Raw genomic sequence first — 129,104 nt, 5'->3', positions numbered from 1 at the left:
TGAGCACATATAGTGCATCCTGCATTGGCAGTATGGCCCATGTTTGTGATGAACACATGTAGTGCATTCTGTGTTGACAGTGTGGCCCATGTTTGTGATGAACACATAGTGCATCCCACATTGACAATGTGTCCGATGCTTGCAATGAACACATGTAGTGCATCCTGCATTGACAGTATGACCCATGTTTGTGGTCAGCACATGTAGTGCAGCCTGCATTGACAGTGTGGCCCATGTTTATGATGAATAGATGAAGTGCATTCTGCGTTGACACTATGGCCCATGTATGTGATGAACACATGTAGTGCATCCTGCATTAACAATATGGCCCATGTTTGTGATGAGGACATGAAGTGCATCCTGCGTTGACAATGTGGCCCATGTTTGTGATCAACACATGTAGTGCATCCTGTATTGACTGCGTGGCCCATGTTTGTGATCAGCACATATAGTGCAGCCTGCATTGACAATGTGGCCATGTTCGTGACCAGCACATGTAGTGCAGCCTGCACTGACAGTATGTCCTGTGTTGGTGATGAGCACATATAGTGCATCCTGCATTGGCAGTATGGCCCATGTTTGTGATGAACACATGTAGTGCATTCTGTGTTGACAGTGTGGCCCATGTTTGTGATGAACACATAGTGCATCCCACATTGACAATGTATCTGATGTTTGCGATGAACACATGTAGTGCATCCTGCATTGACAGTATGACCCATGTTTGTGGTCAGCACATGTAGTGCAGCCTGCATTGACAATCTGGCCTATGTTTGTGATATACACATGTAGTGCATCCTGTACTGACAGTATGGTTCATGTTTGTGGCCAGCACATGTAGTCCATCCTGCATTGACAATGTGGCCCATGTTTCTGATGAACAGATGTAGTGCATCCTGTATTGACAGTGTGGCCCATGTTTGTGATCAGCACATATAGTGCAACCTCCATTGACAATGTGGCCCATGTTTGTGATATACACATGTAGTGCATCCTGTATTGACTCTATGGCCCATGTTTACGACCAGCACATGTAGTGCAGCCTGCACTGACAGTATGTCCCATGTTTGTAATGAACACCTGTAGGACATCCTGCTTAGACAGTGTGGCCCATGTTTGTAATGAACACATGTAGTGCATCCTGTACCAAGAGCATGGTCCATGTTTGTGATGAACACATGTAGTGCATCCTGCTTTGACAGTGTGGTCCATGTTTGTAACGAACACATGTAGTGCATCCTGTATCAAGAACATGGCCCATGTTTGTGATGAGCACATGTAGTGCATCCTGCATTGACAGTGCGCCCCATGTTTCTGATCAGCACATGAAGTGCATCCTGCATTGACAGTATGGCCTATGTTTGTAATGAGCACATGTAGTGTATTTTGCATTGACAGTATGGCCCATGCTTGTGATGAACACATGAAGTGCATCCTGCATTGACAGTGTGGCCCATGTTTGTGATGAACACAAGTAGTGATTCCTTCATTGACAGTGTATATGGTTGACGTACATGCTCAGCTCTTGTAATGTCTCCTTTGCTGTCAGTTTTGTCCTCATGCCTGGTTGCTCAACACATGTAGTGCTTTATGGCACTGCTGCCTTTCTTAGTGATCAATGTAGTTTTCGCACACGCCCAGCCTAAGTAGTGCCTCCTTTGTTGTCTGGTTTTCATGAGCATGTGATCAGAATATCGTTCTATTGTCTGAGGCAATGGCTACCTGAAATTCGTTCATGTACCAGTGTAATATGATATGTACCCTTGTGATCTATAACTAAAGTGCTCAAGTAATGTTTCCTTGCGCTGCTATATTACCCGACTACACATGGCTCACAGTGAACAGACTACGTACGATGTGTTGATCGGAGATCACGTGTTCACTGATCTGCTGTTTGCTGTCCATCTACGCGCATGGTAGCGATACGTTATTAGTGACTTCCACTCATATGTACTTGGCCCTGCGATGTATGTATCTTTACATCTGTGATATATATTGAAAATGGTCAATTTCATCCCCGTGTCAACCCATAGAATTGTATTACCCAGTTTACAGCGACAATCTATGCAGGGCGAGGTCAGTTTAGCCCATCTCATATGGTGCAGCCCATTTTGCAATACATAATAAATGAAGTATCATATGCAATTATTGGTTTTGTGTGTTGTTACTACTTCTGTTTGCCCGTGATTACCTTGTGTTCCACTACAATTATGACTATTACATCTATGAATTATAAATCCCTTGCCAATTGTGATAGTTCAATTTCGCCGTTTCGTTGAACTTTCTTAGAAAGATGATTTGTAATTGACAAATAGAGTGCGACTCCTAGTTACATAGTAATGACTGTCCATTCCTTTTTCCACGCTGAACCATAAATAACTATCGTGGTGTTTCCTGGCAACGGGTTTCAGGTTAAAGGAATGCAGGTCGTGCTAATTATGTAATGTATTTCCCTCCAATAATGATGTTTCCACGTAATCCGCAAGGTAAAATTAGATTAATTACTACGCTAAACGCGGATAAGTGAAGCTCAGTGACATCAACATCTGATCTTTTAATTCATGCTTGACATATCCGTCAACATTCTCTGGTTTAAGGCTATTGATACTGAGTTCAAACTTGTTAGGAATTCGTTGACTTCATTTCGAAGACGCCAATCTGTCTAAAACCTTTCACATTGTTCGGCCATTGTGGCAAATCACAGTGACATTTTATTCCTTAAATTAGGTAAATATCTCAAAGGTTATTATGTGCATATAGCTGTAGGGAACTTTTCCTGTAGAAAAGGATTTGGGCCAAATCTGTGTAGTCTGTAGTGATTACTTCTTCCTTTGCGATGACGCTTTCTTCAGCAAAGTGCATGGTAACATTTTACTTAAGCTCTTCAAGAGAAAGAAGGTCAATTCATCTTTGACCCATGGTCTACGATCAAACGTTTCTCTAACGGTATATATGGTGGATGCGTGTACCAGCGATGTTGTGGATGCATATACCAGCTATACTAGATGCTTGTACCACCTATAAGTTGGATGTATATACCAGCTCAAATTCTCTTGTAACTTGTAATCCGCATATACATACTGTGAGAAATACCCCTATCCACAATCTCACTTTTTATTGTGCCAACTTAAACGAAAATTAATTTTCTCTCAGACATTAAAATTGCTTTAATGTGTGTATAGACTTATGATTTCATGAACTCCGGCTTAAAGAAAATTTACCGGTGGTATTTGAAAGTAAATCATGAAACCAGATTTGGTCATGCAATAGACAAATGAATGACTAAACACTTTACGAAAAGCCCTGAAAATAAACGTAGGCCTTCAGGCCTATCAATGGCGGGGCGGTCGAACTCATTTGCACAAGGCCCATTAGTGCACTGTAGAAGTCAAGCTTTAATGAAGGAGTGGACAGTGGAAATTACGTAGTGGTCAGAACTATAAACAAACCTCACGATTCGTCCAGGTGAAAGGTGCAAAGTTCACGTATGTAGATTCATTTACTCACATATGCATAAATTATCCTACATGTTTAGCCGTTACATTGTAACGTCTATTCTTCATGTGTGTTTATAGTAGCTTTCAGTCGAGATATTTGTAAAAATACACGTGACTATATCGCCTTATTTTGCCATGTTTGTTTTAAATAATCGCGAAATAACTTGTTTTATTCATCATGTTTTTTATCATGTAAGGATAATACCTTTATGGATGTTTATCGTTTAAAAATGCATGTGACTTGAAGCATGACACAACAAAGACATGAACTCATTAGTATATGCCACGCTGCAACAGTCTCGATTTTCCCCAAGCGTTGACTATTCTCGGCAAAACCTTCCAAGGACGAATCTTCTCGCCATAACCACAGCATGCGATAATCGACACATAATGCACAACTCAATAATGTAAAATTAACCTTTTATCTAAAATGAATTAATGTAACAGCAAAATCTTTAATGGTATATGTGAAATGAATGCTGAAAACAAATACTTGAAAAACGCAAAGACGACCCTAAATCATTTATTTATTTATTTATTTATTTATTTATTTATTTATTTGATTGGCGTTTCACTTGGCGTGAGGAAACCGGTCGGGAAAAACCCTAAATATAAAATGATATGCTTAAATTTCAAATGAACCTCAATACTATAAAAGTAACCCAAAATGTGGAATGAACCTAAAAAAATCAACACAAAGTGGATCCAATGTGTCAACTGAAACCAAAGTTATACTGTTAAGAATAAATGTTAAATTAATGCTAGTCTATAAAGACTGGGGACCTTAAAATAGCACGCTTAGAATTCATTAACAGTGTATACGTCAGAGACGTTGAGTATGTTCTGGTGGAAAAGATTGGTTACTTCAATAGTTAACATCCTCTTTATATATTATAAATGGTGGCATTTTAGGGTTGCTTTTTTCGGAATTTCTTTCAACATCATTCTATAGTAGCATTTGACACGTCGTCTGATAATGCTTCAGGATTACATGCACTTGAGGTACACATTCTTCCGTTAGGAGTTCAATCGCTATTGGCCATACGAGACGTGGGTTCAACACTATGCTGAGGCAGAAATTTTTTAACATTCCCCTAATTTGCTTCCATTGTTCTTGGGGTCTTGTATGGTGGCAGTATGTGGCCTACAGCGCTCTCATATTAAGTTTTACACCGACCATTCCTACGGACACCTTTTGCTTTCCACCATTAAAACATATGTCAAAGAATGAAATGTTCGCCGATATATAGGCCAATATCACTTGGTCTAAATAACTAAAAGGTCGATGGTTTACTTCCGGCACTTCGGCTTTCTCCACCCAGGATACAGTGGCCATCATCATATGAATCAGATAAAATATTCTTGGGTATGATGGCAATTTACAATCAAAATCTATCGGGAATAATGCTTACACATCTATGTCTACAAATATTGTAATAGACAATGAAAAACAACTGCTAAAATGCGTTGCCCAATCCTATTCCAAAATCTGCCAGTCAGTCCATCATTTAATCGATCGATTGAATTGTAAAGTGTGCAGTTTTCAAAAATAACAAAACAACATAGAGGGCATACTCTGAATTGTTCTACTTATGACTGTACAGGTGTTTGAAACCGTATATGGTGGTTAATAGCATATGTACAAAAAAAATCGCCAATATATATGCACTTCCGTCACAAAGGTGACAAAATATATACACTTTTATTTTTAAAAAAAATCGCAGTCTACACTAGTCATAACATTTATTCATAATTTTCTATATTGTATATCTCGTGTTTTCATCCTGTTATATTTGATGCTAATTAAAGCAACGAAAAAAGCTTCCTTGATATTTATCTGTGATCTGTCCAAGTGTGTTGAGCAGATTTCCTGCCTGTTGCCGTCACGAAGTTACTGGTCTATATGATAAACAAGGGACACATTAAAGTATACATATTTATGAGGACATTGTGTTTGCATAGTTAATAGAGTGGTCGATTACCTTCCCATGATGCACCGCGCCGAGCTGGTTGACGCGCACATGTTTGGTATCGATTAGTTGGCAGGCTGGCCCGTGTTGGACTAGGCGACATATGGCCGGCAGTGAGCACTAGGGCTACAGTACTGGGTATCACAGCTCCGGGTGAGTCCGGAGGAAATGGAGTTTACCTGTTGATATCAAAAACTTTCCTGACGTATTCTCCCATAAAACCATCCGTAAGTATACAGTTTCTCTGTGGCTCTGAAGTGTTTCTTGTCTTAACTAATCCAGTAAAATCAATAGCATATGTTTAAATGGTACAAGTTTGTTAATCCTGTGTTTTATTGATATACTAGTAACCGTCAAATACAGTTATGTTATACGTCATGCCCTGTAGTGAGATGTCAGAGGAGCAGCTATCAACCACAGGTGTCAGCTTGAATAAGAAACGACTCAGGGTCTATCGTTATGTGTGTAGTTTAAACGATGGTAAATAATTCACAATTACATATACAGTACACCTTTTCATTCCATGGGAGAGACATGAGTCCATATATAATAGCATCAGGGCGGATATAATAGCTACAAGTATGTCCTATAGCCTATGTTCCCCTTCCAGACGATTTGTGTCAAACTATAGTCGGATTAACAACTGATTACATTTATTCGTCTATGTGGATTATTGTGTTAAGCGGATCAGGATTATGGCACATGAAGTAAGAGTTCTACATGTGAGGCATAGTCCCTGAGACAAGCACCCAAATGGCCTGTAGATTGTTTTTTTCACATGGCAACAAGACTGTACAGTATTTCCATGTATTCTGTACTGAGACCTGAAGGCCTTGTAGTACAATAAGCAATCAATATGACTGTAGGGAGATGGTGTGATGGGGACAATGGGTATCGAGCTGTGTTTAAGAGCGTTTACAACAGCAGTTAAATCTACCTGGATAACATAATTTTATCATAAACCAATATATTTAACCAATGTAAATTTCCCTGCGGGTACAAGTCCATGTCTTCACAAACAGGTCTGTCAGATGAATTTTGTTATAAAATAAAATGTTCAGATCTTCAACTTGACGTCAGTTTATTTTCCTGCAGGGTTTATTTTTCGTTTCACTAAACTGTTCCAACATTTTCTTGCCCAATCTTCCCACATTTTTCGATTAGATCCTAATAAGTTACCTTACAAAACAAAATTCACTGACACTCAAAGTGAAGAAAAAATTTAAAAGATCGAAGCTAAAAATAAAAATATAAATGAATAATGTATCGATCGAATGCTGATGATATGGAGACATTGCATAATTCCTTCAAGGAGACATAGGTAACGATCTATTCATATTGTGACATTAAAAATCAGGTTTAACTTAAAATGATAACATTCCTTTCATATTAGGGATATTATATTTTACAGTTAGTATCGGAGATGGATAGTTATATTGAAGGCATGGCATGCCTATACTTATTAAAGTGTTAAATATTCTGACCCACACCTAAATATATACCAAATTGGACGTCGTTTACAAATACAGTAGATTTACAATGTTAATCTTGACTAGTACCACTGTAGTCTTAGCTGTATTGTACAAGCAATGCTCGTTCACCTGAGACAGGTTTTTTTTTAAAACAATTATATTGCTGAAATTATGAGCCACATGTATACATATACAAACTGCATAAGTGTATGGTGCATGCATAAATTCACGAGCATGTATAGAGCCACATGCAGGTACATCAGATTGCAGAAGGTTATAGCTGTACATGTATAGAATTATTTGTATAACGGAAACTATATATATACGATCTATTCTGGAACAAAGGAAATTTCATGGCAGATTAAGCTTTATGTTACAAGTATCTCGGGATTCTGTAGTCATGTGACAATTCTGGGTGCAGCAGTAAGTGTAGATACTGTAAATCTTCAACTTTTTCACCCGCTAAAGCACTTTTTTCAGAGAAATGTATGCATACAGTCATTATGAACATGATGAAAAATGATTTCTTTGTTTCACAGATGACCCTAACGCTTCGGTATACTCTGCAAATTATTTCTCTACACCCCATAGTTCTCTCAGAATGTTTCGAAATATTGGTCCCAGTGCATGGTAGTTGAAAAGGTTGAAGAATTAGTGTAGCTCTGTGAGACACTGTTATTACAATATCATCTTTAATAAAATGGAGTGTCGGTATTGAAAAAAAGTACTGAAACTGTAAAAGTTACGTTTAACCGGTGTGTAGGCCTACACTTAATCTAGGGAACAAGATCGTGCGCAGCTTAAGTGGATAACCCATTGTAATGGCCAGTAGAGACGACCACTTATAATCCAGTATAGGCCCGGTTTCATGAGACTTCATAATTTCAGTAAAAGGCTTTAGTGAACATGAAGTCAGCCACTAAAGCTGAATTAATTAATGAAGTAGTATTCCAGACATGTTTTAAAAATATTTTAAAAATTCAACTCCTCTTATCAACAAAGTAACTAGCAAACAATCGTCAGTACCTAGTCACTCATTTGGTGACGCCATTTTTCTATGTTAAAGCTATCTAGAGTGACGTCACAAAACCTTGGCGCTATCCCGTACCATCAGTATATAACAATATGACAATGAGAATATACAAATAAAAACGCTTAATACCCACCCAAAGAGTATGAGCTGTGTTCAAAGGGCCGATGTTTCTTTTAGTTTGGCGCTCGGTCAGGGCGATATTCGTGAACATAAGCGTCGTTTTTTAGCGGACCTTCTCGTCCTCGTCTTGCATGGGTGTAAGCATCTGACCTAGCTGGCGGTGCCGACTTCAGGGAATTTACCGAACATAGCAGGACCTTCTGACTGATAACAGACCCTTTCATTCAGATTTTGGGAATATATTTTCGTAATAAATCTGATAATGCGAAATCGCAATATTTTTCTTCAAGCAGTGACTCTCCCAAGGCGTTTTTCTTGCCAGCTCTCTGACAAGTTACTGCATCATCCTGCCCGACATGTACGCATTGTGACACGGGCAGCCGTCCTTAGTTGTCTGCTCATAAACGTGTGGTTGCAAATGCATAAGTTTAAAACTTAAGCTAACCGCAAAATCCAATTTATTGCGTCGATATCTGTTTATGCTCTATGAGAAACCACACTGACAATCGAAAGCTGATGTTTTTTTTGACGTGACAGCCAATTATCACTTGACGCTTTCAGCACACGTGAGCTAAAAGTTCCCAAGTTCATAGGGGCTTTTACTCGGAGTGAATGCTGAACTTCATTTTCTCGGATTTGAAAACTTTGTAGAATTTTTTACATTTTTTTCTGTGATAACTGTCTCCTACGTCATTTTTTCTGTGTATATAGTGGCAGACTTTATATTCACTTTAAGTCGGTACGGTAGTTTTTAGCCCACGTCCAGCATGGGTGGAGTATTTCTCGAAACTTCGGAAGTCAAACACTGTATACGTACATGTATCTAGTAAAATATTACAGTGATATCAGTAAACTTTCGCTTAAGCAAAAACTGAATGTATTTCATTGACAGCATATTATATCACGTATGCGTAGCCTTAAAAAAAACTGACCTTTTTTCATTGATGTACTCATGTCACTCTAAGAACGTCCGAATATGGATTGATGTCAGCATGGGAAAAGCAAGCTAACTGCTCGACCAGAATTAACTGTGTACTGCTGATAAACGTTCCATATTCTCCAAACATTCTCCTCACCTTGTGTCATCTATCCACGAATAACTGCCACGTTCTTGTCGTATCAGGTATATGCCTATTGTTTCTGATAACTATAAAAGTGCGATGTGATTTAAAGACATTAACACCAGTATATATGTGGTCATATATACCCGCAATGGTTCCAATATACGCCATCGACAAAGCAAAACTCTATAGTATGATGATACTTGTACTGGATGACAAGAAGAAGACTGTACATGACATGCCTATTGATGTCGTTTCTTATCACAGATTGAGCAAGGTTGTGTGCATTTTAAAGGGAACATGCATAACCATTTTAGATTTACTTCTTAAATTCCACGTGGTCGTAAAATACAGGATCTCCAGTACGTAGAAATTGATTAATATACATGTAGTTTACATGAGCGTTCCTAGAATTATCGATTATATATGAAGCTGTAAAAGATGAAAATAAGGGACATGCATAGTTGCCTTTCTAAGTTGTTTAGCGATCCTCAAAGGTCGAGCTGTCGTGACGTGTTTATAATATAATTACAAAACTACTGTTTCTATAATCAACCTATAACCTATCTACGTCTCGGTAATGTGGTTAGGGATCGGTGTGTGCTCAGTGAGGCGAGGGGTCGTACTAATCACTTCATTAGCCTCACATTCTTACACACTTCAATCAGAGGGCTTATGGGGTTCACCAGTTGGGGCCAATCATTGCTTGTTCAGACAGTGACCATCGGGGATAAAACAGTGCCCCTGTGTACATTACTGGGTGATAATTCGCCACCCCTCGGTCATTGTATTTCAGTACATTGTGTTAATATTGACTTTAATCCTTCTAAATTAATCGGTAAAACTGCCAAGGTAGATTCACACAATGTGTATGTTCAGAACCAAAGCTGTGGCCATTTCGTTCCGATACTGCGCCGCACCCACCAATCATATACACAGTACAAAGTTGGTCGTCTGATGGGGGCGTGATTACACGGGAGTAAACAAGGTGTGGTCGAGCAGGTAGGTTCAAGTTGACTTGGTAGAGGTATTAGCCTGAAATGAACAACTTCAAGAGACTGTCCCACGATTTTATTATTTGAAAGTGTCCTATATACTTGGATCAAGCAGGTTAAATCTCCATGTGGAATAACATATACAATCGAAAATTAGGGCCAGCTGTCTATACAGACATGGAATAACCTGAAAATGATGAACGTACTGTAACAGCGAAAAGGATTTCATGTGAATACTCCAATACTCACCGATACTCCAAATCGAAAAACACTTAACATTGCATAAGACTTGATGACATCATGGGAAAAATCAAGTTTACTGTAAAATGTTAAAAATGGTTTCTCGCATGAAAGCAGAATGGCATTTCTAAGAAATTATCGACTTGTGTTGACAGTTGCTGTTTATGCATCCATTCAGTTAAGTTTTAGTTATTTGTTTGATATGTGTTTCTCATATGCGACGACAGTGGAAATAAGATTTAGTCCGGATTAAACACCAGTAATTATACGGTACAAAATCCCTGAAGCAGTAACAATGCTATAGACAAAACATTTACTACACCACCAAGTATGCCAACGACTCGGAACACGTGAGGCGTACACAGCATTGTAAGCTTGTAAGTTGAAATATTTGTAAAATTTGCGATATAGAGAACTATTGTCAAAACGCCTGTAACAGATGCACGGGCACAACCATGGAGACCTGTTCCACGAACAAGCAAGAATGTGAGGGCTTATTTTCAGTTTCTCAGCCACAAACAGATGGCATAAGCAATGTTTATCCCAAAAAGATAAGAAAACGGGTATATTTATTTATTTAATTTATCGGTGTTTCACGCCGCACGCAATAATACTTCGCTTATACGACAGCGGCCATCATAATAGTGGAAGGAAACCGGGCAGAGCCAGACGAAACACTCGACCGTTCCCAGTTTCAGATATGTATGGGAATGACTGATACTTACCCATTTATTCACTTATACTTGCGCCGTGGAACGGATGCTCTGGACATCTGTTGATCACCAAATGATCAGCCTGTACAAGGACCTGTATAACAATAGCAGGCTCACAGGTGTCACAGTGCCACAGGTCGCCAGTAACAATGCACGAATAAACACAAGGCTTTAAAGAGAATTTACTACTAGTACCAACGCAAGTCAAACCTATCCTTGACGAATCAGGGCATATCATCTAAATTTCTCCAAAGCGATGGGTGATGAATAGTAAGTTGCTTATATTTAAGCATTTACATGACCAGTTCGAAAAAAAACCCTAAATGAGGTGAGCTGACAAAAGGCTGAATTTCACTGGCGACGTGGTACAATTTGTCAACTCGTATCACCCCGTGTTCGCTTCTCTGGTTTACAATCCATGTTGCTCTCTTTTATATTTATATATTTATCTGATTGGTGTTTCACTCAAGAATATTTCACTTATACGACGCCGGCCAGCATTATGATGGGAGGAAACCAGGCAGCGCCCGGGGAAAACCCAGGACCATCCCCAGGTTGCTGCAGACCTTTCCACGTACGGCCGGAGAGAAAGCCAGAATGAGCTGGATGTGAACGCACAGCCTCCTTGTGGGATGTTGCGCCATGCTGGCGTGCTAACCCCTCGGCCACGAAGGCCCCTGTCTTTTAAAGATATAGTACATATTTCTGTGTAAATATCACCATGAGACCTAATTTGTTCGAGGCGAATCAGGTCATTTTAATTAAATCTTACAAATTTCCCTGACTGATATTGCACCGCGGTATATATTGAACGCATTGAATATATTGATGGTCTAGATACAACAAGTGTATTTACATGGCGTTCTGCTTCCAGAGTATATTTCACTTTTAATCATTATGTATATAAATAACGTTTATAACCATAACAGTTTCCCCTTAACTCGTACGTACCCAGCCCTCATGCTATGTGGTGTTTATATGTTTACAGGTGAGTGAAGATGTACCAGGTGGGAGTGAAGGTGGATGAGACGCTCCTCAAATCAGAGGTGGCACTTCTCACAGGTAAAGTACCGTTATGCCTGTATCTTGTTATTTTAACATGAAATATATGGCGACACTTACAAGAATGGAAGACATAATAACAGACTGGTAACAAGGATCCAACATCTACATTAATCGCCTGGTGACAAAGTGCGGGCCCGAACCATCACACGTCTGGAAAACACTATTACCCTTATAATGATGTCATTCTACAATTTCGGGCTGGTTTAGGGTTTTAATTCACTCCCATCTAAAGAAACTACACCTGACAGCAGATGTTGCTAATGCATGCTATACCATTGAAAGTGGAGTATAAATGGAAGTGCATTGTTTCTGTCACAATATGTTTAGAAGATGACGTACGTTTACGCTTAAAATATGAATAAATCTTCGTTAACTTTCGTAAGTTCTCGTCGCGCTACAAAGCCCTTGTGTATGTATGGTAGTGCCTTGCTGCTTCATGTATGACTTTCCCTCAGCTGACTGCATAGATCCTCTGGGTGCTGTTTCAGGTGGGAGGGACATCAGTGGCCATCCCGTCATCACTTTCCCAGCCTCTAATGTGGACAAGCTTGCCGAGATCGGATCTGCTGGGCTGGTTCAGCTGATCAGATACTACTTCAGTGTCAGCAAGGTCTCCGATCAGCAGCAAGGCTTTGCTTTCGTGGCTGATCTCCAGTTGGCCAGTCAGGAGGGCCACCAAGTCTTGGTGGAGGCGTTAGAATTTTTACAGGTGAGGTGAAGCCTTATGTGAGAACTTCTTCATGATGTATACTTCAATTCATCAGCGAGTTTTACGCAGTCACTGGTCAGTTCAGACCTAAACCTGTCTCTAACAGTCTATAGAGACAGTTTTGTATTTCAGTTTTTTGTATTTGCGTGACAATTTGTATTTGTTGTAGTGCAAAACAGTTATGGATTCCAAACTGTCCAAACTTTCATTTTACAGTCGGAAAAGAAAGGATGCGTGGCAAATGTTTACTTTCTCAAACCAAAGTCCAGGACGAAGTCGAGGGTTTTGAAGAAGCTTCTTGGCCTGAAAGAAAGCAAGAAGAACCCCAAAGTATCTTCATTCCCAGTAAGTGGTACTTATGCTACATACATTCACGTGTTATATATTGATTAACAACATGCTTCCCCGTGTTACATGTATGGGGCCATGCACATACACCTTTAAGAGCTTAGGCAGTCAACCAACGTCCAGTGACGAAGTCCTGGTGGGACAAGAGGTATACGATTAAGCACAGAGTTATCTCTCTTTCTTACAGCTTTCTTGGATCCATGTACAAGGGACTATCGATTCCCACATACCTCGATGGGCACAACATCAGCAAGTGTTTTCCAACGAATAAATGTTTTACCAATGCAAACCTGTTAAAAACAGGTTATCCCATATTAACAAGCTACACATGGCAGCAGATTACAACTGCAAACATGTTGCAAATGATTGTCATACCAATTGAAATGAAGCATAAATGTTTGTAAATGTCCAATGGAATCATGTTTCAAATTGAAGTAGGTGGTCAGTGCTCAGCAGGGTATCAACCCAACGCTGACTTATTAACTCCAATAGGTTAATACTACAAACAGGTAACCTAGTAGGCTACCAATTCAAGAAGGTGGCCTATGCAAATGTACATTAACACAAACAGATGTTGAAAAGATCCGAATATTGAAGTCATATTGGTATGATATGCTATATTTTGGCGTACCTGTGTATCCGTCGTCAAAGAAATGGACAAGCAAATGACCAGTATAATTACGTGCCCCCATAACCAGCCGTTGTACTTCTCTATACCAGTGTACCCCGATGAAAGCTCAGAGTGAACTGTACAGCCGGATAGACCGGACGCAGTTGACGGAGGATCTAGGCGGGACTTTACACCACAACCATCAGGCTTGGTTACAGTTTCATTATGTAAGTCTACAGGAGAACAACACTGCCAGATGTGCACTCTGGTGGAGTACGAAAACATTAAAGATTATTAGACCTTCAGATTTCAATAACCATTATTTAACACAATCTGTATCAAGAAAGAGTTTTATTTATTTCTTTCTGATTCTTCTTGATTGCATTTAATGGAAAATTTAAAGCTAAAATCACCCTGCTATCCAGGGGCTGCTTGCACAAAACAATTGTAGGTTAAGTTGATTGTAATTACCATGGCAACTCATGTTGAAAGCATTTGTTGCCATTGTAGCTACCATCAACTTAGGCTATGATGACTTTGTGCAAGAGGCACATGGCGCCTACAAATTGTACGCAACATAAACCGATAATATCTTACATGAAAATTGTCTGCATATTTGGTTTTTAGCACACGTGAGAATCAATAAATTAAATTCAACACAATGAAACGAAGCATGCACAAAACGTAACATAAAATACCTGTTGTTCTTCATCTGGTACACCACAGATGATCGACCCTCTAATGGAGTCGGTGATGCGATGTCAGAGCCACCTGCCCGCGGCTCGCGACAAGGTACAGCTGTTACAGGACTACGACACGGCCGGGCTATCCTCCTACCAACTGCAGACACTGGTGAAGGAACTAGAAGACAAGTACCACGCTATCATGAGGTGAGAGGTTCGGGGGTTATAGAACACATACCAAGAAAGGTGTTCACAGTTCTTGGCCAGATAAGGGAGAAGTATCTAAAATATTGTATCATCCCGTTGTGTCATCATGCCCCGGGCTAGAATACTTTTACTGCATGTTGTTATTCCAGACTGTGGAAAGACCTTCGTCGTTGTTCTCCACGTTGCTCTCTGTTTACTCCATTCTACTCCCAATGCTGTCCATGTCTTTTATCTTTGTAAAAAAAAAGAACCATAAACCGTCTCACCATTCATGTGAGGATCAGCCCTCCACAATTTAGTGAGAACGACAAGGTCTACTGGAACCTTGGTTGTTTGGTTTCAGAGAACTGGATGTAGAATCGGCAATCGACTGGTGCAAGCAGATGATCCAGCGATTGGAGAAGCCAGATGGAGAAGTCGTTCTATCTCAAGTATCCCCGCTGATGCTGGCGGACACCATCACCCTGCTCAAACAGGCCACGGCAGATTTAGTGAGGAGCAGAGAAGAGATGGCGACGGTTTGGAAGGACACAGAAAGTCACTTCCAGAGACTACACCAACTTTTTCACTTCAAAAGAGAAACGACTGCGGTGAGTACTGCGTAAACTTATAATGTTATGGGCAATTGTATAACGCTCAGCCAAAATTCAATTGCTAAAGGTTGCGAAAATGTGTTATCATGCACGATGGCCAGGTTTGTGTGGAAAGAAACTCCAACAAACCATTGCCCCAGGAAAGGTATCTAACAAACAAGCCAACCAAGCAACAGCTGGATTTAAACATGCAGCCCCACTGAATATGTGGGAATCTAATATGTACAGTGTAGTTATAGTGTCGGCGTATGCTTTCAGCTATGTGACGACATCGCTCGACTGTGGTTACCAAAGGTGGAGCAGCCAGCAAACATTGGGACGACACTGAGTCATGCGGAAATGTACAGGACATATTTCGTCACTAGTCTGTATGATCCAGCTAAAGTAAGTTCTTGCCTTCTGATAAAAACGTACTTGTATTATATCAAAGGAACATGATAACACAATTTATGAAAACCTTTCCCCAAAAGACCTCTGACAATTGTCTAAGGTTTAGTGATTTGAATGGCAGTGTTTCATCTAGCCTACCAAAGGCTCATTCATCACCTTATCCTAACATTCTTCGATATTGCCATTTTGAAGAAGGTGCATTCAGCGAACCGTATCTATTCAGAATTATTTTAAATTTATTTGACAGATGTTGGTTAGCCAGGCCACAGAACTCTTAGAAGGAATCCATGAACTCCGCCGGGAAACTCCCAGCCTAGAAAGCGAGCTGGACTTCTTACCTGGCCTCACTCAACTTGTACAGACGTTCGCCGAGAAACTAGAAAGACTCCACAATACATATATGGCCATCCATATCTTCTTCCTCATGTTTGAGAAGGTATTTGTTCATGGTTTTGACGCGAAGAAAGACATTACGCTGGCTGGTTCTAAAATTTTTGCAGGTCACAACTATCTCGACCAATAACGGACTGCCAGTAACTTGTTATCAGTTACCTCAATGTCCAAACACTTAGACTTAAAGAATACTTTAATCACACTACACAATGTGAACTTCGAATGTTGCTCGTCTGGAGGGTACCGGCAGATTACATATACGCTTAACTTACTTATGGTTACGTGGGCAGGACTTCTAGCAACCTACGGATGGTCGTGAGTTTTCTCCGGGCTTGCCCGGTTTCCTCATCCCATAATGCTGGCCATCGTCGTATAAGTTAAATATTCTTGAGTGCGACGTAAAACGCCAATAAAATAAATATCTTATATGGTAATGTGGCATCTTTTAAGCGATGTTACAAAGTAAGATCAAATAAAGCGATCACTGCTTTTGATTGTTTAGTCATAGGGGAATTTCGTTACGAGCTCACGGATATATACATCCTCAGTTCAACTCCGTTATTTCAGTTGGCGCAGTGGTATCAGAAAGTCCTCCGTTTCTTCCCATCCACTTTGGCTGGCCAGGTGGAAAAGGCCAAGAAGCAAGGGAAGTCTTCTATACCAGTTCTGCCCAAATGGGCCCAAGCCGTGCGAAGTTTCCTGAACAAACACCCAGGCCCACGGAATGAGCACATCGGGCGAATAGAGTACCCAGTCTCCATACTACCAGATGCTCAGCTGTGCAGCCAAGCCAGGCTCCTGGCACACAGGTAAATCATCACGCTTGAAACGATCTATTTCCGGGCGTCAGGGAACGTACAAGTAAGAGCGTAATAATCGGATAAAAATATCAACAAATAACACGTTAAACTAAGGAAGGGTAATGTTAATCATCTAAGACATATGACTCTTGGATGTATATAATGCTGTACATAGTACTTTACACCTCATTCGCAGACAGACACGACTATTTACTGGCCTGTTCTCCTACACTCTTTGTTATGGAATTATGTCCAATTTTCTTACGTTGCGTTGGCCTACATTTCTTCCATGACTGTATTTTTAGGATACGAAGTTTAAACAAGCTATTGACCAGTACACAGCAGTTTCCACTGTCCGAGATCTCTAACGCTCTCATATGGAAGAGGAGGTCTCTTGAGGGCAACGATGACATTGTGATACCGAGTCAGGTGGACCCACCGCTAAATAAGTCGTACAACACAGAGAGGGACTTGGACAGGGAAGTCGCGGATATTGGCGACTGCACCTCCAGGGATGAAGTCAAATCTGACCTGTTGGAGCGACCTGCCACAGCACTAGGGATAACAGATAAGAAAAACCAGTCCGTGACATTCGCGGATGATCTGGAGACCACTCAGGACAGCATACCAGCAAAGAGAGAAATTTCCAAGTCAAGCCAGGATTTGACCCACCAGAACGCTGTAGAGAACCATGCAGAACAAGGGATGCGAACAGCGTCAAGTTTTGATATTCTCACCGAAAATGGAACCAGCAGCCTACGAATGAAGGGAGAGCGTTTTGTTTCTCTGGGATATGGTTCAGAACTTCCAAGCCTCAGTTCCCGCTATTTGCACGGAACTTTACCAAAATCTAATCGTTTTAAGCTGCCGCCTTCGGAGCTGGAGAAGATCTTTGAGCGGCCCGTAGCGCCTTTACCTAACACGGGCACTGTTGTCGAGCAGCTCCAGCAGATTATGAACAGCGGCCTGTCAGCGGACGAGAAACTCCAACATGCCCAACTCGTGCTCCAGGCTTCCACAGCTAATCAACCACCTCAAAGTCCATTCGTACTGGGAGGAAATCTCAGCAACCAACGATACTCATTCCAAGGCAGTAATTCCCATGCATTTTATGACCTCTCACCTCGACACACTGCAGTCACGGATTGGACAAAATTGTCTGAGCAGGATACCTATGGAACTTTAACAAAATCCATGCCCAATCTGGATGAAGTAGCAACAAATGGTCGGATGAATAGAAAACCGCCTGCCTATAATCTGGCAACAGCACTTAATGGTCATAATTCAGAAGTGGAATTATCAAGTGGTTTCAACAGTAGTCCGTCACCGAATGATAGGTCTGGACCGCAAGAAGTGAAATCGGCCCGTGAGCTGAGGTCAGCCCAGCGTGTTGACGACTGGGTGGAGCAACATGCTCAGACCGTCCATCAGCACTGTCATAACCTGGACGCCGATGCAGAAACGGACGATGGTTATTCCGATGGTTCGACAGAACGACAGAGGCGAAGGCAAAGGAAGTCAAGACAGGACAGGTATGTTTAGTTCATGCCCTTGGTTACAATGTTAAATTTTCGACACATATTTGGTGTTTGTATGGATAATAGTCCATTCGTATGTGTCTGCGTCTTTCATTATAACCTGTCGACTGCTTCTCTTAACATGAATCCGTAATTTAAAAATTTCTTTCTTTATGCTGAACGTTGTGTTAGAAAGTGTTCATTAGATTACTCTTCTCATGCTTCATTCTTCAGCCATGCGCTCTTGCCACAGCTAACGAAACGAACTATTTTTCTACCATATAGAATGAAGGATGATACCGATCAGTCTGATAATGCACGCTACGGAGACCTTCTACTGGAAACACGCAACCAAGATGAGGTGGAGTCCAGCCTCCGCAGGGCACAGAAAATACTGGAGGTAATTTAACATATAATCAGAAGACATAAAATGGGCCAGCTCTTAAAATGTACCGACATGTTATTTCCAAACATCACTATCACAAAAAAAAAATGCTGTGTTGCTTAGTTGCACATAGAGCTTTTCATTTTCTGGATTCAAATTGCATAGTGTGCAATATTGTGTATAAGATCTTGACCAAAGTTTCCCTTTAGTCAAGGGGATCGCATAGCTCAACTCAGAACTTTGGCAATCATTTTCTCTTCGGTAACATGAAATATCAATGACTGTTCTATGTCTTCCATGAATTCAGAAGTCTTTCCTTTTACTTACTCGCAGACAGAGGATTCCCAGGCTTCCAGGCTGGACATTTTACATAATTTACAGACTTACCAGTTAAGTTGTAATTTCTGGCAAACTGCATCACACTGAGGCGAGGTGTTCACAATCGACAATGTGTAGGAAGATGGATGGGTGAAAATTGTAATACCTTTGTGAATCACTGTTATTGTAGGACGAGGAATTAAACCTCAAGGAAAGACAGGCGAAGTACAGAAACGAGCATCAAGTTGAAAACCCTCCCGCATTCCACAGACGAGACTCTAACGAGGTCACGTCTGCTCTTTCGCTGGATGAGTCTGCGGATCTGCCGGACAGCGATCAGATTGACTCGCCAGGGCTTAGTCTCGATTCCTCCAAGTCGGACAGGACCGTGCCTTCTGTGTCCACAGACCATGGGTATAACAGTAGTAGCACGCAACCCGACGGAAATTCCAAGAAAAAATCAATTTTCAGAAAGCACAAGTCATCGCCAAATCATGATGAGATAACCCGTACAATAAGCAGCGATTCTACAGGCACCATGACATCCCAGGACCCTTCCCCAACACCCGACATGTCTACACCCGCGCCGTCATTCCTCTCCTCCATGCTACCAGTTCGGACATCCCCACTGAATCTCAAGGAGAGACGAAAATCCATCTTACGTCAGGCCATACCGACATCCCCGATTCCACAAGAGAAAGACGACACAGCCCCCGACACAGCCCCTAACCAGCTCCGTCGGGCCGTGCACATGCCCGTCATTAGAGGGTCATGCGTTTCATGTCCTCTTCAGCCATCAAAAAGTATGCAAGATTTGCTGTCCATAGGCGAAAATGATAACACAGGGCCGTTGAAACTTCGATCGGCAGGAGCGAAGACAAGGGCTGCCCGAAGTAACCGAAGGTTGTCCTTGATAACTTTCTCACCGAACCAGAAGGATATTTCGAGACAGAACGAGGCGCTGGCGGTTCATAACAGAAGATTGAGCATGGAAACCATCGTTGAGGTGCCTAAACAGGAAGAGACTGTGTTTCGTGACAGCGCCGAGGCGCGGGCTCAGAGACGAAGGCGAAAGCGATCTGACTTAAAGTTAGGTTCACTGGGAGAGATGATTGGGACCAGACGGTCATCTCAGCTCTCGTCTTCAGATTCCTTGGCTAAAGGTCGTGACGAAGACAGCTCTACCAGCAACTCCGAGGGCCGTTCCCAGAGGAGTCGAACCAGCAAATCAAGCCACAGAAATAGCTCTGGTTCGGAAACAGAAAGGGTCGGGCAAACTGAAAGCTCAGAACCCTGGGACTGGAACACCAAACCTGGACCTTCTTTCAACCTTGTCGATTCATTTCGCCATAAAAGTTTAGTGCATATGAAAAACTCAAGTCACTGGAACTCCCACGACGGAAGTGGGACTGGTCGTGATTCGCCCCCGAATAGATCCACAAACAACCCGGTACTTCCACAACCGGAGGGGGCAGTAGCGGGGCACGACGAAGTGAGCGAAGGCGATAGAGAAGCACGTCCTTCTAGTAAGAGTAACGATCAAAATGACACGGACGATGACATTAATAAGTTGTCTGGATTTGAGGAATGGGATCCTGATAAACCCAAACGAAAGGCTAAGCTCAGGAGGGACGCCCCCTCCACAAAGTGTGATGAATCTGCTCTGAACTACACAATGAGGGGCACAAGGGGTACCCTGGGATCGACTCTCCCAAAACAATACGTGCGTAAAAACAGCAGGGTGTTTGACAGTTTTCACGGTCATACAGCAGCCTCTGCTGAGGGTAGGGCCAACAGAGGCGGCAAAATGTCATCCACTGGATCAGCGTCAGGTAAGTTATAAAATCAGGAATTGTTACCGCCGGCTTGTAAAAGGAAATGTCTTGTACTGGAACATTTTTTTATAATGTTTCTCGCCTGGTATCTACTAACGAAATGGATATTGGCCCGGTCATGATTCAGCTAAATATTGATCATATCTGGCTTCAAATCATAACCGTTGTTTCGGATATGACAAATCTGTACTCCTGAATCGTTTCAGTCACAGTGACAACACCAGCGTTGTAAAATTAATTTTTCTTATTCATTTATACATTCGTATTTCAGATCATAAAGCCGTCTGCAACTTAACCAGACAGTACAAACTTGAGGTGCTATTACTAAACCCAGATTTTCACTTAACTGACGATTTCGTGCAAGCTATAAAACTGTATGTCAGATTTCAAATTTTGACTTAAACCAAAACCTTAAAGTTGACTTAAATCGCATTGTGGAATCGACCCAAGAGGACTTCGCGAAAGCTTTAAAAAAACAATCTACAGTAATAGTACATGTATTTAAAGGTGTTAACAAATTAGCAGTTATGACGAACTATAAATGTTCATTATGAAGATTGTGTTCACATTTATCATTGAAGGTCACCGCCTGATTGCCGACGACGCATGGTCCTTGTATCGCTAGTGTGGGCTCCCGAGCATGAACCTTGCTGTGGGTTTACCCGGATATGTGATTTATCACTACCAGAGTGTGTGTCATCTCACACAGCTTAAGCAATATTGAATCAAATCGTTGACGTAGAAAGACGCTTTCGATGAGCTGTTCTGTTGTTCTTATTGGAGTACCGTCCACAACAGTGTTCAAACCGGTGGAATCACTGATGTTTTCGACTGGAAATTGTTGATCTCAGAAAGGCCCCAGACTTTTTGGGCCAAGTCGCGTACGTGGGATGCCTTGGTGGTGGTGTACGAACCTTCTTCCTGGAGTACACAAGCTTTCTTCTGACTAGCAGTTGCTCTAGATGTACTTCGGATACATGTAACAGCCTACGTTATGTCATAGTGCCAGTATGTCATAAACTTTTAAGCTAGTTTCCAAAAAAAAAAAAAACAAAAAAACAAAAAAAAAGGACAACAGCAAAAAAACAGAATGGGCAGGTTCCATATACATCCTTTTCATCTATTTTCCTATATATTTCTTACCGTTGAATAAATCAAACATTATCACATTATCTATATGTAAGTACTTTTCATTTACTGATGATATACACGGGAAATAGTTCGATGCTGGGATATTTACTCAGCCATTTCAGCATCTGTTTTGTGTTATTTCCCCAACGCTAAATACTTAAGTCGAAGGCAGGGAAATGCTACAGCTTAGTTGGGGTGTCTGCAGCAGCATAGTCTGATACGTCGTTATACTGGCGAGTTCTACCTCAGTGGTAATTTTCAGGAGTGTGGGGAAGTTGGAGCGCGAAGTTAACAACCGCTCTTCGCCAGGTACCGAGCCTATCTCTTGTGCTGACTTTGCAAAGCGACGATTTTTAGGTTCAATCTCGAGTCGAGTCTGGGCCCGTTTTTATCAAGCAACTTAAGACTTAAGTCATAAATTGTAAGTCCTTAAAATGCCAACCTCAGAACAGGAAAGAGCTCAAATTATATCATAATAATCACTATATAGTCGGCTCGCTGCCAGTAACCTGGAACAGGTGTCAAGTGTGTTGTTTTCAGCAATGACGTGCCAGCCAGTGCTAAAAATACAGTGTAACAAGTATGGTCCAACAGTTTTAGCCGAAAGCTCCAAAGCTTTGACCACGGAGGTGGTTATACAATATCAAGAAAAGCAGTTTTAAATCTGAAAGAAACAAACAACTAAACAAGGCCTACTAGTCGGCTGCGAAGGGAGTATAAAAACAAGATAGTTTAATTTATTAGTATTTACATACATAGGCCTATATTTGATTGGAGTTTTCACGTGGCACTCATCTGATATATGTTTAATACAGGTTAGATCCATCGGAGGACAATGATTGCAGCTAATGGAAAATCACCCCATCTCAATTGCTACACGACAGACAAATCTAAAGACGTTAATTTGCCTCTGGGGCTGGATGGATGTGAAATAATCCCCGTCTGAACTGACTGTTCGTTGTTGCAAACATGAATTTTGACGTTTTATTATGCTAAATAAAGCTCGTGTTATTAAGTAGCAAACGCAAATTCGTAGTAGCTTACTCCTTTAAACAGTCGATGCAAACCTGTACTCATGACCTTCGCTCGTGTGAATGGATTATGTTAGCAACATGTCAAAATTTTGACCAACCGGCTAATTATATTTGTACCATTTGTTTCTTTGTTCCAATCCTTTCTTACCTGCCTACCAAGCTTTATGTATATTGAAATTAATACTTATAATATTTGACTGGTTCACCTTTGGGGTGACTGCTTGCTTGAGCATTACTAGTGCTTCCATGTCTCCTGTATCTACACAAATGCTGCCGATTGCAGAAAGGTATCATGGAAGGCAACTCTTGGTACTGATAGCGACCAACCTATGTATTCTCCATTACCGAGGTACACGCAATGTCTCCATCAAGGCGGTCCCTGTTAATCCATACAATCTACCTTAGTTGCCAAATTCTAACAGCTGATATATTTGTCCTGCGTGAATATATCGCACCAGGTCTCGGTTCTAATTGTTAAACGGTGAATAGTATGCTCTGACGTTAGGCTTGGCAAAACTTTTGTTCAACCAACGATGGCCCCCAAACCAACGTCAGAACGCGTTCAATTTCTAAACCTGATGCAGTTACCTGCCCATGTAAAATATGTCCAGGCTGTCAGTACAGTGGGTCGCTTTAAGCATCAACAAGGAATCTTGGACTCGCGTGGCTTTAGAAATAACCGATCGACGTTGGATATACGCTAAGTCGACAGACGAAAAGATAAGGCAATTTTGTCTACAACGCCGTGACATAGGCTACTGATACGGAAACTGGATCAGGTTTTTAAATGGAGCGCGCCATGACATTGGTTTGGAACCGACAGACTCGGAACCGATCAGTGAATTTATTTGATTGGTGATTTGCGCCCTGCTCAACAATATTTCACTTTTACGAAAGCGGCCCGAATTATGGTGGAAACCTACAATCGTCAGAAGGTTTCTGGCAGACCTTTCCACATATGACCGGAAACCAATCAGTCAAGCAAAGTAAAATACAATACTATACGGTACCCTTGAACAGAATATAGAGGTTATTATACCATCCTAGGGTATCATATATTGTAGTATTTCATTTTGCTCTACTGCTATGGTCGCTTCCAAGTGCGTCTGGTGTGGGGCCATCCATGGCCGAAGAAACGTTTTGCCAAACATAACGTTAGAGCAATCTCGGACTGTGGTGATGAGATGACGAAAAGAGGACAAAGTACTCAATTTCCTTTACAAAGTTCTCTCAGCTTTAAGCACACATGATTTATTTACTTTTTTTAAAGGCAATAATGTAAGAAATTAAGCCTTTGGAAAATATACAGATTACACAGGTTGCAAATGAATAAATACTTTACACACAACTGGAACAGTTGTTCTTGAAAAAAAAAAAAACTGATGCCCTTAATCTATTGACAAAAGATTCATCTCTCTACAACTACACAGACCAGATGCGTTGCTAAAGAGCCCCATGTTCTTGTCTTAAATAAATGTAAATCACTAAAACAAGTACCTTTAACACACAGACTAAAACCTACGATGTGGCTTTCACACTTTAAAGGCCTATAACTACAGCTTAGAGGTGTGTAATCACAGCTTTGTACAAGAACACAACAGCGTTTAAATCAGATTCCCAACTGGCTCTTGGATGTAACAATGCATGAGTTCGGAGGATCATGTACCGCCATTAGGCTACTGGACTATTCCTTGGCCTGGCAGATGACCGCAACAGCAAAACAGGACTGACAAAGTGTCCCATTTGACAGAAGGTAACCACATTGTGACCAAACATATCGTTTTTCCATCCAGATTTCGAGTACACATGTACATGAATATTTATCACAGGCTGTTGTGAAGACTTCAACATTTGTGTGTGTTCTTTGAAGTTTCAAGGATTTTTTCTTTCTTTCCTGGCTTTCGTATTGTTTTCCTTTTGACACTTTCACATGCCAGCTTGGTGATGTGACAGTGATTTCAGTGTTTTATTAGGTTTCGAAAAATCATGTTTTCAAAGTCTTTGAGGGGATACTGCATAAACTTCAACAACTTTTAGCTGTGTCCCTTTACATCATTGTAGTGTAAAACATGTCTGTTAGCTTCATTTTATGTAGATTATACCAGAACATGTACTTTTGCCATCAAAGTTGTTCACCAATCATGATTCTTGTACACAGCACACGTTAGAGATGTAGCAACAATCTTCAGTGGCAGACAAGGAGTGTGTTTTTATTTTGTCAATAGGAACATAACAGCAATCATTATGTAGAGTAACCTGCGGGCATTCAGACAAGCAGCACAGTAGAACGGTCTGCAACAGTCACATTTCTATACACATGCACTGCCCTGCTATTTAGTACAACCACATAACTCAATGACTAAATTGAAGAAGCCTTTCTTCTCTCCCGAGATTAAGGCCTTTACCTGACAAACTATCTATAACTAAATTGACAGTTCCTGACTGTTTAATGTAAGATCAGTCACTAGATTTCACAAAAAATCTAAATTTACGAGTCCAGACAAAACGATATTCTAAATTCAAACTTAAAAAGATTTATACAGCTTGTAAGCACAGAAGCAGGATAAATGATAGTGGGTATGATGCAGTGGGTATGATGCGGTGAGCTTAGCTGGAGCTCTGACTTGATGACCGTAATCGTGAAGACACCCGCCTCTGAGGCCTGAGTTTCTCTGTTGCTTCCTCTGGCTCCTCATTCCGCTCCTTTGGATTTTTCCTTGGTGGCTAGATCAAGACAAGGGAAGTAACTGTACAGACAACACAGATAAGCACGTTTGGAGGCATTTTAGTGCTGACACTGTATCAGCAGATTTGCATGGCAAACTCAGGCCAATCAATGGTGTGATGAGATATAATTTATGCTCATCAGTCAGGTGATCCATCAAATGATGACCAGGATGGCCGTGCCACAAACTCAGTGACTGGGGCAGAGACAAAAGACTCCACATTGTAAATGGACTTTGACCAATTGCACATTAATTTTGCATCGCAGAACTGGCACTGAGCTTTTTGACTTTGGATAATAAGTGTGAGATGCATTTACAAGTCTATTCATTTGTAATATTGAAGGGAAGGATTTCAATAAAATCACAGCAAAACCAAGAATAGGGCAATGTCAAGAGTTAAGTGTAGTTACGCCATGCTGAAGAATATTTACACTAAATGACCTAAAATGTTTTTAGTGGTAAGTTTCTAATGTTTCCTTATTCCAAGAGCCACTGATTTTAAAAAGGTGTTTTAAGGCTTCCTTTTAAGGTAGGTGAATATGCTGTCGGGAAAATGTGAGTTTCAGCACCAAAAGAAAAAGTTCAGGATGTTCATTTGCCTCCAAAAAACACCTTTTTGATAAAATTTTAAGTCCCTTTATACGGTAACTTGTATAATAAAAGTCAAGTTTATGAATGGAAGAAACCTGGCAGCACCTGCAGGAAACCATCCTACTTGACCAGGCAAAGAGACCTGCAGGAGAGAGGGATTTGAGACAATGGTCAGACTAGTCATCTGAGACAAACTCACTGGGCTGTTCACATACCAAGGGCTCCAAGTAACTAAATAATGTCCACAGGGTAGTAATTTAGCTATTTATGATCAAAGGAAAGTGAAATATGAAAATGTTGGTTCTGATATAGTAGAAAGTATGCATTAATCACCCTTGGTAGACAGTTAGTTTGGGTACTTACTGTGGCTGTGATCTTCCATGATCTAGGCTTAGGTAATCTGAAACACACCATATCAATAACAATTAAAATGATGATTCATTTCATGTCAGCATTTTCATTTTTTAAATCTTAAAAAATTTCATAAAATCTTAAAAAAAGTTTTTAATACTGGTATTTATGTAATAACACTGTCGTATCATACTCACGGTTTGTCTGGAGAAAACATGAAAACTACATCTGTATCTGTTGTCTTAGCTCTGGTAGCAGGTTTAGATGGGCCACCAGCGGAGGTATCTACAACACGATAAAGGCAAAACATAAAAGAAGGAATGCAATTATCTGTTTTCTGCATTTTCACATTAGCGAGACTAGGGTTACATTTCTTTTAGACTGCTTTGCTTTACCAGATGTATGAGACCACCACAAAATACGTAGGACAGAATAAATGTTTGTCACAAAATTTGTAATAGTAAAAAGGTTTGAAAAGGCTTAACATATTAGAAGCCTTTCTACACACAACTTTATCCACATGTATAGAAATGACCAATGGGGTTAAGAGAAGTGTTTGAAACTCTTACAGTTGGAAAAGTGCAATTTAACAAGACCTCTTACATTAGAAGTCACAGCTTTGTAGACCTGATGATGACTGCTGCTCCCCGTACACTCTGATGGGCAGGGCAGGGGGATTGGAGAGGGAGGGATTAGTGAAATGTTCTGATCCTGGTGGAAGGTGATGTTCCCTAAAAACACTGTAAAATACAACTCATTGTGTTCAAGGCTCTTAACAGCAGTTTCCATCTTAATCCTCATAAAAAACCTCAGTCACTCACCAATCAGACAGTGAAAACACTTGTTGTGAATGCTAAATGGACATCACAGCATATAGTCGATTAAATAACCTCCATCATCACTGTTAATGCTGTTGATTGATTGGTGTTGATTGATTGGTGTTGATTGATTGGGTGTTGATTGATTGGTGTTATTGATTGGTGTTCAAAGCCATGTTCAAGAATTTTTACTTACATTTATCCGTCAGCAACTTTATACAAGTTTTTGGATGATACACTGTGCACTTATTGGCCTTGGACTAAAGACGTGTCCATTAAATATGGGTGGTGGTGTAGATCAGGATACAATCTAAAAGCTGTCCTCCAAACACAGTGAAGACAACAGGTAGCCATATCCTTTATTTACTTATGTCTTATGATAAAACTGCGGGAATAGCTATTATAAGCAACAAGTACAACAACTTATATCCCCCTCTACCCCTTGTTTAAAACAAGGCATATACCACGTGACCACCAATTTATCTTTGTTCTAGGGGCAGATAGCCAGGTCATAAAAATGTTATTTATGCTTAACCAGCACAACAAAACGCGCAAGTGGCTGCTTGGTGTGGCATTTCCTTCGCAGAACACAAATGATAATAAGCAGCTCTATTTTAATCCATTTTTAATTACTTTCCAATACTCACTGTCCATTTTCAAGGACTAAACACTAAAACAAAATTTCAAGACTTTAACGTCCCCAGAGTAAACGACCTCCACTCAACAAATACATGGACAGCCTCCTGACTCAAAGCCGTGTCTGAACAAACAGGAGGATTCAAATCTCTGGCCTTAGTGGTCAAGGCCTGAGAAGAGACAAACGTTCTAGCCAGACGTAGTGTTGGCTCAAAATCCACACTGAGTGCAATACCTGCCCTAAACGTTTACTCACTGGCTGGTGTGCTGATAGCTCTCCTATTTTTCCCCGAGTTATCTGGAGTCTTGAAAAGAGCAGCGACTGGAGCTTCCTGTAAAGAAATGACAACAAATCAGATATCAAGTCATGTAACTATCTGGTGAAATCGATTGACTGCTGTTTAAAATCTTACTCAAAAATAAATAAATTAACTCGTAAATCTGAAGTTAGGTATATGGGTAGAATTGCTCTTACCAGGTACCTGAAAAACCTGCTGACATAAACAGAAGTAGGACTAACATAAGCTGATTATGAATATACAACCATGTTGATTATAACATGGTGACTAAATTCCTGAAGGGGGAATTAATAACTGATTGTACTTCAACACACTACAGGCAATAATCAATAAGTAAAGTCCTCTCTCACCACCATAGTCCTGTTCTCATCAGAGTCTGACTCAGCATGAGCAGTTTTGGTCACAGGTCTGCGGTCTGGTGTGGCCTTACGAGGGGAATTCCTCGTATCTCTTACGGTCTTCACTTTGTCCATGGCTTTCTTAGCAGAGTTCAATATGGCCAGTGTAGACAGAGACATTTGTCTGTAACACAAAATAAATCTTTAAGGGTCTCCACAAAACCCCTCTGATATGACAGGTGACAGAAGCTTCGTAACGCAAAGTCCGCATATTAAACCTTTTTGTGGTTTACTAATAACTGCGCTGTTTCCTACACCACTCTCTGGTTCATATTAACGATTCAAGTCCTTATCAGTCTGTTTAATAACCACTTCTCTCAATATGTGGTATTCCGTAATGCACGAAATAATAACAGTTGTAAGAAACAACATCTTACCAAGGGAATGGATGCATGATGAACCATCTTGATGAAATACATGGGCTATATTAAAGTCTTTCATACACATGTTGACCTACAGATCAACATTACTCAATAATGAAAAGTCTATGCAAAGCCTTACCTATCCACAGAACTTGATTTACAGATCGTACCTGGTGAGAACTGGTGTTCCTGACACAGAGGATGTGTTCGCCCTTGGGGAGAGGCTGTTGTTAGCTGGAGCTAGTGGTGAAGTTGTCTGGGGGCTGCCTGAGGCAGATTTGGGTGAACCCTTCCTGACTGTGGGAGACCCAGGCTTGCTGCCTCCAGCTCGGGGCGACGACACGCTTCCAGCCGGACCCTGATGCAGGAATGAGACAAATCATTTTACACTGGCATTACTTACTCAACATCACACTCAAGAAATGTTTTACTCATAAGACAGTTTTAAGGTATAACGTTGAAAGAAACATGCCAGACCATTATTCGCCACTGGTTGTACTTTCACAGGAACTAGAGTGACAAACACTCTGACTTAATCAGGAGGTGATAGGCTGCCAGTAGAACAATGTTTTAGCCAAACAAGCTAGCTAGTACCTGGTTTATTACGAACATACATGTATTACTGTCTACTGTCAAGTGGGGTGTACATGCAGCAGAAGAAAGGGGAGGTAACTCACCACTGCCAACGATGGATTTGTCTCCTGTTCTTCAAATTTCCTCAGATCATATTCTATCTCTGTAGCCAGTTGTTTGTCAGCTGACAAAATATCTGCAGAAATATAAATCATACAAAGAATCTGGTTGGAAAGAATCAGAAATATTGGATTTTACGTTGGCCTTTTCTGACTATATTGGGACCAAAGATGTCACATCAGGTTTTGCCATTTAATACACATGGACTACAGATTTCATCATTCCAAATGCATTTACATATGGATCTATGAATGCATTTATTAAATGGACCTTGAAACAAACTATTTCAGCAAAACATATGGATGCGACACAGAATAGAGATTGATGCCTTAAAGCGACATTGTCGCCCAAATATTAGGTATTTTTGCGTTACTACAGAATGATGTGAGTATCGGAGATTTTTTTCAAGTAATTCAAGTTACAAGCTTTTTGTTCATCCCACCCCAGCCTTGTACATTAAGTGAATGTTTAAAAATAACCAAAAAAACTGAAAACTCTGCCACAATATTTAAATGAAGCGCTTTCAATTCAGTGGAAGTTGAGCATATGCACAGCGCTCAGTAAACTTCACATGTAAACAAACATAGCTAATCACACACATAAAAGAAGGATGGCTCGCTCGTGAAATAGGTGTCAAAAAGAGCTCAACAGGTTGACAACAAGTCTAGAGTTCTAAATGGTGGTCAGTTCGAACGGTGGAGTACGCTGAAGAAAGAAAAGGGTCTCCTTGAAGCACGAAGATGTCGCTTAGAGCTTGTTGAACCTGTCACATGCGCTTACCTGCAGCTTACTTCGTGGACAACCAAGGTCGGCCTTAACACTATTATAAGTAGCATTACTTATACTTACAATGTACTTACAGTTACAATACTTAGATGGAGCAATATCAATTGAGTTGGAATGACAAGATCACACTGTCACTGTTTCTGTCACCCACACATACATCCCTCGACATGTTTGTTTTGACCCGAACTTTCCGAACGCTACGCATATGGTTCAGGTCCTTCCGGTTGAATATTAATGAGGCAAAATGGCCTGCCGTCTTTGTGTTAAATTCAAAGAACGGCAGGACTTGTACAAGTTATATACTCTATGAATATTCTTTATTTCAACATGAGTTATTTAGTTTATGAATGAACTTTAAATCTTTGTTAAGACGAGACACGCAGAATTTGTTTAAAAATCCAAATTTTGGGCAACTATGTCACTTTAAAACATTTTTTACTAGGTTAGAAAAATTCTAAAAAAAAAAACTCTTCCTTGGCAATGTTTAATGGTGTTTCATCTGATATATACTTCATTTTATTGTTTTCTTTGCCTTTAAACTTCAGCATTACTTTGGCTTGTTCACCTTTTCTGCAGAATTCTGACTCAAGACACAAAATATAAAAATATAGCCGTTGAACTGAAGCACTCCTCAGCCCTGAACAACTATAGATCCTGTTTGACAGAGCCACTGGGGAGCAATTTTTTGATCTGGTGAAGTTTATCATAATAAACCTCTACCAAAGAAAAATTCTGTCTATCCATGGTACAAACCAAGGTAAAATATACTCTGTAAAACCTTTGTACAAATCTGGTTTGGCACCACTTTTTGACCTGAGAAGGTGACCTAGCTTACTTTGATAAAAATCGTGAATATATGATAGTTTTAGAGATATCGTGTACAGAAGATTTAACGCAACAATCAAAATAAACTGGCCGAGGTCATGTAAAGTATTCTCTTGATTAAAACTTCTTACTCTGACCCTCAGTTTATATCTTTATCAGACAGTCTGACTGACTGGAACTTACTCATACAAAGGACAATGAAACGTTGACTTGTTCCCTGTCTATTAAGTTATGTGCCTTCGCCCCAACAAGGTACAAACCAAGTATTCCAGAACGGCATTTGTACTGAGGTATCATGCCTGACTGGATTTCACACGTACCATTTCTCTGACAGCAATGCACGATCGTTATCCATCTATTCTTGTTTATTATTTAGAAGCGGAAAAAAAAGGAGGAAAAAAAAAAAAACGCATATCTGTGATACAGAGAAAAATAATTTGGGTCAATACATATTTAATGGTATCCGTTATGGACATTATACTAACTTAATAACTAAGATGGTATATGGTAACACTAAAAATGGCCAAAGGTCACATCTATGAGTTACATTTCTGCAAAATTTCATGAATTTGTTTTTAATGGGTTAAGAGAAATTGGACACACAACAGGATAGACCCACAAGAATGCTCCTTAGCTGTTTGTATCACAAAAGTCTCATATGGAACTATGGACATTGGATATCAGTAAGCAATTTCTTCCCAAAATTCTGTTCAAGACTCTAAAAAGATTTTCTGTTTGTTATGTTTTAGTATTTAAGGTTACCCTGTACTTCATCCTTGTAGTCCTTCATCAGTTCTCGGAGATACATCATCAGTTGTTTGAGAACAGGGGAACGGTGTTTCTCCAACTGTAAAATTATACACAGATATAAGATTGAGAACAAAACAAGTAGCTCTGTAAAACCAGCCCCCCCCCCCCCCCCCCCAAAGAAAAAACACTGGCTCTTGGGCCATTTTAAAAGTCCTGGTGAGTTACCCCAAATATATGTGAAAGTGCGTGAATTGCACTGAATATAATCCCAACAGCAACTTGTCCAATACATGACATTCTATTGAATTTGTTAGCATAACGCTAGTCTAAAGTTATTATGTTAGGGAGTATATTATTGGTCATACATGATTACTCTGGGGGGCCTCCGTGGCTCAGTCGGTTAGCGCGCTAGCGCAGCGTAATGACCCAGGAGCCTCTCACCAATGCGGTCGCTGTGAGTTCAAGTCCAGCTCATGCTGGCTTCCTCTCCGGCCGTAAGTGGGAAGGTCTGCAAGCAACCTGCGGATGGTTGTAGGTTTCCCCCGGGCTCTGCCCGGTTTCCACCCACCATAATGCTGGCCGCCGTCGTATAAATGAAATATTCTTGAGTACGGCGTAAAACACCAATCAAATAAATAAATAAATGATTGCTCTGGAGTAACACTGGTAGATACAAGTAAAGTTTAAAGCAACCATATATCAGTTCACTTACAAAGTGCTTCAGGGAGGTCACAATTGGAACAACATTTTCAATGACATTTCTCTTCACTACCTGTAACATAAAGATACAGACAATTCACATATCTATACACCTAGACAGGAGAATTTTAAAGGAAAACACTTTATACACAAAGTATTCTAAATTTCAATAAAATCCTGATCAGTGTTGAGATAAATCTGCTTCAAACTTCTCATTTGCAGTGTATGTTTAACTTCAGTCATGTATGTAAAACATGTTTACACAATGAAAGTCTGACTTGCTTGAGTTATTAGGGTTTTTTTTGCTGTTGCCATGACAACAGCTGCCATATCTTGCTCATCCATGACATCATCCTGAGGTTTGGTTCGCAAGGAGGCCAGCTTGATTTCCTACAACATAAGTGCATGGGAATGTTTATTCAAAAAAAGTACTCAAAGTCAGTCTGTATTGTAGCAAGTATATTTAGGCTGCAAAGGGTGTCCTCACAAGCAATTCCATTTTCCATCAGGTTAATGTAAATTTAAAACAGAGCAGATTAGGTTAAAGTAAATTTAAAATATAGCAGATAAACTCATGTTTCTAATCACAAATACTGAAGAGTTTTGTGTGTCATCCTACCTTACAACAGAGTATAGAGAGTGTGTCCTTCAACAGCTGACTGGTCTCTGCTGTCAATGGAAGGATGTTGTCAACCACACCAGACAGAACCTGAAATGCATTTATGTTCTAGATATTTAATTAAAGACATTTTTTTCCCCCAATTTTTTGAACTTTTGACATATGAGTTTTTCACAGTAATTGTTCAGTAATTGTAAAACTGTGTACTGGTGAAACGATATCATGTATACTATAGGTACATGTAGATGGCAAAACGTCTACATATGCGTACTCACATCCTGACACAGTTTGGCAGTCAATTTGAACCTCTGGTCATCTGCCATGTGTTCCAACATAAACGTGTACAACTTGTGACGTTTGCTAATAGGGAGAAAAATAAAATTATAGTGTACATATAAATACATATAACAGGTACATCTATCCAAAATCCAGATTTCCTTTAATAACATTTATATCAGTACAGAACCTTCAAAATTAAATGAGTGTGCACAAGCACTGAGCACGTCTAAGATACTTGATGCTATTTAAAGTGTTCCTATCAATGGGAATTTCACAAAGACACTGTTTTGCCCTGAAATTTTCTTTTCTTATTCCAAATGGGTCATTTAATATTGATATAGCCATGACAATATACCATACCTGAATAGAGTGGGACCTTTAAGTGAAAACATCTGCTTTTCTCTGTCAGATTGTTGAAACTTGTTGTACACTGAAGGGAAATATAAGCTGAGAGTAAGCGATAGCTTCAAGATGTGAAATCTGATGAACCCATGTATGCACTCTTGTTCATTCCAATACTTTGTATTTCACTTGCCTACAACACTTTTCATTCGTTTAAGCTGTAATAAAACTAATACATACATCACATGTGGCTGTGCTAACAAAACCCTAGGCTTTCGAGGCTAATCACAAAGGCACACAGAATTGATCTGTTAACCAGGAACGTAAAATTAAATCACCATTTATTGTATTATCTGGCTAAAAGTTATCTTTTTTAATGCATGGTAGTTCAACAGACTGATTCTAAACATAAATACCCTAAGTTTGCCCACAACGGCACATTTTTAGAGGAAAATAGATGTCACAAAATGCTATTTTTGGTGCTAAAACCTACAATTTTCCAATAGAATATCATCCTATGTTCAAAACTCAAAACACCTTTTTACAATCAATATAACTCTCAGAATCAGGAGTAATGGGCATGTTAGTCATGGACGAAACTTATGGTCATTTTCGGGTATGTGAGCTTGTGTGATGTAGAAATGTAATTCCAAGAAGATGCATAAGAAACTGACCTGAATGACCTTCATAACCATTAAAGTGAAAGACACATTCCACAAAATGGTGGAAAAACATGTTGGGGTTTCTCTGGAGAAGTATGTGGACCAGGCAGAATTCCGCTGCGAAGAAAAACACAAAAATGCAGATATTCACATGTAAACTTCACATTTCTACAATATGTATAAAAACTGACAACCATTTCTTCATTAACTGAATTGCCACACTTATGTCCGTTTTTCAAGTGGAGGCAACTTTAGTGTACCGGTTATACCATCTACCTTTGGTAATTTACTGACAAACATTCCCATGTGTGACATACACATAATATGCACATCATATTGATGGAGGACAAGTGATATTCAACAAACACTAGACTACACAAACAGATAAACAAATGATGCTGACAGTTTATTGTCCTGAATACCCTGTAACCAATGAGGGCAGAGAAATCCACAAATTCCCTGTCCAAGGCTGGGATAAAACCATTTTTCAAAAAATTGTCTACACTGAAGTGTTGATTGCACAAAAAGACATTTGTCATGCAGGATATTGTTGTTACCGAAGGAGCTGATGTCTTTGTTCTCATCCAGGAGGGAAGTGATAAACCTGTAGAACAACACACCTTTCCACTTCAGGAAGTCCTCCTACAACAGGGAACAACACTCAGCACATTTCAGGTTTCAGGTAGAGGGGAAATAATATCAACACAATGTAATTCTGACTCCAGGTGTTTGGGGTTCTGTTATCTTGAACCTTAAGTTAGAAAAGCATTATTAACATTTTACATGATATGTATTCATTGTATTTCTGGTATGTAAAAATGCACTTTCAGAAGCATATAAAGGTCTTAAAATGATAATTCTGATGCAATTTTTCTGGTACGGAATTAATCCAAATATGTCATTTGGAAAATGCTAAACTTTAGGTGAAACAGAATGCATTTAGAGTTTTTTTTTTAAAATTGTTTACGATGGTGGTCAATTTTTATGGGTGGATGCATGTAGAGAGCTTGGGTCAACCACTGACCATTGGAAAATTACTAAGGAGCCTTCCCATGTGCTAAGTACAGACATACACATAATACTGATGGAAGGCAAAAGGTCTTCAAATGGCCACATGAATGTCATCACCAGTTTGCTGTCACCAAGGGCCCACAAAAACGGGGGAATCCAGTTTCTTGTCCATGGTCAGGTTTGAACCTGAATGTTGTGTGTGTTAGCGATTGAAAAGCAGGCACTTTAACCACTCGGCCATTGTCTGCTACCTTTTCACTTGATAGCTTTTACAGTAAGAGTTTATCTGACGAGTTTATCTTAAGAAACCTTATAAGAACATGTAAATGTAATTAGTGTTTACCTGAAGCAGTCTGGTGAGTAAGGTAAGAGTCTGTTTTCGGACAAGAGCAGAGTTATCCTTGAGACAGGAAGCAATGTTTACCACATATCTGTCTACAAGAGTGGTGTATCTGTGGCACAAAAAGAGGCCATCAAATCATTAGTAACAATCAGCAGAGAAACAGACATCTATCAGTTGTTGAGGTCAATCATTTAATATGAGCCAACCCTGTAATCACTGGTTAGAGCAAAACTGTCATGAATAATTTAAGGCAAATACTGCAGTATTAAAGTGCCGTGATCCACTGGATAGGGAAAACCTTTAGCATCTGAACAATCAGGAACTCAGAATCACAAACCACATATTATTAAAGTGTTCACATTTATACAGAGATTTTAGAGTTACCTGATACACAAGTCACAGAGAATGACAACAACGTTGTTCCTAATAGCTGGATCAGGGGAGATATCCAGCTCTCTGGCTAAGGCAGACACACACTTCTTGGCCACATCCTCGTTTTGTAAACACAGCTTACCTGTCAAGAGATGCAAGATGATGTAAGGCTCTGAAAACCCTCAACCTATCCACCATGACAGACAGCTTTCCACAGGTGCAGCTGAACAGATTCAAGTCTAACTCTGTTTCAGGCTCTTGTTCTATCATTATGCCATGGCATAAATCTTGCAAAACAAATATGTGATTTTCAAGTTTTCAGGGCAATAATTAAACATGACAGAAGCACAGAGGTTCAAAAGCACATGTGCTATTTTAAAATTGCAAATCATTAAATCAGCGATGATCTAGCACTACACTACATTTTAAAGCAAGGGAAAATAGTCACACGCTGTGACACATGCAGATTTCAAATATACACACAATAATCAAGGCCAAAAAGAAAATCATTTCCATCAGAAAACACTGGTCTCCTCTATACACATGACCTTTGCCGCTAAAAATTTCTGAAGTGAATATTTGTCATCTTTCAGTACAAAAAGGCTTACCTAGAGTAATGAAGGCATGTGCCCGAATTTTTGAAGACATTTTTGATCCTCGGAACTGTGAAAGGATTTGTGTGGATTGTCTGTAGCGCGAAGCTTGGGTACCCTGTGATATCTGGGAGGCGTGTGATGCCCGCGAACTTTGTGACTTCTGGTAGTCTGAGACTGTCTGGGAGCTTGTGGGGGACACTTCAGGGCTTCCTTCTGGCTGACTGTCCTGACTGTCACAGGAATCTGCACAAATGACCAATGACTATCAACCATGGACTCTACCCTCAAGGCTGTGACTTAATAATAGGTGAGGGTATAATAGGATCAACCAATGCTCATTCCATGGCTTAAAAATGGAGGATTTTCAGTGGGAACATATAGTTTGCAGCCCTCAATGGCAGTATATCAATAAATTTTTCCGGAAATTTATACTACTGACCAATGAAGTTGGATGTTTGAAACCTGCTTCAGTCATGTCAGACTGCAGATGTCATCTGTGTCAGATTACCAGATTGATATGAAAAAGGGATATCATGAAATTGCAGAAAAATGCTTTGAATCGCTTATATTTTATGATATACAAGTACTTTGCACTGAACATTCAGAAATATTTCAATACAAAATATGAGAGAAATGACATGACAGTAAGCCTTTTCTATCAGGAATACAAAAGACTGCGTTGATAATTACCTTCAGCAGTGATGCATGGAGCTGCTATTAAACTCTCCACCAGCATAAAGACCCTCTTTGGGGTATTTGCTGGACAGAGCTGGGCAATCTCCCCAAGGGTGAACAGGTGACGTACAACCTTGTCTTCATCAGGGAGATCCACTACGTCAGAAAAATAAACAGTATAAACCAGAAAACTTCAGAAAATGTGTTGAATATTTCCTGAAAGCTGATTTGAGTAGCTTATTATTAAAGTTTCGCACATTGGTTGCTCTAAACAACTCTACACTCTGTTTGTATACCATAATCAGCAGTTGGGTGGTTTTTCACCTTCATCTCTAACTTCTCGCAATCTAAATTATGTACACTCTCACCATTTTTGTCTCCATCAGTTGGGCTGTTTGTCATGAGTTACCTCCCCTATGATGTACATGTACGTATGGAACAGATCAACCTCTACTTTGAATCCATTGTAAGGTTTACAGCTCAATAACTGTTGTACAGTCACATCTACAGTTTATTTTTATGTATCTTTCAACTTATTAATACCCACTCTGCAAGAAAAAAGGAAGCAGTAGCTCATAAAGTATGGATTTTTCCTTCACCCCAAAAATGCCTGGTTTAGCAGTGGTGTTGGAAGCAATACGGCTGGTATGGTATCAAAAGTAAACTGTAGACTGTTGATCACACAAAACAACAATGGATCTGCATTAAGAATAAAACTCTGTAAAGCGATTACAGAGTATCTCTAACCATCTAGCATCCCAAAGCCTTTTGAACTGGGACAGCCGACCGATAGACATACCACTTTCAAACTGCTTCCGATGCAATCTTCAAGCTTTGCAATAACTTAATGTTTAGTTTTCTGTTCATTTAAGAGAAGTTGTCAGGCGAGATGACATACCTTGGTTCTCATCCAGGATCAGATCAGACAGGTAAGTATCAGAAGCAAACAGCAGCTCTGTACACCACTTCTCCTTCTCACTCACACTTTCCCCTTCACTGTCACACAGCTGAAAGCACAGAATAGACATATTGCAGGACATTTTCATGAGCTGTTGTTTCAGTAAATCTAAAAAGATTTTAACTGCCTGTCTGTGCAAATATACTTTTCTTTCAATTTACTTCTGCAGTCAGCAAATGTGACTTTTTCTTAAATATTACAAAAATATTCAGAAACAAAATCCTTAAACCAAATAAATTAAATGATTATTTTCGCATACAGATCTATGAGAAAAGAACAAAATCAAACAAATCTATCAAAACAGTTGATTTCCTTGTTTGATTTTTAAAGTTTGAGGGTCATCTACTGGATCCACTTTGTTCCTTATACAACACTTGACAAAGCCATAGCTGAAAAAGCATGTGAGGAAGGGTTAGTGATCTGAACCACAGACAGCACAGGCAGAGCTGGGACAAACTGTAAATTACCTTACAAAGAGTAGAGACAGTTACAGCCACTAGCTCAGGAGGGAACTGAAATGCAAGCAACTTTGCTTTCAGATCATCTGCAATGAAAATATAGACTCTGTGAAAAGACAAGCAAGCCAATTTTCAAAATAAAATGTTTGAATTTAAAGCCCTCTACCGATTGAATGATTCATATAACTATATTAAACTGTAAGCTGAACAGAGGTAAATCTCCCTGCAGTGCATTAAATATTACACCCTTGCCTCCTCCTCCTCCTCACACACATGCAAATACACACACACACTTGAAATCTCTCTGCTTTACCTACCTATAAGCTCTGTTCTGTCATCTTTCGTGAGTTGTGGTGCAATGTAACCTAGGACAGTGAGGACCCTTTGACAGGTACTGTACTGCGAAGCTAAAAACACAGACATATGAGATGGAACAAAGTTTAGAGCTTACTACAAGGTTTTATTCACACATGAATGGTTAAGAAACTAAGGTGCTATGGTCAAAAACTATTCAACAACAAATCCCAGTAAACAATACTAAAGCATACAATATACACATACATGAAGCAAATATTGTTTTCACAGGATGGTAAAGCCATAACTGTTTTCATCAGAGAAAAAAATATATATATAAATAAAAAATCGTTGCATTATTCTCTGTTTTTACACAAGTTCATGGAACAACATAACCTGCACAGCAAATACTAATTTTTAAGATTTGCATATCCTGCTGTGCTCTATAACTTAACTTGCTTATTTTACTGATGATCTAAGTCATTTGTTCATCATGAGATGGAGGTCAGCCTTATGGTCGGAGAAAATCAGGGCAATAAAAACTGTTAAAACTCACATGTAAGACAATGTGAAATTAAAAAGGTAATGTTACATGAAAAGTTATCTACCCTCACAAACACGGGCCTTTTTCTTCCAGTAGTCCAGGACAAAATCGTGGTTGAACTTGGTACAGGATGGAGCTATCTCTGCCAGCAGAAGCCACGCTCCCTGAAACCACAAAACATGCATGACCAAATGCATGGAGGCATGCTTCTAAAAACAAGGTTAAAATCTCATCTTGTTTTTTATTGTTCCGTACATGCTGTGTGACACAGTGGGGCAAAGCCTCTTTGTTGTATATCCACACCATCCCTATATGATCAGACTGGGAACGTGTCTTTAATGATCGGACCGTATTACTATGAGATAATATAGAGAAAGTGACATAAGGTTTGGGTGCTGTCAAAGCCAAGAGGGAGAAAAAAAAAAATGGTAGAAAACTAACAATTATACACAATGGGGAAAAACATCCATATTCTGTTAAGATGTATATCACCTTTGTCTGCATACTGCTAATATCATGTAGGCCTTTTTTTCTGTGATTCCATTTTGTAATCATTTATTCGAATAACCTAATCCAAAGCATTACACAGGGACATATTATGCAGAGTTAAGTCTGTGCACAGCTATGTATGTAATATACATACTGCATCATTCTCTTGGTTGATGTGAGTCTTGAGAGAGTTGATCATGCTAGACTTAATCTTTCCTTCACGACTCCAGTGCTGACAGGCTTTCTGTAGGAACCTCCTGAGGGAAACAAACAGTGTATACATATATATGTATATCAACTGGTAGAACATGTATCATAAATCGATCCAATTACAAAATCATTCTTTAAACAATTATTGACAAAAAGATATGATTCAGCAATTACCTGAGCTCCACCCCAGAATCACCAGCAATGATGTCCAACAAGTCCCACACCAAGCCATAGTCAGCTGAACTGGTCCTGGAAGATACACAGGCATGTAATTCATGAAGAGAGACAGGCTCACAGTGTGTTGGGTGGACAGGTCTCTTCTACATGGTAAGTTACACAACAATGTTTTACATACAACCCAAGGCCATGTAGGCGTTGTGTATGAGTAGGACTTTGTTGTCTTCCTTGATGGCTAGAGATGGCAGATGGCTCAGGATCCCAGTGCACCTTTTGTTTGGATTGTAAATTTTGTTTACAGCCATATTTTCAGTTCCATTATCCAACAAACTGTATAAGTGTTATATTTTAGACATAATTATCTTCTTACATTAATCCTTATGAAATCCAGGTTTTGTAATTCCCCCATCATCAACACCAGACCTTAACCTTTAATCTTTCGTACTGAGGAAGTGTCAGGGGGACGTTACAAGATACAACGGCAATTTTAAGTTAAACTTCACAGATTTAGACATAATTTAAATAATAATTCACAAATCAAAAGCAGAAAAACAAGTCACTTTCTTATACAGAAAATGCATTTGGGGTTCATTTGATTTTAATATCTGTAGTCTTTGTAGCCCAAGTAACAGGTACAATAGTTTGAGAAAAAAATGTTTTGAGCTTCCATACCATTATGACAACCAACTGCTATGGTATGTCATCTCTCTGAGACAAAAATGCAGGTTATACCTGTGAAAGGGGACAACGTTATGGAGCACCAGTTCTTCCAGGGTCTCCAGACAGCGTTCCTGGGCACTAGTCTCTCTGTCCATCACCATGGGTAACACACCGTCCAGCCAGGCACTGACAACACAGCACATTCACCAGGGTTTGTCACAGGAGTCCATACTGTCACCATTATAGGGCGATGGCAAACTAAGACTGGTTCTATCCAAGTCTTATGTTGCAGCAATTATGTGTATATTTATCTTTTATTTATTTTGTTTAAAATAATTAAACCAAGAAATCACAAAATACTGTATTTCACCTAGTCTGGTACATAAACATGCACTTACAGAAGAACATAAAGGCTTTAAAATGATACTTTTCAAGTCAACACTTAAGTTTTTCTGAAAAGAAACTAATCAAATTAAATTTAAAGAAAAAAAGAAATACAGTAATCACCTTATAAAGTAACCATACCATGTTAATTTTTTTCATACAGCAAGTGGAGGAAACTGATGAGCTATGAGTGAACCTCTGCTGTTTGGTGACAATACTGACAATGTTTCCTCCTCCACAAACACCAGAGGCGAGAGGAGTCTCAAAGATCCCACCTGAGGCTGGGATTATTCCAATACTTTTTATGTCCTGGCAACTGGAGATGTGTATTCATTCTCCAGTATAACATCCTTGATTTGACCCGTAAGTTGACATTTTGTAACATTTCTTGTTATAACACAGGTAAGGTTCACTGTATGTGTCAGAGGTAAAGTCAGTCCTGTAAATAAGAGACAGTGACTGGATACGGAAATGTATGGTGTCAGTAAACTTCATACTGGGTGATGCATCAGGGGAATCGCTTCAGCATTATTACTGATCACAAAACCAAATAAAGGGAGATAAGCAAGTAAACATTCATTTATTTGACTGGTGTTTCATGCCATATTCAAGAATATTTCACTTATATGACGGCCACCAGCAGTATGATGTGAGAAACCCACGGCCATCCGCAGGTTGTTGACAGGCCTTCGCATGCACGGTAGGAGAGGAAGCCAGCAAGAGCTGGACTTTAACTCACAGTGACCACATTGGCGAGAGGCTCCTGGGATTGCGCTGCATTGACACTAACCACAGAGGCCACCCTAGTCAACACACGCATATGGCATTGGCTGCAGGATACAGGAATATACACGTCTCCCACATGACCAGTGCTGTTCAGTGTAAAATGGGGTATTTCGTCCGATGCGGGATAAATGTAGTTACCTTTGCAGCTGTCTGTCTTGGGGCCTGATCTTAAGGAGGTCCGTGAGAGACTGCATGGCTGTGCGTCTGACAGATAGAGCAGGGTCACGACACCTGTCCTTCAGCACCTCAACGTCCTGGGTGGTACAGAAACAGCAAGGGAGAGCATCAGCAAATGACACCATTCGAAGCACAAAAAGCCCGAAAACCATACTTTTGATGCCAAAACATATGTGTCAAACTTCAGAAAAGCCTCTTCAAGTGGCTCTATAAGGTGAATGAATCAAACAGAATGAAACAAAATGTATCACCTAAAATTTAGGTGAAATATAATTATTAATCACTGGTTGCCATTCCAGTGTTACCTATGATTTATACTAATTACTCACTGGTTGCAATTCCAGTGTTACCTGTAATAATTATCACATACCGTACCCTCTCAATAATAAGGGATGCATTTTCAGAAACTGTATACGTTGTGCCTTGTGAGGGCTGTTGTCTTAAATAGTGAACTCTCTGTGGGGAGTAGGAATTACTGGAAGACAATCAGTGACAAAAAAAAACAAAAAAAAAACAAGCATGCATATTGATATCGTGAGTTGCCATGTACAAGCTGTCAGGAAAGCCTGGCTTTATAGGCCAGGGTAGGCATATACTCCAGCTGGGCCAGCTGGCATATCAGTATCACCCGTTGTGAGCAATTCATGGGTGAGTTCTATGATCTACCCACTTGCTTCCAGTATGTCTCAATTAGAGAGTGTCTGTAGTTATTAATAAGGTACAGCAATAATAATTTACAATAATTATAATATTTAATTACTGGTTGCCCGCGTTGTGTTACCTGTAACTTATACGCTGGACCTGCCAGTCTGATAGCATTCTCCAGGGTTTGTAATGCAGCTTTCCTCACCATAACCTTCTCATCTGAGGTGCGCCGCCGCAGCATGGAAGTCACTCCTTCAGAATCCTGTAAACCTGTACACAAACAAATATGTTAAGACTTTATCATTCATTGATTCATTCACAATTAAATAACACAGCTGTCACTCCCACATCTACACAACACTCCTACACACAAAATAAGGATTCGTTAAGCAGATACAGCATCTTGATTGAATGCCCATCATTTAGCCCACTGTGAATAAAAATGCCCACATGTTAGCATAATTATCTACATTACTAACAACAAATTGATAAGTAATATTAAATCAAATTTTCAGTGCTCCACAAAACTGAGGCTTTTTCAATTATTAACTTTGTTATTCATGTCAAATTTTGGATTACCATTGATCAAGTTGTGTAGACAACCAACAAAAAAAATGTCAAAATAAAACAAGGTGTTACGTACAAACATTAACTTGTGGAGTCTGCAGGTCAAAGAGTACAGGTGTTTCTCTTTTAGCCCCAGCAGGTGTGGGGATATTGAGAGCAGGGGTGTCCTGGGCCAGCTCTGTAGGGAGGTTCACTGCTGTCACATCACTCACTGGCTCTAGATCTGGGGCAGGCACAGGGGCTTCATTTTCCGAGAAAAGTTGGAAAAACGAAGACATTAACAATTTTGTCAATATATCATGCCAACAGAGCAATGACACTACCCATTAATTTATTTTCCCTCGACCTTCTCCATTAACTCAAGAGCCAAGGTCTTATATATTACTCAGAAATTTGCTTCTATCGGAGCTTGATTTAAGGAAGATAATCCTATCAAAAGTTATCCCGAGTGAGTGAATAATTAGGGCTTCAGCCATATTGTGGCAATTAATTTGACTGAGTACTGTGTCTGGTTCATATTGGCCAGAGATGAAATTAAATAACAAGAAGTGAAAATTGGTTGAGCACTTGTGTTAAGCCACAAACACAATAAGTGCCAGGGTGTGTGACTTACCTGTAACTTGCTGGGACCTGGCAATCTCGGGTGTGGGTACCTGGCGAGATGGTGCATTAGGGGCAACAGGTTTGGGGGTGACAATCTCCTGAACAGCACTCAGGATTTCAACACTACCCGAGGTCAGACACTGGCCGAAGGTAGCAATTGCCCTTGCTCTGACACTGTTCAATATATAAACGTATATACAGGAACAGTACAGCTGGGTAATAATCTTAAAACCCTTAAAGCTTTTTGTCTGATGGCTTTTATTCATCGCCAAGCCTTCATAACACCCAAAGGGATCCTGCTATATGTTTAGACTTTACACTTAGATTTTAGAGTTTACTTAAAATGTGTGTCCTTAATTGCCATTTTGTAAATGCGCTTCTGAGTAGTGAGGGTTCAAAGGCCACCATGACCTATTCTCCACAAGCTTGTACGAACCGCATAAAGCTGTGAGAGCTACTGGTGTGACCTTTTGGACCTCAAAACTGAACCAACTCGAGCTTGGCTGGTGAGGATCAAAAGGACAGTGTGTTCCATTTACAACAAATACTGTACCCAGCACAGAGTTGAGCGATGAAAATACTGATGTGACCTTATGACCTCAACTCGAGCTTGGCTGGTGAGGATCAAAAGGACAGTGTGTTCCATTTACAACAAATACTGTACCCAGCAAAGAGTTGAGCGATGAAAATACTGATGTGGCCTTATGGACCTCAACTCAAGCTTGGCTGGTGAGGATCAAAAGGACAGTGTGTTCCATTTTCAACAAATACTGTACCCAGCACATGGAGTTGAGTGGTGAAAATACTGATGTGACCTTACAGACCTCAACTCAAGCTCGGCTGGTTAGGATCAAAAGGACAGTGTGTTCCATTTTCAACAAATACTGTACCCAGCACATGGAGCTAAGTGATGAAAATACAGATGTGACCTAGTGAGGATCAAAAGGACAGTGTGTTCCATTTTCAACAAATACTGTACCCAGCACATGGAGCTGAGTGGTGAAAATACTGATGTGACCTTATGGACCTCCCCCATTTAACACTGTGCCAATTCAAGCTCAGCAATGAAAGAAAGTGTGGCACTGGGGCAGATTAACACAATTTCACAAAAATAATGCATTAGAACTGAACTATTTATTGCATTTGGAAGGGCCTTCATAAGTCATCACTAAGTTACTGGAAAGTAAAAGTTCCAGTCTAAACGAAAACTAGAATTTTATGCCGGCCAGATGATGTCATGGCAACAATGATGATTGCAGCTATCTTCTATTACTTAACCTATCTGAGAGATTTTCTAAAATAATGGGAAGTGTCAAAAAATCCTGCCTTACAGCTGTGGGCAAACCAGGGAGAACTGGGCTTGAGCCCAAGATCTCATTGGTCAGGTGCTAATCAACAGCAGCAAGAACATGGCTTTAGTCGAAAAGCCAACAAGGGTCCCACAAATTTATCAGCTGATTAGTAAAGTTGAATAAGAAAAACAAAATGTTGGACGTACGTGGGGCTCAAGTCAGAACATCGTGCCAGGACTATTTCTACGAGGAATCGCTGCTTGAGGACCATCAACTGGTCTTCAGGAATATCATCTGCAGAAAAAGAAGCAAAAAAACATTGGAAAGTTTGAACTGGAATCAAAAGCATCTCATTTAGTATTTGTGACATGAGTGCATGTACAAAACTAGGGCCAGAACCTTCACAAAACTGCATGAAGACTAAAGCAATAATTCTATTTTTCGTACAGTGAAACAACACAAATTACATTATGTGAGGAAACCTTTTGTATAAAGGTTAATGTAAATGTTAACAGGATCTGAATATTATTAGAGTTGGTTTCTACAACCGACTTACCGGTGGGTGGTCTCATGGGTTCTTTCAAGAGTAGCCCAATAACATCCAGGGAAAATGCACGGTAAGAATTCTGAAAACAGATTGGCATGATTTGAGAAAAGACATTACTTAAAGGGGTTCACAATGAAAGCATGAAGATATGGCAACAGCATCTCAAGAACATTAGTTGTTCTCTATATGAAAGAATAAGTGTACAACTCAGCTACAAGAGTGAAAAATGATTGTATGATTTTAGTAGAAAAACAAAATGAGGTTAACCTTACTTTCTAACAAAATATACATCTCACAATGAACCTAACTTAACTTTAGATTTGTCATTTCGTTTATATATCTGGCTTCAATATACTGTCAAAGACTAATAGATTCTACGGATCAATGCTGTAAGCATACATGTATATTTAAATACCTTTCCGTTTCTTGAAAACTTTGAAATCCATTCCAACATTGTAACATAATGTTTTCCAGACAATTCTTTCAGAATTTTAACAACTGACTGAAAAAAGAGAAGATAATCATGGTTCTTCATTTCATTAATGCAATAATGAAGGTTGCAAAACAACATCAAACAATGACTCGCTAATTCTAACCTAACTATACGAGATGGATGATCGGAGAGCAAACAGAAGACAAATTACATTACATGCATCAGCTAAAAGTTTCTTTATTTATCAAAACATCTGGCTTAAAAATATGGTTTAATTTTAACTTATTCTTAATGGTTTTATTTGCCAAAAAAATGAAATAATATTATCACACATCTGACGCAATGTTCACAGTTTTGGTTGAATGCAGAGTTACCAAAATAAACAAAAGTGTTAGGTATGTGACATTTACAAGCAGTGTACCTGAGCTACGTTGGTTCTGTATTCTGCTTTATCAGGGACCTTGGCACACATATGCTGGAGGAGAATTCTCACCACAGATACAACAGACTCATCTGCCCCTTTTAGGAGAAAACTGGAGAGTAAATGGAATTAAGGAGTGACAACATGAATTAATGTGAAAGTGAAAGTAATTTTATGCATGCTGATTCGAGTTTTCCTAATGATTATTTAACTTTAACAAAAACAATAATGTATCTGGGTAGAAAATGTGGAGAAAGAATGCTGTATTTTAACCCTTTTTCTGCACTAGGATATCAACCTTCCTTCCAAACAAACCTCTATATGCTTGCATAAAATGAATAGTACTCTCAGAATCATCTAATACTTAATGAGAAACTCAAGTCAAGGTCAAAGTTTTCAGTAAAACATAAACCGATATTAAATGCTGAAAGAAAACCTTCAACCTAACTTCAGCTGAATCTGGAGAAATGATAGCTCTATCAATGATATCAACTGACAGTGATGAAAACTACTATGGAGATTACCACACAAAATTCATGGCATGGTCCTTGCAGAGGAGCACTGATCTTGGGATAGCCTGAGCTGCCACGCCCTTGTTTTCACCGATCAGCATGAGAATTCGGGGCAGCAGATGTTTGAACACCTGCACAAAGAAATAATCAACTTCCTTCATTTGTACTCATACTTTACAAATAAGCAGATATTTTTGGGCCATCCAAAAAGTATATAGGCGTCCAAGATTTTATTTATTTATTTATTTCATTGGTGTTTTACGTCGTACTCAAGAATATTTCACTTATACAACAGCGGCCAGCATTATGGTGGGAGGAAATCGGGCATCACTGAGGGGAAACCCATGACCATCCGCAGGTTGCTGGAAGACCTTCCCACGTACGGCCGGAGAGGAAGCCAGCATGAGCTGGACTTGAACTTATAGCGACCGCATTGGGGAGAGGCTCCTGGGTCATTATGCTGCGCTAGCACGCTAACCAACTGAGCCACTGAGGCCCCCGGCGTCAAGAGGGAGGGCGTGTGCATTACATGGGTATATGGGTTGGGATCAAATGAATATGTATGCCAAAAAAAAAAAAAAATTGTGACAAAAGATATGTACTTGTAGGCAGGGAAGAGAATCTTTTCCATCAAATTTAGCTAAGATTAATTTTTACTGAGTAAAAAGCTTAGTTCTCGCTATTCTGGTGGAAGATTAGACAATTTGAAAATCCTGATTCCCTTTAAAATCAGCTGAAAATTTTCATCTCTGTGTAAATGATGGACACCACAATAAAGTACACATCAGCAGCATTTTAGGCTGAATACACATGTGCAAAGAGTTATAAACACAAGATGATGTGTTCTGAAAAGTTCTCACAACACCATTAACTGCTTTGAGCAAACCTTGTTTCTCATTAGCAGACAAATCCATACTTACACTGGTGGTAAGGGCAACCACTTCTCCATGGGCTGGGGATAACAGCTTCATTAAACCCTATTCAGAGAAAAAGAGAATCAGGCTCAGCGATAGTCTTAAAGCGAACATAAAGTGCGCCACTAAAGCTGAATTAATTAATAAAGTAGAATTCCAGAAATGTTCTAAAAAATATTTTAAAAGTCCTACACCGCTTATCAACAAAATAAATAGCAAACAATCATCACCTCAGGTTTTTCAACGCTAGTGATTGGCAAAGTTCATAGGGGCTACTACAACATAGCTACGCGAAGAGAATTGTTCATCACTGCCATATCCCCACAGCTGAACTTCATCTTCTCAAAACTTTACAGCATTTTTTACATAGTTTTCTGTGATAACTGCAGCTTAAATCATTTTGTCTATGTATATGTAGCGGCAGACTATATGTTCACTTTAACATGTAGTTCATGCCATAGTTGGAATCATTACAAAGTTATGACATATAGCACCAATATTATGTACATAATTTGGGGAGTAATAAAACCAGGGTATTACACTATACAGAAGACATGATGAAATGGGTACCTTGTAAGACAGACCAGACACTGGCATTCCAGATAGATTGGTTCTACAACATATATACCATGTACATATATAATATGAATACTAAAATGTCAAGCTAAAAATTAACTATTTTTCTAGCTCCATCAATATGTACTTCAATTGTTTAGATCCATGTGTAAGGCTCTGGTTCTAATATATTCTCTCCACAACACGGCAGAAATAGTGCCAATGTGGCGTTAGACCCAAATCACTCATTTATTGTATATGTCAATTTATGAATGATAGACAAGTGGGCTCAATCAGCATACTTTTACAACATATGAAGTGTGGAAATACATGGTGATTATCATTTGTTATGGGTTGAAATGGTGCATTAAAATCACAAGTAAATTAAGACTGTTTTGGACAGTGGATAAACCTATCCTGTGTAGAAGCCTGACCTGAGATATTGTTACTGTAATTTTTTACCCTCTTCCTCTGTTTGCATAATGTTTATTCAAACATATTGTTCTGTGTTGACTGATAAAATTATACTTTTTGTGAAGCCCTGAAACTGGACAATCCAGCCAAAGTACATTTGTCTCTAAAATCAAATTAAAAATGTGCATAAATTATACAAAAATTGATCTTTCATCAGAGAAAAGGTTGAGGAATAAATATGTTTATTTATTTATTTGACTGGAGTTTATTCCCTTCTCAAGAATATTTCATTTGTATGAGGGTGGTGATTTTGTTATTTTGGAAAAATCACACTTGCCGTTTACCTTTCAAAATCACCATCAAACAGCTCTGGGTCGACATTTGTCAGCTCTGATAAAACTGATACAGCGTAATGGCTGGATGAATCAGACTGATTCAATGAGAAATTCTCCAGCAGTTGAATAAAATCCTGGGAAATAATCAGTAAACAAAGAATACATTCTTTTCCAAAGGAATAACTACATGAACATAGAGACAAAGAAATACACATTTTCACTTTAAATCTGTTCATTCATTTTCTTTCCAGCATTTCTTAAAATAATGTAAATCATATAAAGCTTCATCCATGACTAAGTTAAGCACTTAGCCTGATTCTCAGAGTTCTACTGATTTTACGAAGCCGCTTTGAGGTTTGTGTGAATAGTAGGATGATACCCCACTGGAAATATCTATCTGAAGTTCCAGTATCTACACTAATATTTTATGATCTTTATTTCCCCCAAAAGTCAAGTTTTGTTTAGGACAAACATTATCTTTTGCTGTATGAAAACCTTTAAATGGTTTCTCATGTCAGTGTTTCAGCACCTTGAGGAGGGATAGAATGGCCTTCTTGATGCGGCTGATTTCAGCTCCAGTAAGAGCATCTCCTTCTTCATCCTCATCACTAAACTCCACCTAAACAAAATGTCATAGTTCACAAGTGAAGCAAAATGAACCGATATGCATGGCCAGCAAGTCAAACATTGTACTTCAACATTAACAGATGCCAACAATAATCATTTGCACTTTTTTGGCAAACAATGACAGAATTGGTATTAAAAATAATTACTCATTTAAGCCTTCACTCAAAAGTTGTTTGTTGCAGGTAACAAGCCGTTGTTCTTAAAGCTGGGTAGGTCAGTCAGGAGTTTTTCTTTCTTTTTGTCCTGTAGAGTTAACTTAGGATCAGTTACTTTTGCTCAGCCTGGGTTGCCGGCAAGATGACAGAAGAGGGTGATTATGTTTTGACACTCAAAATCTCTGCAACTTAAAAGCAGGGTTACTACATGGTTGTCAGCTTTTTAACAGGAGAATCTGTGCTTAATGCTTTGCCATGCAGGCTTACCACAGGGTCATGAGTGATTGTGGATCGTTTTGCCCTCTTCCCACGGCCCTCCTTACTGCTTAGCTGGGAACTGGAGATGTTAGCCTGGCGTTTCCTCTGACCAGAACCTACAATACAGCACACTCAACAAATCCAGAGAAACTGAGTTCTCTGACAATAAGGTAAGCATACAGAATATCTGAGGTTTTTTCACAGCTGACATTATAGTATACTTCGTAATAAAACAATCAAGTTGAGGTTTTTATACACTAAAATTTTCATTTCATAAGCATGGAATTTCTTTTTACATATTTGGAAAAAATCAACTGAATTTATATAAAGCAAACCTCAATTACATAACATTAACTGATAATAATAATAATAGAAATAATGTGCTATTCACAAAGGTCTTACTGAGACTAGTCCAGGATTTCAGCATATCCATGCCTCTTTGAAACAGCATTGGGTGGAACAGCTTAAAAGCACCACTACCTTCAAACAAAGAGCGCATGAGTATGTAAGGAAGAATAGCACCGTTGAACCAATTTATATTCTATAACTTTGGCATGAATACAACAAAACATATAGGGTTCTTGTTGGCTTGTCAATTGCAGTCAACAAGCAAATATATAATGAAAAGAAATAGAAGTTATATAAGCTAGAGGAAAAGTTTACTGTCAGATGAAAAAATCACTCTGCATTAATTTCATAAAACAGTTTCTGTCAAACCAAATTTTATGGATAATCTATTGGTAATCTTTCTTAAATTTAGAGATACTGAAAGTTTAGTGGCAATATACACAGGGATTTTTAGTAGTCCAAATAATACAAACCAAATTTCAGAAATGAAACATTCCCATAACATTCTCATTGTGATATTGTGGCTTTCATGTATGCAAGAAGAAAACAAACACCTCAATACACGCTGTATTGACTGAGATACCAACCCTGTCTAGTGGTATTTCAAAAAGTACTGCACGTATTATGGTAAGGTTTTACATACATGTAAGCACAACAGTATAAAGGGGGTGTTCCAAGGTTGATGCTCCGTTTGGGGTAGCATCAACTTAAGTTTTGCATTATCTCGTTAATGTAAAAATTTAGTATCTCAAGTAACTCTATACAGCCACATCTCGCTTTCATCATGGAAAGTTTCGGCGAAATACCCAACACTGTACAATGCTATACAACAGGATGTGATTATGTCATGGTGGAACGTGACTGATATGATGAAAACAGGTTTTTAAATATTACTATTTGAAAACATACAAATCAAACTTTATCATGAAAAGCTTAAGCACTGAGTTTTTGCTATATTTGCATATACCAAACCTTATGACTTATGAGGAAAAAACTCCAACTGAACATTACAATTTCTCAAAATACTTTGCCTTACTTCGCACTGAAAAAATCTTTAAAGCTTACCTGGAACAGTTACCAGCTTGAAGTAATTTGAAGCTGCCAGTAACCCTGCTTCTCGCTGATGACTGTTTGCCTCCCTCTGAAAAAAATAAAATAGATAAAATGAGCCCATTTTAGCAGGGAAAAAAAATGACTCTACTTGTGCACCCCCTTCTCCCAAAATTTAACAAGGTTGAACTGGTTCAATTTGGCCAAAATTATATTTTTTTATTGATTTTTTGTTCTGTTTATTTGGGTTAATTGTAGCATCAATTCTTAAAAATTTCATTTTGTGCACCATTATGCTGTATGTGGTCTTGACTTGATAGTATTAACATTGACATGTAACACAAGCAAAAAAACCATGATGAATGAGAATGATATGAAGGTAGATGTCTGACCCTATGTCCAACTTCCATCAGATAGGCCAGAAAAGCAGTGAAACTCTTGTAAGACAGGTCATTCTCCACCAAGACAGTCCAGAAGCCTGATTGTAATGAAACACACAATTTTTAAATTACTGCTGTAATAAGACCAAACACTTTTTGTGAAGATTTGATTTAAAGATAACTTTTTTTTGCATTTAACTCAGAATAACATTTCCATACACGTTAAAGGAAAACAAAAAGTTACAAGATAGCACAGACGATCTGATCTTAAAAAAAAAAATTTAACACACTAATAGGCGATATACGAATAGAAGTGTAACCCAAGTACCCAGCCCTCAAGATATACCCTCACCTTGATTTACTTATAAGACTCATATGTTATGCCGTACCCATGAACATTTCTCTCATATGATGCGGCCCTCCACCCTGAGTACAACAAACTACAATGCAGTACTTCCATGCACATATACATGTACATACTCAACCCAAGCTATACAAAAAAAAAGTCACCATAACTCCGACTTTCCCTGATCATCACAATGCCTCCTCTTATATGTTCAAAAGAAAGTTATTGTGATGTGGCATTTTATCTTCTCTAGCTGTTTCCATACCTTCTTCTCTGCTGCCCTTTTTCTCACGAATCCATGTGTCAAAAACACTGCAAACTTTGTGCAAACTCTCAATGTAGTAGTCATTTTCACCCAAGTCGCTCTCTAGTTCCAGACTAAGAGGATCAATGTCTGTGAAATCTTTTTCCCATGCACTTTTCACCCACTCTGTCAAGAGAGATAATGAAAGAAAAAAAAATAAAGCACAATTTCCCTCATTAGGTACACTTATGTACCATGTCAGTCATAATTTAATTTTTTGTATCAAAGTTATTAATGATGTCTCAGTAAAACTCAACTTCCAATCTTCAACTGGTATTGCTTTCATTGTGAAATAATTTACTATTTTTATTACTTTTTAATGCTGTTTGATTGCATACATTTTATGAGCTCTGAAAATGGCCAACCCAACCAATGTGGCTTTTACTTCACCCCAAAAATATAATGGTACATAAAATTCAATTGCACTGAAATTTGCGCTTTCATATGCGAAAAAAGTTAATGAATTAGGGTAGTATACAAAGTTCTATTTAAAATGTTTTTTTCAGTTTGTGGGGTTTTTTCAACCACAAATCAGAAGTACATTCTCCAAGAATGGTGAAATTTTGTTATGTTGGGTAATCAAAAGAGTGTACAGCAACACCTTCTAGAGCATGGAGAGTGGAGATAACAATTATAACAAAAAATGTAGCCTATTTCTGGTTATTCTGACAGCCATTTTATTCCAAAGTTCGTTTTGATTATGCCTCAGCAGATGATTTGATTCAACAAATTTATTTATTTATTTATTTGATGGCATCGATGCTCAATGCCATACGCAAGAAGTTTAGTTTCAGCAAATAGGATGCTGGAAACATTGCTGATTGGTGATAGAAATATACTTGCCCAGCCGGGCAGGCAAGTCTGCATGGTTGGCTGCCTGACACATTTTCTGCTTACCCCGAGCAATCGAGCAACCGTTAAGGTACACCATTGTTAGAGACGTATGGTGGCGGTGCGATGGGTGCGGAAAGCAGGTCTTCAGGTTGGTGTATTTTATTTGTGCAATACTTGTTTGATGACAGACAACTGGCCCGGACCTTTGTTGAGTATGAATAAGCACAATCGACGTTTCAAGGGTCTCACTAGCCCTGCAAGACTCCAACACATTTTCTTATACTGGCCTAGTGTCGTTGGAGTCTTGTTGCTTACAACATGAAGTTTATACTCAACAAAGGTCCAGGCCGATTAGACACCAAACTAAAGACCTGCTTTCCGCGCCCACTGCACCACCATCGTTTGTCCCTACTCACTTTAGAATAGATTTATTATAGCCACGAAGGCTTCAATGTCACACACTCCTAGGTCCCTAATGCCATCTTGAGCAGAGCTCTGAATAATAAACAAATTGCACTATATGCCACTGGTTTCTTAAAATATTTGGTTATTAATTGTTGCTGCTATAAACATTAAGTTTATGTCGTGATCAGTACAGTGTAACATAACAGCATATAAACAAGAACTGAGACACCATCCCAAAATATTCCGCTATGCTGGAATTCATGATATAGAATAAAATGTATGTACCATAGTGCACTACGTCACTTGTCTCAAGGTAAATGGCACAATGATGCAAAGCTTCGTGTCATCAAGTCATCGGAAGGCGATGGAACGATGGTATGTTAATGGTTTTACCTGGCCTCATATGACGGCGGTGCGGTAGATCTGGGACTATTATATAATAGTCCCAGGTTAGATGCAGAAAGCCGGTTTTTTCGGTAGTCGTTTATTTGCATAAGGCTTGTTCGATAACAAAGTCAATCGGCTTGAGCACAAATTAAACACTGTTAGCATCGCGACTCCAACGTTGTTGTTGTACTATATTATTTCGATACAAGACTGTGTGCGACAACAATGTATTCATGACTTCAAGTTATATGAAATGAAAAGGAGCAAACAAAACATTTATGTTTACACTTGGATTTCGAAATTTCTCACCATCATCGTATTTTCCAAATGGCAATGACGACAAAACGTCAAGAGTTTTTTCAGTGTCCGCCATTTTGATTTCCCCGCCAAAAGCAAACCGAGGTCAAGGGCATAGTCTTGGTTGATTCCATTAATAATGGGGGTTAATAGATACATGAACAGGCACTCTAAAACAAAGATTATGCCAAATGAAGAAAATTATGTGTACACAGATACTGCATGGCTTCTTCAAATCAGTTTAGCACCCCCGTCCTCCCACATTCGGTGGGTTTCCTACCCCGCCACCCACATTGGGCCAAACCCATTCGGTCTGTCCCGCTACAGAATTCTTTTGAAACAGGGGTCATCGTTGACGCCACCACCACAAGCTACTTAATTTCCGGACTGACGGCTGGGGCCTTAAAAAAACTGTACTTTGAAGCCATTTTTACACCCCAGAGTGAAAGTTGAAAAATTTGTTTGCGCTGTAATATGTCATTACACATGACAATCTGCAAATTAAGAAATAAAGCCAAAGCATTTCATGTATCCCTTAAGGTTAACATGTACAAATGTTTGCATAAAATTCAATACATGTATATCTATCCGAAGAGGACCATTTCATTAATTGACTAGCAAATCCGTAACCTACTTGTCTAGATCCAACGAACAAAGTTGGTTAGTCATTATGTACAGGATTTTTTACAGTTAAACATTAAGAAATATATAGCAATTGGGTGTTAGATAGACGCCGTTTGTTATTTTCCGTAAAAAAGGGTAGTTATAAATCTTATGTCGCGAACCTGTACTAGAAAGACATACTTGAAACATCAACGACTGAACGCCATGATTTCCCAACTGCCCACTTGTAAGTGCTTAACAAGTATGTGATTTAGTTCATCACCAGGATCGGGTGGTTGGGGTTTTCAGATTGCAAGTTTAGCTACTTGTCTGTTGGCAGCGGGTTATTGACCAGAATCCTGATTGCAGTGGTGGTGAGTGTGGATGGCCCAAACCGGAGGTGTGTCGGACTGTCGGCTGTTGATTGGACAGCAAGCAGTAGATGGTTTACACTTTATGTGACATCAACATGCACCAATACTACCACTCTTCATTCTACGTGGTAATCACAATAAATAAGACATATTTTTATTCTTTCAAGGGCTATGCCCGTGTGATAACTGTAGCTAAAGCTGTATATTTTCTCCATGTCCTTTTTATCCCTCGAGGTTGTCTGTCTGTCAGTCTGTCTGTCTGCAGTAGTTGTTACATAGTAGCTGAAATTAAGCGGGACGTTGCTACCGTAACGTCCAGCTTCGGTCATATGGTCAACCCTTTTACTACAGGCTGGAGCCCTACCTTATTTTTGCTATCCACCGATCCACTGATACGGACAAACAGTAAATATGCCAAAGCTGGCATCGGTAAACCATCTTTCAACAGTAATCCAGTCGTTTAAACTTTTGAATCAGGCAAACCAAACCAATGTCTGCCATGTTCACGGTGATGGGCCACGAAAATTTTATCCCACCCAACATTCCGTTTACTCATTTTGCCCGATTCACAAGTTTATACTTGCTGGATTACTGTTGAAAGATGGTTTACGCATGCTGGCTTTGACATGTTTATGGTTTGTTCATATCAGGGAATCGGTGGCTAGCAAACATGAGGTAGGATTCAAGCTGTTTTTTATTGAAATTGTCCACGTGGAATTTCAAATGACCGAAGCTGGGTGTTAGGGTGCGAACATCCAGCTTATCTTTCCTTTTACATTGTTAATGAATCTCCTCTTACAGCTATGTTTGGATTTTCATCAAACTTCGCAGGCATGGCAGAAGTCATGTGAGGAATTGCATGTGCTGTTTGGGTTGAGCTGAATCAGTTATGTCCGAAGTTGTTGCCGTTAAACATACCATCGGGACTTCTACTAGCGAGTTCTTGTGAACATGTGTCTTCCTACGGTTATGATTGGATTTCCATGAAACATGGAGACCATGTGGAAAATTGCATGTGCTATTTGGATATTGCCACATTGGTTATTTCCAGAGTCATTTAAGCTTTGAATTGAGACTTGTAGATAGTGAATGCTTATTAGTGTTGTCTTTCAGTGTAATGTGTACCATATGTTTACAGGTGCCCACATGTATGTGTGCTGAGCTTCCTTAGATTTGTTGACATGCCTCATCAAGGCTTAAATCATATATCAGTATAACACATCTGTATGATGATTGGATGAACTGTATAATACCATCTTCTTGATCTGAACTGACCCTATTTTAAGCTCATAATGCATAGTGTGTGCACTTGATGACATTATTGAAACATCAACAGATCCTCAAATCATCTTTGATTTTAACCTGTCGTAAATGTTTTCAGATTTTAGGAAAGAGAGAGAAAATGCTTGTTTATGAAAGCTGGATGAATCAGGCACTTGCCACAGATTAAGCTACAACTTTCAGTCCCAAGTTCAAATCTAACTATTGCTGGGGCAGTTGCAAACTTTCAGCCCATATTAGTGAAGTTATCTTTAAGTAGCATGGTAGGTATAAAGTATATAAAAAGAATGAGAATGAATAAGCATGAGCTCACAGTTAAGCGTCAGCTGGGAAGTTTCATTGACGAAATGGATCCTACCTAACAACCATATTCATACTGTTTGATCTTGTCACTGTCTCTCCATTAGGTTTGAGGCTCCTGCCTCGGGTGTTGTCCCTCCATTCTGGGCGTTGTATGAGCCAGGCAGCCAGCGTAGCTAAGGCACAGATAGACGTTCAGTTAGAGAGTATTCGGGATGCTGGCACTTGGAAGTCTGAGAGAGTCATTATCAGCTCGCAGGATGCTAATATACAGGTGGCTGGGCAACAGGGAAAAATCCTCAACTTCTGTGCCAACAACTATCTTGGTTTGTCTGTATGTATATACCTGTATATTAGTCATTAATGATGCAGGCCAATATTGCCATGTGTTCAAATCCAGCTTTTCCTGGTTGAAATGTGGCTATAAGTCATGTTTTGTCATGTCATGTTTTGTTATGTCCTGCAAGGTGAGGTGATTTCCCGATACAAACTCTGCTTACTTTCCTCTACCTATAATTCTATAAGTGAAATATTCTTGTATGGTGCATGACATGAAGTAAATAAATAATCTGGGGCCTGTTGTTCGACAGCCTATTAAATTAAACACCAATATCACCTATTAACTCTTAATATTAGATTACCTAAGATGGACGATTAGTCCAGTTTCTGAGATGCCAAATCGAACGGCTATTAACAAAAAGCACTATTAGATGGAAATCCCTGATTAGCAAGTGTGTCGTTTCCCACAATGCATTGCACTATTAACATCGCATACTTCCTGGTAACCATGTGGACGTCACATACCAAGGAAAAATTAAAGGGGACAGGGTGACCAATTTCTTTGACAGAGTTTTGATATACTTTCTGATCAGCTTTCATGAAACAAGATTAAGCCAACCAAAACAGGAAAATGAAAAGTGTATTCATACCAAGTTATTTGATAGTCGGAAGCACAAATTTCGAGTCTTTGGAAGTAATGCAAGAGCTACTTTTGTGATATTTCCCTCTCAGACATGTGCACAAGAGCTCGGGGGTTATCCGGGTTGAATGCACAGAGTAATTAACCTTACAGGCCTACACATTGTCTAATGCCATTCATATATAGTAAGGACGAGGTCTAACAAAAGGAAACTCCTCCTGGCACGCAGACATGTTTATTAACCTCTACACTTGTTATTTCCGAGGTTTAAACTTACCTGTACCTGCTGATAATAGAGGAAACGCAATTGTTGCATGCTTGAGTGGAGTGTTATATACATGTAGATTTTCAGGGCTGTTGCGACTGCATGGGTGGGGTGGGTGACTGTAGTAAATATTTACCTAATAGATAGAATTAAAAATATTTGCAACAGTCTGGACCTGCCCCGCATGCAGCATTACCCAGGCTGATCTCCCCTAAAAACAGGAAGGACTAATTAATATCTACAGGAACCTAATTTTCCATAGAACAATTGTAGAATGTTGAGATGGCTCATTTGTTTTTTTCATTCTATCTTTTCTCCACATCAGAAAAAGTCAACATTTATACACACACACACACACACATACACTCTCGCACACTCATATATATATTTATATAGTGTGGATCACACTATAGTTAGATCACGTTTAAAAGACTAAAAAGAATCTGTGCTTCAGTCTATTCAGTATGCCCCCCAAAAAACATGAAAGCCACATACGAAATCTCTATGAAATGGCTTCTTAGATGAGACATACTTCAGTTAAAGATGATCTTTTCTTTGAAGCTGTACATATGTAAATAATTTCTGACAAATCTGAGTAGTTGTACCATGGACCATGTTGTACATATTACATGTGTTTAATAGTATCATAGGCAAATACTTGCATGGCATTACCAGTAATTGTGCTGAATGCCAGCTAGGATAGTCTATTTCATTTAGCCAGTCACCTGTATCATATATGGAAGTCCATATTCATTCACAGAAATGAAATAACACTTTTTCAGACTCATAGTGTTAAACTGCATAAACATGGTTTTGACACCAAGAGCTCATTGCTTTGGGTGACATCATAATTATTCAAAAACCAAAATCAAAATGCTGGAATGTTGTAAAACAAATTACTCACCAACTTTTGTTGTCCAGCATGCCAGTAGTTTTGCAAAATTATGACACTGACCAAGGCAATGAAATTTGGCCGTCAAAACCAGGCTCGTGCAGTTTAACATATTGGAATTAGAAAAAGTATTCTAACTGCACTTTCCTTGCAATAATATAGACGTACAACGTATCAATGAGTAGGGCTTGTATTGTAACTTGTCACTAAGGAAATGCAGCTTTGGTAGTGAAAGTGACTGATTTTACAGACAGCGGAATATCTGCAACTAGCTTAAAGAATAGAATGTTGTGAGAAACTGTGATCATAGTGTTTCTTTATACCGGGTAATAGACATTAAATAGGCTGTCAGACGAACAACCCAAGTATTTAATTGGCTAATCGGGGATTTGTCCTAATAGACGTTTTCTTAGGACATTGAACAATCGGCCCCTGATGATACAGCAACACTTCAAGATAATGTTAATGTGAAACCTCTGACCAATGTGGTTGCTGCAAGTTCAAGACCGCTTTCTGCTGGCTTCCTCACCAACCATAAGTGTTAAGGCCTGTCAGCAATCTATCGATGGTCATGGTTTCCATGGGCTTTGCTCGGTTGCCTCCTGGCATAATGCTGGCTGCCATTGTATGAGTGAAATGTTCTTGAGTTCAGCATAAAAGGCCAATTAATCAAATAAATACTACAAGAAGTAAAGTGTAGTGGTAAATACCACTAATTGAGTTTCCTAGAGTGTTTGTGTGTTACAGGGAGTTGTTATAGAATATCCATGTGTATTATAGTTGATTAAGTTTAGTTAATACAGTTGTTCATCTAATTCTTTCACAGAATGACCCAGCAGTGGTAGAGGCTGGCAAGAAGCCTTGGACACACATGGGGCAGGGCTTAGCTCTGTGCGTTTTATCTGTGGCACTCAGGTAAGGTTAAAACACATACCAGTATAGTTAATGATCACCTCTGAGATAAGGCTGTAACGCACAAATCTTTTTATGGTGTGTTGAAAGGTGACTTGCTTTAAATTAAAGTGTTCATCTAGGCAATAATGGTGGCCTCCAAACTTGAGTGCTGGAGTAGACAAATTGGAAAGACTTCAGTGGGTCTTTTATTCTGACATACAGGGGCTTTGCACATTAAGTTATAATGTCAAAGGGTGTAGTTCGTAGTAGCTTCCAGCATGTTATGCCAGAATTATTTTCTGGAATTTTCCTATAAGGTAAAGGCTGTATGTTCCAAGCATTAGTGCATCACATTACAATATGACACTGAGATATGGCTGTTATCTGTTCATACTTACAATGATACTGACATAGTCAAAGATTTTGTCTCATGGCTAAATCACTGAAGCCACTGAGCATTTTTTGTGGATTTTGTATGGATTTATCTTGGCGTGTTCCAATGAAACACATTTTACAGAGCTTTCAATTTATTGTTGCAGGCTTCCTTCCAAGCAAGATAAATTTACCACTGATATTTAATATTTATTATAAACATTTTGATGAAATGATGTTCAGATCAGTAAATTTTTACAATGCTAAGTATTGCAGAAATTTGTTGTCTTTATTTTTTTTTCAGGACATACATAAAGATTTAGAAAGTAAAATAGCAAAATTTCATGAAAGGGATGATGCTATTTTATTAGCAGCTGTTTTGATGCCAATGCTGGGCTATTTGAGGTATTGTTGAATGCTGATGATGCTGTTATCTCAGATGAGCTGAACCATGCCTCCATTATAGATGGGATAGAGGCTGGTGCAAGGCACAGAAATATCGCTTCAAACATCGAAACATGACAGGTGAGTGGTCATCTAGTAAGTTGTATCAAGCATTTTGTCTTACACACGTAGACCTTAATCCAGGAACATGACTCGAACCATGTGCTGACTTTCTACTTGTACAGACAATACCTTACCTTATTCTAGCAGGATGAGACCTTATTATAGCAGGATGAGGACCTTATTCTGGCAGGATGAGATCTTATCCTGGCAGGACTAGACCTTATCCTGGCAGAATGAGAAAATATCCTTGCAGGATGTGATCTTCTTGTGGGCAGGATGAGACCTCTAAATCACCGGATGAGGTTTTTTTAAGGGCACCACTATCTGAGAGTAAAGATGAGAAATAAGGGGCTTGTTTAACTCTCAGATAAGCGATACCTCCTTATATAAGATAAAAAAAAAAGCACATAGATGCATGAGTCGAGGTTCGTAACACTGCCAATAAACTTGGCATTTCCTACCCTGTCAATACAATTCCTCAATGCAGGGAATAGGAAACAGATCCAGCATTGACCTCTCTGTAATCCACACATTGGCATATAGAACCATCGGGCTGTAACTTTGCAGGTTTAATTCTGGAAGGTTGCCGTTTGATAGATACGGCCCCTTCTACACTGTACCTGTACATCATGTACTTCAGCATTACTACAACCTGGTACATCTGAACATATCTCGGGATACATCTCAAGCAACTTACAAATATCCTGTCTCTGTCTTTTAGAAAGATGACTTAACACTTCATCTAAATTACTCAGTACACTTGAGTTATCCAACGTAGGATCTAACAAATCAACTTGTATGCTTGTATGTCTTTGGACTCATGTAGTAGAATACATGTAGTAGAGAACTCACCACTCTTCTCTACATGATTTATTATTGTGCTAACCACAGTTACATTGTAAACTTGCATCATGAGAATTGTATTCTCCTTCACTTTTCCTATGATTGGGTGTGCTAATAATGCAGCATTGTTAACTTTCTTCACTACCTGATGTGGTCCACTAAACTTGGCCTTAAGTGGTTCTTGAGGTAGGGGCAACCAAACTAGAACCTGATCCCCATGAGAAACACTTCTTGGCGTTGCCTTCTTGTTATAGTATAGTTTCATTTTCTACTGAGAGGTCTTCAAATTAGCATGGGTAATCTCCCAGGCTTTAACTCCCTGTCCCGAAACCGGGAAACTTACTCTTATAAGTTTTCTTCTGTTTCCTGGGCCAAGCTATGTTCCTTCATCAAAGCTAAAGGACCTCTAACCTCATGACCATGGACCAACCCAAATGGACTAAACCCAATGGAGTATCCCTGGTGGCAAACAATACAAATGGAACCTTTCTGTCCCAATCTTCAGGGTATTCCATGTAATATGCTCTTAGAGCACTCTTCGTGGTTTGTTGGTATCATTCCAAAGCCCCGTGGGATTGAGGGCGATAAGCTGTGGATTTGTTGCATAATCCCCAACTGATACATAACTTCATGGAATAAGCCTGATGTAAAATTTGACCCCTGGTCAGATTGTATTTCCTTAGGTTAACCATACCTGGTGAATAACTGTAACAGATAATTAGCTATCTGAGGAGTAGTTATCTATCTCAGTGAGATAGTGTCTGGAAATCTAGTAGCTGTATCCATAATAGTCAAAGGATAATTGTATCCTGGCTTAGTTCTAGGTAATGGACCAACACAATCAATAAATACCTTACTAAAAGGTTCGCCAAAAGCAGGAATGGGAATTTTGGGGCAGGTCTTACACTATACTGGGGTTTCCCATCAGCTGGCAGGTGTGACATGTCTTACAGAAACTAACCACATTCTTGTAGATCTTAGGCCAGTAAAAATGGCAAGTGATTTTACTTTCTGTCTTTCTAATGCCTAAATGTCCACCTATTGTCCACCGGCTGAATCCCCAGTGGTAATAGAAGAGTTGCCTTCCTTCTCTGTAGCTCTTTTGAGTGACCATTGCTTGTCTTACATATGGCCTCAGACCCCCATTAATTTTCCATAAGCGACAAAATGTTAACGTCTAGCGCTGTAGCTTAGTCCCAAACATTCCGTGGCCAATAAGCCTTTCCATGCTGGCAGCTGAGAGGCGTGCCTAGCAACGCCAAGGGGATGTCACTCGCAGCCTCATCACTACCTCACACCTTGTGTCCTCTTGCCCAGAATTTCAAACTTTCATCAATAAAGCTCATACCACCTCAAAGTTTAGATAGTTTCCAGCATTTTAATTCCAAGCATGCACCTGTACACCAAACATGGCCGCCTGGGAGCAAAAAAAGACCTTATACTCTAAAATACACAGAACTACAATCGTCCCTTCCGAAAAACGGAAGTTGTAATGGGGGTCTGTGTCCATATGTGACAAGATTTCAGAATAGCTCAACATTCTGTTTTCAGCATGAAGAATTTACTAGGCCTTTTAATGTCAGATCATTTAATATATTAAGATATCTTCTCTGAGCTTATTACTTGTACATTCTGAATATAATATGGATGAATTCATTGAGCTGCTTGTGCATATAACAAATTGTAGATTTTAAACATGCCTCATTGTATTACATGTGCCATCCAAAGCTTCTTTATTCTTAACAGAGCTTGAAAACCACCTCAAGGCCACTCAGTCAGCACGATTCCGTCTCATAGTAACGGATGGTGTGTTCAGTATGGATGGGAGTATAGCCCCACTCAGGTAGTTTGATGCAACCTGTGCATTTCAAGTTTAAAGAATTTTGTGTCACTATTTCGTTTCATTTGTTTTATGCTGGAAATGACCAGTTCAGTTGTGTGCATTTTATGCTTTCAAATAATTGCAGGCTGAGACTCAAAAATATTTGTGGCTAACTCTGTTCAGAGTTATAAAGCATAAATTCAAAGCATAAATTCAAATTTAAAGACTGATGATGTCTTCAGGTACAGAAAACTTGCGAAAAGTTGAAGTACTGCACAAAGTCCGCTAAATTGCAGTATAAGTGAAAACAATCTGACTCTTCATGTCCTGATTGTCAACATCTGTAAAATGTATCACTATACTGGATTTGTACCCTCAGTTTTCTTGGACAAAATGGACGAAATTTTTGATGACTGGTTCTTTTGTTTCAGAGAAATCTGTGAGTTGGCAGAGAGGTATAATGCTCTCACCTTTATTGACGAGTGTCATGCTACTGGCTTCTTTGGGAAGACAGGCAGGTGAGAGCGCTGCACAGGTGTGGTGACAGATTTAATACAGTCGGCTAAATAAATGATATAGTACCTCAGTAAACGGGAAATAATCCAGCATCTCTGATCATGTATACATGGTACTATTTGACAACATTTGGAGTATTAAATTCTAAAATCATTTTGATTATTTGATAAGGATTTATAAACACAATGAATGAAACCTTAAGCTTATCTCTTCCTGCTTTGCGTATGGTTTCATGTCAGGGTGTTTTTCAGGTACTCAGGAAGAGGTGATGAGGATTAGACATGTTTTAAATAAAACAATTTTGTCTGATCTAACACATTAGTCAGATAAGTAAGTAACTAAATAATAAACAAAACTATGAATTAAAATGATGCTTCATTACCAGTAATGTGCCATCAGAAATAAGACAGTATGTGAACTTATACAGTGTTTTCATATGGCATAAAATCAGTCAGCTAATCTGTCCTTGTCAATCAGTCAGTTTGATAAGTCAGTTAAACACCTTCCTTTTGTATAGTCTTTTCCTTTTTCACAAGGGGCACAGAAGAGTACTGTGGTGTACCTGGTAAAATAGACATCATCAATTCCACCCTGGGAAAAGCCTTAGGAGGAGCCTCAGGTAGTGTAATTAATATGGGCAGTTGTTATGTCACTTAATGTGTAATGTTTGCTGATCGAATTAAATAAAGAAAAGTGTTTTTCTTTTTCTGTTCATTATTTATTAAGATTTAAGCATACTTTGTGTATGAATTGTCATGACTTAAGTGAAAACTATATTCTTACAGGTGGATTATGATAATCCTCAGAAGAATAGCTCAATGATGCCATGTTGTCATGAACACACTGGTGATATTTTTCTTACCGGTTTTCTTCACATTTCCAATTCTTGTTGACAAGAGATCTAAATTTCCATAGATGACTGGTGAAAATAATCCTACTATTAGCATTATTCAAACAATAACAGAGAACTGATCCTTCAAAAGATTAAGCAATTATTTTTTTAGTTTATTTATTTTAAGATTATTTATTTATTTATTTCATCAGTTTTACACTGTCCACAGGAATGTTTCAGCATTTTGGTGAGGAGGACGCTGGAAGCTTGGGGTCATCCGCGGGTTATTAAAGATGTATGAAATTGCTGAATTCTTCTTGCAGGAGGCTATACAACTGGCCCCCAGTTTTTGGTTGACCTTCTGCGACAACGATCTCGCCCCTACCTCTTCTCAAACACGCTGGCACCCCCAGTGGTTGGCTGTGCCAGTAAGGTCAGTGGCTATTTAAACGTGCTTGTGTCTTTCTGCAGATTTACTATGCAGTGTTTACTTTTTGCCTGCAGCGTCAGTTTGCTGGCGAACAAAAAAGATTCTATGTTATAAATAAACTGAATTGTTCAATATGGATGGCTGGTGCCAGGTTGAAGTGTGAAGATAGTGCACTGTTTTTATTGTGGTGCTTAGATAAGTGTTAGGATGAGTTAAAAAGTGTATGGATAGGGGGTAGACACAATGCATCCTTACATCTGTAGATGGTACTGTATGATGTAAATATCCCACTGATACTTACACTCCTGAAATCAGTTCATTGTATTGGCAAGCTTACCACAGATAAAAACTTACATATTCAGTTATGCACATCATTATCTCAAGTTGAATTCTATATTTAATGCAGGGGAGAATGATTGAAAAAGGAGTTGCTCCCCCTTTCAAGCCATTCCTGCACGATGCACTATGCTCGGATATGAAGTATATATGCTTTGTTTGCTGAATAATTTACACTTTTCTATGGACAATTCTGTGGACAATGTGGACAAATGTTTTGATCAAAAGATGAATTGGGTCATTGAACTTTGCTCAGAAACTGCTTTAATGCATGGCGAGTCACACATGGTATACATTATTTTGCTCAATCTGGCTGTTATCTGCCTGATGAAGTGGACTTTTTATATTAGAGTGATTGCCAGTCTTAACCACGTCTGATTTGTCCCTGTAGGTACTTGACATGCTGATGGAGAGCTCGGACCTCTGTCAGAAGGTCACAGCTAATGTGGTACAGTTCAGATCAAAAATGGCTGATGCTGGATTCACTCTGGCCGTGAGTTTCCCAAATCCCTGAAGCTTTTTACATTTTGCATCGTTGTTAATTACTCAGATATGAGGTGTTAATACCATGTTATATGAGTGATGTCGTTGTTGAGTGACATCAGTGGGACAGGTACAATTGTTGTTTGACAAATACGTGTTCAAGTGAAGCTCATATAAAGGTGCGCACTTTTTACTGGCTTTTTATCAACGACTGAAGTAAAGCTGCATTGTGTGTTAACAGAGTGGATCATTCCTAAATCCCTAAATCGAAACCTGTGTTAATGTTTGTTTTGTGGTGCACTTTTTGATTCAGAGCTAAGGTGTATGTATAGCCTCTTTTGTACAGTTATATTTGAGGAATGTGAGACTCAAACATACCCTAATTCTTCAACTTTTTCAACAACCTCTGCAACCATTCATGCCAGAGCTGTTAAGTGTAAGGAAAGCCTTTGCACAGTTTTAAGAAGCTTGCATTTTTAATGACACAAACAAATCATTTTTAGCTTTATTTTCATAAAGGTATGTACAAATTTTCAAAAGATTAAAGAGCTACAATACTACATGTGAATGTATGTCTTGTAGGGAGATCCTGACCACCCTATCTGTCCTGTCATGTTAGGAGACGCCAGACTGGCGGCAGAGTTTGCAGATCAGATGTTAGGTGAGTGCTTTAAATGGCTCAACAACCATGATAGTGCTTGTGTTATTTCTTCTGTTGAAACTTGAAAGGACCTACATTTATTCCTATATATTTACCTACTTTCATTGTTTGTGAGATCTTTATGATGACAGTAGGTGAATGACTAGTCTTCCACCAAGTGAGATGTCAGTTAGTATGTCACTTATTTGGAAAGTTTGTCCGTAATTTGCCAGAGGTGGTTTATCCCTGGCACTCCAGTTTCCTCAACCCATTCAATTGACTGCCATGGTGTAAATGAAAAATTCTCTATTATATCATGAAAAGAATTTGGATAAATAAGAGAATTTTTTTTTTAAGTGTTTATGCCCTTGGAAAGTGTTGTCTATACGATTTACAAAGTAATGTCTGATGACTGCCATGGTTGAGTGCAATCCTGAGTCCATAGCAATTTAATGAGGCAGCCCTAGAAATGTATCAGCATTGAAACCAGCCTACTAGAAAATGGCAACCATGTGAGTGTGTGGATGCTGAGAATGATGATAAATGTCCTGTAAACCCTTGTATATAATGGGTGTTCTTGTATGCGGTGCCATCTTATGATGCATTAGTCATAATCCTCCAGAGTCCTTTAACTGGCCATAATCATCTTTCCACAGGTAAAGGTATCTATGTAATAGGCTTCAGCTTCCCAGTGGTTGCCAAAGGTAGGTCGCTTTGAAGAAACACGTGATCTTCTAGCAGCATTATAGCAGAAAAGAATTTTATATGTAAGATCTTTCTAGAGAAGCTAGAAACAATGTACACTGCTCTGTAGTGTACATGTACTTGTCTGTTGAAAAGAGAGATTTAGGAAAGATATGTGTGTATAGATAATAGTTTTTCTTCCCTCCTAAGAAAGGTGTTATTATATGCAGCCATGTCATTACCAAAAGAACAAAAAGGAAAAGATGGAACTTCATATTTTTTGTAGGTTAACTAATGTAGTCTCCATAGGCCACAGTAAGGTCAGAGTTTTTTAGAATGTTATATTTCTATGGAACCACATGGAATAAGTTTAATAGTTTGCAACACTGCTATGGTTGATTTAACTGATGCGTATATGAAATGATCTTCTTGAAAGTATTTCAAATACTAGTACAACGATTGTATGAAGTGAGAATATGGTGAAGCAAACTGCCAAATATTGTAAGCATGTCTGTCCTTTTTTATTGCAGGTGCTGCTCGTATTCGAGTTCAGATTTCGGCAGCCCATTCTCCAGAGGACATCAACAAAGCTGTGGACGCCTTTGTTGCCATTGGTCGACAACTGAATGTCATCAGCTAAGAGGGATTTTGAAGGAACAGCAAACTAATGATGTGATCTTGAAGTGTTATAACGTAGGTCGGGGTGTGTCTATCAGAATCTCAGAAATGAACGGGGTTAAAGGGTAACGGTGGGTTTTTATTTCTTTATTTGCAACTTAGAATATGTTCAATGTTGTAAGAGTAAAAAGAAAAAAGGTTCACATCCTTCTTCTTGGGGTGTAAAAATGGCTTTCAACAACAGTTTTCTGAAGGCTACAATGGTCAGTCTGGAAATTACATGTAAGTAGGCAGAATGAGGGAGCATTAAGCGTGTCCTCCAATTCAGAATAAGTTTGTAATGATGTCATTTCTGAAAATTCTCTTTGACAGAAAATATGCATAAAACAAAGGGGGTTATTAGTAGAGTTAAAATACGCCTCGAAAATGATTTTTTTTTAATGGATCTATGAAGATAAATGTGTCTTTGTTAATGATAGTGCTCATTATATATTTGTGGCAGAATGCGGAGAATAAATGCACTGGTGGAACTGAAGCAAAGGTTCTAAACGGCTTTGTGACTGTAAATTGTGAAGATTCACTGCCTTGATGACAACTAGGTCTTGGCTGTCTTTAATGGCTTATTTTTTAATAAGAAAGATTTCATTCCAGTTTAATTCTATAAAAGAAATCTTTTGACATTCCAGTTATGAAGTTTTAATTTTATTTATAGTAAAGTCTACATTTAATACATATGTGTTTCTACACTGCTTTCAGTTTTTTTTTCTAATGCATATGTACTACTCTGGTCACCTTTATAGCCTTTTGTGATATAATTTTTCTAGGAGTATGTTATTTTTAGCAAAAAATATTCGAAATTCTTGCACCTTTTTGGGTGTGTGCCTCATCCTCCGTGTTTAAATGTTAATAAGTGATAAATATTAGTGAAGGAATGAATGCTGGGGGCTAATTCCCACAGTTCAGTGATGTTTTATTTGATTTATTTACTTGATCGGTGTTTCACGCCGTACTCTAGAATATTTCATTTATACGATGGCGGCCAGCATCATGATGGTATGAAACCTGGCTTTCCCACGACCACCTACAGACAGCAGGCAGAGAGATGTTTCAGCCATATCTTGGAGATTAACAATATGATATAGCCTGCATCTTAGCACTATTGACTGTATTGAATTAACTTTACAACTGTTAACAACAGTGTCAGTTATTCTTGTTGATGATGTTTAGTTTAGTTTATTGTTCTATGTTTTGTGCAGATTTTTGTGAAAATCTGAGGGAATGTCAGTAACATCTTCAGCTTTGAAGAACAAATTTGAACTGTTACGTCAGAGGCTGGCATCTCAGAATCTTGTTCTTGTACTTGACAGCAATACTCAATCGCTGTATCTCCCATCCTCTACAGGATTAAAAGATGGAACTGATAAACTCATACATATGTAGTAATGTATCAGAATATGGAGGCAAGAATCTCTGTTTCATACTCAGGCACTTTGGTGGTATCTATTGACCTGTTTTCTGTTGGAGGTGTTAGGTTGGTGTGCGTGAATTTCATGTAAGCGCTAAATCATGATACTGTAATTCTTCAAGCCTGAAGTATCATTTATTTAGGCATATATTCTGAAGGCATTATTGTGTGCAGACTGATCAGTGTTGTTTCAATGAAGAGTTCTTTGTTTCACAAAGATTTGAAATCTAAACAAAAATAAATGTCTTGCATTGGAATTGTTAAAATTGTTTTGTAGGGTGTTCGGTTTGTTAAATCAAAACGTAATCAAAGAACATCCAGGAATGTAGCCAATTAGGGCTTGGTTGGTGGATCGAACAGGTGATAAAGTGCTACATTTGGCTGGGATTAAGACAGATGTTTATCTTAATCCCAGATTCGGGGAAGACAGTGTTGCCCAAAAGGCAATAGCGTCAGCTACCGTATTCCGCTACCAATTTCTCCCTCATAAGACATCAGTGGAAATGCTGTTGTTAGTTTAATCTCTCATTTGGCCTGAGATAATGCCTGCCGGCAATCACCCGGCGAATGTTCATTAACAGGGGCCGAGTGTTCAGTAATCTTTTCATATTGTAGAGAAAAGTGACTGGAAATAAAGTTCCGTTAAAAGCCTAGTTTGTGGTGTTCTGTTCATAGTTTAATCAAATTTTCTGAGGTGTCTTCATCATCAGACAAGTCAAATCACCCCACAATAGACAAACGTGTATACTTGCTGTTCTGTTAAAGCTTTTTGTTTTATTTCTTAGCTCTGTTGGGATATGGTCTTTTGCACACACTATCGACTGTCGTACTACCTGTACTTGTCAATGTATAATCATCGACATTATGCTTAAAATAAATATGTACGGTCAATAGCACCTCAAAAACAAAATCTTTGGTAAATTTCGTATAAATTGTCGTATATGTTACGTGAACGTGTCCATGATATGATGAAATAAAAAGTCAGAAATTGCGTCCAATAAGGAAGTTTTACTGGAGTGACGTCTAAATTACGCGTTATGGTAGAACGTCTGCGTTGGGAGGTGTGAGGTGTTCCTTGCTTGATTGAAACTGAAACACGAAAGAAAATGCAGTAATAACCTGCAAATCGGTAATACCTTGTAAATTGGTGTAATATAAATTATCTCGATCTTTGACAATTGATCCTTTTAAATGGATAAGTTTTTGAATTGGGGGTGCTCTAATTAATTGAGATATCATAGGAGTCCATCTACACGCTCATGTTTACTTTGATTTCTTGGACTTCAAGTCAGTACAGGGAGGTTTAAATTATATCTATACCTACACGGACAGGCATAGATATACAACCGCTTAATGGCAGCTGCATTACTTTTTCTTTCATCACTTTTTAGTAGATATTTACTGAAGAATAGTTGTGTATATCGCGCTGCACTGTCCAAAATATTTCGTAGATGATCATATCATGCATGCTTGTTTCAAATAAAAAATTCAGACAGACCCTTGAAAAGTACATCTAGTTAAGCTACATTTATTTTTTAAGATCATTTTTTCTCTGTGACCCAGTGATAAAAGATTCTTTCCTTTCAAAATGTTAACTGATGCACGTGTATAAACAAGGTGCGTGTTCAACCCCGGCCTTAGGGAATTTGACGAGGCCAGTTTTGGCCGTTAGTCCAGTTTAGCGTTCGATGAAAAACACATTTGCTTAATTCTTCATTATTAGGAGCGTGTCACGAAATATTGCCGCACTGGCACACGATGTCACAAAAGTGGCCACACAACTCTCACAAACTGTGACGAACTCTATACAACAAAATACATGTAGTACATTGATTTACAATGAGAACAATCCATGAAAATGCGCCAGTTTGTACATGAAACCTGGGAAAGTTCGTCAATGGATCATCAAAAGTCGGTGGTTTATCACGCACACTTTGGTTCTCTCCACATCTAAAACTCATCGCCGTCTTATAAAAATAGGTATGCCTGTAACAAAGTATGGTTTTAAGCAACAATAAAATTCTGTATTGTGTAAATTTAGGGTCCCTTTATATCTTGTGCAAATTATGCCTCACATTTGCTTAATCCTTCATTATTAGGAGCGTGTCACGAAATATTGCCGCACTGGCACACGATGTCACAAAAGTGGCCACACAACTCGCACAAACTGTGACGAACTCTATACAACGAAATACATGTAGTACATTGATTTACAATGAGAACAATCAGCATGAGGCTTTCTTCTCTTAGATGGCACCCTTTTTTAATGCTTCTCTAATCAACATGATACAGAATGAGAAAGCCATGCCACAGCCCATATTTATATAGAATTGTACGGGCTGATTCCCACGTGACCGATCAGATCGTGGTGGAGTTATCTTGTATAGTGGTAGGGAAGTCCTGATGAAGTCGGGTGGGGGGTAGTAAACCATGGTACATTTTTCTACAGTTGTAACATACCTTGACGTTGTAGCAATGTGTGGTTTCTTATCGGTGTTGTGATTGGCGATCATGACGTTAAGCCGGTCGCAAGTACCACGACTGCGTGTGACGTCAGTATGCAACGTCGTGGTGATTTAGGTCGGTATGATGTTGCGACCCTTTTGAGAAAATCTGGCGTCATACTAACTTGTCTTTGACCCTTACCTGGGGAGGTGATCACACGTTCCTGCTGATTTATCTAGTACCATAATTAAATATATTTAGTCACCTGATAACACATGCACGCGATGGGGGAAGTGATACAACTCGTCGGGTGAACTTCAAAGAGTGTTAAATTAGCTTCAATATTTACTGACCGGTTGAACCGATCACCAGTCTGGGTGACAGCAATTTTCAGCCCCTGTAGATAATTGAGGTACGTTTGTCAAGTACCTGGTGAAAGGCATTAGCTTGCTTCTCCCATAAACCTGATCATTATATGTGAAAAATTCTCAAGTACGGCGTCAAACAATCGTATAAATTAAAGAAAAAATGCAATACGTTTCACTCTAAACAAAGTGGGTTTCTGATCCTGAAGGAATCCGCTTGTATATACCCGGTCTTCATATCACGTGATGTCATGAGACTAATAGCACTTAACTGACCAGTGACAGAGCTGTCAACACAGACAACACCAAAGAAGTGAAAAACCCAAACAGCCGATGTCCATATGCAACAGGGCCTGGGTCGGGTCCAAGGCAATTTTCTGGCGTGGATCTATTTTAGCGAAAATCCCTAGGAGGAAATAGTTTTGTACAGTAACTGTGCTTTCTTGGACGCTTTTGTTGGCACGTTTACCCATATTTCGTCGTTATATGAAATGAAAACAAGATAAAACAATATTCTGAACAAATCTGAGCAAACATTGTCGAATTTAACTGAATACATTGACTGTGAGAACGTGGTTTTTAATTTATAAAAAAAAGAACCGTGAGAGTGGCGTCGAGACTTGACAGGTTTGGCTTGAGGTCGAACATTCGAATCCTGCTCAAGCTGGCTCAGTTGAAGTTATCGTGGTGTCGTATGGTGGTAAGGTGCGACACTGTTGTCTTCTCCGTCTCTGAACGAGTTACCTTTGTACATCCACTTGATTCACGTCGCCTCAGCGCAACATCGTTGAGCAAGAAAACAAATCTGTCAGTTAAATACGATGTTCAATCAATTCCGCGATTTGTCCTAATATGTACTATTTCCTAGCCCTGAATGACTGCGCTCGTGAGGACACGAGGCCCTACGGGCGTTGTCATCTAGGGCTAATCAATTCCCCAGCTGACTTGTGTACGCAAACACGAGCCCCTGGCGTATCACTATACGATATTCACAGCTTATCTTCTGTTTCATTAATCAGTTTTTGCCGGTGTTACATTTAATACCACGACACGTATTTGCCTACTAATGAGCCGTTTACCAACAGCGGTGCCAGTAAATTCGACTCTACTGATGCATATATCCTACTCCCATTTAGCTTCGAACCTCGCCTTCGACGGTAAGTGTTCATGGTTTAACAACCAATAACTTATCTCGGTCATACTATTTCGCAATCCTTCATCATTTCGCAATGCAGCAAGTGATAAATCTTTTACATGTATGTCAGATGTATTCAAATATTTCGGAGCGGAAATTTCCATAATGATCGAGATATAGTCATTTCTTTGCATTCTCACCACTGGCATATTTTCCTTTTATTCGTGTCGATAAACAGTAGTGGCTATTTGCCAGGACCGTGTAAGTCACTTCCTGAACCAGCGGCCTGTCACAGTATGCCGCCAAACATAGGCTCTGCTGTATTTTCCCTGCACCTGTATTCAAGTATAGGTGTCAAGGGCGGCATGACCGCTACCTCTAGCGCAATGGGCCAGGGATATTTCCATGGTAACAATTGACGTTGCACGTGTGAAACATGGACAATGTCTTATAGGTATGTGTGCGCTTCAGAGAAGGATATGTGGATCGAGACGCAGAGCTCAGCACCCCCCTCCAGCCATCCCCTGAATTTCAGCTGTGACAGAGGACCGCGTAACTGCCATTTGTATATTTATAAACCGGCTGCAGGGCTGTTGACGCCAATTATCACTGATTACAGTCGGTTCCCATCAGTGCGTGTACGCTATATATATATATATATATATATATATGTATATATATATATATATATATATATATATATATATATATATATATATATATATGTGTGTGTGTGTGTGTGTGTGTGTGTGTGTGTGTGTGTGTGTGTATACCTGTCCCTGGTTACCGACCATGTGAGGTGAGCCAAGACTGTAATCCACGTCATTGCCGCTCAGCATGTAGGCCAGTTGTCCCTAGTGGTACAGGTATGTGTGTCAGCCTTACTTTGTTGTATACAATCATGTCGAATCTGAACCGCTACGAAACCCACCCCAGATTATTCATCTTGAACGGGACTGCCTTAACTGTGATCGCTGCGTGTCGTCAGAACCAAGATATCGCCGTATAGCTTTATAAGACTACACAGACAGAGATCCGTATGTCGTAAGCTGGATGGAGTGAGGGCAAGTTAAAGGTGATCTACAATTTATTTATTTGTATATGATTGGTGTTTTACGCCGTACTCAAAAATATTTCACTTATACGACGGTGGCCAGCATTATGGTGGGAGGAATGCGGGCACAGCCCGAGGAAAACCCACGACCATCTGCAAGTTGCTGACAGACCTTCCCACGTACCAGATGATTTACAAGTATACTTTTTCAACATGTAAACTACAAGTACTTAGTCATTCAGAATTCAGTAACCATGATATATATGTGTCATATGCTCACGATGAAGTCTGGATATTATGTAGAATTCAGACGTATGTGACAAATAGGCGTGTTTACACGTAGGCCTGTGGAATTGATTTACATGCCTCTTACACTGATATCATACGACCCCGTAAGGCTGGACACGATTAAATAACGATGGCCTGTGCGACATGTTTGGACAATCTGGTATGTACTGAGCCGTGAACGTCTGTGACCCAATCGATGTAATCTGGTTATATCTGACCAGAGTCCACCATTCTTTACAGTACACCATTTAGGTTGGAAGCCCCTAACGAGATTGTAGTTCAGTTTGTCCATGAAGGTATAATAAATATATTTATACCGCCGTTTTTGTTCACACTTCTCCCTGGGAATGGGCATTACTGTAGGGCAGCCAGATTCAGCACCCCAAACAGATCAGTCATTTGATCAATCAGTCTCATTATTCACTCGACTCACGCTTTAGAGATCTAATCACGATAGTAAATGAAGTATCCACTGCAGTAATCAGAGTTCTGACCGTCAACCGGCAAAACAATATCCGAAAACCAGTATCATTAATAAAATTAGCATCACAGTCTCTGAAAAATATACATAATTTTAGCAGTTACAAGGAAATAGAAATAGTCAGCAGTTGCCAGTGGTGTCGGAGGTAATACTAGTATCAGATGCGTGACACCCATTAGCTAGTCCACAATACGACATGTTTGAACACTGTAAAGCCTATATTTGTGCTATATACAATATCCTTCTGTAAAGCAAGATAACGGATAAAATTAAACTCAGTTATATACTTTTATTACAACTGTCCTCATCAGCAACAGGTGTGATGGTGTGATGTTACAATTGTACCATGTTTATATAACCCCTAGTCCCGGGTTAAGCGGAATATCAATGTTGTATAGATTAGAATGAAATCGTCGATCTTTGTACATGTAGACGACATATGTCTACAAAAGGTGCAATTCTTTCTGACATATTGCCTTGCATATAGTGAACCACATGGAAATTAGACTCATCTCTCTTGTCATACGCGAGAGGAAGCGGTTGTTTCTTATACAACTGTACAAATTCAGATAAGATGTTCCATACAGGGAATCAATAGTTTCCTTTAATTCTAGTAAATTGCGATAAATTTCCTCCGTTGAGCCTTAACAGCATGTGTAAATGGTCCATTTATACATACATCTATATCACACTGCTATGTTCTTGGTAATTGGTCTACTACAAAGTAGTATCAAGTATAGTGAATCAACAATTCCATTTTGACCCCGCACCTCGTTTGTCCTTGCGATTACAAAACAAGAACCTTTAACCACTAGATCACGCTCCCATGATTTGACTGATGCGTTTCGTTGTGTTTGTCAGGTTGATTTGTCAAATTTGTGAGCAAAGCACGCCGTGGAATAACGAGATCACCTCGTCAGGTACCTTATAAACTTCTCTATGCCACTGAAATCTATAACAAAAAGTGTTAACAAGTTTTCAACAATTAACCTGTGAAGTCGTCTGTTTTGAAGTGGAAATGATTTTGCCAAAGCATACATCATGTGTGTGTTTTGTTTCATTACAGGAAATTTATCTGGTGCCAACGTGCTCCGATTTTTTGAAGATGGCGGGAATGAAAATGCAGTCAGTGGGTAGTAGTTTATCTGTGAATGACGAATGGCCGAACGATATGCCAAAATTAAGTCGCTCGATTTCCACGATAAGTTTATCTTCTACTTGGAGTGTGACGTCAAAGCTTCGTGCGTTTGGTTTTACGAAAACCGTGAAACAGAAGTGCAAACATGGATTTGGGGGTACGAACGTTTTCAAGGTAAAGACAATGCAGGGAATGGGAAGCGTGCACACTGTGAAGAAGGGTTTAAACAACGATGTTGTTACTCAGGAGATAAACAGACGTGTGGAAGAAATGAAACTGAAGTTTCGGCAATCTAGATTAGAGGTCCAAAGAATCACAGATTTACCCGCCGTGGAATCTGTACTGCGTAAAAATATGCGTGACCCGTCTGGGGGTAGTTTGCCTGCACAAGGCGCGGCACGGAAGGACTCGATTGAGACACTGTTTAAAAACCCTATGTTTTGGTCAAATTTTCTTCGAGGTGTTTACCCGAACTCTCTGCCCATTGACGAACTAGCTGACAAGGACGAGATCCGCTCAGAGACATACGACACGACCAGATCAAATACTAACACTGAATTGGACGCCTTCAGAGACAGAGAAGTATGGCATTCTATCCAAAGTTCTAATATTGCATCAGACAATAACAAGACTGATGATTTGAACACAGGTAGTGATCTGAAGGATAACAAGGAAACTGGGGAAATATTTTCGGATTTAGAAGGTAGTGATAATGATTTGTCCGACGCATCTCATCAGGAGGATGTGTGGGGTCCATTATGTATACCTGAGGGTAAAAGCGATATGTTTAGAACAGAAAGTGGGAATGGAGGCTTAGAAGATGCTAAATACAAGGGTAGTCTTCAACCAGGAAACCAGCCAAACGGGTTAGAAACACTAAGTTATACTTCTGCTAATACAGAGATGTTTGCACTTCGGAATGAAAACAGTGACATTGGGAATCATTTCAAGGGAGAGAAATTACCAGATGGAGGGCATCCATTTGTAACAAGAAAAGAGTCATTGGCAGAAAATCAATCGGATGTCAGTGATTTCAAATCTGAATACGCGCTTCCAGCGTATTTGGGGTTTAGGGACAGAGATGGGTATATATCAGATGTTGACTCTGAAGTAAATAGTGGGGATGATTTCAAGGAAGAGCACGATATCAGACAAGTGAATGATTCTGGTGATGAAATTAGGGATAAAACTAGCTTAGATTTTGACGGAGAGATCAGTTTGAGAGGAAGCGTTGGCTCTGACGATGAAGTTGGGAGCAAAACCAAAGTTGATCCTGATGCTGAAGTCACTGTTAGAGAAAGTGGTAATTCTGATGACGAGGTCAAGCTCAGAGGAAAGTCATATTCTTTTGAAGAATTTGTGATTGGCAAAGAAGTCTTGGAAAATTCCGAAGGAAATTGGAGTTTAAGGGTTTATGAATTTGGGAATGTGGAAGATGAAAAGGAAGAACAGTATAGACCTATCTTAGGAAGATCACTGAGTGACGTGTCAAAAACTAGTGACGTATTACCACCATACAGCGGGTCTGGGCTGCATCTACTGGATTCAACGGATCCCCGGAACTCTGACTCTGAACGGAGTCTAGATAGTGTACAAGATGGCGCGATGTTTGAACCGATAAGCACTTCAGAAAGAATCCGCCACCTGTCGGACCACCGAGACATGTACGCATCTGTTCATGATCTCACGGCATTGTGATGTTCTGTTTTGTGGAGGTTTTCTTTGATTCTTGTTTAATGCCATTGAACATTTTAATTCAAACAGGGCGAAGTAGGGGAAGTGATCGGGTCTGCACATTCTGAATGAGGTAGGACTGTTTGTATATGTGTAGTTAGCCTGAAGGTTTGCTTTGAATCAACAAGTCATACCTTTGTAATTCTATCTGTAGATGTACCGGCATCCTTACTCAATTTTATATGTCAAGGATTTATCCGGTCAAATCAACAATTCATTTTGTACCTTTCAGGTGCATGTATGTACCCGTGTAGTCATGGCAATACCTTGACTTTAACTATGTCGTTTGCTGAATGGAGTACTTTCATTTTAAAAGAACAAATCTGACAAAATGTCTGTCACATGTCAGTTAAGATCTGTGTCCTATAGGGCGTTGGATTTCTTGTAGAAATCACACAGTGAAAACTCAGCAGATGAAATCGCCGTCGGTATCGTCACCATTATAAAAAAGGTCATCATACCATCACACAATGAAAACTAAGCAGATGAAATCGCCGTCGGTATTGTCACCATTATATAAAAGGTCATCATACCATCACACAGTGAAAACTCAGCAGATGAAATCGCCGTCGGTATTGTTACCATTATAAAAAAGGTCATCATACCATCACGCAGTGAAAACTCAGCAGATGAAATCGTCGTCGGTATTGTCACCATTATAAAAAAGGTCATCATACCATCACGCAGTGAAAACTCAGCAGATGAAATCGTCGTCGGTATTGTCACCATTATAAAAAAGGTCATCATACCATCACACAGTGAAAACTCAGCAGATGAAATCGCCGTCGGTATCGTCACCATTATAAAAAAGGTCATCATACCATCACACAATGAAAACTAAGCAGATGAAATCGCCGTCGGTATTGTCACCATTATATAAAAGGTCATCATACCATCACACAGTGAAAACTCAGCAGATGAAATCGCCGTCGGTATTGTTACCATTATAAAAAAGGTCATCATACCATCACGCAGTGAAAACTCAGCAGATGAAATCGTCGTCGGTATTGTTACCATTATAAAAAAGGTCATCATACCATCACGCAGTGAAAACTCAGCAGATGAAATCGTCGTCGGTATTGTCACCATTATAAAAAAGGTCATCATACCATTCACGATTCAGCCAGTAAGGAGATAATATTCATAAACCAGTTAGTCACTATGTAACACTCACCATACCCTTCACGAATCAGTGAGTAGATAATAGACATCTCACCATTCACGGAATCAGCCAGTCAGTAGATAAACAAGTCCTCATACAGTTCACGAATTAGTCAATTAGAACATAAAACAGCCATCATACCATTCGTGAATCAGTCAAACAACAGATACCTGACACCACACGATTCATGAATCAGTCAAACAATAGGTACCTGACACCACACGATTCATGAATCAGTCATTAACTGTGATCATACTGGGAGTGGACCGTGACGGTCACTGGGATATATGGCAAGAATGATTTGACGACACTCACGTGGCCGTTTGCACAGTCTCCCGTTCGTTGGTGACCACTCGTCTTCCACCAATACTGTGTGCATATCTGTACGTCACATGTGGGATAATTTGTCACTAGCGCGCAAAATTTCTATAGTGCTCACCGGGCACTGAAAAATTAGAGCATTAAGTAAAAAATGAAATGAATAAACAATTCTTGTTATCAGACCTGTAAGTGGGCTCCTGGCCTGTTGGCTCTCAATATTAATAAACCATAAATCATACACCAAACAATCATGATGATGATGTATGATTTATGCATGATGACAACAGTCATCCTGCAACTCACGAATCAATCAAACATTGGATAAGTCATCATACCATTTACAGATCAGTCATTCACTACACACCAGCCATCATACAGTTCGGTAGTTAACAGCCATAATACAGTTCGGTAGTTAATTGCCATCATACAGTTCGGTAGTTAATATCCAGCATATAATTCACGAATGAACCAATCATTATAGTTAATAGCCATCATACAGATCATGAACGGTAATGAATGGCCATTTCACAATTCATGAACGATAGTTATCGGCCATAATACATTTCGGTAGTTAACGGCCATAATACATTTCGGTAGTTAACGGCCATAATACATTTCGGTAGTTAACACCCATCATACAATTCATAAACAGCAGTTACCATTATCAAATCAGGTAATAGGTGTTCTGTAACCATTGTACCTATCACGAATCAGGCAACCAGTGTTCCGTAGCAATCGTGCATTCACCAATCAGGTAATCGGTGTATCATAACTTTCGTACCATTCACGAAGCGGGTAATCAGACTGAAAACTCAATAACCATCGTGCATTCACGAATCAGGCAATCGGTATACCGTAACCGTCGTGCATTCACGAACCAGGCAATCGGTATACCGTAACCGTCGTGCATTCACGAATCGAGCAATCAGTATTTCATAACCATCGTACCATTCACGAATCAGGTAATCGATATTCCATAACTATCGTACCATTCACGAATCAGGTAATCGGCATTTCATAACCATCGTGAAATTCATGAATCATTTAGTCGGTATTCCATTAGTATCGTACAATTATCGAATCAGGTAATCGGTATTCTGTAACCATTGTACCATTCATGAATCAGGTGATCGGTATTCTGTAACCATTGTACCATTCATGAATCAGGCAATCCGTATACTGTAACTATCATACCATTCATGCATCAGGTAATCGGTATTCCATAACCATCGCACCATTCATGAATCAGGCAGTCGATATTCCGTTACCATCGTACCATTCATGAATCAGGCAGTCGATATTCCGTTACCATCGTACCATTCATGAATCAGGCAGTCGATATTCCGTTACCATCGTACCATTCATGAATCAGGCAGTCGATATTCCGTTACCATCGTACCATTTATGAATCAGGCAGTCGATATTCCGTTACCATCGTACCATTCATGAATCAGGCAATCGGTATACCGTAACGATCGTATACAGTCACGAATCAGGTAATGGATGTTCTATAATCATCGTACCATTCACGAATCGGGTAATAATTTTCATAACTATCGTAAAATTCAAGAATCGGGTAATCGGCATCCTATAACTATTGTACCATTCACGAATCGATATAATTCATAACCACCTGGTATTATTTTGATCATTTTGACATGTAGCTTCGCTGAACTCACTTTACCAAAGAACTACAGAGTGAAATGTGTTTGGTGTTTTCGAAAGCTGTAAGACGTGTGCTCTGTCAAAGATACTACGGGTGTGTAAATTTGTAGAGATTTATTGTCATATTATTTTATATAGATCGATGTATACATGTAAAAACTGGTTTGGACAGATTACGCGACACTCACGAAAAAAACATTTGCAGGTTAACCAAACAGGGGACACAAGGAGACTATTCTATATCCCATGTGTAAACTCTGTCATGAATATCGCTCTTCATACAACAGAATGATCAGTGACATATCATAATTTTTCTGTGATAGCATTGTATTTTGTTACTGTATATCCGAACATTATATATGATCCATACTTAAAAGAATATACATCTGTATCTTGTGATAGAAACTACTAACATGTGAAATAAAATTTTTTATATATATTTTATGATGGAAAATTGTAACTTTAACCGGTACCGTTTCTGTAGTCTGGGTAGATTATATTTGCCACATTGGCATTCAGGTATATACCGGACTACATGTACATACAAGGCCAGAATATAGTAGTACGTCCAGATAAAGTTCTTATTCCATGGAACTTTCATATTTGGAAGAAGGCAACGTGTACAATAAAAGTGGTGTCATGTATTATAAATTGATTTCTAATATGGAATGTGATCGTATACTATACATGTTGTAGACAGAGGAAAAATAGCAAAAGTATACTGTATAAGCTAACCGTTTCAAATATTAGAGGTAAGTATATTTAGTACTGACAGAGCGATATTTGCTGCTTTTATTCAGAAAAAACTTTGTTCTATAATATATTAACAAATGGCTGAAGTAAGTTTGTAAAAAATGTGATGTGTGACATAATATGCCCATTTTTGTTAATGCAAAGAATATGTGTGTAAAATTAACATTATGGTAATGCTACCTTGATTGCCACGTGACATAATTCAATCCAGCCTGTTATCAAATGAATATTTCTAATGATGGCAAAGAAAGTATGTTAGATCAGACTGTTATATACATTGAAAGTGTTGTTGTTATAGATCTGTTGATCAGGTAAATCAATAAATGTATAGCCCTATATGTGATATTATGCTCGCAATCGGTTTTTAACCATTTGTATGTTATGTTGATGTAATTTCATATATTATAAACCTGTCTTCATTTAGAGGTGTGTAGTGGATATATAATTATCCATATGGTGATAATACCCATGAAGGACAAGCATGCTCCTTTTATATTTGCGAAATATTGTGCATTGTTCATTTGATGACCTCAAATAATGTTAATACATGAAAGTGTATGTCTGCTTTACGGTTTAAATAATATTTATTCAGAACAAACGAATGTCGGGTTGGTGAACCAGCAGGCTTCTGGATTCCTTCACTGTTCGTGCATCCGTGGTGATGTTAAGCCACCTTTAAAGAGCTTGTTTGTCCGTCTGCGCTGTATCATTTGTCTTACGCTAATATGAAGTGTGTGCAAGACATGCATATACGTGAGTAACTTCGTCAGTGAGTCACCAAAGCTCGGTGGTTTAACCCGGGGACCTTTTATGTAATAGTACAGTAACCAAGAACCAAACGGTGTCAGGGTTTCTAATAGGTCCTCTTGGCACGGTTTAAAGTTTTTGTTATATTAATGAATGTCTGTTATATTCATGTTTGAACAGGATATTACAACTGTGCAGACGTTAATAATCTTACACCTTAGATACTCGCCCAGTGTTGGCATCCGTTCGGCCATGTGTTTGTACATGTACTTTGGCTTACTGACAGACATGACCACCCCTGGCCATCAAGCTTCCGTTTATTGTTCTGAACCACGAGTACTTTTGACTGTAGGGTGAGGCCGGTTGGGGTGGTGTGCAAGGGGGGGGGGGGGTATACACTCCCCCCTCCCTCCCGCACCAACAGTATATCGGCGATGGGAATATGTTCTAACTAATGCAGTTGATATAAAGCAATGGTACTTACAGGATTAATATGTGTTTGAATATGTGTACAAGTGATGTTGAGTTAATCGGATCGTTGTGACTGAATATTGGAACAATTTTTATTTATTGTAATGTATAGTAAGTCATAAAAAGTAAGGATATAATGAAGATGTCAATGTTTGGTCTAACATAACGTATGTAACAAATCAAACAGATCACTGGACGTACATGTTGTTTAAAAGTACTAAAGGTGAAACTGCACTAAAACATATTTCTAGAAGTCCTGTCGACTTGTCGAGACAAGCAGCTCGTTAAATGTACAACAAAATTTTATGAAATGTGTGAATCATGAATAAGGATGGTGCTGTATAAACTGTTTACAATTCATTTAATGTTTACACTGTAAGTTCTGTTTGTTGTGAGATATTACAACGGGGCGACTACATAGCAATAAATTTTTGTGTAAACCTCACAGTCTTTGTTCGTTGATTTCGTATCCTTTATTTATGTGTGGTGGAAGTCATTTAATTTTGGGTACACATTTGTAAAGTGTAAATAGGAATGCCGGCTACTGAATGACAACAGTTCACGTGGTCTCGTGACGTCACCAATTCTATATTTGTCAATTCATTCATATGTGAAGCGTTTTTGTCTTTGCTTTTGTAACACAACCTCTGAGCTTTGTAAGAGGGTTTAAATTAGAATAAGAGAGAGAGAAAAAAAGAAAGGAAAACAGAAGCACACAATAAGACTTGGTTTAGTCAATGGGGCTGTGTCGAAAACACCCACCAGCAAGAAAAATCTGTGCTATTTTCAACTTTAACTTGATGTCCAATTGCATTATACTAATAATTTGAAATTTGAACAAAGACAAAGTGTTTCGATCAATTCTGCGAAAACAAGGAATGTGTGGTAGACTCTTGAGAAATGAAGTCATTGTAACTCAGTCTCTCTACATTCACTATACATTCGTCTGGAGTATTTATTCACACATAGTACAAAGTCACGATGTATTTATTTATTTAATATTTAGTTGACTGTTGCTTTACGTCGTTCTCAACAATATTTCATTTATAAGACGGTGGCATTGTGCTGAGAATAAACCGGGAAGAGCTCGGGAAAACCCACGACCATCCATTGATTCGCAGGTTGCTGGCAGAGCCATAATATATACACTGACAGAAATATTTATTCATTCACTTAATTATTTATTTGATTGGTGATTTAACACCGTATTCAAGAATATTTCATGTGTACAACAATTGCCAACATTATGGTGGGAGGAAAATTGGAGATCGGGGAACCCATGACCATCCACTGCTGGCAAAACCCCGGCAGAGTTAGAAAGCCAGCCAATTAACATTTACAAAACTTGCCACTAAAATTTTGCTGACAATTTATGTTCCAAAAGAAGGGAGACTAGACCCTGCTTCCCTATGAACTGTGTACCACAGCCCACGCACTGGAATCGAACTCTGCTCTGGCCACTCACTGAGATCGCCCCATCTAAGTAATTTCCCGCGTAGGGTCATATATAAGCCCCCACTCCCGTGACAACAGTTCATTATTTGGGGACGGGTGAAGATGATAGTAGCGTAGTGACTACAGACAAGGGAGGAACCCACTGCCGCATACCTGTTCGGTGACGTCACAACTTGACTCCCAGTGTTGCCGAGGTATTTGAAGCTGGCTATGACTGTCCTCTAAGGGAGAAGACAATACCAGAGCGATCATGTCGCGGGAAGAAGGCGTAAGTAACCATTAAACAATATCCCGATCATTTGTCTGTTTTGTAGCATTACCGGTAAGTTTTTGTCGACCTAATTTGGGTTGTCGTTTATCTGACGCATGACCAGGTGTATACAGGTAGACCTAATTAGAATCATATGTAAACACAGGTGTAACAGTTATCAGCGAGCATAGCCACATGTTATGTGATGATAAATCCTGGAGTGGTGTATGCATGTATGTAAGAGGTACAAAAGAGTTTACATAAGCTTATACGACACAAAACCCAAGCCATCCAAAACGTCGATTTCCGAGAGTGAGGCTGGCTTTTGAAAGTTTGTCTTTATGTATTAATGGCTGCGTGGATTCTCAGGTAGCTCACCTGTTAAGTCGGTCAGCCTCGATGTGGCTACAACTTGTTTTTTAACCGGCTTCGCAGAGAATGTCTCAAATACAAGTGACCTCTAACCCATGAAACACTACAGAGAAAATTTTACGATCGCTAAGCAAGTATTGGCAGATATCTCTGACGTTGTACGTAAACATTGACTGATAAAGGTCTTTGTATCATTCGAACTCTCAATATCAGTGTGACCTACAAAACACATAGGTTAACGTACGGCGTCCACCCGGCCCTAAAACTGGTATTTTTTATAACCTATAGCCGCATATACATACCAGACATCAATGCTCCATGACGAATTATGTGTTGAACGAACCGCCTGACTCTGTGGATATGATCTACATGTCTTGACATGTGCTGCATTGGGAAATTAATAAACGCTAACGCATTTTTTAAAAAGTATACGCTGACCTATTTCTAACTTACAACTTTCTTTTCTATAGATTATATATACAGGGAATTACAAACCTGTTACTTTTAACCTGTCATCTAGTATTGTCGTACTCAGTGTGCTATCACACCTGGTAACAACCTGGCCGGTCGGCTAGAACTCTTGCCCCCCCCCCCCCCCCCCCCCCCCCCCCCCCCCCCCCCCACACCCACCTTCTTCCCATGCCATGTCGAGTAACCCCTCAACCTCCCGCAGGCCACTTACTTCGGCAGGCCCATCTGTGACTCATTCGGATATATACTTAAACTTGACATATATACTCTCGGATAAATTGTTTGATGCTAGCTTTAATAGTATATTTATTTATTTGATTGGTGTTTTACGCCGTACTTAAGAATATTTCCAATTTATACGGTGGTGGTCAGCATTATGGTGGGAGGGAATCGGGCAGAGCCATCCGCAGGTTGCTTTCATAGTATCGTTACATGAATGATGATCAGTTTAATCCGCGCTGAACAGCTACGCATTCCGGAAATTCTTGCTAAATATTAAAACATTTATTGTTCAAATGCAGGCATGTCAAAACATTTAAATATATCAGTTTTATAATGTTTATATTTTATGTTTATGTAGTAGAGATGTACCTGATATTTCAGGACCGCCGTTTAATATCAAGCTGGCATCCAAACAAATAATACTTGTACGGATTACTACCATTTACACATACATATATAGACCTTACTGTTCAGGATGTGTGGGACATTTTAGAGCAAAATTTGTCTAGTATATGTATGCGGTTTTCCTGATGGATATCATTGGAATGTTGTTTTGACCACAATGAAGAAAAGCGCGTCATTTTAATTCATCACATAGACGGTGCCCTGGGGATGATACTTTCATAAAACATCAGTGAATGGAATGTGACTTTATATACAATAGGCCTATAGGCTACTTTAGGACGGGTTGTCAGTAGTTAACCAACGACCCTTCACATCATTAAAAACATCTGTCATTCCATTTTAACAGTTTTTATGATTTCAGCTTAATATGTTAAATATCTTTGATATTATAGGTATTCTCAAATAGTATGCACTGTTAAAACGCAAATGACTTCCAAGTCTCTTTTTCAAGCGGGCCCTCCGTGGCTCAGTTGATTAGCTCACTAGCGCAGCACAATGACCCAGGAGTCTCACACCAGTGCGGTCGCTGTGAGTTCAAGTCCAGCTCATGCCCGGTTACCACCCACCATAATGCTGGCCGCCGTCGCATAAGTGAAATATTCTTGAGTACGGCGTAAAACACCAATTAAAATACAAATAAAGCACTGTTGTGCAATCTGAAAAAGTTTAGTCGCCAAGTTTATGTGGGCTCTTAAGAACTCACTGAAGACATACCTTTCAAGGACAAAGGGATTTAAGTGATAGGATTTCATCCTTAATTTTTTTCGATGTTTTTTTATTATTTTATTTTGATTTGACTGGTGTTTTACGAGGTACTGAAGAATATTTCACTTATACGACGGTGGCCAGCACTTTGGTCGGAGAAAACCGTGTAGAGCCGGGGAGATACACACGATCATTCGCAGGTTGCGGAAGACCTTCCCACGTACGGCCGGAGAGAGCTGTTTATAGAACCTCGACCTCTGCAGTGCAGCGTAAGGTAACAGGCCGTAAGGTAGCGAGGCAGAGAGTAGCAAGAGGTGAGTCATCTAGCTATCTCGCTGTCTCGGTACCTTACTTGCTACCTTGCTACCTAGGCCTTTGTAAAATCGGGAGAGGTAACATGGAAGCGAAATGCCCCCTATCAGCTTCCATAGATGTTTACTAAATCGAACCCTGCTTGTCCTTTGGCTGACTTGAAAAAATCCTTGTTTATATTCTCACAGTTCACTCTTTTGTATATTTTTGTACCAATCATCTGCAGTAAAACATTATATGTTTCTGTTTTCTGAATTTTATGAAGTTCGTACAGTTGTCATTTTAACAAGAAATTCTCTTCTCCCTTAATTAATCAACCCGATGTTCACGGTGTGTTTATCAGGGCTACTATAATCCCGCTCTCGAACCTGATTTTGTGGAGCTGAAGGTAGAGCCAGGGGTTCCCATAGGCTACAGCAACTACAACAAACTACCATCCAAAACCCAGCCCGGGCTACTCCTACGCCCACTCATCCTCCTCCGGCTACAGGACACCCACCCAATCCAACTCCTCGTACACAGGTACCCAGGGTACACACAGCAGCACACGCTCAAAGGTAAGTCCACAGGACTTCCACCCGACCCAACTCCTCGTACACAGGTACCCAGTGTACACATAGCAGCACATGTTCAAAGGTGAGTCCACAGGACACCCACCCAATGTAACTCCTCATACACAAGTACCCAGTGTACACATAGCAGCACACGCTCAAAGGTAAGTCCACAGAACACAGGCCAGTATCCATGCAGAGGCCAGATGCTCATAAGCGTTGTAAAAATTAACTCGAACATCACAATCCTAATACGAGTCTTGTCCTTATACAAAATTATAATAGAACTTATTGTGTACTGGCTTTAAAAATTGTAAATGTTACCTTCGGTGCCAAAATATATATATTTCCAGTAGGATATAATCCTACCTTCTGAAAAGCTCTCCAGACACATCACTATGATCAAAAGAACTCTGACAATCGGGCAAAGAAGTGTCATAGTCGGATTTTTACGCCGTGTGGAAAGCTTAAGACTAAACGTAATTCGGCGCCTAGCTGCTGATAGGCTTTTAAACCGTGGACAATAAGTAATACATGGTGACGTAGCAAACTAATTTCAGTTTTTGTGGAAGACCCAAGTTTTTCAGTAGTTGAGGAATTGTTGACAATTGTTTGATTGAAAATGAGATTACTGGGTCAAATCCGAACCGTATGAAAATCGGTGTTTTTCAGTTCTGTTGTTCATCCTATATAAAAGTCTACAGCCTAGAGGCGATAAAATCCCGCCTACACCGGGAAGAAGCCTTTCCTAAAAGAAATAATAGTGTAATGGTATTATGCTAACTTAAGCTACAAACTTAACAGACTCTTGTTCCTTGTTTAACTTGTTACTTGTGCATCAGGTGTTTTTCAATAACTTATTTTTTGCATCAGGTGTTTTTCCATTACGTACTTCTACATCACGGGTTTTTCCATGACTTATTTCTGCATCAGATGCTTTTCCATTACTTATTTTGGCGTCAGGTGTTTTTCCATTACTAAATTCTGTATTAAGTGTTAAGTGAATACGTAATGCACGATGTATCTATTTAAAGGACTCAACATGCATAGTCAAGAAAATGTCACGTCCTGCATTACTCATACAAGTATACATGCTTAGTTGAAGCGGAAATGTGGGCGATTCCCGTGTTCTTCACGTAACTTTTGGTCACGCTTGGTGGGTCAAGCTTTTGGGCTGTCACGACTTATACAGATAAGACTTGTTACACAGACAGGATATTCCTTACACCACGACATATTATTTTCTCTGTATGACGCAAACGGTAATCGTTTTGTGTGATTTCGGTTACCTATTTTTAATCCTGGTAAAATGGTTTCCATGGTTAGAGGGCAAAAATACGTGAAGAGGGCACGAAATACTTTCGTCAACAAGAAGTTTACTTTTCTCAGTCAGCATGGAGTCAGACTTACTGAAATGTCTTTGCAAAAAGGTGTCAAAATATAAGACTATCAAATTGTTAAATGGCTCAAATTTAGTAATATGAAGATAAAATAAGGGAATTGAAAAGGCATTTATCTATTTCTCAGATTGGTCTTTTTCCTGGACTTCCCTACATTTCTTGATAAGAAATGGGCAAAACCTGGAAGAGCATTTGGTTTGAACCTGACAAATTTCTTTACACAATGTAGCCATTCACTTGATAAACTTCTTGACACAACAAAGACATGTACTTGACAAATGTCTTGATAAACACTAGTCATATACCTGACAAACTTCTTGACACAAAGCAGCCATCTACCTCTCAAAGGTATCGACACATGGTATCCGTGTTCTTGACAAACTTCTTGATACAAAGTAGCCAAATATGTGACAAACTTTGACATAAAGTAACCATCGACCTGCCAAGCTCCAAGCTAATATAATATTATATTTTATAAATTGTTAAGTACGACATTAAACCCCAAGCACTCACTCACTCACTGTCTTTTGTAACTACAGTGGCTACTCAAGAGTTTCTTATGTCCTGCTTTCATACCTCGTTCTTTAAGAGAATGTAATTATTGACAGTATACTGTGTTCTTTGATTTTCAGAGACGAAGGCGGAAGGTGGTCCAGAAGAAGCCCGAAAAGCCACACGATTGGCTATTCTTCTCCGTTTTCACATGCATAGCGTGCTGTATCGTGCCAGGATTTGCCGCAGTTGTTGCCTCTTGTCTAGTAAGTCGCATTCTCTCCAGTTATGGTAACCAGAGGCACACTAGTTGCAGGTAGAATCCCAGCTTTGGCCTGGGATTCATCATTGTTCGTGGAGCCTTGCATCATTGTTTGTGGAGCATTGCTTGTTTACGACAATCGTTCAACTACGTTCATGTCTCTGTTCTAACGTTCGCTGAAGACTACTTGTCTTCCACCAATATGGCGCGCAAAAGAAAGTATGTAACTCGTTCATCATTTAATTGATCGGTGGTTTATCCATCCAAAGAAAAAGAAAAATAAGTTTCAAACAAAACTAAACAATTAAACGTTGTGGCAGGTATTCCACCTTTCAAAGAGCCTTTTGTCAGTTCCCAGTGTACCTCCATGACTTTTTTAACGATTATACTCATAAATGTGCCAGGGGGTTCTAGACGGGACAAACACATATGCCTTTATGCTGTTCTTCTTATTATACTTTATATTTCAGGCTCATTTTTTCGTTTTTTAAAGGACGAATGAAAAGAGGTTTTTAATGATTGGCATTTCACATCTTTTCACAGTCCAAAGAATCATGGCGAAAGGAAGACGAAGCCAAAGCACGTAAATACGGGAAATATGCGTTGATATTGTGGATAGTAGCTGCTGCTTGTGGAGCTTGTTGGATTATCTTCGTCATCGTATACTTCGCTAGCTGATCCATCCGCCACCAAAAATGGTAATCCTCTCGATAATGTCACCAGTGAGTTAGTCGGCATCAAACGCAAGACAATCATAAGTAACTGTTTTGGAATGTGCCAAGACTCAAATAACGAACACATGGGACTGACGTCAATGATTGGAAAACTCGTGGAAAAGGTGAACCCCGATATACCGCTGCTGACGTCATATCTCCAAAACGGATTGGTAGCATTAAGTAGTTAACCGTTAGTTTTCACTCAGACGTTGCATGTTCAAACATGATAAAGGGTATTAATCTCTTGTCATTTTAATCCTACCGATACGGCCTGAAAATAGGGTTCTAAGTGTTTCTGTGGATATATGCAGCTCTTCACCTTAATGGCTAACAATTAGCCCATATTTTAATCTCAAGTCAACTGGCTTCGCCTTAGTGACGCCATTGATATTGTATGATATTTTTTACCTTGGATGATCCGCTTTAGGTGCTGTTCACTCTCCTCATCATTTTGGCTGTTATTTCTGGTTGCTTCAGATGGCCGCAGGTGATTATATTATTGTCCTGTATTTTATGATTTACGTGGATTTACATCGGGCTGCCGCCAACCTAACAAACCCAAAGTCATCCACTATGCCCTTCTCTTGTCATATTTCAGGTCTTCCACCCACTGAGTATCTTCTGGACGGCTTAGTATAGTAGTAAAAGTACCATTTGTGTGATGTATGGTCTGCCTTGGTATCTCACAGGGAACTCCAAGATTTAGACTCGTACCTTCATTCATGCATTTACATATAGTTCTTTACGTTAACATTGTGACATCTACAGATAGTGACAGTATCTTAGATACCTTGCATCCAGCTTTATATGAACTGAGGGTGTTACATGCATGCAATCAGTGTCCTTGAGTCCTAGCGCCTTCACATACTGACGATATGTTAGAGACCTTGCAGTCGATCTCACACACTGACAGTATCATAGAGACCTTACAAACGTCTCCACATAATGGTGGTATCTTAGAGACCTTATGAACGTCTTCACATGCTCAGAGGATCTTAAAGACCTAACCAACATCTCCATACTATCAATATCTTAAATACCTTGCAATCTTCTTCACATGCAGTCAGTATTTTAGGGACCTTGCTGACGTCTTCACATGCAGTCAGTATCTTAGAGACCTTGTAAACGTCTTCACATGCTGAAAGTGTCTTAGAGACCTTACAACCATCTTTACATGCTGACAGTATCTTAGAGACTTTGCAAACTTCTACTTATGCTGACAGTATGTTAGAAGCCCTACAAACGTCCTCACATATATTGAATGTTCACGTACTGGCAGTATCGTCTAGACGTCGCATTTGTCTTCGAATATCGACAGAATCTTAGAGACACAATATATCTTAGAGACCTGACCAGTAACGTTGTAGAACGCTATGCTCAAAGTATGTCGACTGTGATCATTTTTGAGCTTTGATTTATGTGTTGGACTGATATTTTCTGCCGTATGATTTCTACGCCGTCTGTGGTTGATTTCCCATATATGCTTCGGGTATGTTACTCATTGTTAATAACACCGGATAGAAATCTAGTATTACTCAAGGATACGCATCACATCGTCGCTCACATTTTTATATTGTTTAGCTGTCCGTCTGCCTTCTTATTCTTATCACTTTTTAGGAAACATAAACTTATTGCATAATACATTCGAGTCTAAACACTCTTCCTATTGGTAACATTATAGTATTACGCACGGGCAAATTTTTCATACTACATTTGTGCTATCCATTATGCCCAGAAATGGTCAACTGTGCATGTTTATCTGTAATGCTGCCATTAGCTGAATCCGCGCCCTGAGGATAAACGTCTTAGTACCTCTGTCCATCTCAGCCTTACCCACGCGATTGTCATCTCAGGGGAATAACAGTGGTATTCATATGCATTGTATATAGTACTGGCGCACAACGATGTCAAGTCGCTGGATAAAATGTGTTGTTAATAGTATATTGTTTTTGAGCGCCTTTAAACCATAGCATTTTTCTACGATGTGCTTTTATATAAACTATTGAATTTATTATATGACAAATGATTTGATATAAACGAACTTACCATACTTTGTCTGTTTGATTGGATTACTTTTGTGGATGCTAAAACATGTTCTGTTGACATTACAGCAGTTTGAGTAATTCTAGACTAGTATCGTCCAATAAATTGCAGGCAACATCACTGCATTTTTATGCCTAATTCGTATTAAGCCATGGTGCTTGGGAAGCGAGTAATTTGCTGGTATATAAAAATTTACATCGACAGTTAGAAAAACACCCTATCTATGTAAATTGACAAGTGGCCTGATTTCACGGGTTACAGGTGCTACCGTTTGCCTGGCAATCACATTGTCGCTGCTACTCTAGTTATACTATCTATGCTACAAGTCTTTTTTATACCCTGATGGGTCACACAGACAACGAGCCATGCGAGTTACTGAACACGTGAGTAATGAGGCAATGAAGTATAAGACTTTCGCCTTTGACATGAGCAAACATGGAACAAAACACTCCCGCGTTGTCAGGCTATATGTTTTAAGAGTCTTTAACGGGTAAGTTGTACAGGTGACTTATATCAACATCTCATCTTTAAAGACACAGAGCTGAACAAGAGATAGCAGAAAACACGTCTCTTGCTTGCTGCAAACGTTAATAATTATAAAACAATACATGGTTATTTCCCAACACTGGTCAAGTAATTGTGAGTGAGTGAGTGAGTGCTTGGGGTTTAACGTCGTACTCAACAATTTTTCAGTCATATGACGACGAAGGAATCATTAGGGTGCATGCACGTGTAATGTGCCTCCTTGTTGCAGGACGGATTTCCACCGCTCTTTTTATTTTAGTGCTGCATCACTGGGACGACTTAACGAAGGCAAGTAAGCCGCCCCGCCCGAGCCATTATACTGATACGGGTCAACCAGTCGTTGCACTATCCCCTTCATGCTGAACGCCAAGCGAGGAAGTTACAACTTCCTCTTTTAAAGTCTTAGGTGTGACTCGACCAAGGATTGATCCTGGATCTACCGGTCCCGAAGCGGACGCTCTACCAACTGTGCTATCCGGGACGGTTCAAGTAATTGTGAGTGGACTTGGTCTTTTGGAATGCTTCATCTCACGAACGATTCTTGGATATGAATATCTAAGAAACGTTGTGCAAATTCAAACACAAATCTTGCAAGAGTAATGTGGGAAACCATCTGACAGCATTTATTCAAGTTTTCCAAAGTAGTCGAATGATTGTTAAGCGCTAAAATGTGTTGTTTAAAGGGTTGTCTAATATGTGGTGTAAAACTCATGTTACATATTTGGTGTGTATTTTTACCGCTTTTAAATGTGGCGTAGTGGAAAATGTATCTGTGAAGAAATTTGCAGGTGCATGTTTTGATTGGATTTTGTAATACAAAATCTCCATATTGAATTGCTTAGATTAATATTTTGAGAATATGTTCAAAAATTTATTTGACTTCAAAACATATGTACAGATAATAATACAGATGTCATTTCAACGTACAGTTTTAATTACTCATAAAGTTGGCTTATGAGATTTAGTGTATATGGAAAAAAGGGATATTTTCGTCTCCTGTTTAACAGCAGGAATCGCCTTAATCACGTAATCAGGGGGAATAACTTTTACACCAAAATTTGGTCTGCTGAAACTATCCCAGTAAAATGCATCTATATGACAAGACCATGACGATTTCCAGTTGGTATTAAAACTGGTAAACAGGAAACCGAGGTTTGTATGACTTCTCTATCACATTATATATCCACCCACAACCCAGATTTATAGGTTATCTGCAATATATAAGCCACACACCAGTATAAACAAAAAAGTTCAAGGTAACATGGGAGAGAAAAACTTAAAAGCGACAAGGGAAATTTGTGGACCTAAAGTAAGCGAAATCTTGTTAGGCCGCGCGTGCAATACGCATGTCAAGAGTAGAACGAAAGCTTTTACTTCAGATTTCAATCATAATACTAACATACATAAATGGATTAGTCATGGTTATGATTTGTGTAAAGACGTAAAGTATGATCAAAGTTGGTAGAATGGTTCAATGTTATGTACGAAACGGTGGCGCAACCGTTTGCGCAAAATCGCGCTTAACTTGATTAAGCTATGTTTCATGAAACCTTACTTGTGAAATCATATCTCAGCTATGGCGTTAACACTGCCGCTGCTCTTCCAGTCCCTGAACATGTACAATTTATACATGAGCCAGAGCAGATGTCCACATCCTTATCCTTACACACTCCCTTCAGTTACCCAACTACCTTACACTGACGGCTTCAGCAAAATCACGCATGTTGTGGGCTTTCTGGTTGGTGGCTTCTGTTCTTTAAGCTTCTCATGCTTTCTCCGTATGGCAAAAAGTTACGGCAACGAAATTTTTTCGCAGGCGCTAGCAATTAGTAAATGAGAATAGAAAGATTATATTGGGTCGGATGAGATGCTAAAAGCCAGGAGAAAATGTCGTGCCGATCATGCTACTGCTGTCTTGAGGAGAAAAAAGAGAGAAGAAACACGGAATGTGTGGTTGAGCGGGTGTTTCAGACAGATAAGAGCCGTGGATGTGGCCTGGCTGTGGGTGGAGGTGAAACAAACAAGGGAGCGGGTAGCCAGATATAAGAAAGTCCTGACGTATAACTTTATCTGTCCACTCTTCATACCCGTCAACCACCCGTAAAGGCTGCAGCTGCTGACAGATTACGCTATGCCATAATAGCTGTCGCAATGGTGGACAGCTGAAGCTCAGGTTGGATTAGTAGGACGTTACCACGGGCAAGCATGAGTGAAGATGGTATGACGTTACAGTGGCACAGCAGGAGTCGTGATGGCATAACGTTACTATGGCCCAGCAGGAGTGATGATGGCATGACATTACATTTGGCAGCAGGAGTGGTGAAGCCACGACGTTATCATGGCCAAGCAGGAGTGATGATGGCATGACGTTACAATGGCCCAGCAGGAGTGATGATGGTAGGACGTTACAGTGGCCCAGCAGGAGTGATGGTGGCATGACGTTACAGTGGCCCAGCAGGAGTGATGATGGCATGACGTTACAATGCCCCAGCAAGAGTGATGATGGTATAACGTTACAATGGCCCAGAAAGAGTGATGATAGCATGTCGTTACGTTGGCCCAGCAGAAGTGGTGATGACATAACGTTTACAATGGCCCAGCAGGAGTGATGATGGCATGATGTTAAAATGGCCAAGCAAGGGTGATGATGGCATGACGTTACAGTGGCCCAGCAGGAGGATGATGGCATGACAGCCCAGACTCCGAATGCTCTTTTATGACATACTTAACTTCTCACACATATGTAGTATTGAAAGCTGGGTAACCAGCTGTGTATCGCCTCAATTCCTAATGTAATTAGTGGTTACCTGACACCAAGAGTTCCAAAAATCTCCAATATATATAAACGTGATTTGTAACCTCAAATATGCAAAATATAAAAATATGGTGCAGAGGACATAAATCTACGTGTCACGTTCTACATTGGTGTATCCATGAGAAACTGCAAAGGGGCTTTCCAAGTGGATAAACCCCACAATAACTTAAATCACTAGTTCCCAAAGGAATATTAAAAAATAGTATATAAATGGTAAATAAAGCAGGTAAGAAAAAGCTGCTAAAAATGTAAATGATGTAAAAAAGACAGTCGAGATTCTAGGTATGTATGGCCTTCGATTGGTTCAAATTTCGATCGGTTCAACATGTTCAAAAAACAGAGGATGTGTATAGACCTCAATTTGTCAACCAATTTGATTTATAACGTGTGAAAACATTTCGCCTTTCTTTCTCAAAATAACTATCTAGAAACATATTTTGCTGAACACACAAAAGAAAAAAACCGATTCAACTAAAACTGACACGACTGTAAGGTCACATCGTAATCCACATCACCTATTAATCCACATCACCTTGTAATCCAAATTGTTTATAAGCTTATCAAAGAAGCCGATACCTTAGAGGTTGTGTGATAGGGCGAACTGGATAGAAAAGGCTTGACGCCAATCCGTGTATCCTGTATGTAAGGGAGAAACTGTAGCTGTCCAAAGGCGATCTGTCCAAACCATTTGGGCCGGTTGTCCTCCTGGTGCTTCACAGAGCGCACCAGCTTTCCACCAGGATGGATCTGGGTGGGTGTGCCAATGTTGTCCAACATTACTTAGCATTCCGTCTGTGATTGTAATGGTAGCCTTCCAACCCTGTATAGCACATTTTCAGGCTAACCAGAAATCTTTCTTTCTGTTTACTCCATACTGAAAAATCCATTCCACATGAGCGTCTCTCCGCCTCTCTTGGATATAACGTACTCGAGTCTTGTCTGTTCAGCTGCCATGGTAGAGATTGTTGGACTTCTCTACGCTCGAATTATAAGCCACTTTGACTGGCATTTTGAGTGAATGAAACCAGAAGTTGAAAACAGTTCATTTCGATGACGTTGCTGAAAAGGGTTCATGTCATAATTATGAAGGAACAGTGCTCACCAGACGCACCCCACCCTTCTTGGTTATCTATTTGAGCGCATACTGGATTGCTTCCCCAGGACATCAAAATTGGATGTAGGCGAAACGAGATTTTTTGATGAATAAAATAATAAACGAATAAAAATGAATAAAACAGGCGAAACGAGATGTCACCATCTGTACATAGACAGACAGTCAGTATACATGCCCGTTTGGCAAACGAGGTCGTCTCCAGTGTTACCCATCAGTTCCGAGATACCGTAAGCTCTTTCAGCATGTTTTCAACCAAAATTCGAACGTTGACTGACACTCTACTCCATGGGGTAGTTGATTTGAACTAAAAGCGCTGTCTATCGCCCTTCTTGTGAATTAATTGGTGCTTGGAAATTAAATCTCTAATTATTGCCCTGTAACTCATCAGGTAAGGCTAATTGTATGTAATTGTAAGTTGTACAGTGACATTTAATAGAAAAGATATTAACAACGTTGAAATATACCGAACAAGGGAGGAAACACTAGTAAAGGGTTCAAGGGCTGAAGCGCTTTGACAGGGCTCCTAAATGCTGCACATGCTGGCAACGCTTTAGACTTTCCCTATCTACAATGCCAGTGGAAAGATGTGCCAGAAGGCGGATGTGATACATTTCTTGATGTGAATATATATTTGTGAAATATCTGAGCTATGATATTAGCACCACACATCTCCTGAACATGTACTGTCTGCGCATGTGCCAGACGAGATGTCCACATCCTTATCCTTACACACTCCCTTCAGTTACCCAACTATCTCACCTCTTACCTTATACTGACAGCATAAACACTCATGTGATGAACTTTCTGGCTGGCGGGTTCTGTTTTTGACACTTCCCATGCTTTCTCCTTGTGACAAAAAATTACGGCAAGGAAGTTATTCCTCAGGAACTAGCAATTAGTAAATGAAAATGGCGACATTGTGTTGGGTCAGGCCATCTGCTAAAAGGCAGGAGAAAATGACTTTAGGCCGATCATATTACTTGTGTCGTGAAGGGAAAAAAGCCCAAAGAAACACAAAATGTGTGGATGAGCAGGTATCCTAGACAAAAAAGAACGGTGGATGAAGCCTGGTTCTGGGTGGAGGTGGGAGTAAGATGAGTAAGGACATCGTGAAACAGACAACGGAGTGAAAAAAATCAGTCCTTGACTGACGTATCACTTAACTGCACTTATCTACCCGTCAACGGACCACTGTACAAAGTGCCACCAATAAACCAGACACCAATAATCATCCGGTCACCCGTTTTCAAATTCTTCATAGTCTTATGTTATCTGTAACACGTTTTCTTTAATCTGTGTCCGTTTAACTGATTATATCGCAAGCTAGCGGATAACAAGATAATACCTGTATATATTTTCAGTCCAGTGTTCTATTACCTCTGTGCTTTAGCTCAAATTAGAACTGCTTTCACATATCCAGGAAGTACCACACACAGGTTTATAAGATTATTCCTCATTACGGCATTCGATCTGTGTTAGCGTTTTTTTGTTTTCATTTGGGAGCTTTGCTGTGAGCGCACAAAGGTGTGATCAAATTCTAACTTTTTGTTCATGGCACAGCTTGTATGATATCTTTCCTGAGCTGTCAAATCCAACTGAGTACGTTTCCGATTTTGCCTCAGAAAATACAGCGCTTCTATCCGTTGATGTACCACAGAGGTGAGGGAAAAGGCAGATCCTCTCGGCAACACAAAGCACAATTCTTTTCACGACAAGAATTCCTTTTTTCTTTCCGGCTAAGCAGAAAACAAAGTAAGTGTTTGTAAATGAACTGATCAGGTAGCAGACAATGACAAAAAAGTGACCGCACCATGTCATACTGTACTTCTTCAACCTTTTCGCATATTTGCAAAGTGTTCATTCAAGCATATTCTGAAGACATTGTTGTGTGTTGACTAATAAAACTATACATTTTGTGAAGCTCTAAATTTGGCCAATCAAACCAGTGTGTTTTGTCCTCAAAATAAAATGAAAAATGTGCATAACTTACACTGAACGTTGCTCTTTCATATGCGAAATGGTTGAGGAATTAGGCTAATAGCTGCCCCTTAGTGGACGCCTAAACCTCAGGTTAGCCTAACACGAGGGATAATGGCATGACGCTATAAGGGTCCAGTTCCAGACGATTCGACTGGTTGAATATAACCATTCAGGACTCCTATTGCTCTGGCATGAAACATTTAGCTGCTCAGATATAAGAGAAACGAGCTGCAGCGTTGGAGGCAGGGTACAAAGCGGCGTATTTTGTCCATTCTACATGTAACGGGTGATACCACCAGCCCCCAGTCTCCAGTGTATATAAGCACTATTCTGTCTTTCAGTTCACTCTGTGGTATATTGTCATTACCTCAGATTCAAATGGTGGGACAGACATGAGTCTGCATTGTCCTGCATCGTTGTACCACTCAATAGCCTTGTTGGAGGAGTACTTGTCAGAATTGGGAGGAATAGGTTAGAGCAATTTCCTCAAGCACTTGAGAATTGTATGTTGTGTTCTGACAACAAAGCCTCCAAATAAAAATATGAAAATACAAATTAGAAGGTTTAATGAGGAATAATGCGAAAAAAGGCTTTTTAGTAGCTCTTATGGTATTTCAAATCATCGATGTAATGTGAGTTGGACAGGAAATATAAACCATCTATACTGTACATTGAAAACAGGAAATATACACCATCTATAGTATACACTGAAAACCTTCCTAGTTAAGCTGTTTCTCAGCCAAAGGAAGAAGTATTCAACCTAAATGGACAAAAAGTAAAGAAAACTTACAGATATAACCGTCCGTGGGCATCTTGCCCACGGACTGTTTGTTTCCTTTAGACTAGAGCACCGTGTGCTCACATATGTGAAGGGAAGCCTAATAGCAAGTTTGAGATAGACTAATTTCTTTGATATGACTGTGTCTTAACTAGACAGGCCTCTCAGATTGGTTACTTCTCCATTGCACAAGGAAACCACTAAGTGGTTACTTCTCCCCACCACCCTCATTTAAGATCTTTTGAGGACAGACGCATTTTAAACCGACTGTATCTTTGCTGAAAGTGGTACGCTGACATGTCAGAAAACTAGTTTTATCCACAAATATCAATGGGGAATTTTGAAACTGGTGGTACTTTGTGATCGGTTAACGGGTAGGTAAAGAGAAGGCAAACACGTAATACGTCAGCACTTTCTTCTGTCCGGTTGTCCGCTTCATTGTCTATTTTACGGGGCCCCAAGGCTCATCTTCCTCCCACTCTTACTCAGAATCAGGCTACATTCGCATCTTTGGTCTATCTATGTCCTCACTCGCACATTCTGTGCTTCTTTTATCTTTTTTCCTTCGCTAAACGATTGATTTCGCTGAACAATCCCAGCTTGGAAGTATAACAGAGAAATATTCATTACTAATACAACTATGTGAAATTTGAAGAAAACACAAACCATCATATGAAATAATCAACTGATAATGCTTATCTAGCTGCGATAGACAAAAAGCGCTCTGATAACTTTCAAACCAAGGGCTAGTTTGTTATTTCTCTTTGCTAAAACCCGCTTTAATTTATTTCGCACAATTCTGACAAAAGCTCTTCTACCGGCTGGGGAAGCTGGGGAGCTCTTGTGCGCAATAAGTGGACAACCGACTCAATTGGCTGAGCTATATCACGTTTCGACAGCTGCAATTCCTCTGCTACTTACTAGTTACACGGATCATCTTCAATCCTTTCCTATCTAAACTAACACAGCATCTAACCTCGGACTTGACGTATCGGCATCTTTGATACGGTTATCGGCTGACGAACCCTTCTCAATGGCATTTCTCTATTCCACTTGGCCTCGAGCATTCACATGAAAACATAAAGAGCCAATCACACGTTTTCTTGACACTGATCATTTCTGTGGCACGCTAAGCCACTGATCTACATCTTCTCTTGGAAACCAAGCTTATGTAGAACCATTGATATGGATGACTTAGCGGATTAGATCTGCAATGTATACAAGACATTCTGACAAATCCAATATGTTCACGTCATCGAGTCTGTTTACTAACTAACATCACTGACCACGGAGTTAATAGCCAGGTTATAGTGCAGAGAGAGGCTTCCCTCCATTGTTGGCCATACCGTGAATATTTGATGATTAGACGCTATATATAACTGATTTCATCCAATAATCTCGCTAATTTTCTGCCTTAAATTTTACACTATTTCTGTATTAGTAGACGATCTTGACATGTTCCCATTTATTGGCATGGTATGACCAAGGTACACAGGAGACTCGTACATTATCTTATTACTTACCCTTCAATAGATATATAATATGCTGGCGTTTGAGTATCACCCCCTCAAATACTCGCATATTATTGGTGATGTGAGACGGAGAAACCCTGTGGAAATTTGAGCCAACGGCCTTTGGTGACTTAATCCGACCAGAAAAAAAGATCTTATCCTATTATTTTTCATTGAGACTATTCAATTATTAGTCGCATTTTTTATTTCGAAACTTACTGTCAATACACAAAGGTGTGATACAATTCTCAAGTGTTTGGTAGGAGGGCTGTATGATTGTATGATGTCTCTCCTGAGCTGTCAAACCCCGGTGAGAATGCCTCAGATTTTGCCTCAGATATTCGACGACAGGACCTGTAAATCTGTTTGTTTATGTATAACAGTGCTGAGGGAATCGGTAGACCATTTCAGCAGTACAGTGCACTTTGGGTACCATCTATATTTCGTTAATTCTGCTTTTCTAACGGATAAAGCCAGAACAAGCTAGTATTTGTAAATGAACAGGTCAAAATGTCAAGTAAACCGCTGCAGTTGTTGACAGGTTGCACCATGTCGTAATACCTATCACTTCTGCGTACCACCTAAACCTCAGACTTGCTTAGCAGGAACGAAAATGGTATGACGCTACACTGACAGAGATTTGTTCATTGCAGACATGTAAGACAGAAGTTGATTTGTGACTTCACCACAGACTAAATACAGCTGTAAGTGAACAGAATTTCTTGGATGAATACTCTTTATAATGTGTTATGTGCACGACTGCCGTCCGTTTCTAAATTTAGCTTGCCACTTTTTACATACAGCGTAAAGTTGCAGCCTGCTGTCTGCCTCTACCTTAGAATATTCCAGAAGGCGCTCAGTTCGGTGCCTGTTTGTTTACATCAAGTGTTCAGGAATTTTCTTATTCTAGACAAATTCCACCAGGCTATATAAGACCTATGAAAGCAGGTCAAACGGGGAGAGACAGAGAACGGAAAAAGGAGAATTATTGAGAGCTTGGATGCTTTTGCTGTGTATTACTTTACTAGGCCATTTGTGCTGAATTTGGGTGTCTCTATAGCCTCTGGCTTTGTTATATCCTATCTCCACCGAGCACTTGTTCAGTCTGAACTTGTATGTTTAATTTGTGCTCTTGTATACACAGTGCTTATTAGTACACGGACCCTGTCTGTGGAATTTTGTGTATATTTCGTCATACACTCAGTTATACTGTGGATTTTCCCTCTTGTGAATTTGCCTCTGAGCATTTATGCCTGTGTAGTATATATATTGTGGAATATATGCGTCTGTTTGGACTTGACGCCGTAAGTACTTTAGTATTTGTATAGATACTGCTATCCTTTCTTGTTAAACTTAAGTACTATAGTATTTGTATAAGCCTTACTATCTGTTCTTGTTAAGCTACTAAATTGTTGTAAAATAAAATCTGCTGGTTTTGGTTACTTTTTTGTGCGGCTAAACTGTCCTGTATTTTGAACAAGCCATCTCTTTATAATACAGACAGTTTGGGTCGTAACAAATGTTTAAAGGCTATTATCAGCTATATCACCTGCATTGTTTCGGCAAATAAAGTATATGGCTACGTGTATGTTGGTCATATTTCATTATAAACTGACGGCCAAAAGAAACTTTACAAAGAGTTCAAATCAATTTATTTTGCCAAAGCAAAAAAAAAGGATGTCTGAAGTTTAATATATTGAAAAGACCAATGACTTTAGATATTGAAAGTCTGGAGTAAGAACGGACAAAGCAGCCCTGAAATAATATAACAAATGAACAAACAGAGCAGGGGTAGAAAAATAGCCATTCCATCTTGGTTAACAATGGGCAGAGTATACAAAAGTTATTTATTATTAAAATGAGTCAATATCAAAACCAATCAATATCACGTGTGGCCACCCCTTGTTTCAATGCATGCAAAAACTCTCCGACGCATAGAAAAAGTCAGTCGTCTGATGAGAGGACGTGGGATTCGCTGCCGTTCATCTTGGAGAACGAACGCCAGTTCTTGTCTGCAAGGTGTGGCCGTTGTCTTACTCGACTATCAGTGATACCCAAAAGGTGTTCTATGAGGGACATGTCTGGGGAACGTGCAGGCCACGGCAAGACGTTGACGTCGTTGGCGTCCAGGAAGCTCTGCACAACTCGAGCTTTATGGGGTCTGGCGTTGTCAAGCTGGTACAGGACACCACGTGGCTGCTGTTGAAGGAATGACAGGACAACAGGACGTAGAATTTCATCCACGTAACGTTGAGCTGTTAGGTTCCCGTAAGTGATGACCAGTGGTCTCCGTTCCTCTCCACAAATCCCACGCCACACCATCACGTTGCTGCCACCAAACGGTACCACCTCCTGGATGTATGATGCAGCCGTTCGTTTGCCTCTTCGAAGGTAAACTCGCAGTCGGCCCAGAACAGTCGACTGACCCGGTGACCTAAGGCATTCATTGACGATGACGTCACCGTCAGAAAGCGGTTCCTCCGGTGTAAGGTGCGCAGGTACCGGGCTTCTCTAGACGTAGTTACCCTAGGCCTGCCTGTTGTTGGCCAACCCGATGTCTGCCCTGTGTGTCTGTAACGTTGCATCAAGGTTGACACAGTTACACGAGAGCAGTCGAAGGCCCTTGCAATGTGGGTGTGGCTGGCTCTCATGGATAACATTCCCAGTTTTTAGTCAGTGTGCAATTCCAGCACACTGTGTGTAACATTTTTATACACTTATTACATGTGCAGTTGCAGCCATCCATGCGTCATGTGATTTTAAACTTTCTTCAACTTTTTTGCCCTAGTATAACGTTAATTTGTTGTTAATGTTTGGAGCTAACTCACTTCGCCTGTTTAGCATAAATTATCAGTAAAATGTATCCGAAGAATGGTCAATTTGTGATAAAAGGAGACAATAGAAAACTCGAGAAAGTCAGTGGAAATCTTTGCCTCATCTAGAAACAGGATTTGATCCATTTATTGTTGTGAAAATATAGTTGTGAAATCATATCTGAGATATGGCATTGGCACCTCAAATCCCCAAAACTTGTACTGACTGCGCATGTGTCAGACCAGATGTCCACATCCGTATCCTTAGACACGCCTTTAGGTTATCGAATTATTTCACCTCCTATCTTACATTGACGGTTTCTGTATAATCACTCATGTGATGGACTTTCTGGCTGGTCGGTTCTGTTCTTGACTCTTTCCATGCTTAGTAAATGAGAACAGAGAGATTCTGTTGCGTCAGGTGAGATGCTAAAAGCCAGGAGAAACTGTCTTCAGGCCGATCATACTATTTGTGCCGTGAAGGGAAGCAGGTGTCCCACAAGGACGAGCCGTGAACATATCCTGGACCCCGTAACAGACAAAAGAGCGGATAGCCCGACTGAAGAAAGTGCTGACGTATTACTTACCTGACTTCTGTTTATGTATTCGTTCACTGATCAATGCAAAAAGAGTACCACCACTGACCCATATGAGGAAAGCAACCACTTAGCGGTTTCGTATATTAGTTCGAGAAGCTACCAGGCCTGTGAATTGAAATTTTCTAATTTTGTTTCCAGGGGCCTCCGTGGCTCAGTCGGTTAGCGCGCTACCGCAGCGTAATGACCCAGGACAGGAGTCTCTCACCAATGCGATCGCTGTGAGTTCAAGACCGTCTCATGCTGGCTTCCTCTCCGGCCGTACGTGGGAACAACCTACGGATGGTCGTGGGTTTCCCCCGGGCTCTACCCGGTTTCCTCCCACCATAATGCTGGACGCTGTCGTATAAGTGAAATATTCTTGAGTATGGCGTAAAACACCAATCAAATAAATAAATAAATAAATTTTGTTTCCGTATTACATCTGGCTACTATATGCTCCCTGCTGCAGTATACAGTGAGAAGAGGAAACTAGCGTTCTCTTTAATTCTTGTCTGCCAAATTCATTACTTCACCATTTGGTTAAAAGCTAGCTTACACCTTTTAATGAATCTAATATTTGGTATACATTTGAGTCCAATCTTGGATTACATTGATGACTTCAAACAGACTGAGGGCAAGTTTCATAAGACAATGTAATAGAATGCGTTTACCGTGTATTTTTTATTTGGGGGCTGTTGATAACGCACTAAGGTGTCATATAATCCTCATTTGTTTTTTCATAATGCTGTCAATCTTTATCTGTGGTGTCAAATCCCAGAGAGAATATTTACAATTTTGCCCCAGAAAATACGATATGTGTCTTTTCTTTTCTAACATCTAAGCCCAGAATATAGGTGTTGTCTGTAAATGAATCGATCCGATAGCCAACAATGACAAAATGTCAACGTTGCAGTTGCTTACAGATTGTACCTCGTCATAATAGCTGCCGCCTTTATGGACGCCTAAAGATCAGGTTTGCTTAGCAGGCAGGAGTGATGATGGTATGGCGCTAGAAAGGTCCAGACGATTCCACTGGTTGAATACAGTCATTTTATAGGCCAGGAAATGTTACACTCCGGTTGCTTTTCCCTGACATATTTAGCTTCTCAGATATAACAGAAACGGGATGTAGCGTTGAAGACTGGGTAGAAAGCGGTGTATCTCATCGATTCTAAATGTAACTGGTGGTACCAACTGCCCTCTAGTCTCCTGTGTATACAAGCACATCTCTTGGTCAGTGATGGAAGTTACTACTGTATCACTTGATTTCTTTAACATATTGGCCTTGTCCGAATGTCTTATGTAGCCTACATTGCAGATGTAATCTTCTTATTCCTCCATGTCAACAGTACTGCACAAGCTTGGTTCCCAAAAAGATATAGATCAGTGGTTTGCCGAATTAGCCAAAGTCAAGTAAACGTGTAAACGGTTCTTTATGTCGGCGTCTGGCTGCTGGGGTCCAAGTGGAATGGAGAAATGCCATTGAACAGGGTTGGTCACCCGATAATCGTATCAAAGAAGCCGATATGTCGAACTTTTGTGATATGGTGAATCGGATAGAAAAGGATTGAAGACGCTCAGTGTAGCCTGTGAGTGGTGGAGAAAATGTAGCCATCCAGAGGCGATATATCCGAGCCTATTGAGTCGGTTATCCTCTTAATGCGCACCAGAAGGCCCCAGCTGCCCGCGTTGTTGGAGGAGCACTTGTTAGAATTGGGAGGAATATGTTACAGCAATTTCCACGGGCACTTGAGAAATGTAATCACGCCCTTGTGTGTTAACAGCAAAGCCTCCATATATAAAAGTGCGAACAACAAATTAAAAGGCTTAACGAGAAATAATGTGATGAGGGTTTTTTCTGTCATAAAAGTTTTTCTATCATTTTCAAATCGTAAAACAATCATCGATGAAATGGGAGTTGGACAGGAAATATATACCATGTATATGATAGACTGAAACCTTATCTATGAAGTGTTCAACTAAAGGGACAGATAACCTCAGAGTGGCAGCTTCTCCAGTGCAAAACGAAACTGCAAAGTGGTTACTTCCAACCACTTATGATGATGCGCACATTTTAAACCGACTATATTTTTGCTGAAAGCAGCCTCCGCATTACATTCGGATGAAGGGCTAAGTTCTTCCTTCTTATTGCTCAGATCCACTTTAATTTATGCCGCCCAGTGCTGACCAATGTTTTTCCAACAACGTGGGAAGCTGGGGTGTCCTGGTGCACAATAAGTAGACAACCGACTCAGTTGGCTGGGATATATCACGTTTGAAGTGTTGCAATTCCTCCGCTACTCACTGTCTACACGGATCGTCTTTAATCCTTTTCTATCCAATTCGCCACATCACACAACCTCGGGCTTGACGAATCGAATTCTTTGATACAGTTATCGGGTGACGAACCCTAGTTAATGCTTTGTCTCCATTCCATTTGGCCTCGAGCATTCACACGAAAACATAAAGAACCAATCACACGTTTTCTTGACACTGATCATTTCTGTGGTCATCGGATGATCTACATCTTCTCTTGGAAACTACGCTTACTAGAATGTGGCACTGTTGTGAACTTAGCGGATTAAATCCGCAATGTACACAAAACATTGTTCACCTCATCGAGTGGTATAGTCTGTACTAACTAACATCACTGACCACGGAGCCATTTCAGCTTAATGCTGAACGCCAAGTGAGGAAGCTAGAGCTCCCTCTTTGAAGTGGTTAGGTGTGACCCGACCCAGGATTGACGCTGGATCTACCGTTCCCAAAGCGGACGCCCTATCAGCTGAGCCATCGGGGCCGATCTGAGAGAATCATTTCGGCAGCACACTGCACTTTGCATACCATCTGTATTTTTGAAATTCTACCTTTGTAACAGATAAAGTCAGAACAAGCTAGTACTTGTAAATGAATTGATCAGGAAGCTGACAGTGACAAAATGACAAGAAAGCGTTGCAGTGGTTGACAGAATGCACCATGTCATATTAGCTGTCGCCTTTGTGGACATCTAGACCTCAGGATGGTTTAGCAGGAGCGATGATGGTATGATGTCACACCGAGATGTGTTCATTACAGGCCTGTAATTTAATAAAATATAATTAAAACGTCAAGTGGTGCAGTCTGTACTAACTAAATTCACTGACCACAGAGTTAATAGCTAGGTTAGTGTGCAGAAGGAGATTTCTCTTTATTGTTGGCCGTGCCGTGAACGTTTGATGATCGGATGCTATATACTAGTATAACTGATGTCATCCAACAATCTCGCTAGGGAGAAAAATCAGAGCAGCAACGGCCAGGTGATAGCCAGCAAATGGTCACACGTAACAGGTGAAATACGGCCTCTTCACCTCATTTAGGGTTTTATTCTAACTGGTCATGTAAAATGCACAATGTTAGCAAATTACACGTCTCCTAACACCTTGGCCTAAGCAGAACTGGGGAAAAATGCAGTGATGTTAACTGCAGTTTATTAGACGTCACTAATAACCCATCAGTAAAACGTATTCGAAGAATGGCCAACTGTGCTAAGAACGGGCCAAAAAGTACCGGTTTTCCATTTAAATGATTTATATTTAGCAAAGGGAATCCAGTGGTAAGTTAAATTCTTAAAACGGGTGTAAAGCATGAAGTTTCCTTCAGGTACAATTACACCAATATTATATTCACAGAAAAAAGCCACGTGCGATTGAGAGTGACAATGAATGAACCGAACTGGAGTAAGGGTCTTCGTGACCATGAATTACCATAAAGTATAACAATGAGACTTATATAACTATAGAGGCAAGGGCAATAGAAGCAGATTTGAAATGAATTTACCTGTTATTTTCATGGCAGAGCAGATTTATACAAATTTCATGTAAATAATTTACTATATGAAAGTCGCAGAAGGGAATTTTCACCTGTATGGTACAGTCGAGTTTATTGGTGAAGGAAATCTGAAGGCTTGGTGTATAAGCTACGACCATTCTATAGACAACTGGGTAGGCTTCTGATTTAATGGGTTTAAAGGGGGTCAGGTTACTGTGTAGTACAATTGCTGGGGTTTATGAGGTATTGGTTGATTGATTGAGGTATTGGTTGACTGATGTACTGAGCAACACTGAGCCACACTGACTAGTATTATTAAACGATAGGTCCAACAGATCTGTGACTATCGGCTGCAAAACATAAGGTTTTAAACGATGTCATTGTTAGATTTTAGGAGCTACACTCATGGTGTGAAAATGATTGTGCTGTAACGTTGTGGATGGATGAATTTTCTTCTGACTCCGGCGAGAGCAAATCTATAATACTGAACCTAATTTCTGTAGATTGGAACAGTGCAGTGGTTTGTGTTTGACCATGTTTGTCTCCCGAATAAGAAATTCTCAAAATTGTTTAAATCATTGGTTGACCTAATCACTGGAAATGCGACCATCTTGTATCATTTAGCTACAGAGTGCGAATAGACAACACTAAAATGTTATTGTGAAAAGCATAATTTGACCGGAATTTTATTTTGATTATTGTGCTTCACAATAAGGATGCCTCTAGGCAGGTTACATAAGCAAAAAAAAAACCCGGAGGGAGATACTAAAACAAACAGCAACAGTACACTCTAAAAAGTGGAACTACTTTAGTAAATCGGTGTCAATTTTCACCACCTCAGAAATGCTCTCATAGAACAATGTCCGCTTCGCTTCCAGACCTCCAAATTGCAACAAAACCTGCGCCACATGGACTGAATTTTTGAGAATTCTGAGGCAAGGATAGGCTGCGACACCAAAACAGAAGCGCAATCAAGCACTGAAGCGTTGTGACAGGGTATTCAAATGCTGCACATTACAACATAGTGCAAAGCTTTACTATTTCTGCCATGTCAGTGGAAATCTTTGTCTAATCTAATGGCAGGATTTGATCCATTTATTTTTGTGAAATTTTACCATTATGACATTAGCACCTGAAATCCCCTGAACGTGTACTGTATGTACATTGGCCAGACCAGATGTCCACATCCTTGTCATTACACGGTAATTTCAGTTGCTTAATTATCTCACCTCCTACATTATACTGACGGTTTCGGCATAATCACTCATGCGATGGGCTTTCTGGCTGAGGAGTTCTGTTCTTGATACTTCCCATGCTTTCTCCTTGTGACAAAAAGTTACGACAGAGAAATTATTTCTCGGGAGCTAGCAATTAGTAAATTGAGAATAGAGAGATGTGTTGGGTCAGGTGAGATGCTAAAAGCCATGAGAAAACGTCTTCATGCCGATTATACTACTTGTGTCGCGAAGGGTAAAAACGAAAAGTAACACAGAATGTGTGGGTGAGCAGATGTCCCAGACAGACGAGAGCCGTGGTCGTATCCTGGTTCTGGGTTGTGTGGCGAGGAAGATGAGCGAGAGACTCCGTAAAACAGACAGGGGAGCGGACAGTAGGACGAACTTATCGGCCCTTGCTTCATGTATCCGTTCATCGATCAGTGTGAAGAAAATACCCCCACCCCAAACTTCCTGAATCAGATAGCCATATTCATCTGGTGACCCGTTTTCACTTTCTCCATAGCCTTCTGTGGATAAAAACTATAGTTAACTGACAAGATATCAGCTAGTAGCCGCTAGCTAGAGTACGATGTTAAACCCCAAAGCACTTACTCACTCAGAACAGAGAGAGCTGACTTAAAATGTTTGTGTTCTCAGCTGATCCCAGGTAGCATGGGGGAGAAGTAACCACTTAACGGTTTCTTATTGTAGATTAAAGAGAAGCAACCAGCCTGAGATGATTGCACTGTTATAAAGAGACAGCAAGTGTTTCAGCTGAAAATCGCTATTTCTGAATTAAGTCTGGCCAATATGCCCCCCATATTCTTCCGTGGAAGTGGAAACGTTGGTACATTTACTCATATATTGGGAGTCTTTGAATGTATATGTGTGTATGTTTGGGGTTTAACGTCGTACTTAGCAGTTTTAGTCCCGTGACGACTAGGAGTCTCTAGGTGTGTGTACTTATATTGTGTCTTCTTGTGGTAGGGCGAGTCCATGCCGCCAAAGTGCTGCGCCATTAAAGTATCATGCCGAAGACACCAGACATGACACCTCACATTGTCACGTTAGTCTGTCAGCCAGTCATGTTTCCTTGCTCTAAACCCTCAATGCTTAGCGCCAAGTCTTCCGTGTGAACCGACTCAAACTGGGACTTTCTGATAGGGCGAATACCACAGAATCGTAGATATTCTTAGGGATAAAGTATAAACAGCTGGTTCTGTCGACATCATGCTGGATATGGAAATAAAAGTTCAGGGAGTCTGAATTCTTTATGGCTTCTGAAGGAATTTAGCTGTTATAGAAATTCACTAGCCACAAAATCCTTTTAAACCTGCTACCGTATACATACACCTACATATTAATAATATCCATCCCCAAGACAAACAAAAAATGAAAGGAAGGGAATTTCCAACTTGGCCCAGCGCTAAGCGACAGCAATTTGCAACTTCAGTGATCATCCACCTTAATAAAGTAAATAAAATAGTCATCCAATCAAACAGGGGAAATCAAGACAAATTAAATAATAGTAATATGTCACTAAACGCAGGAACATGTCAGTTAAGTCAGAAGCTTGATTAACCATAATTAGCTAACCAGACGACATGTAATAAATCAGTATATGGGGGACAAGAGCTTTTTAACACATAACCGAATTGGCAAACTCTTATCGTCCAGCCCGTCAGTGAACCACATCAATAACTTGTCAACTAAACGTATACCCTTAATTGCCAGTGTACTCCTTTACTGACGATATGCACGATAACACGGTATGAAATGTTCATTGATAATATGTTCGAGGGGTCGTGACTTTGGGATAATTGCGCTAAAAATGGGTTATGTATTATTTTCTCCTGATTAGCTAGTGGATATACATTATGTGTATTATGTCAGCCATTACGTGCCGCCATAGAATCAAAAATCCTCCAATGACAGCCAGACTGCAGATGGATAAAAGGCCTACAAGTTACTACCAGGGTGGCTTATATACCGAAGGGCCCACAGTCATTAGTCTGATAGGTTTAAAAACTTAAAATTTTCGATATAACGTAAGACTGATATGCAGTCATCTGTATTTATGTAGTAAACCCAATGGCATTTTAGGGGGCGTAATAAGTATTTATTTAATTATTTGATTAGTGTTTTATGCCGTACTTAAGAATACTTCACCTGTACGACGGCGGCATTGGTAAGAGGCTCCTGGGTCATTACGCTGCGCCAGCACGGTAAGCAACTGAGCCACGGAGTCAAAGCCATAATAAGTATAGAGAATATGGCTTCCTGTAGGTGTAATCACGTTAGACGCTTTGGCGTATATGTGCAGTGAGTGCTTACACTAGAGGAGGCCGCCAACGACAATGTGTGACGCGGAGAGTGACAATGGATGGGAGAAATGGGAGTATGGGTCTACGTGACCGCACAGTATATGTATTATGTCAGTCATTGCATACTGTCATCAAACCATATCCAAATTCACAGACATCCGTTAAATGAATAAAGGACTACGAGTTACTACCAGGGATAGCAAAGAGGCTGGCTATTCCGCGAAAGATCCCAGGTCATTAGAGGAACAGGGTAAATGATGGTTCTTTTCAATGATTTATAAACATTGCAGGCACACCAGGAGACAAGAGTAATGATATTGCATCTTCCGGGGCGAAAGGGTCTGTATTTATTCATTCATACATTTGAATGAAGTGTAACATCGTCTTTGGGCGATTATGTGTATGGGTAAAAGAATCCGGACAGAGTTAGAAAGAATATTGCTTTAGTTAACTGAAACAGCGATGACCTCAAACACTTTATAATAACGTAACATTTTAGACAGTACATTTTCTCCGTGTCAGTGGAAATCTTTATTCGCTCCAGAAACGGGATTTGACTAAGTTATGTTTAATGAAAACTTAGTTATGAAATCATATCTCAGCTGCGATATTAACACAGCACGCTCTCCCAGTCACTGAACGCTAGGCTACTCCCTGTACATGTGCCAGGCCAGACGTCCACTCCCTTCAGTTATCCAATTATCTCACCTCCTATCTTACATTGACGATTTCAGCTGGTGGCTTCTGTTCTTGACACTTCCCATGCTTTCTGTTTGTGACAAAAAATTATGCCAAAGAAACTGTTTCTTAGATGGTAGCAATTAGTAAATGAGAATAGACAGATCGCGTTGGGTCAAATCAGCTGCTAAAAGCCAGTAGAAAATATCTTCAGGCCGATCATACTGCTTGTGAAGGGCAAAAAAACACAGAATGTGTGGGCGAGCAGGTGTCCCAGACAGACAAGACCCGTGGGTGTAGCCCATTTCTGGATGGAGGTTGTGGGAAGATGAGCGAGGGACTTCGTAAAACAGAAAGAAAGCGGACAGCGGGACAGAAAAATGGCTGAACCATTACTTATCTGCCCCCCACCCCCACCCCCCACACACCACTTTGATCTACCCGTTAACAGATCACTGTCTACAAAGTACCACCGTTGAACCAGGCATCTATAATCATTTGGTCACCTTAGTTGACTTAAGATAACGTCCCGGAGATGCAGCAAATCTAGCGGTTTCCTTTTTGTAGTTGGAGAAACTGCTAGGGTGAAATGCCTGTCCTGTGAAGACAGTAATCTCGGAGTAAGTAGTTTAGTAGAAATTTCACGTACGGTCCAGAATGTAGTAAGCAGTGAGAATGAGATAGGAGCGTTGAGTCCAATTCTTGTCCCTTTTCCTGGTTATTTCACCAGTTGGCTGAAAACAAGCTGATACAGGTAATCTGTAATGAATTCGATATCTGGTATGCACTTTAAGCGCGATCTTTCGGTATACTCAGAGCTGTTGTAATATGTTCATGCAATGGAACAAATTAGATTATTTTTCAATAAAACATTCGATTTGTACTCGCTGTTTTGTTTTGCAGGAAACAAGTACAATTAACAAAATAACCCATGCTACACTCGCAATCATGTGTAATCATGTGGATTAACACATAACAGTATAAACATTTTTCAAATTTCGCTCCAGCGGTCAGTCCGGAAATTTAGTAGCTTGCAGCGGTGATGTCAACGATGAACTCTGTACTCTGTGGGGAACAGACCGAACTTCGGGTATGTTCACCGAGTTCCGAGAAAGATCAACGATGACGTCCTTTCCGAAGAAATTAAAACCCATCAGAAAAAAGTACGAGTTCCTCATGGAATTTGAAAAACCTACACATAAATAAATAAAATAAAATATATCTCCAAGGTTAATTAAAAAAATCAGAGAAAGAGTATATCCAACTCAGCTCAACAGTTAATTGAAAGAAACTTACAGTTTCAATGGTTATCCAGCTTAATAATTTAAATAAAGAAGTCAGTTAGGGCAGATCAGGACAAATTAAATAATACCAGTATGACATAGAACTCAGAAAACAGTTTGACAGCAGCTAAATATGCTATCACTTATGTAAGAAGCGCAATTACACATGTTGATGATAAATAGCTAACCAGACGACATGGTAATAAATCAATATATGACGTGCAGGAACTTTTCAGCAAATATCCGAAAGGGTTAACCCTTTACAGTTCATATCGTCAGTAAATTACATCAGTAACTTGTCAGATAAACATATGCTCTATTACCCCGAAATGAAAGACACAATGTTTGGCGAAAATGTGAGCAAAGACGCAGTGTGAAATGTTGCTTTTCAGTATGCCCACGAAGTGGTTGGTGGTCGAGCCAGCTGTAGTGGCAATGTCTGCTATAAATAACTGACAGGTCAGTCTGAACATGTCACCTTACAACAGACTTCTATGATTTTTGTGCTTTAGAACTCCCATAGAACTGGTCCACGTCAAGAAACCGTGTAAAGGGTTCGTAATGTCGGCGTGTGAATATTGGGGGTCAAGTGGAATGGAGAAATAGTGACGAAGAATAATATTCGTCACCTAATAATCTTATCAAAGGAGCCGAAACGTCAAGCCTGAAGTTGTGTGCTGTGGCGAAGTGGCATTGTCCAAAGGCGATCTGCTGAGTCCGTTGTTTTCTTAGTGCGCGCCAGAACACACCAGCTTTCCGCCTCAGCACAGAATTGGGCGGAATAAATTACTGGAATTTTCAAGAAAGAACAAATCGGTTTAAAGTGCAAGACAGCACCTGACTAATGTTTGTATCCACTGAAAGACTACCATTCAAAGTATCTTAAACCGGCATTAAATATTTTTTTAAAGATTTTTTTCATCCCCGTAAGAGTTTGGTGAAACTTCGTCTTGACACAGCTTCAGCGCGTCTCCATTATCAACTGCACGGTGACGTCACGTTTACTAGCTTATGGCAGATAAAATTGTGGACTTCGACGATGACGGTCCAAGTGATAAATAGCTTTCTCCGAGATTGGACACACTGGAAGGATATTTCTTCCACTGCTTGAATTGTTGATACAAGTAAGCTCGCTATAACAATTACGGTTTAAGTCACCGCCGGGATATTCCTGGTTCAGGTCGTAACCTCCGGAGGGGTTGTGCAGGTTATTTTGACTCCCTATTAAATGTTTACAACATTACAATAGGATTTTTGAACAACTAGATTCATACTCAATTCCGAAACAAATGCAACTAAATCTGAACACCACTTAGGTTGATCTAGGCATTTGACTGTCGTTGAATTTTATGCTTCGGTATTGTGTTGGTGGCTTCTAAGTTGACATAGTCATCACGGGCCTCAGAGAAAGTACCACGGTTTGAGCACTGCGTTTCAATAATTTTACGATATTTTATAAAAGAAAACAGGAAAAAAATCATCCCTTATATGCGACTTAGGCAAAGGAACAAATTTATTTTCTTCAATCCTAATAAATTTAGAGACCAGAAATATATCATAAGAATTAATTAATTTTAAGCATTGCTCGGTGGGATGCCGTCTTCTCAATCCCATAAACCTTGGGCATCCCAAAGGCATTTTTCGCTGGCTCTGGTATTTGTCATTTGGAAACTGCTGACTAAACGTTAAAACGAACGACAAAAAATGTATTTGTATAATTTGAGCAGCATGTCTAAGTAGGCCCAGAGTCTACTGGGGGAGATGAATGCGGTTTTTGGGCCGAGCTAGCATGCTCCTGTCGGATATAATTTGTGATACTGTCGTTGAATATTACACGGCTTGCAAATCAAGTAATTTTACGTCTGTGGTGATCCCTAATTGATTCACACCTATCCCACAACACTGTGTGAAATGGCCCTTCGGCTAAACGTAACTAAATCGTTGTAAACGATTTCAAAATGATGTCATTTGCAGTAGTTCTGTGTTATCATATGTCACCTCGTGGAGTGATGGGTAAAGGCTGCGTCACAGCTTAGGCCGCCCAAACTGATAGCAACGAATCTGCCTCGATTCTGTCCAGGTATTTGTGCACTGCTGTCACTTTGTTCTATATGTTATTGTGTGAAAACTCATTAAAATAAAAAAGTATGATACTTTGTAGAAAGCTTGAGAATCCTGCTTTTGATTGAAATATGTTTTAGCCAGGTGCTGTCTTGTCCTTTAAAGCCGTTAGTCTGAATTTTACCAGTGCGCTTCGTGTCTTTTAGAGTTTGATTACCATTGTCAATTTACTATTTGATAGCACTCGTCTGGCCTTTACAAATACCTTACCAACTGAGGTAAATGCATACAGAATAATAAATACAGTACAGCAAAGTTTTGTTTGTGTTTTTACATGTTATAAACATTTTCTTCCTCTTGGTGTCAAATACATAAACGAGTGGAGATGTTCTCACAACTGTTTTCCTTCAGATCCAGTTATTTACATGGTCCAGCAAGTGTGGTCACTTTATCTGACTTCAGTGAGATGAGAACGTTGATGTGCCTTGCTTTTGGTGCTAGTTCGAGGTGACACAGTTCTGGTTTCAATGGCACTTTCCTCACTTTTTTATAGTTTTTGTTTATATCTGTAATAGTTTTTACAATTTTAGGCGAGAATTAAATACATCCAAGTTATTCTTGGACAGCCAGTCTTCTCGTCTGAACCGACCAGTCAGAATCGTGTGATTCGTATTTGAAAATATGAAGTTCAGAGAGAAAATAAGAGAGTGTTGTAAAATATTTCAGTATGGCAGTGATATATTTTCTTGGAGGGGGTTGGGCGTGGTTGAGCACGATGTTAAGTTTATGTCGTTTATTGATTGGCCATCCCAGCCAGTCGCCTAACAGTTGCCTTTAGGTTGGTGATGTTCAGCGACTGTCGATTTTAACGTCAGATGATTGTCACTCAGTAAGTGTCGTTTAACGCTTGACTGTCATTGCTTATCGTCAATATTAAATTTATCGTGTTCAGTTTGTGTCTTGTAGTGTCTAGTGTCCACGGCCTCTGGGCACAACCTGTCGTGTCATGCCATCTGATCTGTTGATGTCTAACGGTTTATGACGAGATGCAGCACCCCGGATAACATTTACAACCCACCCGTTTACAAATGTGGCCTTGGGCTAATTATGCTAAAATTAGCTTATAATTTCCGATATAACGTAAGATTTAAGGGAATCTGCATTTAGTAAGTGGTGCAAATGACAACCTAAAAGCATAATGATTACAAAGCATATAGTTTCCTCTAGGTATAATTACATTCGATGGACGGTGTATACGTACAGAAAGTGGTTCCACTACAGGAGGCCGATGACGACAGTGGGTGAAGCGGATAGTGATAGTGAATGGAGGGAGTGGGAGTATGGGTCTCCCTGACCACACAGCATGCTTCAGCCATTAAGTATTGTCATCCAACCAAATCCACCAATTATGGTCAGAGTGTAGGTGGATGAAAGTACTATGAGTTACTACCAGGCACAACAAAGAGACTGTCTTATATAGCGACCATTCAGGAGCATTAGTGGGAAAGGGTGAATGAATTTAAATACTGTTTTCAATAATAGTTTTTCTTCGTGAGAGAACAGATTTATAAACATTGCAGGGGCTTACTTTAAAACACAAACACAAGCTGAACCTCTTACTTGGCGCACACACCGGAAATTTCACAAATTTGACCGCATTGATCCCCGATTGTACTTTTCTCCAAAAAAAAAAAGAGAAAAAAAAAAAGAAAAAATCCCTTGGTGATAATGTGTATGGTTGTAGGAAACCGGATGGAGTTAAAAAGAACAAAAGATTTAGTTAACTGAATAAGAAATGCTCCCAAATTCATATAGTTTGCACAGCGGTTTTTTCGTTGATATCCCAGTAACCCTAAAAATATTACAATGAATGCTTCAATAAATTCTAGCCTCTGACCAAGGAAGGCACGATGTCATTACTCTTAGGTGCTACGTTATGTTATATCATCAAATTTGGGGGGGGGGGGGTCATTGCTATTTCAGTTAACTAAAGCTTTTTCCTTTTTAATTCTTGTCCGTTGAACTGTTTTCATCGCCTGCTAACCGCTAGCAATAAAATGGAAATAACCGTTTAATCAGTCCAGGATGTATCACAAAGAGCTTTATCAGGTTATTTCTCATTAAGACATTCCATTTGTGTTTGCAGTGTTTTTTTTCTTATATCTGAGAGCTTTGTATGAGCCCACAAAGGTGTGATCAAATTCTAACCTTTTTGTTGATAACGCAGCTTGTATGATCTCCTTCCTGAGCTGTCAAATCCCAGTGAGAATACTTCCGATTTTGCCTCAGAAAACTGGACGATAAGACGTGTAAAAACCATCCGCAGATCTATCACAGAGCTGAGGTAACAGGCAGATCCTCTCGGCGACACACAGCTTGTTTTCACGGCAAGGACTATTCTTTCCTTTCAGGGTTAGCCCAGAAGGTAACTGGTGCTTGTAAAAGAATTGACCAGGTAGCCGACATTGACAAAACGTCAAGTAAACGCTGCAGTAGCTGACAGATCACGGTCTGAGTATTACTAGTCCGCTTTGTGTCTCTCGGGACCTGATAAAATTTTTCTGTTGACTATTTTGTGTCACTTGTCTGAACAAGTGACATAACAAATTCCCCATGAAATACAGCATCTTGTCCGTTTACCTCAGTTAGGGTTTTGCTCTAACAGTTCATATAAATGTTTGAATAGTAGCAAGTTACACGTCCCCTGGCATTATGCAATAAATATGCAGTGATGTTAACTGCAGTATTTTAAACATCAGTGGTCTAGAATTACTCAAATGCTTCATTGTCTTTACATTTAATGAACAAACGCATTAAAGCAATGCAAAGGGGGCAGGCCTCGAGGGTGCTTAGTCCACGAGTAGAATCACGGTTTAGTCAGGAATACAATTTCGAGATTATTTGGAAAATGGTCACACGTGACCGGTGAAGTACGACCTCTTATCAATTTTTAGTATGACCTACATTCATGTAAGCTTACAACAGAAGATTAATTCTAAAAAACTACCAATAAACTGTCTAGAACCTACTATTGAGCGTTTTCTCTAGCTGAATGGATTGAGCATTCTCCAAGGTATACTTAAGATGGGATGTTTTTTCTGATCATCCATCAGGTATTGGTGGCAATTTTTTTTATAAATAGCGCTTACTCTTCATTGTAAATGGCTTTTTGTCATTTTGAGAGAAAGGCAACTTTTAAGGTGTAAAATTATACAAAAATGATTGCTTTCTCTTCCAGCTATAAGTGGTCGTATGAGGTTAAATTGTGTAAACTCTTTATTGCATCTTAAGCAACTCATGCGCCTAAGGAATTAACAAAAAGATGCAGTATTATATGACTGATACAAAACTACAATGACGTCGATTTGAGCACTTTTTATAACTGTGACAGCATTCATAAGATCGTATCCGATACATTGTATATAGATATAATGAAAACGCCTGACAGCGGCTAAATAGGCTATCCTAACCCAGACTCTAACTCAGACAACTATGGGGCTGCAAATAGATATGCTTAAAACTTTGCGAATGAATTCCTATAGGAACCTTCAACCAAATAACCAAGAAGCATTAGCTGCCAACCAGTCAGTGAACCACATCAATAAATGATCATCTAAACAATCTTTTACCATCTTCAGCAAAAATATGAACCAGAAGACACCAGGTATTGTTGATATACAGTACGTCTGCGGAGTCGTTGGCAGTCTAGTCAGTCAGTAATAAACTCTGGCGGAAATATGACAATGGTCAATCTGTGCAAGAAAATACAACGGGTTCTTTGGTTTATGAGGACCAAGGCTTATCTAAAATCTTTGTCTGCATTTCCACATGCAACAAAATGGAAATTACTGGGCATATTCAAATGAGCCAGTATTAATTTGTGGTCTGGTGTTAGAAGCTCAGGCTAAGGTACCAGATGTCGTTGATTCAAATCTCACATGGTTGATATTCGAGTGCAAAAATATATTACACAACAGGTGAGGGAAATTCATCAGTTAATGTACCTGTGACCTATATGACCTTGGTCATATATAGTGACTGAATGGGAACATGCTAAGTCGTGTACTTTTACAGAAATAGTATAAAATGAGAGGGCGAAGATGAAAAAGATTATTGGAATATGTCCGTCATCTGTCAGACGTATATATATATATATATATATATATATATATATATATATATATATATATATATATATATATATATATATATATATATATATATATAGACTACACGTCTCTTTGACGTTAACAAAGTGGCCTTTTCCGATTATATTTCTGATAACCGCCAATGACAAAAGGTCAATCAAAAGTTACAGTTGCAAACAGATTACACCAAGTCATAATAACTGCCGCCTTGGTGGACACCTGAATCTCAAGTTGGGTTAGCAGGAGTGATAATGACATCACGTTGTGATGGCCCACTTCCAGACAAGGCCCGTAGATAGTATAAAGGTTCTAATGATTCACCAGCTAACAGCAACAACACCTGGAAAAAAGACTTTGCGCAACTTTAGTTAAATTGTACACCCTTGCAAACTAAATCGAAAACGACTAATTAGCAGTTCACCCACGACAATTTTTTTCTCTCAGCTCAACGAAGATCCTCAGTCGAGGTTCTTCTTCCCATCGTGTGTGCCGTGAGGTCGGTCTTGGCGTGCACAGCGGCACGGCGTCCGAGAAAACACAGTCAGCGTTAACTGGCGTACCTGTATTAATTGTCCGATATGCTCTTCATTATGATAAATTCTCGAAGATCAATATTTCCACTCACCCTTTTCAACGAAATATCAGGTCGTATACGCTGGTATAACAGTGTATCTTCAATTCCAATCGACCGGCAATTGTGTTGGAAGAGTTTCAGTTGGAAGAGCGTCCGCTTAGCAGAGCGGGTCACACCTAAGACCTTAAAATAGGAAGAGCTGGCTTACCCGCTTGGCGTTCAGCATTAAGGGGATTGCACAACGGCTGGTTGACCCGTGTCAGTATAATGGCTCGTGTGGCGCTTACTTGCCTTCGGTAAGTCGTCTCAATGAAGCAGTACTAGATAAAAGCGCTGTGGAAATCCGTCCTGCAACAATAAGGCACATTACACGTACATGCAATTTAAGGACTCCTTCGTCGTTGTATAACAGAAAAATTGTTAAGTACGACTTTATACCCTAACCACTCGCTCAATTCCAAATGCAAGTATACATGGTGGATTACTGACACCTACCCCTTTCAAAGATAATAAATAAACCAGGTAACATGTTGGCAGTATTCTAGGCATGACATCCAGTAGTTCGTGAAGTCGTGGTTCGTGAAGAACACCACATCAACCCTATACTCACTAAATTCGAAGAATAAATGTAGAATAAACAGGGGAGATGTTTAGACTTTACTTTGTTAACCAAATTAGTTTATAATGTGAGATATCTTTCCGGCTTTTCGTCCTTGTAATAATTTTCTAGGGATGTTTTACCAAGAGACGTTTTGCTGAACACACAAAATCAAAAAAACCGATGAAACCAAAATTAACACGACGGTAAATCTCTCCAGGTCACATCGTCATCCACAATGTTCATCTAGAAATGACTGTAACCGTGCTTATTAGGTTTTTCGTCTATAAGTTATTTGTTCACGGGAAGATGAAATCGGATCTATTCATCTCGCAGCTGACCATCAGAAACTCACATGGCCATTAAGAGGAAGAAGTCTCCATCTTAGCGCTAACATGATTATTAACTTCGTGGTCAGTGATATTAGTTTGTACAGACTGCACCGCTCCATGGCGTTGGCATATTGACCTCGTTCAAATACCTTGTGTACATAGCAGATGCATTCTTCTGATTCCTCCATATCAACGGTACTCCAAAGTGAGATTCAAGAAAACGTGTAAACGGTTCTTTATGTCGGCTTTTATATGCTCGAAGTGGAATAGAGAAATGCCATTATACAGGGTATTGAATCATATTAGATGGGGCAATACGTCAAGCCCGAGTTTGTGTCATGAGGCGAATTGGATAGAAAAGGATTGGATTCTTATAACAAGTCAGAATCTTTCAGAAAATAACCAAAAACGTAAAACTTTAACGGTCAACTCGTCTTTGAACCACATCTGTAACTTACCACCGTAACGTATACACTTATATATGAAGATACCCTGAAACGAAAGAGACAATGGTTACCACTTTAAGTATATAGTATATTACATAGTACAATATTGATTTACAGTACGTTCACAGAATGGTTCATTGTCTAACTAGTGAGTAATATATCCTGTCAGAAATAACACACTGGCCAGTCTGGACGCACCCTGCAAGATAATACAACGGATTTCTAAGGTCTGTCTACATTATGAGGAACAAGGCTTATCCAAAATAGCTTTTTCACATGTAACAGGCTGGAATGATCCTGCCATCTACAATTAACCGGGTCATTGGGAGTTTCGTAGTGGTAGAAGGTCAGAGAACGGCCCCAAATGTCGATGGTTCAGTTCTTCCGAAGGTCTCCCCGTCACACATGCCCGTATAATACCTGAGTGTTTGATAGTCCAGTACCAGGGTGGTAGACTGCAGGTGAATGTAAGTAATCAGGTGATGAACGTGTCTCCTATATACCTGGGTCATACCATGCCAGTAGATGGGAACATGTCAAGATTGTGTAATGGTACAGAAATAGTATAAAATGTCTGGCGGGACGTAGGCTGGGTTATTAGATGAAATCAGTTATATGCTGCATCTGACCATCAGATATTCAAGGGGGAAGGCTAACAATGTTATTAATGGTTATTAACTCCATGGTCAGCGATGTAAGTTAGTACAGACTACAGCACTCGATGACGTTGACATATGTCTGGTGTTGTCTGGATGTCTTGTGTACATTGCCGATGTAATCCTCTACTTCCTCCATATTGACAATACAACATAAGCGTGGTTCCCAAGGGAAGATGTAGATCAGTGGTTTAGTGAGCCATAGAACTGGTCAACGTCAAGAAAACATGGGACTGGTTCTTTATGTCGGCGTGTGAATGCTCGGGGCTAAGTGGCATCGAGAAATGCCACTGAGGAGGGTTGGCGACCTTATAATTGCATCAAAGGAGCCGATACGTCAAACCCGAGCTTGTGTGATGTGACGAATGGGATAGAAAAGGATTGCAGGCGATCCGTGTAACCAGTGCGTTGTGGAGCAAGTGCAACCGTCCAAAAGGAAAGGAACAAAAAGAAGGAACAAAGCAGGTCTGGATGTTGCTAGTGTGCTGTATGTCTCTATGGTCTTAATAACCAAGTTTAGTTTACTATTTTATTTACACACGTCCTTCTTTAAAATCTTTTCAACTAACTCAAGAACTGTGATAACGGTTTGTTTACTTCTTAGCTTTTTCTTATGTTGATAGATTGGTAATCAATTTTTCCTTACTATAGCCGCAAGCTGTGCATGTCTAGTGCCCAATGAAAGCAATCCTGGTCTACAATCTTGTACTGGAAATCTTAGAACAGAACAGCTAATTCTAAAGTAACCACCAATAAACGTGCAATAGATTTACTGTTCGCTGTACACATGTGCTCTAGTTGACTCCAGCCAACCTGTTAGCTTTAGCTTATTGTCAGTAGGCTATAAGAATTAGGTAACTAATACTGACAAATATTTGTTTTCGACCAAGGTTCATGCTGTGGATAATATAGTAAATTATATACACAAAAAGGCCAAAAAGCTTCCCATTGGTCCAGTCTTAAAGAACGTCTACGACAACTGCATTCGAGCCTGCGCATTTACTAGCTAGTGCTGAGCGGCTGTGCAAAAGAGAAACTCTTAAGATCACTGATGGTGCCCCGATAGCACCATTGTTAGAGCGTCCGCTACGGGAGCGGTGGAACCACGGTCAATCCTGTGTCGAGTCACACCTGGGACCTTAAAAGAGGAAGTTGTAACAATATAATTGCCCGGGCGGTGCTGCTTACTTGCCTTCGGTAAGGCGCCTCAGTGAATCAGCACAAGATAAAAGATCGGGGGAAATCTGTCGTGCAACAAGGACACCCAATAAATGCACTCTTTCCTTCGTCATCATATGACTATCCATAAGACTGAAAAATTGTTAAGTACGACCTTAATCCCCAAGCACTCACTCACTCACCCTTAAGATCACTGAAATTTCGCATTTCCACTATATTAGTGGCAATGTTTATCTATTGCACAAGAAGAATTTGATTAAAGTTTTGTATGAAAACATGTCTGTGAAATAATATCCGAGTTATGGCATTATCACCTCAAATCCCTTGAACGTGTACTGTCTGCGCATCCTTGTCCTTATGCTTTCAGTTACCCAATTATCTAGCCTCCTGCCGGACGTGGACGGTTTCAGCATAATCACTCATGTGCTTTCTGCTGCTGGGTTCTGTTTTTGACACTTTGCATGCTTTCTCTTTTTGACAAAAAGTTACGGCAACGAAATTATTTTGCAGGCGCAGGCAATTAGTAAAAAAAAATAGAGAGATTGTGTTGGGTCAAGTCAGCAGCTAAAAGCCAGTAGAAAAGTCTTCAGGCGGAACATATTATTTGTATTGCGAAGGCAAAAAGGAGAGATGAATCACAGAATGTGTGGGTGAGCAGATGTCCTAGACAGACAAGACCCGTCGATGTAGCCTGTTTCTGGGCGAAAGTGGGTAGGAAGATGAGCAATGGACTCTGTAAAACAAACAAGGGAGAGGACAGCCAGGCAGAAGAAAGTGCTGACCTGCTTATTTGCTCTTTCTTTATCTTAACCGATTGCTCTCCACAAAGTAAAACTACTGAACCAGACACCCATACCCATCTGGTCACCTTAATCCAATTTCTCCAGAGAAAAAAGTATAGTTTTCTGAGAAGGTATCGGCCAACAGCCACCATTCAGAGTGTCCTCAGAAGACTCCAGATATCGTTCGAGAGATGTGATCACGTAGCGGTTTCCATATTGACTTGTAGAAACTGCTAGAATGAAATGTCGGTCCTGTGAAGACAATAATGTCGGAGTAATTGATTTAGTTGAAATTTCACATACCATCCAGAAAGACAATGTGATAGGAGGGTTGACTTCATTTCTTATCCCTTTATTCTTATTTCACCAGTTGTTAGCTGAAAACTAGCTAATGAAGATTATCTGTAATGAATTCGATATCTGGTATACACCGTCAGTCTAATCTTACGTTATACTCAGATCTATTATCACATGTTGACGGAAAAGAACAAACGACTGACTAGATTATTTCTCATGAATCTATTCGATTTTTTGCTAACATGTTTTTACAGCTTTTACGCAGGAAACAAGGACAGTAAATAATCCGGGCTTACACTCGCAGTGGAAATGTCTCCACAGCATAGCAGTACTTGTGTCTGGCGTAAGTAAATGTTAATAAAATCTGGAGTTAGGGAGAATGATAGAAGATTACAACGCCATATGTCGCCACTGGCAACATAGGCCTAAACAAAGTCTTAAAGCTCAGGTTGATAACAAAAATAACGATATATTCTTCAGTGGCCCTTGTTACAATTTTTCACAAACGGTAAATTTTTGATGGGGCGAATATCATAGAAATGTATATTTTTTACGAATAAAATATATGTGGAAATTTAGTTACCATCATGGTATATATGTAATTATAGAAAACAATCATAACAGCGTGAATTCTTTATGGCACCGGAGGCAATTAGGATTTTGCAGAAATTCAACTAAAGAGGCCAGTAAGCATAACCGATACACAGTTTATTAAACCCCAATGTCTTCTGTAAATAACTGGAAGGTCAATCTGAAAGCTTGGAATCTTGTGCCAACTTCACCGAGCTCAATCTGAACATGTCACCTTACAACAAACTTCTATGATCTTTGTACTTTATGACGCGTAAACATCCAAAACAACTGAAAGTTTTTTCTTGTGTAACATGGTGATGGTAAGTAAACAGTTGATACCTTGGCACTGCCATGCCACTGGATAGAATCATGCCTTGATCTTGTGCTGCTACAGAACTGGCAAAATGAAATATAGTCTTCACTTCACAGGTAAATATGCAATAATTAATGTGTTGATGGGAAGACAAAATCAGCTATATAAATGTCACACGTGACCATCAGATCTTAACGGTATGTTCAACAAAGGTGAGCAATTTCCATCTGAAGGTTAACCTGAGTATGAACTCTGTGGTGCAGACTACATCGATGAATGTCGTTGACTTATTGGCCTTGTTCGAATGTCCTTGTGCATTGGGGGGGGGGGGGGGACTTTAATTCCCGATACTTCAGCGGTACTACAAAAGCGTGATGCCCCAAAGAAGATGTAAATCAGTGGTTAAGCAAGCCACAGAAATTGCTAAGAAAATGTGTAAAGGGTTCATTATGTCGGCGTGTGAATGCCAAGTGGAATGGAGAAATGCCATTGAACGAGGTTCGTCACCCAGTAATATTATCAAAGGAGCAAAAACGTCAAGCCCGAGGTTGTGTGATGTGGCGAATTGGATAGAAGATAGTGACGTAAAAGTAAATATCGTTGGGTTTACGATATTCAGTATATGTCAATTATTGTAGTTGTCTTTGGGTTGGTGACGTTTAAAGAATGAATGTCACTCAGCAAATGTCGTTTACTGTTTGATTGTCATTGCTCGTTGTTAATATTAAATTTATCTTGTTCATTTTGTGTCTTTTAGTGTCTAGTGTCCACTGCCTCTGGGCACAACCTGTCTGATCTGTTGATGTCTATCGGATTGGGGACTGTAAGTGGGCGCAGCACACCGGATAACGTTTACAAATCACACTGTTACAAATGTGGCCTTGGGCTATTTTGTTTTACATTCGGGTAATAATTTCCGATATAACGTAAGATGTAAGAGGATCTATATTTAGTGAGTGGAACCAATGGCATAATGAGTATAAATCATATAGTGTCCTCAAGGTGTAATTACAGTAGATGCGTTGGGGTATACGTACAGAAAGTGGTTCCACTACAGGAGGCCGATGACGACAGTGGGTGAAGCGGATAGTGATAGTGAATGGAGGGAGTGGGAGAATGGGTCTCCCTGACCACACAGCATGCTTCAGCCATTAAGTACTGTCATCCAACCAAATCCACCAATTATGGTCAGAGTGTAGGTGGATGAAAGTACTATGAGTTACTACCAGGCACAACAAAGAGACTGTCTTATATAGCGACCATTCAGGGGCATTAGTTGGAGAGGGTGAATGAATTTAAATACTCTTTTTCAATCATAGTTTTTCTTCGTGAGAGAACAGATTTATAAACATTGCAGGGGCTTACTTTAAAACACAAACACAAGCTGAACCTCTTACTTCGCTCACACACTGGGAATTTCACAAATTTGACCGCATTGACCCTCGATTGTACTTTTCTCCAAAGGAAAAATAACACACACACCGAAACCAGGAGACAAGGGTAATGATATCGG

The 129,104-nt window shown here is 39.6% G+C and overlaps 5 protein-coding genes across 6 annotated transcripts; 4 read left to right on the top strand and 1 right to left on the bottom strand.

The window, feature by feature from the left end:
• The first annotated feature begins 12,099 nt into the window (after positions 1-12,099).
• Positions 12,100-21,893, top strand: LOC135467370 (uncharacterized). The gene is made up of 13 exons (XM_064745142.1): positions 12,100-12,163; positions 12,655-12,875; positions 13,092-13,220; positions 13,944-14,060; positions 14,560-14,723; positions 15,067-15,313; positions 15,575-15,700; positions 15,954-16,142; positions 16,667-16,908; positions 17,205-18,431; positions 18,702-18,816; positions 19,310-20,951; positions 21,536-21,893. The coding sequence occupies exons 1-13, from the start codon at positions 12,100-12,102 to the stop codon at positions 21,577-21,579; spliced, it is 4,527 nt and encodes a 1,508-aa protein (XP_064601212.1). The 3' UTR covers positions 21,580-21,893.
• A 2,764-nt stretch (positions 21,894-24,657) lies between these two features.
• Positions 24,658-55,799, bottom strand: LOC135467369 (condensin-2 complex subunit D3-L-like). The gene is given in 47 exon segments (XM_064745141.1): positions 24,658-25,843; positions 26,800-26,836; positions 26,985-27,072; positions 27,415-27,459; positions 27,462-27,524; positions 28,495-28,573; positions 28,891-29,062; positions 29,471-29,658; positions 29,978-30,069; positions 32,367-32,451; positions 33,067-33,122; positions 33,332-33,443; positions 33,673-33,762; positions 33,948-34,032; positions 34,312-34,381; positions 34,968-35,072; positions 35,513-35,597; positions 36,310-36,418; positions 36,694-36,823; positions 37,290-37,520; positions 37,968-38,108; positions 38,851-38,959; positions 39,378-39,454; positions 39,686-39,775; positions 40,271-40,370; positions 40,850-40,952; positions 41,080-41,154; positions 41,815-41,928; positions 43,051-43,166; positions 43,871-44,004; positions 44,378-44,542; positions 44,915-45,078; positions 46,403-46,490; positions 46,753-46,822; positions 47,159-47,245; positions 47,598-47,709; positions 48,122-48,240; positions 49,030-49,086; positions 49,594-49,636; positions 50,337-50,461; positions 50,857-50,946; positions 51,377-51,483; positions 51,770-51,847; positions 52,781-52,856; positions 53,158-53,243; positions 53,757-53,921; positions 55,731-55,799. Coding segments are annotated over 47 exon segments (4,794 nt in total). The 5' UTR covers positions 55,795-55,799; the 3' UTR covers positions 24,658-25,726.
• Positions 55,800-56,517: 718 nt separating this feature from the next.
• Positions 56,518-71,461, top strand: LOC135466861 (2-amino-3-ketobutyrate coenzyme A ligase, mitochondrial-like). Its single transcript, XM_064744614.1, is given in 15 exon segments — positions 56,518-56,568; positions 58,384-58,610; positions 61,179-61,209; positions 61,212-61,267; positions 61,923-61,983; positions 61,986-62,098; positions 62,101-62,143; positions 64,715-64,811; positions 65,222-65,308; positions 65,843-65,925; positions 66,462-66,571; positions 67,296-67,397; positions 67,970-68,048; positions 68,684-68,731; positions 69,242-71,461. Coding segments are annotated over 15 exon segments (1,269 nt in total). The 5' UTR covers positions 56,518-56,546; the 3' UTR covers positions 69,352-71,461.
• Positions 71,462-75,515: 4,054 nt separating this feature from the next.
• Positions 75,516-84,988, top strand: LOC135468476 (uncharacterized). Of its 2 annotated transcripts, none has more exons than XM_064746758.1 (2): positions 75,516-75,814; positions 77,629-84,988. In XM_064746758.1, the coding sequence occupies exon 2, from the start codon at positions 77,668-77,670 to the stop codon at positions 79,396-79,398; it is 1,731 nt and encodes a 576-aa protein (XP_064602828.1). In that variant the 5' UTR covers positions 75,516-75,814; positions 77,629-77,667; the 3' UTR covers positions 79,399-84,988. The 2 variants fall into 2 exon arrangements, 1 of the variants encoding a protein (XP_064602828.1); XR_010444226.1 differs by lacking the exon at positions 75,516-75,814 and having other exon boundaries at positions 77,535-81,879; positions 81,921-84,988.
• Positions 84,989-85,780: 792 nt separating this feature from the next.
• Positions 85,781-94,235, top strand: LOC135468361 (uncharacterized). Its single transcript, XM_064746570.1, has 4 exons — positions 85,781-86,276; positions 89,089-89,302; positions 91,329-91,454; positions 91,994-94,235. The coding sequence occupies exons 1-4, from the start codon at positions 86,259-86,261 to the stop codon at positions 92,035-92,037; spliced, it is 402 nt and encodes a 133-aa protein (XP_064602640.1). The 5' UTR covers positions 85,781-86,258; the 3' UTR covers positions 92,038-94,235.
• Positions 94,236-129,104: the final 34,869 nt, after the last annotated feature.

Source organism: Liolophura sinensis, chromosome 6, assembly GCF_032854445.1.
Source record: "Liolophura sinensis isolate JHLJ2023 chromosome 6, CUHK_Ljap_v2, whole genome shotgun sequence".
NCBI lineage: Eukaryota > Metazoa > Mollusca > Polyplacophora > Chitonida > Chitonidae > Liolophura > Liolophura sinensis.
Note: the sequence above shows the minus strand (reverse complement) of the source record. Positions and strands in the feature narration are given on the sequence as shown.

Excerpts from the sequence above, each read along its gene's own strand:
- LOC135467370 (XM_064745142.1), top strand. The coding sequence starts at position 12,100 with ATGTACCAGGTGGGAGTGAAGGTGGATGAGACGCTCCTCAAATCAGAG. Across the intron at positions 14,724-15,066 it reads AAGTACCACGCTATCATGAG|AGAACTGGATGTAGAATCGG; the intron begins GTGAGAGGTTCG and ends GTTTGGTTTCAG. Across the intron at positions 18,432-18,701 it reads AGGAAGTCAAGACAGGACAG|AATGAAGGATGATACCGATC; the intron begins GTATGTTTAGTT and ends TCTACCATATAG.
- LOC135468476 (XM_064746758.1), top strand. The coding sequence starts at position 77,668 with ATGGCGGGAATGAAAATGCAGTCAGTGGGTAGTAGTTTATCTGTGAAT.
- LOC135468361 (XM_064746570.1), top strand. Across the intron at positions 89,303-91,328 it reads ACAGCAGCACACGCTCAAAG|AGACGAAGGCGGAAGGTGGT; the intron begins GTAAGTCCACAG and ends TTTGATTTTCAG. Across the intron at positions 91,455-91,993 it reads CAGTTGTTGCCTCTTGTCTA|TCCAAAGAATCATGGCGAAA; the intron begins GTAAGTCGCATT and ends ATCTTTTCACAG.